Source organism: Sturnus vulgaris, chromosome 6 (assembly GCF_052056855.1).
Source record: "Sturnus vulgaris isolate bStuVul1 chromosome 6, bStuVul1.hap1, whole genome shotgun sequence".
In the NCBI taxonomy this organism is placed as follows: domain Eukaryota; kingdom Metazoa; phylum Chordata; class Aves; order Passeriformes; family Sturnidae; genus Sturnus; species Sturnus vulgaris.
In genome coordinates this window covers 46035663-46174477 of record NC_142248.1, presented here as the reverse complement: position 1 = coordinate 46174477, position 138815 = coordinate 46035663, and the positions used below count along the sequence as shown (strand labels likewise).

At 51.3% G+C, this 138815-nt stretch overlaps 4 protein-coding genes across 5 annotated transcripts; 3 read left to right on the top strand and 1 right to left on the bottom strand.

The window, feature by feature from the left end:
• Positions 1 to 51131: 51131 nt before the first annotated feature.
• Positions 51132 to 70127, top strand: FRMD6 (FERM domain containing 6). 2 transcript variants are annotated; one of them, XM_014885905.2, is made up of 15 exons: positions 51132 to 51219; positions 52959 to 53067; positions 59137 to 59322; positions 60175 to 60265; positions 60395 to 60474; positions 61191 to 61267; positions 61775 to 61961; positions 62864 to 63019; positions 63553 to 63618; positions 63707 to 63775; positions 64439 to 64613; positions 66062 to 66397; positions 66472 to 66597; positions 67279 to 67370; positions 67453 to 70127. In XM_014885905.2, the coding sequence occupies exons 3-15, from the start codon at positions 59224 to 59226 to the stop codon at positions 67735 to 67737; spliced, it is 1839 nt and encodes a 612-aa protein (XP_014741391.1). In that variant the 5' UTR covers positions 51132 to 51219; positions 52959 to 53067; positions 59137 to 59223; the 3' UTR covers positions 67738 to 70127. The 2 variants fall into 2 exon arrangements, with proteins under 2 accessions (XP_014741391.1, XP_014741390.1); XM_014885904.2 differs by having other exon boundaries at positions 60395 to 60537.
• A 4093-nt stretch (positions 70128 to 74220) lies between these two features.
• On the top strand, positions 74221 to 98353 carry GNG2 (G protein subunit gamma 2). The gene is made up of 4 exons (XM_088166464.1): positions 74221 to 74476; positions 91826 to 91892; positions 93258 to 93371; positions 95343 to 98353. Exons 3-4 carry the CDS (start codon positions 93285 to 93287, stop codon positions 95469 to 95471), a joined length of 216 nt encoding a protein of 71 aa, XP_088022590.1. The 5' UTR covers positions 74221 to 74476; positions 91826 to 91892; positions 93258 to 93284; the 3' UTR covers positions 95472 to 98353.
• Positions 98354 to 101164: 2811 nt separating this feature from the next.
• On the top strand, positions 101165 to 114959 carry RTRAF (RNA transcription, translation and transport factor). The gene is made up of 8 exons (XM_088166415.1): positions 101165 to 101470; positions 102191 to 102315; positions 103610 to 103709; positions 106665 to 106751; positions 107627 to 107715; positions 110512 to 110580; positions 113806 to 113854; positions 114615 to 114959. The coding sequence occupies exons 1-8, from the start codon at positions 101410 to 101412 to the stop codon at positions 114767 to 114769; spliced, it is 735 nt and encodes a 244-aa protein (XP_088022541.1). The 5' UTR covers positions 101165 to 101409; the 3' UTR covers positions 114770 to 114959.
• Positions 114960 to 115161: 202 nt separating this feature from the next.
• NID2 (nidogen 2) lies at positions 115162 to 134337 on the bottom strand. Its single transcript, XM_088166416.1, has 22 exons — positions 134065 to 134337; positions 133086 to 133394; positions 129695 to 129927; positions 129079 to 129455; positions 128329 to 128478; positions 128003 to 128248; positions 127638 to 127838; positions 127295 to 127513; positions 126188 to 126331; positions 125301 to 125429; positions 125073 to 125216; positions 124864 to 124983; positions 124555 to 124782; positions 123660 to 123899; positions 123353 to 123574; positions 123070 to 123239; positions 121973 to 122102; positions 120099 to 120270; positions 117453 to 117610; positions 116768 to 116891; positions 116041 to 116153; positions 115162 to 115953 (listed from the first exon to the last, which is right to left on the bottom strand). The coding sequence occupies exons 1-22, from the start codon at positions 134251 to 134253 to the stop codon at positions 115943 to 115945; spliced, it is 4029 nt and encodes a 1342-aa protein (XP_088022542.1). The 5' UTR covers positions 134254 to 134337; the 3' UTR covers positions 115162 to 115942.
• Between the last annotated feature and the right edge of the window lie 4478 nt (positions 134338 to 138815).

The window sequence follows — 138815 nt, the reverse complement described above, 5'->3', positions numbered from 1 at the left end:
TGTCAAATATTTGGGAACTCTTTGAAGTGTGGTCTTTATCCTTCCTTCCTTGTTCCTGGAATCCTTCCTGGAATCCTTCCTGGAATCTTTCCTTGTATTCCCCAGGTTTTTCTGTGGGCTCTGTGTGTTCCCAGGAGCAGGAATGTCACCCTGTGTGCCCACTTTAGAACATCACGTGTTCTCCAGAATTCCCAAAGGTTTTGAGATGCTGCAGGCTCTGTTGAGAGCAGCGATGCCACAACTCGAGAGCTGGTCCATGAAATCCCTGCGTCAGAGGGATAAAACCCAAACATTCCTGAAATCTGTGTTGTTCAGGGAGGCCGCTCCCCGGTTGTAATCCCGGTGTTTTCAGCTCGGTCAGGCTGATGGGTGTGGTGACAATTTGCTGAGGAGCTGTCAGGGTGATGCATCACTTGTCAGAGCCCTCAGTGAGGGTGATCCTTTCCTTTCCTTTCCTTTCCTTTCCTTTCCTTTCCTTTCCTTTCCTTTCCTTTCCTTTCCTTTCCTTTCCTTTCCTTTCCTTCCTTTCCTTTCCTTTCCTTTCCTTTCCTTTTCCTTTCCTTTCCTTTCCTTTCCTTTCCTTTCCTTTCCTTTCCTTTCCTTTCCTTTCCTTTCCTTTCCTTTCCTTTCCTTTCCTTTCCTTTCCTTTCCTCTTTCCTTTCCTTTCCTTTCCTTTCCTTTCCTTTCCTTTCCTTTCCTTTCCTTCCTTTCCTTTCCTTTCCTTTCCTTTCCTTTCCTTTCCTTTCCTTTCTTTCCTTCCTTTCCTTTCCCATCCATCCTCTTTTCAACGACCCTGGGGTCTGAGCTTTCCCTGGAGTTTTCCACCTGTATTTTTAAGCAAGAGATTCAACACCCAACCCTGCCAGGACCTGCTGGCCCCGGGCGGAGAGTTGTTTTTTTGGGATGCTCTTCTGGAATTCTGCATCCAGCCACCATGGGGTGTGTTGCAGTGAGACCTCGCTGGGAGGAGAGGCTGCCTCGCAGAAACGCCATAAAGAAACCTTTAAAATCGGTATTTTTGCAAGATTTTCTGATTGCAATCCCTCCTGTGGTTGCTGGAAATGCCTCATTTGTCTCCTGCACGCCCGGGAAAAGGAGAAGCCGGGTGGAACCTGGTGAAATTCGGGCTGGATCCGGCTGCAGGTCAGGTGGGGAAGGTGCAGGTGGGGCTCCTTCTTCTGCCTCGGGAGCAGCTCCGGGACATCACTCCTTGCTTTTATTAGCATAATTGGGAGTTTAGGATAATTAGGACTAATACTTAATGCCCCTCACGCTGCTCTAAACAGATCTGCTCAGGCTGAGTGTGCTTAAGTAGATTTTCATATTTAAAAGTATTTTTTAAAAGAGTTTTGAGCACATTTCCTAAAGGGCTGCTCCAACTTGACTCCAGAGAGTTGTGGAAGAGGTGAGGCCAGAAGAAATGAAAGGAACCATCCGACCACATGGTGGCAACGTGGAGATGCTACAGGAGGATTGTTTGGATTGCTGTGCTTCCCTGAAGGAATTTTCACTTCTGCAGAGACACCTGAAATTAATTCCTGGCTTCAAAGAGGGTTGTAAAAGCAGGAAATGTAAATATTTTCATCTGTGTCACCTGCCCCTGTGGATGGTGACAGTGGCATGGACCAAACAAATGAAAAAAGCAGTTTTATGGATTGGTGAGAGCTTTCTGAATGAAAGGATGGCAGGAAATGAATAATTAAGGCTGAGCCAGAGGAAGTGCAGTGGGAAGGCACCTGGCAGAGGGATGGGGTTTGGCTGAGGTAACAACAGCACAGGGAAATCTCCAACTCCTGCACTGGGCTTTCCACAGATGGATTTGTTTTGTGGAGATTGAGATCATCACTTGCATTTCCAGGCCTGGGAGTGAACAATGAAATATTGGGAGGCTGAGGAGGGATTTTTGGCTCTCCACAATGCCCTGAGAGAGGGGGCAGCCAGGGGGGATTCAGGCTCCTGCTCCCAGGAACAGGGACAGGAGGAGAGGAAACAGCCCCAGGTCATGCCAGGGGAGGTCAGGTTGGACATCAGGAGGAGTTTCTTCATGGAAAGGATGGTCAAGCACTGGAACTGCCCAGGGAGGTGCTGGAGTCCCCAGCAGGACTCTAAATCCCCCAGGGATTTAAAAGCCATGTGGATGTGGCACTTGGGGACATGGGGCACTGGTGGCCTTGGCAGTGCTGGGGGGAATGGTTGGACTTGATGATTTTAGAGGGTTTTTCCAACCTCAACGATTCCAAGATTCCATGAAGCTGTCCAGAGCACTCTGTCTTCCATGGCAGGTGTGTCCTCAAAACCTGCTGGGATTTCCTTGCCCAGCTCTGTCCTGCTCATTGTGACTTTTCCCACTCATCGTGCTGGACCAGGAAAAGGGAGCCAGCAGAGAAGAGAACTTGGGAAGGCAGGAGATGGGAGGATTCCAGGCAGGAGCAGCGTTTTGGCTGCTCCAGGGAGAGCTGGGCTGCTCTGTGTGTGCTCCTCACTGGAATTCTGTGGAGGGGAAGCAAAGCTCTGAATGGGCAGGTGGTGAGCAGAGCCCAATCTGCCCCGGGGCTCTGCCTGTGCTGCAGCTGCAGATCTCAGGATTTTCTGCCCTGTGAATGAATATAAAAAACCCAGTTTTCTCTTTGAGGGATTTTTTTCCCCTCCGTTGGCTGCGGCGCCGGAGCCAAATCCGTGGTGTGCCCACGCCTGGCGTGCGTGTCCTGGCAGGATCCCCGGCAAGGCTGGGCTCTGCTGGATGTCCTGGGGGACACAACAACCTGGTGCCACCTGGCCTGTGCCACAGGACAGCTGTGACCCGTGGGGATGTGCCCACCTTGGACCCTGGAACTGCTGGAAATGTCTGCATGGGTCAGGTTGCAAAGAAATGGAATGTGGGAGCTCAGGGAATAATCCTGACCTGGAAGGAGAATGTGGGAAGGGAGGCTTGGGTATTTAAATTTGGTGTCCAACCTGGAGAAGGGAAGGATTCAGGGAGACATTAAAACCTTTCCAGTGCCTTAAATGGGCCCCAAGAGAGCTGGAGAGGGACTTGGGACAAGGCATGGAGGGACAGGACAAGCGAGAATGACTTCAAGCTGGAAAAAGGGTAGATGGAGGTTGGATATTGGGAAAGAAATCTTGACTGTGAGGGTGGGAGGCCCTGGCCCAGGGTGCCCAGAGAAGCTGTGGCTGCCCCTAGATCCCTGGAAGTGTCCAAGGCCAGGGCTTGGAGCAACCTGGGACAGTGGAAGTTGTCCCACTGGATGGATTTAAGGTCCCTTCCAATCCCAAAAGTTCTATGCCTTTGAAATCCCTCATTGCTGAGTTTTGAGATAAGACTTTCTCCATAGCATCTTTGGCATAAATTAACTGCATTGATTATCTGTTGGCTCCAGCACCTGGAACAGGCAGAACAATGTCACAAACCAGTTTAGTGCTGCTCCCCATAACAAACAGGAGGACATGGAAATGGACTCAGTGATCCTTGTGAATCCTTCCAACTCCGTGACTCTTTTCTGTGATTCAATGACATTTGTAGGAGATTTTTCCACACCCCCATGAGCTGCAGGAGGAGCTTGCTGGTCCCTGCAGGCAGAGCAGCTCCAGCACGGAGCTGTTTCCAGATCCTGCTTCATCCAGGAGCAGGAACAGCAGCTGAGGCAGAGATGCAGGATCTTGTTTTGGAGATTTCCCATTTCTGGTACCATTAACCCTCCACTGGCCTCTGGGTTATTTTCTCAGCTGGGCTGATTAATCATTCCCTGTCCCTTTAGTCTCTGGGCCATCTCCTCAATCCTTTCAATCCCAACATGTATTTCTATTTATCAGGCCTTTCCCGTGGATATTTTTTTTCTGGCTGGCTTTGCAGACATGGTTTATTTACAAATCTGCCCAGAATTGGCTCCAAGTGACGTGGGTGCTGGTTGAAGGAAAGCTGATTTTTGACAAAGTCAGCACAAGAATGGGAACAGATGGGGACATTGATGGATTTGGTTTTGCTAAATGTTGTCCTCCTGCAAATCAGCTCGCTTTTTCCCTATTAGCATAAGAAGCAGCAAAAAAGGATTTAATTTCTCTAAACATTTCCCCTTAATGATCCACCTCTCCAGCTCGGAGATGTATATGGCTGCTTATCAGCAGAGCAGCTGAATTCCTTCCACCGAGAATTGACTGAGATTTTAAGGTGATTTTTGGCATTTCTCCTTCCCTGGGGTGAGAGCTGTGCTTGGGAGAGGTGGTTGCTGTTTTGAAGTGGTATCAGTTCAGGGGTTTATATGTGTTTAGTTGATTTAACCAAGTGATTTTTATTGTTTTAAATTCGATTTTTGATTTTTGAAGGCGCGTTTTGGTGCTGCCGTCCCCAATTGTCACTGGTGAGCTCTGTACCTGTATCCAGCATCCACAGAGCTGCATCCCCGTGGCCCTTGGATGCAGGAGGGGCAGGAGGAGGTGGGAGAAGCCCAGAGGAAAATAATTTCCCAAGTTTTGGGCTGGAATGAGCATGCAGCAGGGATGGAATCAGCACACAGCAGCATTGGGCATCGAGTGCTGCAGCACTCACAAGGTGCTGGCACCATCCTCTGCCAAGAACCTCAGGAAAACCTGGCCCAATTCCACACAGGGAGCAGCCCTGGCACAGCCCCAGGGCTTTGTCTTTCCCTCACTACCTGCCCACAGAGGAGATAAATCCCAGAGAATCCTCCTCCAGCCTTCCTCCATCCTGGAGTGTGGCAGAGCCACTGTCCCCCCTCACACCCCCCAGTGTGACCATCCAGGGAAGCTCAGCTACCCCAAAATGCTGAAAGCACCATGAGGTTGGTGCCCTCCTCACCCTCCCAGCCAGGAATTCCCAATTCCCAATATCCCATCCATCCCTGCCCTCTGGCAGTGGGAGCCATTCCCTGTGTCCTGTCCCTCCATCCCTTGTCCCCAGTCCCTCTCCATCTCTCCTGGAGCCCCTTTAGGTGCCCTCAGCTCTCCCTGGATCCTTCTCCTCTCCAGGGAAACATTCCCAGCTCTCCCAGCCTGGCTCCAGAGCAGAGGGGCTCCAGTCTTTGGGACATCTCCATGGCCTCTCCTGGACTCGTTTTTATGTTGGGAAACCCAGACCTGCCTTTCCTCTCAGCCTCAGAGGCTAAAAGCTCTAAGCCTTGATTTTTATTCTCCTTTTCTCTCGTCTCCTGAAGCTGCACAGCTCTGATTGATTCATCCCATTGGTCACACTGGCTTTAGCCTTATCCATTAGCCTGGAGCCACTGTCATCTCCTGCAGAGCCTTGGGTACAGCAGCATCTCCCTCTGGATTAGCCTGTCCCAGCCCAGCCATAAATGGAGGCTCAAGATAAGCTGCTGGGGCCAACTCCCTGCTGGGCACTTTTAATTTCTTACGAGTTTCTTCCTAAGATCCAGTTAAATCCATCTTCCTTTGGCCTAAGGAATTCCCTCTTTTCCTGTCACTCCAGGCCCCTGCTCAAAGTCCCTCTCCAGGTCTCTTAGTCCCCTCTAGGAGGGGGATGAAATCCAGGAGAGATGAAATCTCTTTTGGGTTTTGTTTCTTCAGCTTTACCCTCGTGTGCTGCTGGCACTGGCCCTCTCCAAACTTCTGTGTTCCTGCCATTTGTCCTCTGCCTTGCTCAAACCATTCTGGAGAGTGATGGGACACAGGGAATGGGTTCCCATTGCCAGAGGGGAGAGATGGATGGGATATTGGGAAAGAATTCCTGGCTGTGGCTGTCCCTGGATCCCTGGAAATGTTCCAGGCTGGGTTAGATGAGGATTGGAACAACCTGGGATAGTGGGAGGTGTCCCTATGGCAGGGGGTGGAACAGGATGGGATTTAAGGTCCCTTCCAACCCCAAACCACTCTGGGATCCTGTGATTCGTGATGCAATGCACTGAAACGTGCAAGTAAAGAGAGAAATGGGAGGCATTTCTTCCATGTGCCAGGAAATCCCTGGGAGTCAGACCCACCTGGCTGGATCAAAGAGCACTCCCGTGCTGCCTGGCAGCTTCCTCCACAGCAAAGCCAGCCTGGAAGGTTAAAGCTTCAGTTCATGATTGCACAGATGTCTCAGACATCCGAGATGGATCATCCAAAACAAGTTTGGAACTTCCCAGTGACAACTGGACAGGGGGAGATCAACTTTCCTCTCCCTGCCTGTGCCTGATTTAGTCAGGGATGACCCTTGTGCATCCTCAGAGCCATAAATCTCCCTAATGTGGATTTTCCCAGTGAGAGAAATGCCGAGCTCATATCCCAATGATCCCAATGATCCCAATGATCCCAATGCTCATCTCTCCAGTGGGAAACCAGGAAATTGTGCTGTGCATGGTGTGGGATAAATGAATCCAATGAAATGATGCTGTTTTAATGCCCAGCTCTGTGCAGCACACTTGTTATCCTGTGCGAGATAAATGGGAATGGCAACAAGCTTCTCCTTCTCATGGGGGAGTCTTGATCAAGGCTTCAGCGTGTGCTCTGCATTCACAGAGAGCTCCATATGATTCCAAATAATAATAATTAATAATAATAATAATAAATTTAATTTAATAATTCAAAAGCTCTGCTTTTCCTCCTTTAATCACCTCGTTGTATTGGATTTTCCAGATGAAGAGTCCCTTTTTTTATGAGCTCCTCCTCTAAGATTGAAATATGGGGTTTAATTATCTCCCCTTTATTTATTTATTTATCTCAGCCCTTCCGTGGAGCTGCTCCCCTCCAAAGGAGGCTGGAAGGAGAAAATTCCAGAGGATGTGACTCATTTGTGGTGCTCAGCTTTGCTGGGAGCACCAGCAATGATATCCCAGGAGCTGGGATTGCTCCCATGCAGCCAGGAATGAGCCAGAGTGTGGCTGCATGGTGAATTATTGATAAGGGAATAATAGCAGCTGGAGATAATCTCTCCCATGGAATATAGAGAATAAATCTCTACTGCACAGGGATGTAACAGTGGTGAGAGTTTTTGCACCACTTATTCAGTGGTTTGTTTTAGGTTTTTTTTTTTTGTTGTTTTCACTCAAAATTAACAAATATATGATGGAAACTGGATTTTTTATGTTTGGGCTTGGTTGTTTATTAAATCTTACCAGAAAGTACAGAGTGTTTGACAATACTTTTAGCTACCTGCTAGAAGGGAGCAAAAATGGAGGAAAATTCAGTTGCTACAAGGTTTCTTAAAGCTAAACAGTCCAATAAAGAATTAACACCGATATTATTGATACTTTTGATCTAATAATCAAAGTCCTGTGACCTGCAGTGCAGCATCGACTGTCCAACCAAAAACTACCTGAAACCATGGAGAAAAAGGAAGATGAACACTGAAAGAGACAACACCAAGAACCTCCATCTTGTCCCATACCTATTACTGTATTCTAAAACCCCAAATTCTCTGGGGGATCAGTGTCAGAAAGCACAGAAAGCTCAAAACTCCCAGGCTTCTGTGTTCCTATATCCAAAAACCCCAAATATATATATATATATATCAAAAACCCCAAATATATATATATATATATATATATATATATATATATATATATATATATATATGTGTATGTTTTTTATATATATATATTTATATAAATATATATATATATTTATATTTATATTTATATTTATATTTATATTTATATTTATATTTATATTTATATTTATATTTATAGATACACACTATATTCTAGAATATGTTATATACTTTTACAATATACATTTATATATTAAAAATATAATATATATGATATATAAATATCTATTTATTTATAGAATAATAATATGTATTATATATATAACATTTTTATATATCTACTATATTCTAAAATATAGATGGGTCAGCGGACACCTCTCCCACCCTTCTGGGAAGAGCAGAATTCACATTTCAGTTAAATCCTGGTGGGATGAGCCCTGGCAGCAGCACAGACCTGGGATGTCCCATGGGAGGGGACAATTCCCCCCTCCCCATTTTTTGTGGGGCTGGGAGGTAAAGATCCAGTGCTGGGACACTGCCAAACATATCCCTCTGCCATGGAAGAGCAGTGCAAGGAATTCTGCCCTGGGAGGGTGGGGAAAGCCCTGGAATAGAATTCCCAGAGAAGCTGTGGCTGCCCCAAATCCCTGGAATTGTTCCACACCAGCTTGGATGGGTTTGGAGCAGCCTGGGACAGTGGAAAATGTCCCTGCCCACGGCGGGGGGTGGAATTTGATGATTTTTAACATCCCTTGCAACTCAAATTTTCATGATTCTTGCTGCAGACCTTCAGCACTGGGGCCCCTCCAGGCTCTGCTGCCAGCTCTGTGTTTTCCCAAATCTCTGGCTGGGAGTGTTTTGGGCACCAGCTTTGGTGGTGCGTGGCTGCAAGGGGAGCTGAGGAAGTTTCCCAGTCCTAGGGATGTCATTTCAGGGGTTGTGGTTTGGCTGAGCCACCGTGGAGGAGCCACATCTGGACTGTATTTCTGGGAATCTATAGAGCTGAGTTCTGTGTTCTCACTCAATTACAGTGGGACACTTGTCAGCAATTTCTTGTTTTTATTTCCTGCGACTTTCCAAACTTGGTTGTTTAAAAAAAAAAAAAAAAAAGAAAAAAAAGCAGGAGGGGAAAAAAAACAAAACAACAAAACAACCAAGCAACAAAAAGCCCAAAGCACATGACATTGAGTTGGAAGTGCACCAGGAATGGAATTTTTCTGGGCAGGAATGACTCCACTTCTGCTGGAGCAGTGTGTGCAGGGAGCCCTTAATGAGCCTGTCAGTGTTCCACGGAATCCCAGAGTGGTTTGGATTGGAAGGGACCTTAAAAACCATCCCATCCCACCTTCCACAAGACCAGGTGTCTCCAAACCCCATCCAGCGTGGCCTGGAACCTTTCCAGGGATGTTTAAGAGGCACAATTCCTTCAATAATTCACTTTTGGTCAGCCCTGAGGTGCTCAAGCTGTTGGATTTGATGATGGTGACAGGTCTGTGACAGGTGAAATATTCCAGCCTGCTCCTGGTGGGGATCAGAGATGCTCAGTGCCCTGTTTTGGGCAGAGTCCAGGAGCAACTTCAGACCCTCCAGAACAAAAAGAACCCCAGAGTGATCCAAAATCCCCCCAATACCCTGATCTCTGCATCCCCCTCCTGCTGTGGGCATGGAGTTGGAACAATCCCAAAATGAAGGACTTCTTCCAGTAATTGCTGCCTGAAAACACATAATTAATTCTGATTGATTGAGGTGGGAAACTTTAAATTGATTTAATGGCAGGTGGAAAAGAAGAATGCCCAAGGGTTGCCAATTTTTGCAGTTTCACTTCCCTGATATATGTAGGAGCTTTGGAATAATCACATTTGTCATTAACACTGTCAGTGCTAATACATTCAACCAGACTAGTGCTGAAATGCTTCATTTTAAAATTGATTTTATTTATTGGACCGAACTGATCACGCTTGCAAATTTCCTTGTTTTGGAAAGAAAGTGGAGAATCAGGGAATCACTGAGGCTGGAAAAGACCTTGAAGGCCATTGAGTCCATGATGAACCAGCAGAGGTTGTCAACCTCTGTCTCTTATCTCATCATCACCTTGTCCCATAAGTCCTGCTTGTAGGTGTGGCTTTAACAGACCCTGTGGATGTCAGAGCAGGGATGCTGGATCCCAAAATCCTGAGGATTTTTTGAGCTTTCTGGCACTGCCCCCCTGCAGAACACTGCTTTGGAGCTGAGCCCTTGGAGAAGGCTCCAAATGTGGGTGATGGAGTTAAAATCACGGGTGTGCAGTGAAATAGAAGTGTGTGATTGCACACGGGGAAGGGTTTGGGATTTGGGGTTTTATAATATAGGAATGGGTGTGGGACAAGATGGAGGATTTGGGGTGGTGTCTCTTTCTGGGCTCATCTTCCTTCTTCTCCAGGGTTTCAGGCAGCAGTTTCTGGTTGGTCACTCAGTGTCACACTGAGGGTCATGGGAATTGGGTTATTGGATTAAAAGGATCAATAATATCGGTGTTAATTCTCTATTGGACTGTTCAGCTTTAAGAGTCCTTGCAGCAGCTGCATCTTCCTCCTTTTTTCCTTGCTTCCAGCAGGTAGCCAGATGTGTTGTTGAACTTTCTGTGCTTTTGATAACATTTAACAAACAATCAAGCCCACACACGAGAAAATCTGTTTCCTTCATGTATTTTTTAATCCTGGCTCTGAGTGAAGACAGAAGAGACTCCAGACGAGCCACTGATGAAGTGATGCAAAACTCCACACAGGAATTGTCCCTGCTGGGCCTTGATTCCCCCCAAATTCCACCTCTATTGGAACCAGCACTGCAGAATCCCAGAGCCTGGCTCCTGACAGCTCCTTTTCTTTGTCTCTTGGATCCAGCCCCGTTTATCAATGGAAGATCAGGATCACTTGGCTCCAGCAGGGAGGAAATCCCTCCTGGCCCCGAATCCTTGGCAGCAGGTTGGCAGAGTGGAGCAGCTTCCAGCCCCCCTCTGAAGGCTTGGCTTCCCTGCACTCCCTCCTTCACTGGGAACCTCTTGTCCAGATGGTGCTGGAGCCAAAACATCCGTGCTCCCTGATTGCCAGGGCTTTTCCCAGGCGTTGGCACAAAGATTCCTCCTGCTGGAACCTCTCGGGTGTCCCTTCTGTGAGAGACAACATTCCCAGCGCAGACCTGGATCCCTGATCCTGCTCCTCAGGAAGCCTCTCAGGAGAGCAGGGAACCCAAAATGTTTCCCAGTCCCTCTGAGAAGGTGCTGGGAGCATTTGGGAAGAGCAGACCTTGCTGGGAAGGAAAATGCTGCTGGAACAACATCCAGGAATTTCCCACTCAAGGTCACCTTGGGCTGGTCAAAGCCATTGGAGTTGTTTAATTTGGAGAAAAGGAGGCTCAGGGGGGACCTTTTCACTCTCCTTGCCAGGAGGGAGGAGCAAGGTCAGGCTCTGCTCCCAGGGAACAGGGACAGGACAAGAGGAAAAATTCTGAAGCTACACCAGGGAAGGTTGAGATTGGATATTGGGAAAAATTCCTTCATGGAAAGGTTTGTCCAGCCCTGGCACAGTGGAGTCCCCATCCCTGGAGGGATTTAAAATCCATGTGGATGTGGCACTTGGGGACATGGGACAGTGGTGGCCTCGGCAGTGCTGGGGGATGGTTGGACTCAACAATCTTCAAGTGCTTTCCCAACCTAAATTCCTAATTCCATGATTCCAAAACAATCTGTGTCCTGCCAGCTGCTGGGAGCTGATGGCTGCTGCTCTCCCTTTCTTCTTGGGACAGCTACAAATCAGCACATCCCAACCTCATTCCTAAATTTTTTTTGGGAATGCTCATCCTGGGAGCTCATCCTGGTGTTCCCATCCTCTCCACTTCTGTGCCACGTCCATTCCCAGCCCACACAAGCCCTGCTCCCCTCATCCCTGCTCTCAGCCTGTGAGAGGCCAATCCAGGCTCTCCTGCAATATTTATCCCACAGGAAGCTTCACCATCCTCTGATGCTCCCCAGGACCAGCTCAGCTGCTTTTCCAGGTTTTCCTGTGGAGCTCCAGGCCTGGGCTGAGCTTTGTGCTGCCCACCCAGAGCTGCTCTGCATCCCAGGGCTCTCCCATGGCACAGGTGATGCTGTGGCAGTGCAAAAAAAAAAAGTGTTGATAGGGGTAGATTTTTATGCTGTGATTTGTTTTTTTTTTTTTCCTTTCATCTGCCTTACAAACATCCCCAACCAAATTCAGGAGAAATTCTGGGTTTTCCTTTCCTCTTGTTTCTCCTTTCCTCTTCGTGATCAGCTTGTCACTGCTCCTTTTTGGATGAAACCTCACCTCATCTGCCTTGATTTGTCACATCCTTCACCCCTGACACTTCCACCCTCCTCCTCACCTCATCAGAGCTCGTCCCTTGTACTTCAATCCCAAATTCATTTGTCCTGTGTCAGCTGCTCGCTCGTTCTTGCAATTATTTTCTTCAAGGCTGAGGAAGCAGCATTTGATGGGGATCTTTTCTCACTGGATGCCTTCATCAGTAAATCCCAAAAGTGCTGCCAGATGGAGCTCCTGGAGCTTGGCTTTATCCAGAAAGTTTTCCTGCAAATCCTACAAGACTCTGACCCCCACCCAAATGTTCCAGCATCCCATGGGATTGTCAGTGGGGTTGGAGGTTGATCTAAGGAAAGGTTTCCCAGCCTTGCACATCCTCTCCAGCTCTGCAGCATCCCGTGGAGGTGAATTCCAGGTGGGAATGGGGGGGGGACTGAAGCTCTGATGGGGTCACTGCTTTGCATCCAACGCTCAAAGTTTTGTGTTTGTCCCTGTCGCTGATGCTGAGTTTTGCCCACTCGAGACTCTCAGAGTTTTGGAGCTGCTCTGAATTGCAAATTTCCCTCTGAGCCCTGATCCTGGGATCTGAGTCACTGCATAATCCACGGCCCCAGGGCTGAGGGGTTCAAATGCAGGAGAAGAGTCGTGGAGTCATGGAATGGGGAGAGGAAGCCACGTCTGGGAATGTAACAGCCTGCTTGGAGCTGACACACCATGGCCATGAGCTGGGTGTGATGCATCACAGGCTCCCTGGGTTCCCACAAAGGCCAGGGAATTGTTGGGATGAGTCCAGGAGAGGCCATGGAGATGCTCCAAGGGCTGGAGCCCCTCTGCTCTGGAGCCAGGCTGGGAGAGCTGGGAATGTTCCCCTGGAGAGGAGAAGGATCCAGGGAGAGCTCAGAGCCCCTTGCAGAGCCTAAAGGGGCTCCAGGAGAGCTGGAGAGGGACTGGGGACAAGGGATGGAGGGACAGGACACAGGGAATGGCTCCCACTGCCAGAGGCAGGGATGGATGGGATATTGGGAATTGGGAATTCCTGGCTGGGCTGGAATTCCCAGAGAAGCTGTGGCTGCCCCTGGATCCCTGGAAGTGTCCAAGGCCAGGCTGGACAGGGCTCAGAGCAGCCTGGGACAGTGGAAGGGATCTCTGCCCATGGCAGGAATGGACCTGGGTGGGATTTAAGGTCTTTTCCAGCCCTGGCCTTGTGGGACCCCAGCTCTGTGTCACCCCCAGGACAGCTCAGGTGTGGGAGGAAAGAGCCCTGGTCCTATAAATGTCCTCCCTTCACAGCCAGGGTCACCTTGGAGCTGGCAGCAAGCAGCAGCCAGGCTGTAAATCACTGCTCACGGTGGTTTTGGGCTGTTCCCATATTTTGGATCTGTCCATGCAGAGTCAGAGCAGCCCCAGATGGAAACATTCCAATTGTTCCCTGTGTGCACTCCCAGGATTTACAAGGGCAGGGATCAGAGGCTGGGTAAGGAGCTGGAAGGAGTCACCAGTTCATAAACTGGGGGGGCTGCAGCTCTGGGGGGATATGGGGTGTCCTACATGGAAACCAGGCATGGCTTTGCTGGAAGAGCCAAAGAACCAAGACAGATGGAGATGTGACTTTGAAAAAAAATAGGGGGAGAAAAGGACAATCCATGCACTGAAGAGATCATGAAAATAATGGACATTCATTTCTTTGCCTCTATATTCTCCCAAATGTGGGGTGGGGAGGTCCCATGGACAGGGCTTGGAGAAAGAGGAGTCAATGGTAAGGGAGGAGCACAAGGAGGGGAGATCCTACTCCAGGTTCCTGAGGGATTCCTGCAGCTGCTCCTTCTCTGCCCCTAAAATGAGCACATGAAGACGATTTGGGCTCATGGTGCAGTTCTCAGTGATTTCAGTGATGTTTGTGGGTGCCCAGGAGCTGCAGGACTGGCAATGCTCCCCCCACCAACCCCTGGCTTACCTGCAGGAAGGACTGGGGGTCACTTTAAAGCCTTGTTGATATCCATCTGGTTTTCCTGTGAATCCCAGCCAGGAGAGCAGACACAAGCCAGCCTGGAAACAAGACACAGCAAGTCTCACAGCAGAGTCCTGAAAATTCTCTGATCTGTATCAGGACACGAATTCTGGAGCAGAGCAGAGCTGCACTGGGTCAGGGTCATGGAATTGTGGAATTATAGAATGTGGAATATCCTCACCTGGAAGGGAACCACAGGGATCATGCAGAGCAGCTCCTGGCCCTGCACAGACCCCCCCAACAATCCCACCCTGGGCATCCCTGGTGTCCAAACACTCCTGGAGCTCTGGCAGCCTCGGGAATGTCACCATTCCCTGGGAGCCTGGGCAGTGCTCAGCACCCTCTGGGGAAGAACCTTTTCCACTGGAGTGCTGAGAGCCTCTCCTGGGTGCTGAGATGCTCTGCTGGAGCAAAGGTTGTCCTGGCTTTAGGAGGAGAAGAGACATAAAGACGGGAATGTGGGGGATTTCCATGGTGTTGCATGAGAAAGAGCCCAGAGGAGGCAGAGCTGGAATCTCATTTGAGGCTTTGCTTTTTTCCCCCCCACTCTGATTTTAGTTGTTGTTTATCTGCAGCATCAAATTCTGCCCTTATCTCTTGTTTGTTCCTCTGTTTCCAAGGCTCTGAGAGCAGCAGATGAGGCAGAAGCAGCCTGGGGTCAGATGGGGGGACCTTTGGCTCATCCCGGGCTGGGGAGCCCTCAGAGCCCAGCGAGGGGGATGTGTTTGTGTGCTGGGTGTGCTCTCTAAAGTTCTTCATAAAATTCACAAACCCATCAAGATCAATCCCTGTGCCAGCTTGGCTCATCAATACTTCAGTGCTCGTCTCCTCCAGTCTCTTTGAAGGGATTATTTTAATATGCACCAGCTCCTCAGACGTGGATAATGAGGGGTCAGGAGGATGCTTTGTGTGCTCAGGATGTGTCTGCAGCTGGGCTGCTCCTCACTCCCTCCTGCTGGGGCTGCCAGAACATTCCTCTGGAGCTTCCCAGCTCCTGGATTCCTGGGGTGCATCCCCACCTCGTGCTGTGTCTGCTGCTGGCACTGGGGAAAAGCCAAGCCCTGAGGACAAAATATCTGTCCCATGGGTCTGAGGACAGAGGAGACCCCAGACTGCCTCTCCTTAGGGGACAATCCCATTATACAACGGATAAACTTTCCCATTTTATCCCAAAATTTTGGCTGTGGGACGTTATTTTGGCTGTGGGTATGCCATGGCGTTGATGTTTTTGGAAACCTCCTGTGTTGAGAAGGTCTCTCCTCCTTCCTCCAATTCCAGGAGGATTTTCCCATCCTGCTGCCAGCCCTGCAGGCCACCAGGCACGGAGCAGCAGAGCCATGACAGATTTTGGGATGGGGTCATGGCAGGGAGGCGTCTGGGAGAGCTGGAGTTACTGGAATGCTGGCTGTGGGCTCCAGGAGGGCTGGGATGGAGGAGCCACAGGGAGTTTTTGTTTTCCTTCTTTCCCTGACAAGGAGGAGGGCTGGAGCTTGGGTTTGTTTGTTTTTCTCATCCTTGTTTGCAAACTCATTTACTGTAATAACAACCCTGCTGGGCTTTTAAAGGACAGGTTTCCAGCACTTGGAAAAGGAGATTCAATGGATCAGGAGCAGGAGGGAGCCCTCTGCTATTTTAAATATTTTTCTCTCACAGACATCCTCTCTCCAGCCTTACCTGCTCACCATGGAGGGGCTGGAACAGATTTCCATGGAGATGGTCCAAGGGCTGGGACATCATTTCCAGGGGAGCCAGGCTGGGAGAGCTGGGGAGGAGAAGGGTCCAGGGAGAGCTCAGAGCCCCTTCCAGAGCCTGAAGGAGCTCCAGGAGAGCTGGAGAGAGACTCTTCATCAGGAACTGCCATGATAAGACAAGTGGGAATGAGTTTAAACTGAAAGATGGGAAATTTAGCTTGGATATATGGAAGGAATTCCTGGCTGTGAGGGTGGGCAGGCCCTGGCACAGGGTGCCCAGAGAAGCTGTGGCTGCCCCTGGACCCCTGGAAGTGTCCAAGGCCAGGTTAGACAGGGATTGGAGAAACCTGGAAGGTTTCCCTGCCCATGGACCTGGGTGGAATGGGATGAACTTTAAGGTCTCTTCCAAACTCAAACCATTCCATGCCTCTGTGATTTTGTGGAAGTGGTGATGTCACTGCTGTGCTGTGATTTGGGAAAAGCTCTCTGGGAGCTGCTCCATCATTCCATGGCACACCAGGGAAGGGTGTCCCAGTGCTGGGGGGGCGTGGGAGTCACAGGGAGCTGGGATCAAAGCCACAGCTGTGCCAAACTCTCCTGACCAGATGTGGATTTTGATAAAGGAACTGGGTGATTATTGCTCCACCTCCACGGAGTGTGTGCAAATCATTAAGTGCTTATTAATTCCTCATTCAATTCCAAGCCTGAGCAAGTGTGAGGAAGGATTCACTCCACGTGGCTCAGCCTCAGCTCCAAGGATGTCACACCCTGACGTGCAGGAGGGTTTGGATGGCTCTGCCCACCCAGAGGGATGTTCCTGCTCCAGGGCATCCATCACTGCTTGGTAAGACTGTCCTTGAGGAGATTCCTGCCCTTTCACTGTGCAAAATAGGATGGGATGAGTCCCACGAGACCATCCCCACATCCTCAGCCCTTGTCCCATTATTCCCAGCTGACTTTGGAAGCTGTGAGCGGGCAGAGTGACAGTGGGGACAGCTGGAGGGTGACACCAACCCATGGCCACCACAACCTCAGCAAAGCACAAACCCCACGGTGCAGTGGTAACTCTGCTTGGGCTTTTTTTTTCCTTCCAAAATGGCTACAACACAATAGTAAAGTACAGAAATACTTACAAGACAATAATAAAGTCAATAAATAACATCCTCAAGGAATGCTGGGCAGGCACATGCTCCAGTTTTTCTCTCCAGCTGCAGCTCTCCTTGAGCAGGTGAAGGGTCCACGAGCCAGCAGCAGAGAATTAATTGCACAAATCACGAAGCATTTTGGGTTCCTGGGAGCATCAAAGAAAACTTGCCAGAGATTCCTTTCCCAAAGCACTTCTGCGGGGCTGTGAGCTGAGCACTGGGGGTATCTAAAACACATTTTTGGGGATTATTTAGAGCTCACACCTCTGGGTGTGCTTATTCCAGCACGGCCCAGGGATGCTGGTGGCCCTTTGGGTGAGACCCTGTGCAGATGTTTTCCGTGGTGGAGAGTTTGGGATGGTTGTGCAGGAGCGTGCAAGGCAGAGGAGAATCCGGGGAGCGGCGGCTGCGGGTGGAGCAGGGACAGGCAGAGCCGGCTCAGCCGCTTCCCACGCCCCAGAGATTCCCTCCGAGGTGGCTGCAGGTTGGAGACGGCACTGAGGGGCTGTGGTGGCTCCCCAGCCTCTGCTTTCCTCCTTGTCTGGGTGCCTTGGGTTTTGGATTTTGTGTTTTTCACATTCTCCGCTGCCCGGTGTGTAACTCTGAAAAGTTCACGTCGGGTGTCGGTGAGTTCTGTTCACGGGGGGTTGCGCAAAACAATTCCCTCCCAGCTGGAGAATGAAGGACCCAAAGATCAGAAACAATGGCAAAGGGAAGGGGGCAAGCCAAGGGGGCTGAGACTCCACAAACTCGGGCTGTAATTGGATAATTAATCCCAATATGTAGATGAATCAAAACTTATAAAAGTGTAAAAACTCGTGACCAGGATCCACCTTGAATTCATCCTGGGTGTAACCCTGGCCAGACTCTTGCACTGCCCAAGGTGTGTCCCTTTTAGACCTTTCAATAAATAATAAATACCTATTTTGTCCATTTAGCTCTGTCTAGTCTCTGTTCCAGATCAGCCTGGCCATGGAATCTGCCTCAGTTTGGGTTTGGGATCAGCAGGATGCACCTGATGAGCTTTGTTTGCCCTGCTGGATCCCCCATTCCACATCCCCTCCTGCCCCATCCCAACACCCTCCCCGTGCTGGCATCTTTGGGATCATTCCCTGCCCAGGTTTTGTGTGCTGTGTCTGGGTTGGGGGGCTCAGAGACTTTGCAGCTCCCCTCTCTGCTCCCCTCTCCTTCCTCCTCACTCTCCTGCCAGATTTAAAGACAAAACATGGGCAGCTCTGTCCTTCCTTCCTTCCTTCCTTCCCAAACACTCTGAGTCTTTCCCTCTTTGGTGCCTGCTCCAAAGGAGAGGGGACAAAGAGAGGTGGCACTGCCACATCAGGTGACATTTGCCAGCAGGATGCTGGAGGAATCACAGCCCTGGACTGATCCAGAGGCAATGGATTGTGTCTCTCCAGGTTTCAGGGAATCATGGCTAACATAGCTTTTCCCAGAGTCCCAGCCTCTCTCCCTCCACGTGGACAAAATCAGTTCGTTTTCTTCCAAAAGGAAAAAAAAAAAAAAAAAAAAAAAGGCAAAGCAAACACCTCAGGCTTTGTTCAGGGAGACAAGGGCTGCAGCCTGCTCAGATGGAATTTATTTTGTGCTCAGTAATTCAATCCATTCGGGCTCAGGATGTGGCCAGGAGAGTTGAGCCAAAAAATGCAAGTTTAAAGCAACTAAATTTTATGCTGTGTATACAGTGGAGTTTGGGGTTGGCTGAGACAAGCAGTTTCCATGGGGGTTTTTTTTGCAATTCCTGTTGTAGCAACGAGCTCCTTGTGCAATGGAAGGGCTGGAGAGGGGCAGGAGGGGGACTGGGACAGCTGGGATGGGGGACAGGGCTCATCACAAAATGATTGATACTGGCCCAGCTGAGTGACCCTCACTGGGGACAGCGTGCTGAGAACATCCCTGTGGAAAGGATTGGATGCTTTCCTCCCAGTCCATTCCCCCAGCATCCACATTCCTCCAGTGCCATGCAAATCTTCTCCCGGTGCTGGAATGCAGCTGCTGAGCTGTGCTTTCCCTCACTGAGGTGTCCCTCTCCCTGCTATTAACATTTCTCAGCTGGAAAAGCTGAGCAATGCTGAGCTGTGGCCCAACAGCTGGGCTGCAGATGTGGGAAAAGCCAGCCTGCAGCATCTGTGTGTGTGTGTGTGTGTGTCCCTGTCCCCTCCAGCCCTGTCTGCCCTCTGTGCACATCCCTGAGCCTTCATTTTGCACCTCTGAGTCCTCCATGAAGCTGCAGAGCCACTCTGCCATTAAAAATCATGGAATCAAATCCAGACAACACCCCAGGGCTCTCAGGAATAACTCCTTGTTTTCCCCTTGACCATGGGGTTATTTTATTTTATTTATTTTTATTTTTTTTTTTGCTCAGACCAACCCTGCACATCCCTCAGCCATGATTTTGGCAGGAAAATCTTGGTGTAGAAATTCCTGGTGGGAGCTCAGCACTCCAAACCTGGAAGGGCATCAGGGCTTGGGCAAAGAAAACCTTGCAGGGAGGTTTTCCTGTTAAATGGCAGAAAAAAAGTGGCACATTTTTGTTCAGGGATCATTCCCACAAAAGTGCTGCTCTTTCAGGAAGCTCATCCCAGTGGCCCAATGCAGCCCAAGGAAAGTTCTGGGATTTATCCCAAATCCAGTGCTGGGCTGGGGGGGGGGGGGGATTCTCCTCCAGTTTTGCCCCTCATTGCTGCAATCAGGGCTAGCTCACAAAACATTATCAGTTTATCAGGCTGCTCCTGGAATGTGCCCACAGCCACCCACAGGCCTGGGAGCTGCTCTCCAAATCCTTCCTTCCTTCTCTCAGGCTTTGCACTCTTGCCTGCAGAACGTGCACTGCCCTGCTGAAGTTAGATTAAATTAAATTAATCCTAGAATCTTTTAAGTTGGAAAAAACATTTAATTCTCCCGACCCATCCTGTCCCATGAGAGTCACTCAGAGATGGATATTTCACTTCACTTGTCCAGCTCAGAGGTTTCCTGATGAGAGTTTAGCAACCCAGTGGATTTTTATCCCGTGAACTTCTCCAGTATCCTCACAAGCCATTGGCATTCCTGGTGTTCTGTGAGCTCAGCAAGTTAATTGACGGGGGGGAGATTTGGGGACCCACTTTCTTTTGGGTGCTCTCACCTGCATCATTTGAAGCCTGTTTGATTGTGCATCAGCACTAACTGGACACAGCTCCCAATTCCCAAGGCCACCAAGATTCCTGTTGCCTTATCCTGGAATTCCAAGTCACCTTGGACAAACAGAGGGCTCCTTCCCTGCCCAGAGAAGCTGTGGCTGTCCCTGGATCCCTGCAAGTGCCCAAGGCCAGGTTGGATGGGGCTTGGAGCAGCCTGGGACAGTGGAAGGTGTCCCTGCCATGGCAGGGGGTGGGATGGGATTTAAGGTCCCTTCCAACTCAAACCATTCCATGATTCCATCCTGCCCCATCCTCTCCCTGGTCTTCCACCACTGCTGGGCCCCATAGCTTTTCCCCAAAATCTCTTTGCATCCCCACAGGTTGGAATTGGAGTGGATTTCTGCCTGGAACTCACATGTCTGTGCCTGCCTCTTCCAGCAGAGACCTGAGATGATCTCCTGAGCTGCTTGGAATATCCTGGGCCTGCAGGAGATCTGTGCACTCCTGGAAGGTTTTCATCCATCCAGCATCACCTCGGGGCCGTCCATGCCTTACCAGTGACAGGACACCACGGAGGTGACACATGGGGACCTTCTGGAGGCCACCACCACTTTGGGGACAGCACCTCCACACCCATGGCAGGACTTGTGGACCCCCCAGAGCTGCTGATGAACAGATCTCCACAGGCTGGCCCATAAACTGTTAACACATTAATTAAAAGAAGAAAAAGGAGTTGGTCCCATTAAGCTCCCCATCTGTTTTAATTATCCACTGGAGCTCACAGAAAGCTTTGTACACACTGTAATTGCATAATTAAAACGAACTGTTGGGAGATAGATGGCACTGAGATGACTGGGGAGAGAAAAGCAGCCCTTGCTCCTGCTCTGCTGTTGCTGAAGAGCATTTTAATTAGAAAGAAACATTTAAAAACCCACTTTTTGGGGCTGGGCTTAGCATTGCACAGTCCCAGCTGAGTTTTGAGATCTTCCCAGGGGTGTTTGTGCCATCTCCACCCCGAGCAGAAGCAGAGACAACATCAAACCCCACTTTGCTGATAGCTGGCATGAAAATCTGTGCTGCTCCACAAATTCTGCATTTCCAGCCCAAACCAACACCTGGATGCAGATACAGCCCAGCCTCTCCTGCCTTGTGCCCATCTCAGCAGAGCCAAGGGAGTTTGTCTGGCAGCTCCCAAAAACCAGGCTCATCCAAAAGGATCACATCCAAAACCCAGCTGGTTCTTCTTGGGCATGGAGCAGGTGGCCTTGTGCTCGTGACAGAAGTTTTCAAAATCAAAATATTAGTCCGAAGAAGAGGAAACAACAAGCGTAACAAACTTCCTGTGAAGCAGTGGGAATTCTTCACATTTTTTTTGAGGGGGAGGTTGTCTGTGGGTTGGGGTGTTTTGTTTTTTTTAATTCTTGTGGTATTGAACTGATATTCTCATGTCTTGTTTTTCCCAGCTTGCTGCTTTTCCACGTTCCCTTGCAAACCTAATCTTTGGATTAATAATTTTCTTTTTCTCGACATTAAACTTCTGATCTGTGCTGAGAAAACACAATGAAGTCACTGTGAGTCCTGAAAATTGGAAAAAAGTCCTTCTGGTTCAAAGCCCTCCTGGGACAAGCCTCTGACAAGGAGGAGATCCAAAACACAACTGTTCCCGGGGAAAATATGACTCTGGATCAGGCTCATGACAAGGAAAACACTGGAATGGAATCAGAGCAGAGCTGTGCAGCCAGAAACCTCCCAAATTTAAATGTCAGCTCAGAGACACATGGATAACTTGCAAGGGTCTTCTGGAGCCAAGGTAAACTTGGGATAATCTCCCTGGTACCACCTCCTCCTTGGCATGGTCCTGATGGATGGTTTCTGTCACATCCTATCTCCCAGGGGCTGGTGATTTGTTCTAAAGCAATTTTCCTGGCAGGGAATGATGATTCCATCAAAAGTGAGGTGTTTAGTGGGAATGTGGCTGGCCCTCCTCACCAGGGCACGTTTTGACTTTTTCTTTTGGGACAAACTTCCCTCCCCATGACAAGACAGGTGGAACAGTGGTGAGGGAGTTTTGTATCACTTAACCAGTGCTTTGTCTCAGTTTCTTCTGCTTTCACTCAGAGCCAGGATTAAAAAATACACAAAGGAAACGAATTTTCTTGTGTTTGGGCTTGGTTGTTTATTAAATCATATCAAAAGTACAGAAAGTTCAGCAGCACTTCCAGCTACCTGCTAGAAGTGAGGAAAATGGAGGAAGGTGCAGCTGCTGCAAGGTCTCTTAAAGCTAAAAGAATTAACACCGATATTATTGATCCTTTTAACTCAATAACTGAATTCCCATGACCCTCAGTGTGACACTGAGTGACCAACCAGAAACTGCTGCCTGAAACCATGGAGAAGAAGGAAGATGAGCCCAGAAAGAGACACCACCCCAAATCCTCCATCTTGTCCCACACCCATTCCTATATTATAAAACCCCAAATCCCAAACCCTTCCCCGTGTGCAATCACACACTTCTATTTCACTGCACACCCGTGATTTTAACTCCATCCCCCAAATTTGGAGCCTTGTCCAAGGGCTCAGCTCCAAAGCAGTGTTCTGCAGGGGGGCAGTGCCTGACAGCACAGAAAGCTCAAAAATCCCCAGGATTCTGGGATCCAACACACAGGTTATCCTTTTTAATCAGAGCTGGAATAAAAGGCCCAGATTAATCCTGGTTTCTCTTTGGAGTTTTGTTTCCTGGATTATCCCAAGGTGTTTTTGAAATGAGTTTGCAAACATGGAGAGCACTCCCAGCAATCCTGGCAGGCAGCAGCTCCAAACATCCCACAGCAATCCAAGGTGTGGAGGAAAACCTTCCACCTGCAGGAGTTCAACTGTGGGCTCCTCATTGACATGGACCCCAGCAAATCCTCTTTTCAAGTGGTGCTTTTCCCTGTTTTTTCTTCTCCCAGAGGTTTTTTTTTTTTTTTTTTTCCAGACAAAAAGCTGGTGTTGGTTGCTCAACTCCAAAAAAAAAATTAAAAAGGAATGGTTACAGATCCCTGTGGATGTGGCACTTGGGGTGGGCTTTAAAGGCCAGGTCTGAAAATCTTAGAGGGTTTTTCCAACCTTAACTCCTTCATGGATCCCCAGCAGGAGATGCTGGGATTTCTATCCATACAAAACTGTGGAAAACATCACAAATTAAAGGAATAAAATGAGGTCATGGCAGCAGTTGGAGAATTGGAGATGTCCAGTCCTGGATGCAGCAACACACTCCAGGATGGGGTCCTGAAGCACCCAGAGGGTGAAAAGCACAAAAACACCTGGCTGGAATTTTCTTGGAAAGCCACTCTTGAAAGTGGTTAGATTTTTTTCTTTTTTTTTTTTTTTTTAAGTTTGTTTTTATTTAGAGTTAGGATTGAATATGTAAGAGACAGATTTTTTGTTTGGAGTTGGTAGTTTATTTAATTCTATTTAAAGTACAGAGAGTTTTGTAACTTTTTTAGTTATTAAGCCAAAAGTGAGAAAATGGAGGTGTATCTAGTTTTTTAAAGGTTTTTAAAGGCTAACTATCTAATTAAGTGATAACATCTATATTATTTATATTTTTTACCCAATAGCCAAACACTTGTGACCTGCACTGTGGCACTACCTATCTAATCTAAAAACTATTACCTGAAATTATGAAAAAGAAGGAAGAAGAAAGAAAGATAACACTCAATAACATCTATCTTGTCCCCTACTTATTACTATATTTTAAAAATCCCAAATTCAAAACCTTTTACCATGTGAAATGATATACTTTTATTTTAACTGCACATCAGTGATTTTAACTCCATCACTCAAATTTGGAGCCTTCTCCAAGGATTCAGGTCCAAAGCAGTGTTCTGCAGGGGGGCAGTGATAGAAAGCACAGAAAGCTCAAAACTCTCAGATTTTTTGGGTTCCAATAAACCACTCTGAATCCCAGTGGAATTCCCAGGCTGGAATTCCTTGCTCATGTGTCCTCTGGAAAACTCCCTGGCCTGGGATTGGGAAGCAAATCTCATGGATGGCTTAGCTGAGATGTGTTTTGCCACAGGATTAATGCTCTGGAAAATTAGAGTGCAGGTTTCATCTTCTCTCCTTTCTTCTCTCAAGTGTACTCTGGAATTAATTCAGCTCAGTGTTGGAGTGAAATTGTTGCAAAACATACAGGAAAAAAAAAAAGGACTTTTTAGTCCAAAAAATATCTTTTTGAGACATTTTTAGTGCACGGTTTGCCAAACCATGGCTGAGTTTTGTTGGCTGTTGCAATGGGAAATTTGTCTTGGGTGTCTCCTATCATGGATGTGATCCATGGTGGTTTTCCCTAGAGAGCAAAGTTCACCCAAATCGACTGCTCAGGGTCAAAATAGTGAAGCACCTTTTGGGAAATCTCTTCCACCTGGAGAAAGTTTTATTGGGAAAAGCCACAAGTAGTCACCAAAATGCAGTTGCTCCCCTGAACACATAAATAGATGAATATATGAATATAAATTGCCTTGATTCCCACTGAAGTAAAGGAGTAAAAAATGCAGAAGGAGGAATAAAATCAGACTAATGCTCTGAGGGTGCATCAACATCACACAATCCCAGAATGGTTTGGGTTGGAAAGGACCTTAAAAATTGTCCAGCTCCACCCCTGCCATGAGCAGGGACACCTTCCATTATCCCAGAGTGCTCCAAATCCCATCCAACCTGGCCTGGGACGCTTGCAGGGATTTGGGGCAGCCACAGCTTCTGTGGGCACCCTGTGCCAGGACCTCCCCACCCTCACAGGGAAGGATTTTAAAGAGGCCCTCAGGATTTTTGCAGGGTTTATTCATTGGGGTGTTGTTTTTTCAATTAATGAGAGCGAGCAAAAGGAGCCCAGAGAGATGAAGAAATGGGAAGGATCTGGATACTTTGCTGGAGTGGCCAAGCCAAAAAAGCTGGGATGGTTCTGGTGTAGGGGGTCCAAACCAACTATGCTCTAGATTTCAAAAAAAAAAAAAAAAAAAAAAAAAAAAAGCAAGAAAAAAAAAAAAAGCAGATTTTTGAGGGATTTTTATTCCACAGTTTTTACAAAAGCTCTGAAAAACTCTTTGTCTGGACCCACCCAGAACTGCTCGTGGGACCAGCACCGAGGTTTTGCTCCTGGCGTCAGCTCCCCGTCCCTTTTGTGCAGCAATTTTTCTTCCCACTGAGGTCACTGCTGAACAGAAAGCTCTGGTTGTTTGGAAGCAGAAAATTTCCTGTAGAAAAACATCCAAATGAAACATTTCAGAGCTGGGGAACCTTCCCTCCCACCCGCTCTGCCTTTGCTTGGTTCTCCCCATGGAAAATCCCTGGGCTCATCCCTGTCCCCCTACCCTGTCTGGGATGCACAGAACACAAATCCACCTTCCCACTGCTTATCCCTCCTGCCAAGCACCGACCTGGAGTGTGTTCAGCCACTGAGCAGCTTCCTGGGAAGCCCAGTGAGGTGGTTTTTAATGGAAGTGGAGGTGACAACCTGATTTTCCATGCCAGGCTCGAAGCAGGTGCCTGCCACGCTCGGCAGGTGTTAGAGAGGGAATCAGAGACATCATCGGGCTGGAATTGTCACAGCTCAGGTACCAGTGCACTGAAATTGTCCATCCCCATGGAATATTGCAGGGGAGGCAATTCCCAGGGTGATGAGCAGCACAGGCTGTGTTTGGGCTAACAGTGATGCTGGTGACACGGCTCTACTCGGGATCCAGAGAGGCTGGGGGACATTCCAACATGAAATTCCCGAAGGCACACAGGACTGTGTGCCCCTCACTTTTTCCAGAACCCGTCTCTGGACACCTCCTTGCTCTGGAGCCCCTTGCAGGTGCCTGAGGAGCTGATTTCCCACTCCATGGCACTTTGGAGCTGCTCTCCCTGGGTTGCACTCACAGTCTGGCTCGACCCGGAGCTGGTCTGGCTCCTTTCCCTGCTGGGACAGTCCCAGCTGATGGCAGAGTTTCTCCTGGGTGTAGATCTCAGGTTTCCATCAAGGACCTCCTGGTTTCCTTCTCTCCAAATGCCTGAGCTGCAGGCAGGACAAACCTCCAGGGCTCCAGATCAACCCCTGGTGTTCCCAAACCTGAGGAGACTTTCTTGTCCCACATTTGGGCACTGCTGCCTCACACCCCATTCTCCTGCCTTGCCTCCTTCTCCTTTTCCATGTCATCCACAGGAAAGCAAAGGGAGAAACCAGAATCGTGGAATGGTTTGGGTTGGAGAGGATCTTAAAGCTCATCTTGTTCCACCCCTGCCAAGAGCCTGGGCAATTCCACTATCCCAGGTTTCTCCAAACTCCATCTAACCTGGCCTGGGACACTTCCAGGGATCCAGGGGCAGCCACAGCTCCTCTGGGCACCTGTGCCAGGGCCTCCCCAATATCTCCTGGATGTTTCTCATCCAGGATGAGCAGTGCACACGTGGGATCCCACCTGGGCAATCCCAAGCAGTGCAGGTTGTTCCTGGTGAGCTCCTGGCAGCATCAGGGCTCTCAGGCTTGGAAGCAGCTCTAGGACAGCAAGGAAAAACAGAACACTGATGATGCTTTCCATGGAAAATGGCAGCTTCAATCCCAAAGGGCAGCTCCAGCCCCCCAGCAGGGCCCTGCCCAGCCATGGGATGGGGTTTAGTGGTGGATTTTTAGGTTAACATTGGACTCATTGATTTTACAGGTCTTTTCTTAAAGATTCTATGAAACAAAACTGGGGATCTCATCCTTCCTGAAAATGTTCATCTCCATTCCCTGGCATGTATCCCTTCTGTGAAATACACAGGAAAACCTTGAAATCAGACAGAAAATGTAGGGAAAATCTATCTTGGAATGATCTGCTTGATTGCATTTCCATCACCCTCCCATACCAGCTGCAACACAAAAGACAGGAAAAGTAATAAACTGTTTAAAAAGTCATATTTCAAGTTAACTACCCTTTTCTGATGCTCCAGAACAGCCTGTGCTGGGCTGAGCCAGAGCCTTGGAAGAAAAATGAAGGGTTGTTCTTGCTTGGTCTGAACTGGTTCGTTGAGTCATGCTCTTAGTTAATCCCTGGCATCGGCACAGCACAAAATCCTGCTGGAGGGGAAAAACTCACTCAGGGAAAGTTCAGGCCGTTCGTGCTGCTCCGAACGGGGCGAGCAGACAAAGCCTTCTTGTTTCACAGGCGGGGGAGAGCAGAGAGGAAGAGGGAGGCGAGGAAGGAAGGGCGAGGGGTGGCGGGATGGAGCTGGAGAAGAGGCGGATTTGGGATGCCTGCCCACGGCGTGCTGCTCGCCCAGCCCCAGCCAGCCAGGACGCATTTTTGCAATGCTTGAGCTGTGTCAAGAAGAGGCATTCCCTGTGCCACAGGGGTGCGTGCCTCGGAGGGGCAGGAAAAGACAAAGCACGGGCTCAGGGGGGTGGGAAGAGCAGGGTTTGGGGAGGAATGTCAGGTCCTTGGAGAAGAAAATGTTGGTGGTGCAGGGAAAAGGTGGGATGGGAAGAGCAGGGTTTGGGAAAGAAGACTGGGACCCTACTGTTGGTGGCATGGGGAGAAGAAGATATGGGGAGCATGGGGAAGAGTAGAATTTAGGGAAGAACGTCAGGTCCCTGGAGAAGAACCTGCTGGTGGTGCAGAGAAAAGGTGGGATGGGAAGAGCAGGGTTTGGGAAGGAATGTCAGATCCCTGTTGGTGGTGCAGGTAAAAGATGGGATGGGAAGAGCAGGGTTTGGGAAAAACATTGGGGCCCTGGAGAAGACACCTTTGGTGGTGCAGGGAAAAGCTGGAATGGGAAGAGCAGGATTTGGGGAGGAATGTCAGGTCCTTGGAGAAGATACCTTTGGTGGCATGGGGAGAAGGTGGCATGGGAAGAAGTGCCTGATGCACCAGAGTGCTGGGCAAGATTTTCCAGGCAGGAAAAGCTTTCCCAGGCAGGCTGATGGATGCTCCTTTTGTCCAACAGCTCTGAGGCAGAGTTTGGAATGCCCCTCCAGAATAGACACAAGGAAATTCCCTTGGCAAAGACTGGGGTGACACTTTGTGCAAACTGTGCTCACCTTGAGAGCCCCTTCCACCCCATCCCATGGCAGGAGAGGTGGTGGGATAGGAATGAAGGACCTTTATCCACCACACACATCCAGGCTGAGCCAAGCTCTGGCCCCACAGGAGGCCTCAGCAGGTTGGGACACATGGCTCAGCTGTGACAGGACACATGGCACAGCTTCAGGCAGGCCACCACCTCCTCCTCACCTCCACTGCTGTCATCAAAGGGTGGCAGCCAGGTGAACGCCTCTTGCTCTTGCTGGCCGACTTCCAGGGCTCAATTAGGAAGGCAAAACTGGTTAATTAGGGATGCCTCAGAGCTGGCCATCAAGCCAGACGCTGATGGGTCTCCAGGGAAGATCTCTGAGCTTGTGCTCTGGAGGATCACAGCAGCCATCAGCCAAATGTGATCTAATAAGCAAATAAATAATCTGCAAATCAACTGCAGCTCTGACAAGTTCCTGCATCTGCAGTGCCCTGGAACTGCTCAGGGCAGTCAGGTTGGGTAATTCCTCCTGCCTCCAAGTCAAGCTGCTGTTTTGTTCCTCTGTGAGGAGCAGATCTGCAAAAGCTGTGGGAGGAAAGGGAATGGCTCTGGGAGCACAGCATTGGGCCAGAGGTTCTCCTGCTCACCCTGTGGAGTGAAATAATTGAATAATTAGTGAATAATTGCTGCCCCTTGGCTCCTTGTGCTCCTGGATAAGAGAAGTTGATGCTCAGCTCTTGTTTTCTGTCCAGCATCCCAAGGGATGAACACATGAGTGAACTCTGGTCTGGGCAGGGGATATATTAATATTCCACTTATTATTATATCCTGTAGAATATTATCTAGCCCATAAAATCATGTCACTGCACCTTTTGTTCTCTTTGTATCTACATTGTCCCTCTCATCTCAATGTCACCCACCATCTCTGTCTGCAGTGACTTCCAGACCTGGCAGGAGACAGAATGAATCATAAAAGTCACTTTGCATTGGCTCACTCCTAGAATATTCCTCACCTTAAATCCTTACCCGGCTTAAAATGAGGTTTCCACATTTCAAAGGGGAGTTCTTTTTTAATCCCACCACGCTTCCCAGGTAAGCCTTCCCTGGTTGCCTCTGTTGGGAAATGAGGCCGTTGAGCAGCTGCAGGAGCCTAAATTGTGTTCACAGCTGAGTTTGGATTTAACAGAGGATAGAGAAAGGAAAAAACAGAGGGGAAATTCTTCTCTTGGAAATAGGAAAATCAATTCCAAGATAAGAGAAGATGACCATGAATCCATCAGGGCAGCACAAGGACAGATTTGATTCTTCCCTGAGAGGGTGAGGAGGCCCTGGCACAGGGTGCCCAGAGAAGCTGTGGCTGCCCCTGGATCCCTGGAAGTGTCCAAGGCCAGGCTGGACAGGGCTTGGAGCAACCTGGGATGGTGGAAGGTGTGGAAGGGAGTGGAACTGGATGATTTTCAAGGTCCCTTTAACCCAAACCGTTCTGGGGTTCTGTGACACGTCACTTAAGGCTCAGATGGCTGCAGTCCTGTATTGGGGAGAACCAAACCCTACCAAATATCCCCTTTTGTGGGGTAATCCATCTGCAGAGCCAGCTGGGCAGATTAAATCCACCTTTTAATGTGTGATTTTCTCTAAGTTTGAAATTTAGAGTACAGCACCCATGCTCTACTTCATGGAGGGGGTTGTTTTTTGTTTTTTTTTTGAAGGACAGCTGCCTCCTGGGATCTTCCTGCCAGTCTTTAATCCTTTAATGTGAGCTTTATGGATATTCTATGGAGTTTAGGTTTTAACAGCAAGCTGAGGAGCCCCTCCCTCCCTTTGTTAAGGCAATGTTACACCTGGCCCTGCTGGTGCTGCAGGTAGAATCCATGGTGGGATCCTTTTTCCCTGCCCACCAGAGCTTAAATTCTTGTTTGTGCCAATTTTCTTTTTTTTTTTTTTTTTTTTCTTTCCCTAGTCACCTGCTGGCTCTGTTCAACAGTCCAGCTGCACAAATCCACACTAAAAGGGGGAAAACACCATCCTGCATGTCCCACCTGCAAGGCATTGGGTTTCTTGGGGCTTTTTGCACAGGTGAAAATGAGATTTTGATGCTCTTCACGGCAAGGAGTGACACGGATCTGGTTCCTCTGGTTATGTGTCTGCTTTCCTGGCCTTTTCCTGAAATGAAAATTGCATCCTGCTGCATTTCAGTGCTCAGTCACCTATGGAGTGAGTGGCTGGCAGGCTGTGATGGTGTTTGCAAGGATTTCCAGGGCTTCAGCTTCGTCCTGCTCTTCCCAGAGTCTGCCCAGGCTGTTCCTTGGTTTTTGGGGCTATTTGCCAGGAAAAAAGGGTTTAAGGAGCTCCTGACACCTCTGTCTTTGCACTGCACTCCTCTCCTTACCAAGAAGCTGGAGCAGAGCACGGTTGGCTTGGAAAAATGTTTTGGGTTCTGAATTTTAGAGCAGGGTGAGCACGGAACAGCCACAATTCCCACAAACTGTGGCACAGGAGACCCTGCTACGGCCACCAAACCCCCTGGGAGGGTGACACAGGCCACCACCCTGACTGACAGAGCTGTGGAGGGAGATCAGCCAGCCCTGGGAGAAACTCTTGCCGTGGGGTGGCTTAATTATATCCTGAGCTGAGCAGCTCAGGGCCCTTTGATGTGGGGCCATGGTGCAGGTATCTCGCAGGGGAGATGTCTCCTCAGCAGCCGCCGTCTAGACTCCTGTGCACAGCTGGGAGGGGCTGACTCAGCCCATCTGCATCCTCCTCCTCCTCCCCATTCCGAGGTGACTCCGAGTGACAACGGGATGGCAGCCCTGAACAGAGGCCACCTCACTCCCAGGAGTGCTCTGGGCACAGGGTGAGCTGCTCCAGGCAGGCAGGGCTGGCACGTTGCTCTGCCTCCTGTGGCTGCTCCATGGATGCTTCCACAGGCTCCCAAATGCACTGCGTGGGATGTTTTCCCTGTGTTTCAAGTTATCTGCTTGCATCATAAGAGTTCCAGGCCTCATTAAGTGTTGGACAGGGCTTGGAGCAACCTGGGGTAGTGGAAGGTGTCCTTGTCCATGGCAGGAGGAAGAAGGGGATGGTTTTGAGGTCCCTTCCAACCCAAACCATCCTAGAATTCCATGATCTTATGCAATGACCAGCATTTGCTCCCCAGTTCCCCAGGCTGGACATGGTCCCACCAGCCAGGGACAAGTCATGTCCAAGGTCTGCACAATTTGGGGTGAAACCGTGACTTAATTGGAGCATGGGTGTCACCAAAATAGCTCCTGGCAGGGAGCTGAGCTAATTAAAGTCCATTTAGGGGAAGGAGCTGCCTTTCCTGTGGCAGCTTCCTGGGCTCTAATAAAGTCAGGGAGGAAAGCATGGACGTGGTCATGGATACGGGGATGCTGCTTGTTAAGAACCTTCAGGGGAGGAACCACTTTTGTTCAATTACCTGGAAATGTAGGAGCATTCCCAGGCTCTCAGCAGGGAGGTGTGAGCTGATGGCACCTGTGCTCTGTAGGGACATCAGCTGTAGGGTCAGCACAGTTCCTCCAGCTGAGAGCAGGGAGGAAGCTCACCAGCACCAGGGACATGAAGGAAAATACAAAATAAATTAATATGTTTTGCTCTTTATTCTCCCTGTTAGGCCTTAAATGTTCTCTGTATCTCCTGTGACCTTGAGAGTGGTCCTGCATCCTTGGGGACCTCTTTTTTGGCTTTCCCAGTTCCCTATACCACCCTGTCACAGGGAAGAATTTCTTCCCAGTATCCCGTCTGGCAGTGGGAAGTCATTCCCTGTGTCCTGTCACTCCATCTCTTGTCCCAAGTCCCTCTCCAGCTCTTCAGGCACTGGAAGGAGCTCTTTGGAACTTTTTCCTCTCCATATGAACACCCCCTGGTGTCTCAGCCTTTCCTTTTGGAGAGGGAACATGCTCCCCAAATGCAGAAGAGAGGCAGACTGGAGTCCCTCTAAGGCCAGCTCCTGTGCCAGCAGCACCTTCCCTACTCGGTGTTTTTCCCACTTTTGATCTCAAGAGACAAATGGAGACATCTGACAAGCAAATGACACAAATGACACCGTTCCCTCCCAGCCCTACCCCACCATGGAACTGCTCCCTTCCAGGTCCTGCACCCGTGACCTTTGGGAAAAGGCCACGTCCAGGGGCAGAGCAGAGATTTCATCCCCTGCCTTAGTGGGGGGATGTGCCTTCTGCAACTCTACCTTGCAGGAATTCTGCCTTCCCACGTTGGGGAAAGGGCTCCCTTTCCCCCCCATCCTGCCCTTGGAAGGTTGGCTTAACCCAGCTCTGGATTTCTGTCTCCCCCGATAAAGATCCATGTGAAATTTATCTGGCCATCTTTCATTAAAATAAACCAATTAAGCAATGCTGAGGAGCCTCTGATCCAGGCCAGCTCGGTCACTTGGTGAATCCCTGTTTCCAAAGCATCTTCCCTCTCTGCTTACCCTCACATCAAAGCAAGCCAGGGACCAGCCCCGTCCTTGGAGCAAAGCCTGTCAAGAGATTGGGGAAACAGCTGATTTAATGCTGAGGAAATTAGTAACCAAATCAGTTCTTAGCCAAACGGCTCCTCTTCTTGATCTTGGGAAAAGTGGTGTTTAAATTCTCGATCTCATGGTTTTAGACTCAGGAAATGTGATTACACATCTGTCATTATTTTACTCTTCTGTGTTGATGGCTCATATTAAACAAACCACATTCCTGCATCGCTTAGTAATCTCTGCTGTTCCCTTTCCTTGCCGAGGAGACAAGTCCCAGCTTGACATCCCCATCCCTGTTGCTCACAGCTCTGCTGTGAACCAACCTGCAGAGCCGTGCTGGCACCAGCTGCAGGAGTGTTTGCACCTCCGACCTCTTTTCTCCAGCTTCCCACAACTCTGCAGCCCCCTTTTCTCCCAAACCACGTTTGGGTGAGGAGCACGACATCCACACCCTGCTGAGATCCATGTGTTTCTCGGAAAGGTGCTCCAGCCTTCCCCTGCCTTCCACTGAGCAGGTAAGAACACGCGCTCTGGGCTTGGACACCAGTCAAAAAGGGCAGGTCCTTCCAAGCAGAGCACAATTCCCAGGGATCCTGGGGCCTCAGCAGCCCAGGAGGACGTGGAGAGCCCCACGGCTCCAGCGGGATGGGCTCCCAGAGGCCACACTGGAGGAGCCTGCCCTGAGAAACGCCACCTCTGCAGGGACACTGAGCTTTTCTCTTGGTGGCTTTATCTTCCAGCTGTGCTGAGACAATCCCGAGCTCATCATGGAGCTGCTGGAGGAACCTGGCTCGTAAATATTCCCAGCACCAGGTAGGAAAACGAGGGCCTGATTTAATGGTGTTGGGGATGGAAGGGAGTGGTGGGGCAGGTGGTGACCTGGTACTGGTGGGGACATTGGAGACGTGGGGTTGTGGTGTTGACTGAGAGGTGCCTATCCAGGTGTTTCCCACGGCTTGTGAAATCCTTCCTACCTCTGGAAACTCAGCAGAGGATCTCAGGGAAATGGGTGTTGGAAAGATTTGCCTTCTCCTGCTGAGGTTGGCCAAGCATTGGCAGCCATGCTCCTTGTGGCTGTGTTTTTCCTTTATCACATTTTGGCACGAGAGCTGTGCCAGGAATGGTGAAGATGCCTGGGAATTCTTGTGGAGGATGGTATGGTCTCGGGAAAACCCCAAGCTCCTGGTGCAACACTGTTTGCTTGGATCTTGGGTTTTCCCTTGGTTTTGTTGGTGGAATTTCCATCTTTTTCCTGCACCGAGCCCCAGATTTGTCCCATCCTGGCAGCTGCCAGAGGTGGAAGGGTTGGAGTGGATGGGATGTGCTCCTTGTCAGCAAACCCACCCTGTTTGTGCTGGACTGATTCCTGTGGGAGAAGCGAGGCTGCTGTGGCATCGCCCTGTTCTTGTCAAAAATGAATCCATTCAGTAAAAAACAGCTCCTTTTGTTCTCTGCCATGTGACATGGGGAGTTTTCCTCCACCAACCCCTACAGGATGAGAAGGGAAGGTCCCAGTGAAGTGAGATTGAAGCAAAATAGTGGTGGGAGTGGGAGAGCAAGGCTGGGTGTGGGCAGGGGACCGCTCCTTGCTGTGGGAGTTTGGGTGAGGTCCTGGGGGCACCTCTGCTCCCACCCTGCACCCAGAATCTGGGAGGGATCCAGTTCCCTTGGCACAGGGCATCCAGAGCTCCATCTTCCACAGCCACCCACCCAAGGGTGCTTTGGGCAGTGGGTGCAGCACTCTGCCTTCGGGTCCTGGTGCTTCCAAGCTTCCATAACCTGAGGAATGAGCTGGGATTGCTGAATTCCAAGATGCCTGTGGCCTTTGGATTTTTATACATGTGTATGGCAGGTGTTCCTTGGGTGTTTTTGGCAGGGATCCCCTCTGGATTGCATTGGGTCACACAGTTTGGGGACAAGGGCTCAGAGCCCTTTATGCTTCGTGGTGGATCTTTCCTTATTTGAAATCATCTGCAAGGTTGATGTTGGCACTGTCAAATTGCTGGAGCGAGTCCAGAGGAGGCCATGAAGGTGTTCCAAGGCTCTGGAGCCAGGCTGGGAGAGCTGGGAATGTTCACCTGGAAAAGAGAAGGCTCCAGGGAGAGCTCAGAGCCACTTCCAGAGCCTAAAGGGGCTCCAGGAGAGCTGGAGAGGGACTGGGGACAAGGGATGGAGGGACAGGACACAGGAAATGGCTTCCCACTGCCAGAGGGCAGGGATGGATGGGATATTGGGAATTGGGATTTCCTGCTCTGAGGGTGGGGAGGCCCTGGCACAGGGTGCCCAGAGAAGCTGTGGCTGTCCCTGGATCCCTGGAAATATCCAAGGCTAGGCTGGACATTGGGGCTGGAACAACCTGGGATAGTGGAAGGTGTCCCTGCCCATGGCATGAGGTGGAACAAGATGGTTTTCAAAGTCCCTTCCAACCCAAACCATTCCATGACTCCATGAAACTCCTCTGGACCCAGTGGAACACAGAACCAGGCTCTCTTGGCAAGCAGAGCAGCTTGGGAGGAGCATTTGTAGGATGGCTCTTTTTAAACAATTAAGAGCTTCTCCAGCTCATTTCCTTCAATGCCCTCACAGAGCAAATCAGCTTAATTAGCAGTCTTAGTGAATAATTAATTTTCTCACAGGTTTTTTTGATAGCTTCTTTAAAGCAAGAGGGTTTGAGCAGCTCCTGGCACGACCACAGCTCAATCCTTCAGCTGATGCCTGCAGACCCCAAGGCTCATTTATTCCCTTATGGACAGTGGAAATGGCCAAAAAATGGCACAAGAAGGGACCAGTGGCATGGAGAAGTTTTCCACCTCCAGTATCCCATGGAGATGGATGCAGCTTATTGATGTCCTAGCAAAGCATTGATGTGTGACCTTAAAACCTGCTGCCCAGCCAGCTGATAGAGAGAGGTTTGAGGCTCCAAAGCCATAAAAAAAATCAAGTTTCTTTTCAGCTTTGCCTCTGCTTTTAATGACAGGAGGGTCTGCTGTTGTTTAGACCTGAGTGGAGAGACTTTAATTACTACTCTGGTGCCAAGGATGTAAATATGGACTCGGGGAAGCAGCGAGGGTTATTAAAGAGAAAAGTCTGTAATTGCTGGGCCCCTCCCTCTCCATCAGATTTTCCTCTTGCTCTGGTTTGGAGAGGACCGGCTGATCCAGTCAGGCTGTCTCTGGCCATGGGTTACAGGCTCTCCCTGAGGAAGGGGAATATCCAGCAGCACCCACCCAAGTCAGGATGGAATCACCTTTATCCAGGCAGAAAAACTTTACAGAATCTCTGGATTTTAGCATGGCTGCACAGAGATGTTTGCAGTGTGAGGAGCAGGGCAGGCATTTTGGGTGGCTTTTCCCTTGGGAGATCTTTTTGCTGTGGAAGAAACTCCCAGCCCGGCTGTAAACAGCTTCTCTCTCGGATGCAAACACTCCCATGGCTTTTTTTTTTTTTTTTTAAAAAAAAACGCCTATCTTTGATTTCATTTAATAATGGATGAATTATCAGAAATATGTGCTGGCAAGAAGCCCGGGTTTTGTCAGGAGGCAAACGACTTCAGTAACACATCGGTTGAAAATATTTTTAAAAAGAAAAAAGGGAGCGAGAACAAATAAAATTTAAAAAAAAAAAAAGTCAGTCTGTGCAAAAGCCTCTGGGGGTGGGAAAAAAATGAAGCTGACTGAAGAACTTTTTTTCTCTCCCTTTTCCTTCATGTCTGTGCTGAGGGTAGGACTTGTCTCAGTGAACTCCTGTCTCTTCAAGAGCACACTGTCACTTCTGTGGGGTGGAGGGGGAATACTGAGGTTTTGTCCCCTCTGGAGGAGCCTCATCTCCTCCAAAAATTTAGGCACAGCCTTTAGGAAGTGAGGGTACAGAGATGTGATGTTCTTGACCACATCTTGGGCTGCACACCCAAATCCCCCATCCCTCCATCCATGGCCGTGCCCATCCCTGGGCTGGCACCGCAGGGAGCAGGCAGTGGGTGCCAAGGGGGATTTTTTCCCTAGGGCTGGAACGTGTGGGGTGAAGCAATCCCAGCCAGTCATGGGCAGGAAAGGGGTGAATCCAGGGCGAGCAGAGCTGGGGGAAGGCAGCCCCTCCCCGGCGGCCTGCACTGACACGCCAGGCCCAACATGGCCTCCACACAGGGCCCTGCTCCTTCCGGCCCTTCAAAACCAGCCCAGCACCAGAGAATGGAGCGAGGGCAACACTGAGGACAAGGATTTGGGGTTGTGAGCCTATGTGAGCTGGGAGCCCAAAAAAAAAAAACCAGCTGTGTGCTGGGCTGATCCCACAGGGAAAGGAGGAGGATTCTCCTCCTCTGATCTGCTCTGATCCCACCTGCAGAGCTGCCTCTGGCATGTCCAGCTTCAGAAAGATGTGGAACTGCTGGAACAATCCAGAGAAAGTCATGGGGTTGTTCTGAGGGCTGGACTCTGCTCTGGAGCCAGGCTGGGAGAGCTGGGAATGTTCACCTGGAGAGGAGAAGGATCCAGGGAGAGCTCAGAGCCCCTTGCAGGGCCTAAAGGGGCTCCAGGAGAGAAGGAGATGGACTGGGGACAAGGGAGAATGACTTCCCTCAGATCAGGATTAGATGGGATATTGGGAAGGAATTCCTGGCTGGGAGGGTGGGGAACCCTGGCACAGGGTGCCCAGAGAAGCTGTGGCTGCCCCTGGATCCCTGGAAGTGTCCAAGGCCAGGCTGGACATTGGGGCTTGAACAATCTGGAATAGAGGAAGGTGTCCCTGTACTTGGAAAGGGGGTGGAATGAGATGATCTTTAAGGTTCCTTCCAACCCAAACCATTCTGGGGTTCTATGATTCCATGATCTCTTTGGTCATCCCGCTGGCTCTGGGCATTTTTCATAGCTTTGGGATTCATTTTTGAGATCCCAACACTGGTGACATTATCATCTCCTCCCACAGCCATGGCTGCTTTGGCTGTGTGGAGAGGAATTTCCCACCTGTCCTGCATTGTGCTGATTTTAAAGTGGAAATGGAGAGACAGGGAATTGCATCCTAAAAGCCTGACTCCATTTCAGCTGCTTGCTCCAGCTGGTGAATTCAGCTTTGTTTCCCTCTAGAGAGTGATTTCTCCAAAGAAAGCAAAGCCCACATGAAGAAGGTGCCCACGGGATGCTCGGCCCTGGCAGGTTTGGGATCTGTCCCTGTGTCCTGGCAGCGTGGCTGAGGCAGGAGATGCTCCTGAGCCAGATTCCATCCCACTCCTCTGTGCCTGAGTCAGAGTGAGTCAGCCCTCTGGATTGCTCTCCTGCTGCCCCGAGCCAACCCAGCATATTTATTAGTTAATTAGTTTGCATTTCCTCCTCCTCTCCTCCCTTCCCTTCACAGCAAGCCCTCTCCCCCGTCTTTCCTGCAAAGCAAACTTTGGGGACCTCCATCCCAGAAATATCCCCTTCATCCACTTCCAAAACCATCTTGCAGAGAGACTCAGCTCTTTCTCCCCTGTCCACGCAGTGGGTGGCAGGGGGGAGCCAGGCTGATCCCAGCAGAAGATCCGGGTTCCATCCCAGCCTTTTCCCTACTAAGACCCAATTTTAGCCCAAAAATGTAAGGATTGAAGTTATTTTTCCCCTGGCAGAGGAGCTGGCGTGCCCTGTGACACAGGAAGGGTGCAGGCTGTTATTGTGACATCCCAATGAGTTATTAGCAGAGGGGGAAGTGTGCTGAGGATTGCAGGGAACAGGAGGAATTCTTGGTGGTTTGCAAACTGTCCCCAGGGCTGGTTTTGCTCCATATCCATGCTCTTCATAGACTCATGGAATCCCAGGATGGTTTGGGTGGGAAGGGATCCCGTTCCAGCCCCTGGGATGTCACCCACTAGATCAGGATCATCCACCTCTGCTTCCCAGAGTTTTATCCTTTAGGGAAGTGCCTGAGCTGGGTCCCACAGCCTGGCTGAACCCTGCACATGGACCTGCTTTGTCCTCACCAAGAAAACTTGGAATTTAGCTAGAAACCTGGAATTTAACTAAAATCCTGATAAAAACCAGGACTGGCTAAAAAACCTACAGGAGAGGGTCTGTCCCCCACTGGGAAAAGGGATGGCAATGGATACAGGAATGAAGGTGGAAATGAAGATGGGAAAAGGAAAAAGAGGAACAGGGATTGGGGATAGGAACAGGTATAGGGATAGAGATGGAAAAAGGAATAAAAAGGAACAGGGGTTAGGGATAGGAACAGGTATAGGGACTGGGATAGAGATGGAAAAGGAATAGGGATGGGAATAGGGACAAACATAAGGACAGGAATGAGCATGGGTAAGGGGATGGGAAGGGCGACAGAAATGGGGATGAAAATGGTGACAGGAACGGGGATGGGAACAAGGATAAGGATGGGAACAGAAACAAGTACAGGGATGGCAGCAAGGATTAGGATGGGGATGGGAATAGGGACAGGAACAAGCATAGGGATGGGAATGTGATGGGAAAGGGGACAAGGATGGGGACGGGTGTGGAGAGAGGGAAGGGACAGAAAGGGAAAGGGAGCTGCCTCATTCCCGCATTCCCACCGGCTGCTGGCTCAGGTTCATGAGCAGCTTCCCTGCCCTCGGCTGCCCCGCCTGGGTGGGGAGAGTTTTTCCAGCACTGAGGGTTTGCAAGCGAGGCACCAGAAAGCAGATGGGAAGGAACAGGTAATTTTATCCCTATGAACTCAGCACTACCATTTCGCTTTGAAAACCTATGGATAATCCTGCTGTTTCCTCACAGCCTTTGTTCTTCCTCATCCTGTTTCCCACAAGAGAAAAGGAGAGACCTGGAGGAGCTGGGCAGTGTTAATGGGGCAAGTTGGGTCTGATAGGAATCAGGTCCAGCTCTATCTCATCTCTGCTGGAGAAAAAAAATCTCATTTTCTTTAGCTTTGCTGATTAAAGTTTAATTACCTTGAATGCAAATGATTCATCAAAGGAACACAGATTTTTTTTTTTTTTTTTGTGAGAAGTTCATCTGTAGTCTGGGAAGGAAAGTGTTTATTGAGGTGTTCTCTGAGCAGGGTCTGCTCAGTGTCAGGCAAAGCTTTTGGGCAGAAACAGGGAAAAAATTACTTTTGCTCTGTTCCCAACTTACTTTCCTTTCCCTGAAAGATCTCCCTGAGCTCTTGACAGCATCACACAGCCCATTGCACAAGTGACTTATATTTTCCTGCTCTCCAGGTCTGCAAACCTATCTCTGGGAATTGCCCAGATGAGGGAAAAATGGGGCCTTTGCTGCTTTTCCATGTTCTATGTGTGAATTCATACTCTGGGAGATCTGATTGCAAAACCAGCCCTGGAGTCAGGGAGCCAGAATTCCAGGCAGGTGTTCCCACTGCACTTGGGAGCTTCTTCATTTCTTTTGGGGTGTGGAATTCCTTTATCTTGCTTATCTTTCCTAGAGATGCCTCTATAAACCCAGAGCAAGACTTGCTGGGCAGCCAGCAGAATTAGTAGGGCTGACAGGAACTATCTGATCCCCCAAAATTAAAGGGAATGTCAGTGTGGGAACATAGCTTGGAGTGTAAGTAACTTGTGCCATGAAAAAATCACCTCAGCTTTGTATCCTGATGGATTTAAAGTAGGTAAAAGGCTGAGGAGGGGTTGCCACCACCATGGCTTTTATTTACAGTCCCAGGGGAGCTGATCCTGCTGGGATGGGGCTATGGAGGGGAAATCTTTCTGCACAATCCCCCCTCTGTGAAAATCCCTGGAACAGAAAACAAAATGATGCTGTGTTCCTTGCCCTTCCCAAAAATAATCCCAAATCCTCTGGAACGCCGTGGGTGGACCCTGTGCTGCTCATCCAGCTTCTCCCCAGTCTCCTGCAGATGTTTGCAGGAATGAGGTGCTCAGGGGCAGCCAAATTCCCCCAAAAACCCCAACCTGGGGAAGTGGGGCCCACGGATGCAGCAACATGAGGATGCTGGAGAGCCAAAGGGTGAGGGGCAGCCATCCCCCCAGGAATCAGACATTCCCCAGAGCAGATAAAAGGGATTGGGGCTGGCTCCCTGCCCATGGAAAATCCCAGCCCAGTCTTCTCACCTGGAGCTCTTTGCAGTTTTCTCCCCCATTAGCATAAGCAAAGCTGTCTCGGTGTGATGCTGCCTTCGATCCCACTCAGCTGCTGCTCCTGTTGGGATTTTAATGTCATTCCCTCCTCCCCTGTGGCACCTGGAGCAGGACCAGCCTGGCATGTCCTGGCCATGGGCAGACAGACACATCCCAGTGGCCTTTCATCAACTGGGCACCAGCAGCCCCAACCCTGCCCTGCAGACATCGCACCCATCCCATGGGTCAGCAGGGAAATTCCCGAGCCAGCCATTCCCTGGGCTGCCCACTCGTGCTGGGTGCTGTGGGAATAATCCTTTTGCACCCCTAAACACCCACTTTTCCAGCTTATAGCAAAAAAAACACCCCCAAAAAATCCCCCATCAAACACCACCGTGCTTCGCAAACGCGAAGGCATCAAAATAATCGATCTGCAGGTGTTTAGAACCCATTTGCATAATGCAAAAATGGTATTAATTGCCAATTAGTAGTCAAACAGCACTAATGGCACCTAGCACAGGGAAGGAATATGCAGCTGGGCCTCTGCAACTGGAAAAACACCCAGCCCTGTGTAATTAAATGTCTTCTCCACGCTCACCCCACCCGGCTGGCCTGGCCACTTGTGTGGGAAGCTTCCCACGCTGCTGGGATGGGATTCCAGGATGGGATTTCAGGATGGGATTCCAGGACGGGATTCTGCTCCTCTCACAGATGTGCTGTCCTTTCCTGGGGTGGCTGGGGAGGAAAGGATCTCTCCAAGGAGCAGCACAATCCCAGGAGCTGGTAGGAGCAATCCCTGCACAGGGTAATTGGAGTGTTTGAGGGATGAGATGTGGCTTAGGCTTAGATTTAGGCTGGGTGTGAAGCTTAGCTCAAGGGAGGACAGGCCTGGTGTTCTTCATGCAACAGCTTGAGATGCAGCCCTTTCATAAACAAAGCCATGGGAATGTGATAAATCCAAGCTGGCTCTGCAGGTAGGATTGTTTGCTGAGCTTGGAAATGGAGGAATGGAAAAGGCTTTTTGTGTCTTGGAAACTGGCCTGATTATACCTGAAAAACAGAGATTTATTCTTGGAAAAAGAAACCCTGAGCGTTATTTTCTCTACTTTGTTCATCTGATCACCTCCCTAGGAGCACTGGCTGGACAGATCCAGGTCTGCAGCAGCATTCCATGTTCCTGAGAAACTGGGAAAGCCTCGGGAACAGGGAATATTGCTGTAAAGAGAGGAAAATCCCCACTGTGGGTGAGGGTGGATGAGGAGGTGGCACCAGCCTTCATCCTGTTGTCCTGGCTGAGCCTGTGCCAGGCACAGGAATCCTGGCTGCTCCAGGGAGTGATGCTGCAGCTCTTTCCTCACATACAGAGCAAAAAATTTGTGATTTTTTCATTTTATTTGGGGAAGGATTTTTGGTTTGGGAGTGATGAGCCAAGCAGTTGGTGTTGGGGTAAGCCCTGGGGACCTCCAGGCTCTCCAGAACACCAGGGGCTGGACAGAGCCCTGAATTCCTGCTCTGACAGCCCAAATCCTTTTTTTCTTCAAGGCAGCATCTTTCTAATCACTGGTGGCATAAAACAAGTTGCTCCAAGTGTGTGCTGAGGGTCTGTGGAAATTAGAGGTGTGGGATGTGCTGCCACATCCAATGGGAGGATTTTGGGGTGTAAATGGGAAGATTTTGGGGTGTAAATGGATTCAAACTGCCAGAGGGCAGGGATGGATGGGATATTGGGAAGGAATTCCTGGCTCTGAGGGTAGGGAGGCCCAGGGTGCCCAGAGAAGCTGTGGCTGCCCCTGGATCCCTGGAAGTGCCCAAGGCCAGGTTGGAGCACCCTGGGACAGTGGGAGGTGTCCCTGCCCATGGCAGGGGGTGGAATGGGATGGGCTTTAAGGTCCCTTCTCACCCAAACCATTCTGGGATTCCATAAATCAGGGGACCTGGCTGGGGGGGCTTGATTAGCTGGGATGGCTGAGTCTGGGGACTCCCCTCTGCAAAGCACCAAAATTAGGGAATCCCTTCAGAACAAAGGCTGAGTTTGCACCAGGAAAGGTGCAAAGGGAGAGCCCTGTGCTGCAGAAAATCATGGCTGGAGATGGAGGCATCTGTCCTTGGGCTTTGGAGCAGGATGGGATCTGGGATGAGCCAGGATTGGATTTATGGGATGGGATAACACAGCAGGACCTTGGTCCCTCTGCCAAAACTACATTAATTTTAAATACAGCAAGTGCTGATGGAGCAGTGGGGAATGGTGCTCCAAGCAGGGGTTCAGTGGGGTGACAGTTTCCCAAAGTGCTTTCCTGAGATGCCCACAGCATCCTTCATCCCTTTCCTTTATTCAGGGAAGTCCTTGGACAAAGAAATGTTGGCACAGGGCAGAGTTGTGCAAACAAGGCTGGACCAGGAACACCTGGGATTTCACCCTCACTGCCCATCACTGGCTTCCAGGTGCTTTATTTTTAGTATTTTCTTAAAAAAAAAAAAAAAAAGAAAAAAATAATCATTGGAAATAATCTCCTGGGATGGATGAGAGTCAGGGCACTGCATTTCATGCCCCTGCAGTAACGGGTGTCAGGGTTCTCTTTTAAATCTCTATTTCCCAGGGCTTTGTATCTGGATCATAAAAATTCAGAGGAGGGAGGAAGGAAAAAAAGAATCACATAAAAGGAGGTCATAGCCACAGCTGCTTTTGGTTTATTGTGCTCACAGAGCTCATAAACAGCTTGGGTTTGGAAGTGGAGAGGGCCAGGTCCAGCTGCTGCGGGATGTTTGGGGTAGGAACCCAGGGATTTCGGGGGTGCCATGGAAATGTGAGCTCATGGGAGAATGGATTGAGGTTTTGGTGATTGGGGCTTGTCTTGATAATGCCCTGCCCATGGACAAAGGTCCTGCCAGGATGGAGGAGAGGGCTGCTGCACCCACTAGTGGGGTGGGACCCCAAAATGGGGTGGAATCCCAAAATCTTAGACTTATTTGAGTTGGAAGGAATCTTCAAGATCATCCAGTTCCAACCCCACAGCCATGGGCAGGGACTCATTCTACTGTCCCAGGTTGCTTCAAACCCCATCCAACCTGGCCTTGGACACTTCCAGGGATGGGACAGAGGTTTGGGAGCTTCCAGGACAGGAAGGGACATTTTTGGGGTGACCCAGATCCATCCCCAAAGCTGTGGTTCCTCCCTCCTGCTTTGCACCAACTCCCAGACACAGCCCTGGGGAAGGGTGAGCCATCTCTTCCCCTCCCAGTTTGCTTTAATGGAACCAGTGCCCAGGCTCCTGCTGAGCATCCCAGCTTCCCCAGACCCTGGGAAGGGAGGCAGGGGTCTAAACATGGGGAAAATTCCCTCCTGGAAGTGCAGGACCCCAGAATGGGATCAGCACTTCCCCCATCCACAGGGTGCCAGGTCACCCCAGCACCCATGGGTGAGTGGATTGGGCACTGTGTTCACCCTGAGAGCTCCCATCCTCCAGGATGGAAACCATCCCTTCCCCCCTGGGGAGGATCTCCGGGGCACATCCCTGAGCCTGCCCTGGCCCTGGTGTCCCCTCAGCCCATTCAGAGATCCTGAATTCCTGAGGGAATGATGTCATTTCAGGGCCACGTTATCCAGAAATTCCATTTGGTGATGGTCTGGGGAGACAACGTCCTTCCAAGAGGGGCTTTACCAGCTTCCCGAGGGATAAATCCTTTTGGAGCAGGATAACATTGCTGGGTGAAAGCTGGGGGTGACATTTTCACCATCCAAACACGTCCTTTCCTCTGAGCCATGGGTTGGGAGCAGCCTGTGGAGCTGGAGGGGGAAGCAGCCGGAGATGCCACAGCTGCTGCTTCCTGGGGAAGTGTCTGGGAAAAGTTTCCACTGAAAGTTGCCCTTCAAACCAAAACAAAATTCCTTTTCCTGCTGCAGAGAAGGGAGGGAATCATGGAATTCCAGAATAATCTGGATTGGAAAGGACCTTAAAGATCATCTCATTCCAAACCCCTGCCATGAGCAGGGAAACTTTCCACTAGCTCAGGTTTTATATATAAATGACCAAATGTTATATATACATATATAAAAATGTATATCCACATATCCACAGGCTTTCCTGCCAAAGGAGTGCCCCAAAATCCTGCCTGGAAAAATACACTGAGGGTTTTGCAAGCCCTCCAACTAAAACTTACAGGTTTACAAGAATATTCCTGAGCTCTGATATTAATTTACAGCTAAATAGGCAAAAAACACATAAATAAAGTGTTTGCTACAACAGCAGGGAGATATTCCCAAAAGCTGTGGGGTTTCAAGGCTTTTTGGGATATAGTGCCAGCTCCAGACTGTCCCATGGGTGCCAGAGCACTCGGTGGTGACACCTCTCCAGTGAGATCCCCAGTGAAGGGGACTGGGGTAAAGCCCAGCCTAAGCCTGTGGTTGTTTCAGAGCTGGTGTCCAGTGCTGGTTCACTGTGAAGTCCCAAAAATGGGGGTTTTAGCCTTGGGGGGTGATGGAGCAGAGGGGGATCCCCTTGGGGTGGGATGGAATGAAGGAGGGGGAAGGAGAAGTGGGGAGAAAAAAGGGGGTGACCACAGTGGAGGGGTGCAGGGACATGGGACCACAGCAATGAGCCCAGGGACCCTGGGGTCTCAGAGACCCAGAGAGCTCAGGGATCTGGGGAGCTTGGAGACCCCAAAAACTGGGGGTCCCTGGGAGCTCAGGGACACAGGGAGCTTGGCTGCAGCTGTCTGGCTCCTGTGTGCCATTAATGAACACAAAAGGATTAACGAGCTATGTGTGGGGAGCCCATTAGACAAATATTAGCCCAGCTATGGATCCTCCTGGAGGCTGCCTCAGTCCATTTCATAAAAATCAATTTGCTTTTGGGCAGGCATGGGGAGACGCCACGGCAGCTTCAAAAAGCAGAGGAATTGCACAAATCCTGCCTGGCAGCACCTTTGGAACCCCTCGTGCGAGGTGCCTGTTTTGATCCAACCCCAACATCCTAGGATTGGTTTTAGGCTGTGCTGGCCGCCGTGTCAGTGACCCTGGAAATGATTCTTGCTGTCTCCAAAGGGGATTTTCAGCCCTGCTGTGACTCAAACCAGCCTGTTGGCACCAGCCCTGTAGCCCTGTGAGGTGCCAGAGTGGGTTAGGTGGATTTGGGAGTGGGTAATGGAATGAGACGGGTTTTAAATCCAACCCAAATCGTTCCATGTTTCCATGATTTGTCTCCTGGAGCCTGGTGGGAGCAGGGATGCTGAGGATGAGCCCATGGTGCTGCTGGGGTCCAAGGGGGCTCTGCTGTTCCCTCCCATCCCCTGTCCCCTTTGGCATCCATCCCTTCCCCACCCAAATGCAGCAGTGACCTTGGCTGGGGCCGCCAGGAAGCCCCAGAGCACAAACAGCTCTTCACAGCAGCAGTAAATCATTGATGGATGGCTGATGGACACGTGGGGCCACGGCCAAGCTCCCTGGGCTCCCTGGGCTGCTTTGTCCCCGGGGATGGAGGAGGGGTGGGTGGCCTGGGCTGGCTTTTCCCTGCTGCAATCCTGTTTACAAAGCACCAGGCTGCTGTCCCGTTTCCCTAGGCCTGCCTGTTTTCCCTGGGGATGGAAACAGCACCAGCCACTTCCCAAAGCACCCCAGAAAGTTGTGCTAGCACCAGGGCTGGTATAAACCATGCCAAGGAAAGCACATTGTGGCAGGCCAGTGCCATCCCAGGGCATGGTGGTGTGGATGGAGGGAATGGGATGGGGTGGGAGCCTTTGTGTCCTGTGATGGAGTTGGGGTTTAAATTCTGGGAAAATCCCAATTTAACTGGCTCAGGATGTGAGGGTTGGAGTAGATTTGCTTCAGGAAGTGCACTGGAGGATCTCCAGTTCTCCCAGTGTGAATGTGCTGCTGGTCCATGACCCCTCGTGCTCAATTCATTCCTGATGTCGCTGCATGGGCACAGAGCAAAGCCAGCCCTGCTCCCCTGACCTGCTTGGCACTGGCTCCTCATCCCAGATTTATCCTGGATCCACACTTCCTTGGATCAGATTCGAAGCAAATCCTGTGGCTTCATGACCCCATTCCCACATTTCACCACAGCTCCTGCAAACTTGGAACCAAACCCTGGTGCCATGGCAAATACACGGACCCAGGGTGAGAGCAGGGAGCTGCATCACCAGGAATGTGCCCCCCACACCTCCTCCTTTGCAGCATCCTGGTCCCTGATGGATGCTCTGGCTCTTCGCAGTCTTTCCACCCAAATTTCACTTTCTTTTTTTTTTTTTTTCTCTTTTTCAGCAGAGAAATTCCCACCCCACTCAGTTTTCCTCCCACCCCACCTCACTGAGAGGGGATCCTCTGATGTCTTGCAGCTTCAGGGCTGTTGGTGACCCCCCCTGAGGGGGCCCTTGCTGGGGTTTCTCTCCCGTTTCAGCAGCCCTGAGGCATCTGCCCCCCTGTCAGACGGGATTGGAATCATGGAGTGGTGTTGAAGCCGGAGAACAGACAGGCTAAAAATATTCCCCCGCTCTCTCCTGTGATCTTTCCTCCCCGGCCGCCCCTCCCCGCCGCCCCTTCCTGCTTTACACCACAATTCCATGGGATTTCAGCAGCTCTGGCAGGCTGAGAGAGAACTCTAGGAATAACCCCCAGGCCCAGAGCCATGAAAAAAACCCTTTGGAGCTCTACAAACCAAAAAGGATGGGGGGAACTGCTGTGAGAGGTGGAAATGGGTTTTTTAAAGAGGGAAATGCTGAGTGGATTTGGGAATGAGCTGTGGGAAAACCAGATTTACTCCATAGAAAATCCCTGCCCACACCACCCTGGATTAATAATTTGCTAACAAACCACATCTTAGTGCCCTGAGTTGGGTGAGGACCGGAGGGTTTGGTTTTGGGGGGTGATCCTTGCCTTTCCCTGCAGCCATCCCGAGGAATCTCCCGGGTTCCAATCGCATCCCTGCTGCTGCTGGAGAGGATGCTGGGCTGAGGAGCTGCAAATAGCGCGGGGTAGATTAGCAGAACGCACCGATCAGCGCTGCCGAGCCCGGGGATGCTTCCCTGCCGGGTGCACGCTTGGATTTTCCTGATGTTTCCAACACTTGGGGATTCAGGCTGGATTTGTTCGCTTTCCAGCCTCGTTGGGTTTAAATCTCATGCAGCTCCTTTTTATTTTTGTCCTTGCCGACTCCTCAAGCAAAGGCTGGGTGCTGTAAATACAGTGGGAGATTTTTTGGGGGCCAGTTAATGTGGTGACATCATCCCCCAGCTAAAATCTGATGGGAACAGCCCCTCTGGGAGCATCCCCTGAGTTCCTGGAGAGTGGATTTGGCATTGCCGAAATTCCAGAATGCTCAACGAACCATCCTGTTCTCCACCTGGCTCCTGAGCTGGGGGGTCCCCAGGCCACTCCCAGAGATGCTCCCCCTTTCCCAGCACCATCCAGGGCTCGCTCCTGCACGCTGAGCACCAGCTTTCCCAAAATTCCGCTGGGATGGATGGAGTTGGAGCTGACCCCGAGTGGGTACACCGTGCTGAATTCCCAAAATTCCGCTGGGATGGATGGAGTTGGAGCTGACCCCAAGTGGGTACATCCAGAGAAGAGGTCCCAATGTGTGCTCAGGCTTTTAATTACAAACCCAATTGAAGCAGAGGCTTGATTAGATCTCTGTGAACTGGTCATTTATGGCCAAAAATCAGATGGAATTCTCCTAACCAGCCCAGGAAATGCTGGAGAGGGTCCCTCCACCCTGCTCACTTCTGTGCTGGGGGGACTCCCCCACCCCAGCCTGGATAGGGAGGGAGGAAGAGTTTCCTTGGAAATCCCCGTGAAATGCAGGAATGGGAGCGAGCACCAGCTCCTCTCTGGAGTTTATAGCAACGCTCCGGCTGTTGTGGCTCCATGCCGGGGTTTCTTTATTTAATTTCTTCCCCTTATGGGCTGAGAAACCTTCCCAGCCCCGGCACAGCCCGCTCACAGTAGCTGGGATTTGTTTTCCTCTCTTGTCCAGGGAGGAATTTCAAAATCCCAGCTGCAGCCAGAGCTGGAGCCCTGGAATATGCTGAGTTAGAAGGGGCCCATCAGGATCATGGAGTCTGATGCTGTGCCAGGTGTCACCGAGCAGCAGTGTCACCCCTGTCCCCAAATGCACCCCACAAGGCTTGTGGAGAGTGCTGAGGTCCCTGTGCTGCTGCCCCAGGGTAAATTTTCCTAGCAGGACATCCCAAAAATCCCTAGAAATGGATGCTGGGCACTGACAGCAGCAAGCCTGGGTTAGCACAACGGATCCATCAACCTTTGGGAAGGGACTGGGATGCAGAGAGGGATGTGTTTAGCTGTTATTTTGTTGCTTTTTTGAATAATTTTTATGCCATTAACAAAATCCAAGGGAAACTGTGAGATAAGAGAGCTCCCACGTCTCCATGTCCATCCCTGCCAGTGACAATGCCGGCATTGAAATTCTGGGATGGGAGACACTCAGCTGGTGATAATGCAGGATCACAGTGAGCCACTGCTATTTCCTGTCCTTTGCATATAAATACATCCAGTGCGAGAAAAATCCGTGCATTTTATGGGAATGGTATTTTCAGTCATAACCACACCACTTTTTTTTTTTTTTTTTAACTATTATTATTATTTTGAGATAGGCCTAGCGATGCCATTAGCTTGGCAAAAAGAAAAAAAAAGAAAAAAAACCAACAAAAAACAAAATAATTCAATTTTTTTCCATTTTCCATCTGTGTTTCCGCTCCTTGGGACTTTGAGGGAGATTAATTCCAGAACTGTGAGAGAAATGTCACCGGAGTCTTTTGGGCTTTTCCTGTCCCAGAGAGGAGAGGCAGAGCGGACACTGGCTCAGCTCCATCTTTCCAATCTCTCCTCGTGTTGCAGCCTGGGATGGCTTTTCCCAGAGCATCTCCTCCAGCTTTGGGAGCATCTCCCAAGGAATTGAGCCGAGCTGTTTGTCCCGGCTCTGGAGCAGCGTCGCAGCCGCGCCATCCACGTCGGTGTTTATCCATCGCCTCGCTGGCACCCGAGAGCTCTTCCTGCTGCTTTATTTAGCCTCTGCGGCAAGGCAGGCGCTGGGATCCTGTATCCCTGGATTCCACAGGGCTTGGAATGGGGCTGGGATGTGCTCAGCGTCCTCCTCAGAGCCGTGGTAATGGGGCCGTGTCCTGCTTGTGCCTCCCCACAGCCCTAAAATGTTCTGTGGGTTCGGATGAATGAGCCAAAGGGAGGATTTGCTTGGTTATCCCCCTGTGTTAGCTGCAGGATGGGTGTTTCCAGAGGGAGTTTTTTGGGGAAAAAAGACATTTCTGGGTGGAAAGACAGGCCCTGCTTGGGCAGGATGCTTCCCATGCCCTCGGCAGTGGCACCAATGGCTTTGTAAGGACTCGAGCAGGAGGTTTGGGGTAGAAACCCTCTCCCAGTTCCACCTGGCATGGACAGGAGCATGAGAGCTAACCCAAAACCAAGGGATTTCCAGTCCCAGCTCTGCAGAAAGCCAGGTTGTTTTTTTCCATGAGGAGAGCAGCACATTGGATTCCCGGCGCTGGTACCGTGCACTCCCATAATGGAATTACCCAGCACGATCTGTTGAGCTGCAAACAGATTTCAGCAAGGAGTGTCAGGGTGCTCACGGCAGAGCTGCTCTTTATTTAGGGCTGGGAACAAGCGGCTCCTCTCTCCAGGAGCCTCGTGGAGACTGCGGGGGCCAAGGCAGCCTCGCAGGTCAGCCCAAGAAACGCCTTTAGACGGTTAAAAGTGAGGAATAAATAACTACTCCAAAAACAAGCTTGCCAGATGGCACTTCTGAAGGAGGAGCGGCTCGGAGATGCTTTGCTGCTAATTTATGGTGCTGCTGCTGCTGCTATTCCGGGCCTGGGTCACCTATGGAGAGGGATCCGTGTGTGCATCAGCTCCAAAGGGTGGCCAGGCCTCACGTGAGTGAGCCCCACTCACCCTCAGCCAGCTGATAGGGTATCAGTGGGGGGTTTAATGGGAATGGGGTTTAATTCTGCTCCTGGCTTAACCTGAATCCTAAGAAGGGGTTTAATGTGCCAGTGGCACAGCCTGGGATGGGGATACTGGGATGGGTGTGGGGGGTCCCCTACCCAAAGGTATTGGGACCCCACAGAGGACATGATCCCTGACAGATCATAGAATCCCAGGGTTGTTTGGATTAGAAGAGACCTTAAAAACATCTCATTCCAACCCCTGCCATGGGCAGGGACGCCTTCCACTGTCCAGGCTGCTCCAAGCCCCAATGTCCAACCTGGACTTGGACACTTCCAGGGATTTGGGGCAGCCACAGCTGCTCTGGGCATCCTGTGCTAGGGCCTGCCCACCCTCACAGGGAAGAATTTCTCCCTCATATCCAACCTAACCCTATCCTCTGGCAGTGGGAAGCCATTCCCCCTTATCCAAAGTCCAACTCCCTTGGAGCCCCGCTGGAAGGGGTCAATCCAAGCTGAACACCCCCAGCTCTCCCAGCCCTCCAGAGCAGAGGTTCCCCATCTCTCGGAGCATCCCCAGCCCCGCTCCCCGAGGTGCCCGCAGGAGGATGCTCAGCTCAGCTCAGCTCAGCTCCGGGGCACGTTCGGGCGCCTCAAGCCCCGCAGGGACGGTGCCCGTGTGCCCTCCCAAGGGATGCGATGCTCCGGCTCTTCCCAGAACCTTTCGTGGGCACTGTGGCAGCGGCTGCCCGGCTCCCCGCTCCTCCTCCGGGGCCAACACTCTGCCCTCCTCCCCGGGGCCATCCCGTTCCCGACCCTTTCCCCGCTGTCCCGGGCACGGCGCCGGGGCGGGAGGCGGTGCCGGTGCCGCTCGGGGCGGTGCGGGGCGGCCCGGGAAGGGGCGGGGGCGGCGGGATGGGCTGGGCTGGGCTGGGCTCGGCACGGCTCGGCTCGGCACGGCGGGGTTCGGCACGGCTCGGCTCGGTTCGGCTCGGTTCGGCTCGGCACGGCTGGCTCCCGCAGCCGCAGGTAGGTGCGTGCCCGGCGCCCCGTACCGCGCTCCCGCTCGGCTCAGCCCGGCTCGGCTCAGCCCGGTTCCGCTCCGTTCCGCTCGTTTCGGCTCGCTTTGGCTCAGCCCGGTCCGGCTCGGCTCGCCCCCGCGGGTGGGCCCGGCGCGGATCCGCTTGTTGCGCTCGGGGGCGAGTTGGAGCCGGAGCGGTGCGAGCGGCCCCGGCTGCAGGAATGCGAGTCATTTCCTCCGCCCGCCCGCCCGCGGGAGCTGCGGCTCTGCCGGAACCCCCCCACGGCCCCCGACAGCCGCGACACCGCCGCGACACCGCCGCGACACGGCCACGGCCACCCCGGACCCGCTCCGGCGCAGGGCGCGCTCGCCCACGGGACCCCTCGCCCCTGGGTCGCACTCGCCCACGGGTCCCCACATCTCCGGGACCCCTCGCTCCTGGGTCTCACTCGCCCGCAGATCTCCTTGCCTCTGGGTCACACTCACCGTGGGCCACCTTGTCCCCTCACCCACTGGTCTCTCTCACCTCTGGGACCCTTTTCCCTGGGTGACACTCACCCACAGGTCCCCTCACCCATGGGACACTTTCCAGGTCACACTCACCCACAGGTCCCCTCACCCATGGGACAGTTTGCTTTCACGTCACACCCACAGGTCCTCTCACCTGTGGGTCCCCATCATCCATGGGTCCCCTCATTCCTGGTTTACAGTCACCCATGGGTCCCCTTGTCCCTGGGTTACACTGGCCCACGGGTCACTTCACCCATGACATCCCTCGCTCATGGGTCACACTCACCCACGGGTCCCCTCATTCCTGGTTCACAGGTACCCACAGGTCCCTTTGTCCCTGGGTCACACTTGCCCATGGGTCCCCTCTTGCCTCTGGGTCTCACCCACAGGGCCCCTTGTCCGTGGGCCACCCTCACCCAACTGTCCTCTTCCTCACCCCTGGGTCACACATCCCCACTGTGTCCCCTCACCCCTGGGTCACACATTCCCAGTGGATCCTCTCACCCTTGGGTCTCACATTCCCAGTGGATCCCCTCACCCCTGGGTCACACATTCCCACTGTGTCCCCTCACCCCTGGGTCACACATTCCCAGTGTGTCCTCTCACCCCTGGGTGCTGTGTCCCTGTGACATCTCTTTTCTGTGGCTCCTGGTGACCCACAGGTCCCCTCAGCCACGGTTCCCATCATCTCTTGGTTCCCATACCTGTGATCCTCTCCTCCATGGATCCTCCTGTTCCTGGCTCACAGCCACCTGTGGGACCCTGTTGTCCCTCACCCAGGGGTGCCCCCCAACCCCGTGGAGATGCTCAGGGTGCCAGCTGGCCCCTGGTGGTGTCACTGGTGTCCCTCTCCACGTTTCCCACCGGGAATGCCCATCCCTGACAGGGGATCAATCCATGCAGCTCCTAAGCCGGGCTTTATCTGCCCCGGTGCCCTCGTGGCAATGGGGAAATTGGGGCTGAGCTTTGCCAGGACCATCCTTGGTGTTCCCGTGTCCTTTGTGGGAGTGAGGCACATCCCGACCCTGCCATGCCTCTGGCCCCCCCTGCCACCTTCACTGCCTCTCCCATTCCTGAATCATCCTCTTCCTGCTCGTGGCCAGTGCCTTTCTGGCCACCAGGATGTTTTTCCCTCTAAGCCAAACTCTGCTTTTCCAGAGCTGCTTCCGCGTGGCACTGATGGAGCTTTGCTGCTCTGCCTAATTCTGGGCTGGTTTGTGTTGGTGTTTTTCCACAGGGCTCGCTCTCCCTCTCCGAAATCTTGGATTAATTCGAGCTCTCTTGCCTGAAAGAGATGTTCCGTTTAAAATTCCCAACCCCGAAGGCTTATTGGAGTTTGGTTCTAGGTACTGGATTTTTACTATCGGTTTTTAAAGGGGTTTCTTTTTTTAAAACTGGGTTTATTCAGGCTCTTTAAACCCCGAGTCTGTAAGCAATTATTCCATTACATGAAAGTCAGGACGCTGAGAAAGATTAATTCAGACCAGATGTAAAAATAAATGGGAATTTGAAATTAAGATGATGTCAGTTCCCTCCTGCTAAAAAAAACCACCCGGCAGCCTTTGGACTCCAGATGGAGTATACAAACCATGGCGCTGGTTAAAATATCTGCCTGCTCCTTAATTGAGTTTTATGCTGCTTTTTTTCCCCCCCCTTTGACTGAAAAGTGGGCTTAGGATATTTTTCCCAAAAAGCTTTCCCGGATGGCGGCTGGGGCAGGGAAGTTGATGGAGGCTCTGGCGTGGCTGAGGAGCTTTCCCAGCTGGAAAACTGGAGAGTGGCGCTGCTGAGGGAAGACAAATCTCCCTCTGCCCACCCCAGGATTAAAAAAATCAGGAACTTGGTTTGGCTTTGTTTTGTTGGATTTGGAGCTGGAGGCGAGGACGCCACAGAGGGCAGCAGGAACTCCGGATAGTCCAGGCATGGATTTGAATATTTTGCCATGAAATGGAGCTGTTTTTTGGGTTCTTTGCAAAAAGAGCACTTTGCATCCTATTTCTTTTTTTTTCGCCTCCGTGTGCAGCAAGCACTGCACATTCCCCAGAGTGGGAATGGGTTTGGGCACCAATCCCATATAGAGGAGTGTGCCTGTGAGTGGGATATTGGGAATGGGGCTCCCCAAAAGTACCTCCTACTGGGAAGGAAGGGTTTGCTCGGGGTCACAGCATCTTGGGGGGGGTGTGTTGTTATAGCAAATAACGTAAATATTCCTCGTTGCATATTATTAATATTAATATTTACGTGGCATTATTAATTATATAATATTATACTGTTAATTGCATTTAAAATATGGCTTTAATTTCTAAATAGAGAGCTCCGTGGTTTGGAGACTCAGGGCTGTGCTTTCTGTGGTGCAGGGATTTGGGATGGTGACTCTGGCCCTTGGGGCTGCTCTTTGTGGTCCAGGGATGCTGCAGCCAAATCCCAAGGGATTGATGGCAGCTGCTGCTGGTGTGGGCTGCAGCCTGCCCACGGCGAGGGGAGCAAAGGCAGTGCTCCACATCCACGTGCAGCCTTGGCAGGGATGCCTGTCATCCTGGGAGTGGGATCAGAGCTCTGTGAGGTTTGGGCTGCTTGGTGCTGGGGGATGGTTCCTAAAATGCCTGGGAATGTCGTGGCACAGGCTCTGGACACAGGCTGGGACAGCTGGGCTGAGCACAACCCTCTCCAACCCAATCTTGATATTGTTCTAATCCCAAAGGCTCAGGCAAAGTTTCCCAGAAGGAAATCTGATGGAAGGGGCTGGTTCTGGAGCACAAGAGGGAAGAGGAAGAGCAGGCATTGTCCCTCCCCTCCCTGGAGCCCTTTCCAGCAGAATTCCATCTCTGTGTCTGTCCCTGGCCGAGGCTGGGACACTTTATTTATATTTTAGTGCTCCAAAGTCAGGGAATGAAGAGGCCTGGGGTGGCTCTGCTGTGGGTTGGATGGAAAATCAGCGCTTCCAGGCTGGATTCTGCTCCCTGCATGACAAGACAGGCAGGGGAGCAGTTTCCTGAGCTGCCATGGCTCAGCCTGTGCTTCCCCATGGAATGTCATGTCCCATGGGGCTCGTCCCTAACAGGAGGGGACATCACCCCATTTTTAGGCTGATCCACATGGCCCAGCCATCCCTGCCCGCTGCAGTAGCCAAGGGGGAGGAGGATGAGGAAGAGGAGGAATGTTGAAGAGGTGAAGACTGGAGGAACTTTCATTGGAGAGGCTTTTTGGATCCCCCCAGCACTCAGGGGCATCTGCTGGGGCTGGTGGGGGCTGGCCCCCGGCTGCCCAGGCTGAGTTTCCAGCATCCAAATAGCTTTTGTGGTGGATGAAGTAATGGAATATTTATAACTGAGTCCTTTTTCCCAGTGAAGGTCTCTTTCATCTGCCTCTCTTCATTAGGAGGAAACTGTTGAGTTCATGAAGAATTGGAGACGATTTTAATTACGGGGCAACCGCAAGCAGGAATTAATCTGGCTTTTGGGTTCGGAGAAGCTGCATTAAGGGACGGCCCTAAAACTTGTAATAACAGCTCTGTGCATACCTGTGCCTGTGATGTGGGGTGAGACCCACTCCAGACTCTTCAAAACAAGAAATTCCTGCCCTGTGAATTCATCTTCCCATCTCGCCCCGCGCTCTGGGCAGCCTCTGGCTGCGGGATGGCCCCTGCCTACGTGTGGGTCCTGGGCTGGATCCCTTCCCTCGCCCCTGGGCTGCTTCAGGAGGGCTGGAGCAAAAGCCTGGTGATGGGTTAGAATCAGGGAATCGTGGAGTCGTTTAGGTTGGGAAAAACCTCTAGGATTGTAATCAACCATTCCCCCAGCACTGCCACTAAAACGTGTCCCCAAGTGCCACAGCCACACAGCTGTTTCTGATAGGGCTGGATTTTATAGAAAAGCTGATATTTTGGTGAGGAGGGATGGATTTGGATGATGGAGAAATGGACAGGACCTGCCTGGAGGCTCTGGATCATGACTGGGTTGAACGGGAGGCACTGGGATGTCTGGTGGGAACCACAGAGGGACAAACCTGACCCAACCCACGACCATGGGAGACTCATCCACTTCTTTTAAATCCATTTAAATCCACGGAGAGGGAAAAACGCTGCACATCCACCCAGCCTCGCTTCACATGCACGGAATCTGGAAGAAAACCCCACCTCATCCAGCAAGTTCAAGCCATGTTCAATCCCCACCCTGGATTTACATCCAAATTTCTATTTCTGACGAGAGCCTGCTCCAGCACCTCCATCTGAAGCAACCCCAGGCCCTGCCTGCCCTCGGATGTGTTTGCAGGACCTCGGGATGAGCAAATCCCTCGCCGAGTCAGCAGCGCCTGCCCCGGCTGCTTTTCCCAGGTTTTTTTGCAGGATGTTTTCTTTGCAGTGGAGCTTTGTGATGGGATTTATCCCGTGGCATCAGCACCAGAGAGGGAGACAATATTCCAGCAGCCTGGGCCTGGAAAACACAGTGGATCGAGGAATTTTCTGGGCATGGCTCTGGAGTCACGAACAGTTTGCAGTGCCTTCCTCTGGAGTTTTAATGTTCTTTTCCCCATAGCAGGGAAAACACGGCTGGAAGACCTGGATCTCCTCACTCTGCTGATCCAAGTCTTCATTCCCAGTGTTTTTTCCAGCTGACTTTGGATGGAAAACCCTTTGGGTGGAGGTTGCTGCTTGGGGTGTGGAGTGATCTGTGTCACCCCTCTGCTGTGGGGCAATCCAGGGGGGCTCTCCCTCCAATCCAGGATCTTTCCAGCTTGGAGCTGGGAAAGCTGGGCTAGATCTTTAAAAGTCCTTTCCGACCCAAACCATTCCATGCTTCCAACACTTCCTCTGGAGCAGCAGTGACTCGGTGAGGGCAGCAGGTCCCCGGGAATCAAAGCCCACATTGTCGGAATGAGCAGCAGATGCTTGGAAAGAATTTGCCGGCGTCTGGCTGGGGCTGCTGCAGGCACAGCACCCTGGAAAAGGCTTTGTGTGTCCCTTCACTGAATCCCTGCAGGGCTGGCAGAGCCCCTGGGAAGCACCTGGAGCTGAGGGGTTCTCCATGGGAGCCATCTCTATGTGGTGGGCTGATGGAATGTTCCCATTCAGCAGCAGGAACTGGGATGTTTTCTATACAAATACCAAAATAGAAGGTTTGGGGTTGGGGTTTTTTTTCCCTCCGATGTCCTGGCTCTGCTGACGCCAGCTCGTGTGGTTGAATGCCTGGTGCTGTGGGACCAATGCAGGCTGCAGGAGGAGGAGGAAATGCAGTGACTGATGTGGGGATGAATGGCCCCAGAATGGCAGAGAGTGACAGGACAAGAGGGAATGGTTTTAAACTGGCAGAGGGCAGGGTTAGATGGGATTTTGGGGAGGAATTGTTGGCTATAAGGGTGATGAGGCCCTGGCACAGGCTGCCCAGAGAAGCTGTGGCTGCCCCATCCTTGGAAGTTTTCCATGTTGAACAGTGTTTGGACCAACCTGGGATAGTGAAAATGTCCTGCCCACGTTGGGGAGAGAATCCTGGTGATGGATTCTCCTGTAGCTCAGCAGTGGGTGCTGCCTGTGGCTGGAATTTCGAGCTGACTGAAGAAGCTCTCGTGCAGCACTGGGGCTTGAGGAGCCCTCTGGGTGGGAGCAGGACGTGGAGGGTGCTGGAGGAGCCCCAGGACACGGCCCCTCCCCGGCCCAGCCTGCACAAGTCACATCACGCTGAGCCCGGGAGCTGCGGGGCCGGGACGTGCCGGATTCCTTCAGCCCCGTTCTGGGCGCTCTGGGATCTCCAATGAGCCCCCAAACCAACCCCGCTCCCGTCGGGATTGGCCACGGGGCGGGGCTGGGCTGCAGGGGTGCACTCATTGCATGGGTGCCATGAGGTTCCAGCTCAAATGCATGGGTGCCACAATGCACAGGTGCTGTGATGCACCCAGCTGCAGTGCACAGACACACTGCATGGCGGTTCCAGCTCAATGCATGGATGCCACAATGCATGGTGTAGGTGCAATGCATGGCCAGGTTGCACGTCTGTGCTGCATGTATGCCATGCACGGCTGCCATGAAGTTCCAGCACAATTTATGGATGCCACCATGCAGTGCTGCCATGCACAGGTGCCATGATGCACGGCTGCAATGCACTGCTGCACTACATGGGTGCTGTGATGCTCCAGCTCAGTGCATGGATGCCACAGTGCATGGGTGCAGTGTGCAGGTGCAGTGCATGGCCAGGAGGCACTCCTGTGCTGCATGTATGCAATGCATAGGTGCCATGATGTTCCAGCTCAATGCATGGATGCCACAATGCATGGTATAGGTGCAATGCATGACCAGGATGCACGCCTGTGCTGCACGCATGCAATGCACAGGTGCCATGCTGTTCCAGCTCAATGCATGGATGCAGCAGAGGGCCGTGATGCACACAGATGGAGCACAGAGAATCCATGAGATACTCCCACCATGCATGGGTGCAATGTGTAGGTGCAGTGCATGGCCTGGATGCAGGGATGCAATGCAGGGATGCAATACACAATGCACCATCCCAAGGCTTGAATGCATATTTGAAATGCATGGGTGCCATGCACGGACACGACCCCTGTGGTGCAGTCCCAGAGTGCCTTGGCCATGGGAAAACATCACCTCCAGATTTCCCAACTTCTGCAAAACCCCAGGAACCACCAACAAAAAGTCACCTCAGGGCACTTTCCCCTGGGCTGCTGCACGAATTCCAGGATTTCGGAAGCCACAGCTTCCATTTAGACCAAAGCAAATATTTGGTGACAAGGGAGACACTCTGCTGTCTGGGTGCCAGCGTAAATCTGGGGTAGGAAAAGGCTGAACTAGGTCAGAGTTTAAAGTCCATCCTCACGGTGTCACGTGGGAATTCGTGTCCTTGTGGGGTAAAGAGTGTTTTGGGAATATTCACCCCCGGAAATGAGAATTTCCTGGGGTCGGTGCTAGGATGGATTTGTTAGCTCTGAATGGCAGTTCCCATCTGCAAATCCCTGTTAGTGCTTGGATTGTTTTATTTCACCCCAGTAAAGACTCAAAACTGGGAGGAAGGATGTTGGAAGGGATGTGGGGATCCTTTTATGGGACCCCACAGCATTTCCTTGCCTTTCCATGGCTGGCAGGGAAACCTCCTGCTTCCAGCACCGCTCCTTGCTGGCCCAACTGGGTTATTCCCAGAGGATAAACTTCGATTTCTTGTAATTATGCCAGAAAAGCCTTTCCTGAGGATTTTCTTCACCCAAGCCGGGAGACTCAAACCGCTGGCTCCGATTTTTGGGGCTGGGCCAAAAACCATGGGGGTGGCTGTGGTGGGGTGGGCTCAGAGGTTTTGGGGGACAACTCCAATCCCATGTGGGGACACGCTGGCGAGTGGGAGGGATGAGGATGCCGCGGGTGCCATTCCCAGGGCTCATCCCTCTTTTTTTTTTTTTTTTTTTTTTTTCCACAGGGATGGCACCCACAGAGCCCGAGGCCACCCCGGCCCGCCGGTGAGGTGCCCCCCACCAGCCACCCCGAGCCCCCTGCCCAGAGCACGATGAACAAGCTGCCTTTCCACAACAACAGAGTCATGCAGGACCGGCGCAGCGTGTGCATCTTCCTCCCCAACGACGACTCCCTCAACATCATCATCAACGTGAGGAGCCCCGCCCCGAGCGCTGACATTTCCATCACCTCCTCCCCCGGGGTTGTGGCTCCACGCCTTGGATTTTTGCTCCTGGCTTTCATTTGGAGCTTGCCTGGCCTTGCCCTGCTGGGGAAATGCACATGAGTTATTCTCCTGGAGGTTGCATCCCTGCACTTCAGCCTCCTCTAGCCCCGGGAATAAACAGAATTTGTTGTGCTTTGGCTCTCTTTGGGATGGAGCGTTGAATGTGAAAATCCACCACTTTATTTTTTTTTTTTTTTTTTTTTTAATTCACCCCCACCCACTGTCGCTTTTGAGTCAGGAAAATGTTGAAATTCATTTCAGAAATCAAAGGCAGTTGTAAAAAAGATGGAGAGAGGTTTGGAAAGAAGCTGATAATGATAGGATAAGGGGAATGGTTTTAAAGAGGAAAGACTTAGATTAGATAATAGGAATAAATCCTTCTCTTTGAGGGTGGGGAGGCCCTGGCACAGGGTGCCCAGGGAAGCTGTGGCTGCCCCTGGATCCCTGGAAGTGCCCAAGGCCAGGTTGGAGCAGCCTGAGATTGTGGAAAGTGTCCAGAGTGTGGAATGAGATGGGGAATGTTCTCATTTCTGCCCTCAGAATTTCTCCCCAGTGCTGGGTTCCTCCACCACCCACTGCTCTCGAGCTGCCCCTGGTCCTCTGAGCATCCCAGCCCTGGCAGAGCTCTGCTCCTGCACCCCACACTTTTGGGGACTCCCCGTGGACACGAGCCCCACAGCCCATCCTGTCACCCCCATCCTGCTCGGGGTCCTGCTGAGGGGTTTGGTGCTCCCTGCCCATCCAGAACTCATTTAAAGGGTTTTTTTTTTTTTACAGGTGAAGATTTTGTGCCAAGAGTTACTGGTGCAGGTGTGTGACCTCCTGAGGCTGAAGGATTGTCACCTCTTCGGGCTCAGCGTCATCCAGAGTAAGTCAGGGGCTGAAGTGTGAAAATTATCACTTTTGGTGACGAGGAGGTCACAGCTCCCCCCGCCACAACTGCCACGGTGGGAGGCAGGGGATGTGGGGATGCTGATGCCACCTCTGTCCCTCCCAGACAATGAGCACGTGTACATGGACCTGGCCCAGAAACTCTACAAGTACTGCCCCAAGGAGTGGAAGAAGGAGGCCAGCAAGGTCAGCGGTGAGGTCTTGCATGGAGAGCTGACGGCAGTAAGGCCACCTCTGTCCCCACCACAGGTCACTTCCAGGACCCGGGAATGCTGCCAAGGGGTGTGGGGGGCATTTAGTCAGTGTGGGACCGGGGGGTGGATGTGCAAAATCACATCCCTGAGGTTGTCACTGCAAATGCCACCGTGTGCCCCAGCTGGGGGTGCATCCTCCGTGCTCCATCCTTGGAGCTCTGGGGCTTTTTTTCCCTCTGATTTTTCTTCTCTTCCCTTATCCTTCAGCAGAATTTTTGAGGTCCCTTCTTCCATATTCTAAAATCAGTTTGGGTTTTTTCTCCCCAGAGCATCTTTTCATTCTTTCAGTGCTCAGGGGGTGGTGTCCAGGCTCGAGTGCTGGTGCTGAGCTGATGGATAATGGTATGGAAGAGGGAGAGCAGCACTGAGGTGTTGCAGAATTCCTGGGATTGTCACACCCAGCAGCACCTGCTTTTTAAAACCCAAATCTCCTTAATTTCCAGCATTTTGTGTAGAAAAAATGGGTGCCAAATCCTTTTGAGGAACGAAAATGCCATCAATGCCATGGAATTGAGGAATAAAAATGCCATCTATGCCATGGTGGGCAAGGGGTGACTGTGCCAGGCATGACCCCAGAGAGCTGAGGTGAGGGGCTGGGGTGTGATGCTGGGATCCTCACAGGATTCCTGAAAACCTCCTCCATTCCAGGGGATCGACCAGTTTGGCCCCCCAATGATCATCCACTTCCGAGTGCAGTACTACGTGGAGAACGGGCGGCTCATCAGGTGAGGCTGTGACCCCAGGCTGGGTGTGACCCCAGGCTGGGTGTGCCCCTGAGCTGGGTGTGACCCCTCCATGGACACCTCTGGGCTGGGTGTGCAGCCTTGGGGTGCTCTGGGGTGTGCTGGACACATCCCAAAAGCTGGGGATGCTTATGGGGGGGGTGCTGAGTGGTTTCTCCCAGGGGCAGTTGGGGACTCTGCCCCCAGGCAGTGGTGACAAAACTTTTTGGGGAGTGGGGACAATGGGTTTAGCACAGCTTGATTTGAGTTTACCTGGGGTGGGAGCTGCAGCTCCTGCTCTGGGGATAAAATAATTTCCAGGGTTTTGGGGACACAGTGGCACCTGCACAGACTTTCTGAGGGGTTTATTCCAACCTGATGAAGTTGCTGCGTGTTTGTGGGAATTGTAACAAATAAGGAAGAGGGAGCAAAAACCCTTTGGTGACCCCTCCCTGAGGGATTCCCAGCGGGTGTCCCCTGGCTGCTCACTGTCCCCCTGTGTCCCCACAGTGACAGGACAGCTCGGTACTACTACTACTGGCACCTGAGGAAGCAGGTGCTGCACTCGCAGTGTGTGCTGAGGGAAGAAGCTTATTTCCTGCTCACTGCCTTCGCCCTCCAAGCCGACCTGGGGGACTTCAAAAGGAACAAGCACTATGGGAAATACTTCGAGCCTGAGGCTTATTTCCCTGCCTGGGTAAGATATCCTGGTGTGGTCCCTGCTCTGAGCTTGGTGCTGGGGTGCTCAGAGCCTTCTGGAGCGTCTCAGTTATTCCTGGTTATAAATAATCCGGGATGGTTGTAGGGATGGGAATAACTGTGGGTTGGGGTTGCTGGGGAATTCCCTGGGAGCTGCAGGGATGCTCTTGGGGGATTCTCTGCAGGCACTGTCCCACCACCATCAGGGGCAGCCCTTTGGGAACTGGTGGCACAGAATCCCAGAATGTTTTAGGTTGGAAGGATCTTAAAGGTCACCCCCTGCTATGGGCAGGGACCTTCCACTGTCCCAGGTTGCTCCAAGTTTCTGTCCAGCCTGACCTTGGACACTTCCAGGGATCCAGGGGCAGCCACAGCTGCTCTGGGAATCCTATTCCAGGGTCTCACCACCCTCCCAGCCAGGAATTCCTTCCCAATATCCCACCCAAATCTCCTCTCTTCCAATTTAAAGCCATTCCCTGTGTCCTGTCCCTCCATCCCTTGTCCCAGTCCCTCTCCAGCTTTCCTGGAGCCCCTTTAAGCTGCTCAAAGCTCTCCCTGGTGCCTTTTCTTCTCCTTCCCAACCTCTTTCAGGGTTTTGTCCCAAAATCTGCCTGCCTCTCCTTTTTTCACACACGTCACTGAGGAATGGTGGACCTGTGCCTGTGTCCCAGCCACGCAGGGAGTCCCTGTGTGACCCTCCCTGCCCCAGCACAGGTGTCACCATGGAATGGGCACATGGAGCACACTTCCCAGCAGGAAATCCTGCTGGCAAGAACTCACTGGCTGCTGTAATAATGTCATTTTTGCCTGGAGGTCTCTAGAACAAAGCTCCAATTTGAAACCACCATTCCCAGCACCCAGCCCTGAGATGGGACAAAGCTTCTCTCCTCCTCCTAACAGGTGGTGGCCAAGAGGGGCAAGGATTACATCCTGAAGCACGTGCCCAACATGCACAAGGACCAGTTTGCCCTGACAGCCTCAGAAGCTCATCTCAAGTACATCAAGGAGGCTGTCAGGCTGGATGACGTGGCTGTGCACTACTACAGGTTGTACAAGGTGAGCCCTGGGGTTGTTGGGATCTTCATTTTGGGAATGTCCTCCCTGAGAAATGCGTGCTGGGTTTTTCTCCTGGGTACAAAGCAGTTTGTTTGCTGGGAGAGCATGAGGTGTTTTAATTGAATCTCAGAATGGATTTGGGTTGGACAGGACCTTAAAGCCCATCCAGTGCCACCCCCTGCCATGGGCAGGGACACCTTGCACTGTCCCAGGGTGCTCCAGCCTGGCCTTGGACACTTCCAGGGATCCAGGGGCAGCCACAGCTTCTCTGGGCACCCTGTGCCAGGGCCTCGCCACCCTCACAGGGATAATTTCTTCCTCACATCTAATCTAAATCTCTTTCAGTTTAAAAGCATTCTCGCTTATCTGTCACTCACTGCCTGTGTCCAAAGTCACTTTCCATTTTTAATTTGGCACATTAAGCATAGAATGGTGACTGGGGTGATTATGGGAGGATCCCTGGGTGGAGGTGGGGTGGATTTATCCACTTCATGCTGCAAACTGTGTATTTAAAACATTTTTTTCTCTCTTAGGACAAAAGGGAAGTGGAGGCCTCCCTGACTCTGGGGCTGACAACACGGGGCATCCAGATTTTCCAGGTAGGGGACTGAATGAAGGTGATGGCTCAGCTCAGCTCCATGCCCCTACCAGAATCCTCAGCCATGGCTCCCTCTGCTCTTTTCACAGAACCTGGATGAGGAAAAGCAGCTGCTCTACGACTTCCCGTGGACAAACGTGGGGAAACTGGTTTTTGTGGTGAGTGCCACCATCTCCACCTGGGGCACAGCTTCCAGCTCTGGGAAGCACAGGAAGGATGTGGAGCTCTTGGAGCAGGTCCACAGAAGGCCATGGAGATGCTCCATGGGCTGGAGCACCATTTCCTGTGGAGCCAGGCTGGGAGAGCTGGGAATGTTCACCTGGAGAGGAGAAGGATCCGGGGAGAGCTGAGGGGACCTAAAGGGGCTCCAGGAGAGCTGGAGAGGGACTGGGGACAAGGGATGGAGGGACAGGACACAGGGAATGGCTCCCACTGCCAGAGGGCAGGGATGGATATTGGGATATTGGGGAAGAATTGTTCCCTATGAGGGTGATGAGGCTGTGGCACAAAGTGCCCAGAAAAGCTGTGGCTGCCCCTGGATCCCTGGAATTGTTCAAGGCCAGGCTGGATGGGGTTTAGAGCAACCTGGGCTAGTGGAAGGTGGAAGGGGGTTGGCTTAAGTGGTCTTTTAGGTCTCTTCCACCCCAAACCACTCTGTGATTCCACAATCCCCAAGCAGAGCATGTCTTGGGGCGGGATATGAGCACGGGATGCTTTAGCAGAGCAAACCATGGGGTTATAACAGAAACCTGCAGCAGGATTGGGTGAGAACTGGAACATTCTCCTCTTTGGGGGCTGCTCCCTCCTTTGTCCCCTCCCAGGGTAAGAAATTCGAGATCCTGCCTGACGGGCTGCCCTCGGCTCGGAAGCTCATCTATTACACGGGCTGCCCGCTGCGCTCTCGCCACCTCCTGCAGCTGCTGAGCAGCAGCCACCGGCTCTACATGAACCTGCAGCCCGTGCTGCGCCAGGTCCGCAGGCTGGAGGAGAACGAGGGTACGTGCTGCACGCCCCAGCCCTGCCAGGACAGGCTCCCTCGTGGTGTTGGAGCCTCCAGGAGCACCTGGTTCTTGTGCCAAAGCCCCGAGCCCGCAGCTCTGGTGGCTGCTCAGGGATGGGTGTGAGCCCTGCTGCCATCCCTGGTGTCCCAGTTCTGCCCCGTGCTTCAGCACGGATTTCCCAGTGTCCCTCGTTCTTGTGAGGTTTTCTTCCTCTCCTTTCCTCTCCTCATCTTCTTTTGCTCTTCCTCTTTCCCTTTTTCCTCCGTATTTGTTTTGCTTGTCCTACTCTTCTGCATCCTCCTCATCTGCCTCAACTTCTTCCTCTTTCTCATCCTTTCCGTCTTTTTCTTCCATGTCCTCCTCATCTTCTTCCTCCTTCTGATCATCATCTTACTCTTCTCTTGTTTTCTTCCTCCTCATCATCCTCACTTTTTTCTTTCATGTCCTCATCTTCTTCCTCCTTCTCATCTTCGTCCTACTCTTCTCTTGTTTTCTCCCTCATCTTCCTTCGCTTCCTGTCTCTTCCTCCTCTTCCTCTTCCTCCTCCTCCTCTTGCTCCTCTGTCACTTTTCCCCTTGTCATGTTCCTTTCTCTTCCTTATTATCCTTTTTCCTCTCCTCTTCTTCCTCCTCTTCATCTTCTTCCTACTTGTTTCATCTTCTTCCTCCTCCGCCTCATCTTCTTCCTCCTTCTCATCTTCATCTTACTCTTCTCTTGTTTTATTCCTCCTCTTCCTTCTCTTCCTCCTCCTCTTCCTCTCCCTCCTCCTCCTCTTGCTTCTCTTTCTCATCCTTCCCCTTCTGTCTTCTTCTTTCTCTTCTTCCTTGACATTTCTTCCTCCTCCTCTTCTCCCTCCTCCTCCTCTTCTTGCTCCTCTTTCTCGTCTTTCCCCTTTTCATCTTCCTTTCTCTTCCTTATTCTCCACTTTCCTCTCCTCTTCCTCCTCCTCCTCCTCATCTTCCTCCTCCTTGTTTCATCTTCTTCCTCCTTGTTTAATCATCCTTCTCATCCTCATCTTCTTCCTCCTCATTTATTTTCTTCTCTTCCTGCTCCTCCTTATTTTGTCTTCTTTCTCTTCTTCCTCAACATCTCTTCTTCCTCCTTGTTTCATCTTCTTCCTCCTTGTTTAATCATCCTTCTCACCTTCTTCCTCCTCATTTATTTTCTTCTCTTCCTGCTCCTCCTTATTTTCTGTCTTCTTTCTCTTCTTCCTCAACATCTCTTCCTCCTCCTCTTCTCCCTCCTGCTGCTCTGTTGGAGGAACAGCCCAGCACAGGAGGTTTGGAGCTTCTGCCCCACCTCCCTTAATGCCATCCCCAGCCGTGCCACCACTCCGGGCTCGTGTGACACCTCCTCCGTGTGCCAACCTTTCCGTGCCCTTCCAGGACATCCAGCTTGCCCTGGGGGTTGTGGGAATCACTCTGACTCCTTGTCCCCCTGCAGAGAAGAAGCAGTACCGGGAATCCTACATCAGCGACACGCTGGACCTGGACATGGAGCAGCTGGAGAAGCGCTCGCGGGCCAGCGGCAGCAGCGCCGGCAGCATCCGGCACAAGCGGCTGTCCCGGCACTCCACGGCCTCCCACAGCAGCTCCCACACCTCTGGCATCGAGGCTGACCCCAAACCCCGGGAGATGGGGCCCGAGGATGGATTCTCTGGTGCTGGTGCCCACCGCAAGCTGAAGACCTGCAGCTCCATGACCAGCCACGGCAGCTCGCACACGTCCGGCGTGGAGAGCGGCGGCAAGGACCGGCTGGAGGAGGATTCCCAGGATGATGGTGGGTCGGGTTTGCCATGCACTGGGGTTGGAGGCTGCTCGGAAAGGGCACAGCTGACCTGTCCTGCCTGGCAGAAATCGAGATGTTGGTGGATGACCCCCGGGAGCTGGAGCAGGCTGGGGAGATGGAGGTGAGCCCCGACATGTGCGTCTACATCACCGAGGACATGCTGCTGTCCCGCAAATTCAACGGGCACTCGGGTAAGGTGGTGGCTGCTTCTCTTCCCAAAATCCCCCCCAGTGCAAGTCATGGCTTTGGGAGCTGGGATGAGATGATCCTTAAGGTTCCTTCCAAGCCTGGGCATTCTGTGGTTCTTTTGGTGTTTGGCAGAGTTAGCCCAAGGTGTCCATTTGGGATGTTGGGAAAAACCCGATTGGGTTGAAGGAGAGATGGGGGTAAAGGAAAGAGGAACCTCTCTCAAATTGTGCCAGAGGAGGTTTGGATTGGATATTGGGGAAAATTTCTTTTGGAAAGGTTTGTCCAGCCCTGGCACAGCTGCTCAGGGCAGTGGTGGAGACTCCATCGCTGGAGGGATTTAAAAGCCCTGTGGATGTGGCACTTGGGGACATGGGGCAGTGCTGATGAGCAGTTGGACTCCACGATATTCCCTGGAGCTGTACCTGCACCCAGAAAGTCACCTGCATTTTCAGCTCTGAGCTGGGAGCTACTGGGAGGTCTTTTGGGATGCCAGGTTCCCTGGGGACAGCTTTGGATGCCATTTTGGGGCAGATTTGGGATGCTTTGTAGGTAATGCTGGTTGCCAGTGGAGCTGTTGGCCCTGCACTGTGCTGAGGGAGCTTTTGTCCCCATGGACAAAGCAGGAGTGGATCCCAAGAGAGCTGAGCCACCCCAGAATAACCTTTGCACCCTCCCTCGTGCAGGACTCATCGTGAAGGAACTCAGCTCCTCCACCTCCAGCTCCTCAGAGACCGTGGTGAAGCTGCGGGGGCAGAGCACCGACTCCTTACCCCAGGTACGTGGGACTGGGGATTTGGGATTCCCCAACCCCCTGGGGCTCCCTGGCAGACCCTGAACCTCCTCTTGGCTTTCCCCAGACATCCTGCAGGAAACCCAAGACATCAACAGACCGGCACAGCCTGAGCCTGGATGACATCAGGCTCTACCAGAAGGACTTCTTGCAGTTGGCCAACCTGTGCCAGGACACGGCACAGAGCTTCACCTTTGGCTGTGCCCACGGCCTGGATGAGGATGGGCTCTACTGCAATGGCTGCCTGGCCCAGCAGTGCATCAACATCCAGGACACCTTCCCAGTGAAAAGAACCAGCAAATATTTCTCCTTGGATCTGACCCACGACGAAGTGCCCGAGTTCGTGGTGTGAGCGTGGGGAGGCTCCGACGCCGCCTTCCCCCCGGCCCTGCAAACCATGGGGAGCTGGAGGATTGTCCAGATGAAGGGGGGGGAATGGGGATCCCCGGGCATGGAGTGGATTCCAGAGGAGTTTGTGCCAAACACGAGTTGTCCTTATTCCCACTGGGAGGAGCACAGCTCGGTTGGAGCCAGCAGGAGCCCACCCGTGTTTCCTCGTGGCCAGGTGGCCTCTCCCCCTCCTTGACTCTGGGGTGGCTGGAAAGTGCCAGACTGTCCTGTTCAAGCCAAGCCAAAGAAATGTAAATAACCCTAAAGGCCAGTATGGGAAGGGAGAATTAAGCAATAACCAGCCAGGGATCTCCAGGCACGGTGATGTTCCATGGAGGAAGGCATGGCCAGCAGCTCCTGGGGCAGAGCATGATCCCAGTTTTTCCAAAAAACACGTGCTGGAGGTCAGACCACAGCAGTCCCAGCCAGGTGGATGATGACTGGAGAAGCTCTCAGAGCCATTTGCAACTTGTTTTTATCTTTTATCTTTTTTTTTTTTTTTTTTTTTTTGAGAGAGCAAAACCCCAAAACCAAAAAAAAAAAGAACCCACCCCCCCCCCCAAAAAAGAAAAAAGCAAAGGAAGACGGAAAAAAATAAGGATAATGCAATAATGCATCTCAAACATTGAATATCTAGAGAATACATATATAAATATATCGAGGTATGTATGTTTATATATGTCTGGATCTTATAGACCCATTTGCATTTTACTCCTGCTCTGAAACGCCTTTTATACAAAGGATCTGCCTTTCTTTCATGAACTCTATCAACAATCCTGGTTTTTTTTTCTGAAGCACTAAGGTGAGAAAACAGACTTTCCTCTCGAGGAGAATGTGCATCCAACTGCCTTGTCCGTGTGGCTCCTCCCGCTGCATCTCCGCTCTCTTTTCTCTTTTCACACGTCTTTAGGTGTCTTACAGCTGGAAAAATTCTGCCAGAGGGTGATGGTGACGTGCTAGGAGAATCCAAGGCTGGTTTCTGAGTGTGTCCCAGGGAAGCCAGACAGCCCAGGTGGAATATTTGCTGTGGGTACCGGAGGGTGAAGCACTGCAGAGTTAATTATCACAGCACAATGCCTTTGTAGTGGATATTTTTAATTAGAGTTTAGCCATTTACAGCCAAAGTTTTGCCATATTTTGATACACCACTATTCTGTTTTTTGTTTGTTTTGTTTTTTTTTTTTTTTTAACTGGAAGCTTTTCTTAAAAGACAAACCAAAAAAAAAAAAATATTATAATTCTTTTATAAATAAGCACAATCTTATTTTTATAAGAAATGTTGGGGGAGGGAGTTGAGAAAGGGGAGCTGGTACCAAAAGAAATGGAACGTAGCTATAGGCACAGTGCAAAAAAAAAAAAAAAATCTCTTGGGATGTTGGGATATGGGAGAGCTGCTGTGGGCACTGTGTCCCCACCCCAGAGCTCGATCTGGCCCTGCCTGAGGGGTTTTATGGGAAAATAATGTCAATATTCAATGTTGGCAGGGCAGGATGGTGATCCCTAAATCATCCTGATCTCCCTAAATCCACACAGGGCAGCTGCAGGGATGCTGCTGGGGCTCAGGGCTGTGTGCCCCACTTGGGTTTAGGAGAGACCCCACCAAATACCCCAAAATCCTTTCTTGGGGTGCTGGGATAACTTTTGTGACTCCAGCCCCCCCATGCACGGCTGGGTTTGCATTGTGTGCACCAGCAGGGTGAATTTCCATGGCATAGGCAGGAAAATTCCCCAAATTCATCCCCAGCCTCGTTTTCCCCCCTCTGCCAGCCTCTGAGTGCTGTCCGTGGGACCTTCACCCTGCAGAAACACAGAGCTGGAGGGAAAAAAAAGGATAAATTATGTAAAGAAATGCTCAACCACTGCTCAGAAACGGGGAGGGGGCAGCCCCATCCCATTATCCTGCAGCCAAAGCTGGAGGGGAGTGATGGAGTTGGAGTTGGGCTACAGCAGCAGTGGGGGGACACAGCAGGGGGACACAGAGGTGCCATTGGAACAGAGGGACACAAATGTGCCATTTATTCCCAGTTTTTCTGCAGGTGGCCGGGGGTGGCCGTGCCCGCCTGCCCTTGGGGGCTGTTCCCCCTGCAATAAGGAGTTGTCTGTCTGCACAAAATAATCCTTTCTGTGAAAGGATCTTCCCATCAGGGCGATGGGAGAGCCCAGTGACTGTGTTGCAAAAGGAGAAAAAAAAAAAAAAAAAAAAAAAAAAAGACAAAAAAAAGACAAAACTCAAGGAAAATCAAATCACGTGAAAATCCCCGGAGGGAAATCCTTTTGTACCAAAATGAAGTTTGTTGTGTGCCTTTTGCAGTATGGCTGGACGTGACAATAAAGTGACAGTTGTTTGCATCACTTTTTGATTCTTGGAGATCTGAAATGCTCCCAGGTTTAAGGGAAGAGGTGGAACACTGCTGAATTTAAGGACAACGTTGCATATGTTGTGTTCTCTGCTCCGGTGATCCCAGAGGGGGAAATCCTGCCTCAGGCAGGGCACTGGATGGGCTGAGCCTTTCAATCCTGATTTTTGGTGATTTTTATGGAAGTGCCAGGCAGCCCCAACACTCTGGAGTTGGGAAGAGGCAGGGGAGAAGCTCCTGAAATAAATGGGAGTACAAAGCGTCCATATTAAGGCTCCTGGTGGGATGCTCAGGGGGGTCCCCAACCTTCAGAAGCTGTGGGGATGAAGGAGTGAACCCCCCATGGTGGAGCCTGTCCCAGCCCCCCAGAACCCCAATCCTGCTCCCCAGGGGCAGGGGATGGGCAGCACTCGGTGTGTGATGAGTCTGCTCCCATCCTCTGCTTCCCTTCCTCCCCTCTTCCTCCTCTGCTCACAGCAGGATCTCCTTAGGGACAGTGGGATGGGGATTTGGGACCCCGAATAGTGGGATAGGGATTTGGGACCCCGAATAGTGGGATAGTGGGATGGGGATTTGGAAAACTCACTCAGGTGAGTTTTCCCCAAGCGAGGGAGCTCCACAGTGATGGTTCAAGATGTGATTCTGAGCAGGATCCTGAGTTGATGTTTCTGGGTGGATTCTCCAGCGTTTGTGGTGCCTTTCTCCTCCACAGCACCCAGGACCACCCTCCCATCTCCCACCGGTGCTAATTAAACTCACAACATAATTGGCCAGTTGTTTTTCCATGTGATTTTGCTGGTCCTGTCACCTCCTTCCTCCATCCAAGGAAAACTGTGGAAGGTACCAACACCCACAGCCTTTCCATGTCCCCATTTCCAGTTTCTGGAGCATCTCTTGATCCTCATAAAAAGTGGATTTATCCTCTCACAGGGAGAGGGTGTGGAGTGCCAGGACACAGGGAATGGCTTCCACTGCCAGAGGGCAGGGATGGATGGGATACTGGGAAGGAATTCCCAGTGGGGAGGGGCTGGGATAGAATTCCCAGAGCAGCTGTGGCTGCCCTTGGACCCCTTGAAGTGTCCAAGTCTAGAATAGTGGAAGGTGTCCCTGCCCATGGCAGGGGGTGGAATGGGATGGGATTTAAGGTCCCTTTCAACCCAAACTGTTCTAGGATTTGATGATGACGATGATGATGATGAAGAGCCTGTTTTCCATGGGGAAGCAGCATCAGTGAAGTTTCCAGAGTGGTTTCTCCCAGCTCACAGTGGCCCTGGATGCAGCCATGTCCCATTTTAAGGTTGAGCCCCTGGATCCTGCCTGCCTTTACCATCCATCCCTCCTCCAAATCCTGGCAGAGGGACAGGGATGGAGATGTGGGGCTGTGCCCCCACTGCCCCCCTCCCCTGGCACCTTCACCGTCCACTCTGCCAGGAGCATCCAGTGCCTTTTCCACAGGCTCCGGGAATAATTACACGTTCCCAGCAAATTCCCTTTGTCCTCCAAAAATATCCCTGGGCCCTGGCGGGGCGGGCGCTGACCATCCGCGGGTCCGGAGCCCTAATTGCTGATTTCTGCTTAGATCCGACATTTTCGGGGCAGGAGGGAGGAGCAGGAGGGGAATGAGCCGCTTCTGGGAGGGGGATTGCATTGTGTGCTGCTAAGTATAGACTCCAGATTTCATCCCCGGCCTATAAAACCCCGGAATTTTCCTAAAACCAGATGGGGAAGGGTTTGTTGCACCGGCCAGCCCCGTCTGGAGGAGGGTGAGGAGGGGAGGGAGCTCTGCCCTCCCCGCGGGTTTGTGCTTAGAAAAGGCTAAATGGGAATGGATTTAATGAATCCCCCTCCCTTTGATGACTTGAGCTCCATTCCTGCTTCATCTCAGCACGGGGGAGGTCCCCAGGGGAGGGAAAGGTCCTCGAGTTCCCATCCCGGCTGTCCCCAGGCACCCACGCTGGCCTTTTCCCTGGGATGCTCCCTGCTGCTGGCAGCCCTCCTGCAGCTCTGCCTCGCCATTCCATGGATTTAAAGGCTGACAAAAAAAAAAACCTGCCCTGGGGCCATCTCCTCTCCACTTCCAAATTTTGCAGCTCCCATCATTATTCCGGGGCAGCCGGAGATTTGGGATTTGTAAGGTGACCACGGGCAAATTCCAGTTTTATGGAGCCAGCTTCAAAAAGGGAAATGTTGCGGTGGTATCCTTAATTTACTAATTAATTTCCCCCTCCCTGCTTTCTCCTGCCGGAGTGAGTGCCTGGCGTTTGCATCCTCTTTTTATTTATCAGCATTCCCAAAACAAGCACGGCTGGATGTGCCCATCAGCATCACCCCAGTGAGGCACCAGTGACTAACTGGTGATCATCACAAAAATCCCCCCCCGCCCCCCGTGTGCTGGCGGCTTTTTAGGCAATTTCTGGCACTCTGAAATTACCACCGGAGGCAACACTTTTAATTAATGCAGCACCGCCCGTCCCCGGGGTCACTGTGGAGGGGTGGGGGGACCCTGCCAGCTCCACCCTGCTTGCCAAGGGGGTCCCAGGTGGGTTCAGGGACAGCTCTGGGTGGGTTTTTGGGATGTCGGGGTGATGTGCCCCTTGTGCGGGGCAGCGGAGGAAATCAGTCATGGAAGGAAATCAGTCATCGGGGGTTGCTGTGGAAACCGGAGGGGAAACCCGGGCTGTGGCAGCCAGAGCGGCTCTGCCAGCGGAGCCCGGCCAGGGCAGGGCAGGGCAGGGGTGGCACACAGCCCCCGTGTCCCCCGTGTCCCCCGATGTGGCCCCGGGGGGCTCCCCGTGTCACCCTTTTGGGATGTTCCCAAAGGGAGCTGCATCCCGCGGTGATGCTGCTGCTGCTGTGGGCGCTGGCACGGCTGCTTTGGGGTGGTTTGGGGTGTTTTGGGGTGTTTTTCGGGTGGTTTGGGGTGTTTTTGGGGTTGTGCCCCTCCCCAGCTCTGCTGTGCCCCCTGTCCCAGCCCTGCCTGGGGGGGGGGCACAGGAACTTCCTTTTATAAAATCATGGAATTCCAGAACGGTTTGGGTTGGAAGGGACCTTAAATCCCATCCCATTCCAACCCCTTACCGTGGGCAGGGACACCTTCCACTACCCCAGGTTGGTCCAAGCCCCAATGTCCAACCTGACCTGGGACAATTCCAGGGATTTGGGGCAGCCACAGCTGCTCTGGGCACCCTGTGCCAGGCCTGCCCACCCTCACAGGGAAGGATTTCCATGAGGACACAGCTGGGCTGGGGCAGATGGAGGAAAGGGAAAAGCCACCTTATAAAAACCCAATCAGCTCCCTCATGCTTCCAAAATCTTCCACTTGAAATCCCCCAAACTGGGCATGTGGGCTCATATTGACTGCAAATTAAATATGAAATATTGAGTGATCCCCTGAGCTGTGCCCTAAATGGGAACTTTGGGGTTGGGAAGGGTTTGAGGGACAGGGAAGGGTTTGGGTGTGCCAGGGGGATGGGGGCTGTTGGTGAGGGGAGGGTTGGGAGGGATCCAGGGTTTTGGGGGGCTCGAGGGACATGGAAGGATCCAGGCATGGGGTGTTTGGAGCAGTGTAGGGGGTGGGAGAGGGCAGGGATGGGTTTAGAGGGATTGTGGGTGCAGGGATGGGTTTGGGGGAGCTGTGGGTGCAGGGATGGGTTTAGGGGAGCTGTGGGTGCAGGGATGGGTTTAGGGGTTCAGGGTATGTGGGGTTCAGGGTGTGATGGGGTACAGGGATGGTTTAGGGATGTGGTGGGTGCGGGGAGGGTTCAGGGGGTGTGAGAGGCTCAGGAAGGGTTCGAGGGGTGCGAGGGGGGTGGGTGTAGGACCTGTGAGTGTGGGGTGCAGGATGGGGGTTTAGGGGTGGCTGTGAGGGGTGCGGGGTTGGCTCGGAGCGTGTGTGGGGTGCAGGGTGAGGACGGGAATGGGGTGGACGAGGGACAAGGGGCCGTATAAGGGACAGGGGACGGGAGATGCGCAGGGTGCGGGGCAGCGGGGGAGGCAGCGGGGTCTGGGCAAAAGCGATCCGCAAAAACCGGGAGATCGCAGAGCAGAGGAGAGCAGGAGGAGGAGGAGGAGAGGAGGAGGAGGAGGAGGAAGTCGGGGCTGAGCCGCTTCCTGTAGGCAGCGAGATGAGCGCAGACAAAGCTGGGTGGGGACTCGCCGCTCGGGGCTGCTGCTGACCACCCTCCTCCTCCTCCTCCTCCTCCTCCTCCTGCGGCCGCATCCCTCCTCCATCCCTTCCTCCATCCATCCATCCCAGCGTCCGTCCATCCCTCCATCCCTCTGTCCGTCTGTCCGTCCCTCCGCCGCCCGCCCCGCGGGGACCGGGGCACCGCCGCCCGCTTCCAGGTACGGCCGGGCACGGGGGGAGGGAGCGGGGCTGGGGGGGAATGGGGGGCACTGGGAGCACTGGGAGCGCTGGGAGGGCTGGCACTGGTCACACCGGCACAGGTGGGGCTGGGCAGGGCTGTCCCCACCCCCGCCACTCGCTGCCACTGACCCCCGTGGGGAACCGAGCCGCTCCTAAATCCGCACAAAATCCCCCCGAAATCCCCGCATCCCACGGCGACCCCCCCGGTGTCGGGGGGCGCGGGGGTCCCACCCTGCTTCCCTGGGAGCCGGCAAGGTGCCTGCCTTGTACCGGGAGTTCAGGCTCCCAACAAAGGTTGGATTTAGAGGGTTTGATCCTCCTTAATCAGCTGATTTGCCATCACAGGCAAGGCTTTCTCCGTGCATGAATGAGACGTAGTGTTCTTTCTTCCCCGATTTTTCCTTTAATCACGGGAAGGAAGGGAGGAACGGGGAAACTTTCCCAACCCCAAATCCCTGCAGCAGCCTCAGCTGGGATCAGCCCCAGCCCGGCTTGGAGGGATTTGGGGGTGATGTCCATCCTGCCACCCCTACAACGCTGTCCCTCTCCCAGCATTTCTATCAAAATCCGTGGTTTTCCCAGCAGTGCTTTAGGTGAAGGATTCCCGGGAAAATCAGCTCAAGGAAAACTGGTCCAGGGCTTGCCCCGGTGGGAGGGGGAGAATCCAGCAAAAAACTGACAGAGGGAAGATTTGGAATAGATATTAGGAGGAAATTCCTGGCTGGGAGGGTGGAGAGGCCCTGGCACGGCTTTCCCAGAGAAGCTGTGGCTGCCCCAAATCCCTGGAATTGTTCCAGGCCAGGTTGGAGCAGCCTGGGATAGTGGAAGGTGTGGATGGCAGGGAGTGGAATTGGCTTTAAGGACCCTTCCAATCCATGTCAGTGATTCCATAATTATCACCTCCTTGATGGAAAATGATTTATATTTAAAGAGAATCCTGACGCACAGCAATACCCCCTCATTAATCAATTACTAATGAGCTCCTAATGAACTTAAAGCACGGGACTCAAAGGGCAGGGGCTGGGAGCAGCCCTGATTTGCCTCTGCCGTTCCTGCTGCTGGCTCTGGGTTATTTCTTCCCCTGTTTCCCCCCCTGCCCTCCCGAATTGTTCATGATCCATCTCCTCAGCAGCGATCCCGTGCTCCTCACTCCTGGAAAAGGGGCTGGGGCCGTGTGGATGGGTGGCAGGAGCCCATCCCCTGGCAGCAGGCTGCAGCCAGGCATTGAGGATTTTTCCTTATAACTGGATTTCCCTGAATGCAACTGGAGCATGCGATTTTAATCCTCTTTCCTACCATATGGCCGCTGGCTGGATTGAAATATGACTCAATTAATTATTGCCAGGAAAGCCCTGAGGCCAAGCCTTTCTCCAGGAGGAGGTTTGGAGGTGCTCCCAGGGTTCCCATGGGGTTTTCTCACCCCGTGCTTTGGGATTCGGGGATGTGGCTCAGTCCGATCCCACTCCAGCTTCTGTGCTGGCCCTACAAGGCTGGGCATCGCCCCAGCTGCTCCTTGGCACCAGTTTTGGGTTTTTTTTTTTAGGCATTTCCAGCCTTGAAGGAGGAGGCAGGGATGCTGCTTGATGCAATGTGCTGCCGGCTGCTCACCTGGAGCACGAGTCTGGCAGTCTCAGCATCACCTGGAGGCAGCTTCACCCCCAAAAATGGGATATTCCCACCTTGGGAGGACCCGTGGTCCTCACACGGTGCCTGCACGTGCCCACCCTCTCTCCCACATTCCCTGGGAGCTGCCGGCTTTGCTCCCTATGGATAATGCACCAGCACGAAGGATCTCGTGGGGTTTTCTCCTTGCAGCCGTGGTGGCTTTGTGGGGCAGATTTTGGATCTGAGGGAGATGATAACTGAGGCTGCTTCATGGCATGGGGGATCTCAAGATCAGGAGCAGGCAATCCTAGAGGGATTCCCGTTGATCGATGGCTGTGAAGAAGCATTATTATTATTATTATTATTATTATTATTATTATTATTATTATTATTATTAGTGTTGTTAATCCCCAATCCCGCCTGCTGCTTTGCCACCCCGCGCCAAGCGGAAAACACAATAAAAAGGCAATTTTCCCCGGGTGGGCAGTGCCACCCCACCTGGCAGCCCCGCGGATGCTCCCGCTGGAATTCCAGGGGCTCCTGAATCCCGGTGAGTCACCGAAGGAGGACAGCCAGGCGCCGGCGCTGCCTGTTTCCATAGTAATTAGGGCTGGAGAGACGGTGCTGGAGCCCCACGGACCCCCCGTGTCCCCAAAAAGCGCTGCCCAGGGGCGGCTGTCCCGCTCCATCCCAGCCGGGATGCTCCGGGATGCTCCAGGCGGGCACGCCCGGGACACGAGTGGTGCCACCACGGCGCTGGGATTGCCCCGATTTGGGCTGGGATTTAGGGGTTCACCCCGAGAAAACAGGGTTTTAGGCACGAGTGGCATCAATTCTCAGCTTGACTTCTCCAAGGGTGTCATTCCTGTGCCTGGATCAGGATGGAAAAGCGGGATGGGAAATTGGGATGGGATGTGTCCGTGTGTGTCGGAAGCAGGAGGAACGAGCTGAGGGATTTCGTTGGATTTTCAGTTTTTCTCGTTTTTCAGGCTCTTTTCTCGCTGTTCTCCCTCTCTCTCTGGGCTCAGCCTCTTTTTGGGGAGGAGGGATGGGGGCAAAGGCAGCGGGAAATAAAACCCCATTCCATGGAGAAGGATGTGGGTGCATCCTGCTCCACCGACCAAGGAATTCTTTGCTTGTTCCCTGCTCACTTCCAGCCCAGCTTTCCATGTCCATTTTTCCTTCTGGATGCCTCATGAATGGTGCAACCACCCCAAACCCACTCCCTTTAGAGCACAGGAATGGCCTTGTCCACCCAAAATCCCAAACGGGGTCTCCTGGTGCTGCTGCTCGTGGGGAAGCTCGGGATGGCTGCAGGGACAGGGACTGTGGCCTGGGAAGGGCAGGATTCAGAAAAACACGGATTTAGCTCCATGGAGAAGCCAGGCTTGCTCCAAACCCCATCCAGAGTGGCTGGGATGGTGTTGGTGGGGTGTGGATGTTGGATCAGGGCAGTGATTGATTAATTAATTAATGATGCCTTTGATTAGAGATGTGCAAGGGAATCGTGCTTGGCAGGCAGGGAGGCAGGATCAGGGAATCAGGGAATCACAGGGTGGCTTGGGCTGGAAGGGATCTCACCTGGCATGGGTGAGGACACAGCCAGGCTGAGGCTGGAGTCTAAAATCACTCATCTCCTACATTTCATGCAGGAATGATGGATTCCAAGCACCAGGAGCAATGGGAATAAAAATCCCTTCTGAAAATGACATTGGACCAAGCCTTGAAAAATCAGCACCTTGCAGCTGAGACACCCTGGATAATTCCTGGGAAGCAGCTGCACCAGGACCTGCTGATCCTCCCAAACACAATTAGTTTTCACCTTATCTCGTCCTTCCCTGGCTTTTCACTCAGCAGTTTCCTTCCCCTGTTGTCTGTCATCATCATCCTCGTTAGAACCCGGGTTAATTAGTTTATCCAAGGGAAGCTCTTGTGGTTGGAGTTCTGTGCTGTGGGTGATGTTCTCACCCAGATTCCCGAGCCAGGAAGGTGCAGGTTGGTTATTCCAGGGGTGCTGCTGTGCTTCCCAAAATGCTGCTCCCAGGAGCTGCTGGATAAGCTCCTTTATGAGCTGATCTCTCATTTTAACAGGTTTATCTTCCTGCCCTCTCTTGCTCTCCCGAGGGCTTTGGGAAGGGAAATTGGCTCTGTCCATCCCATGAGGCTTCCTAGGAACAGCTTTCCTGGCTGGAAAAGTCCTGGATGGAGCTACAAAAGGGATCTGTGTGGGAAGGGGCTGCCTTGCCTGAGCCTTGGAGCTCATCAGGGATCACTGCTCCTTCCTGGGTTCTCCAAAGGGGAAAAATCCTTGGAAGAGCATGGGATAAACCCACTGCCAACTCCTCGGTGTTCCTGGTTTTCCTGTGCCCATCCCCGCAGGCAGAGACCACGGGGACATCGTTGCCCTGTGCCACCAACCCGAATTCTGGCACATTCCCAGGGTAAATCCGTGCTGAGGATCCCCCTCCTCCCTCTGCTCCTGCTCCTGCCTGGGTAGGAAGAGCTGGAGCCCCGCTGTTCCCAAGGCTGGCACCTCCAGGAGAGCGGTGACACTGCCGCGGTGGCTTCGTGTGCTAATTACGGTCATTATGGTCATTACGGTCCGGTCGTGTCGGTGCTGCTGTGGCTAGAAACTTTAGGCTTAAAATCGTGGAATTTTTAAGGCTGGGAAATCCCTCTAAAATCTTCAAGTCCGTTCCCACTCATGTCCCCAAGTGCCACATCCACACGGCTTTTAAATCCCTCCAGGGGTGGGGACTCCACCCTGGGCAGAGTCCCAGTGCCTGAAATTCCTGCCCAATTTACACCAATCATTTTAATAATTTGTTTTCCTGATTCCCTTTCCAATGAGCAGGTGCTGAGCCCCTGCAGCCAGGGAAAAGCCACCACCGTGGTGGCTCCTTGGGGACAGGCAGAGTGTCCCTGTGCAGCCTGCAGGGATGTGGAGGAGCTGTGTTTGCTCTCCTGTTCCCGTCTGAGCTGTGTCCCAGAGGAGACACCAGGAGCTGGATGGAGTTCAGGAATATTTAACCTGTTGCAGCATCCTGGGATGGCACTGCCAGGTGTCCAACAACCACAGCCTGGGGCGTGATGCACTTTAGGGGAATCCTGAAGGGATGCTGGAAGGATTCTTCAGGCTTCAGTTGTCCTAAAATCCTTCCTGAAGCCGTGAATTCCTGTGCAGGAGCTGTGGGTTTGGAGGAGCTGTGGTTTTTGGGGTCATTTTGGGTAAGAAAGGACCAGCTGTCAGCTGATGGGAGATGCTCAGCGTTGATTTGATTCCCCTTTGGTTTTGTTTTGGAGCAGGTGCAGGGAAGGGAGGGAAGGAGAATAAAGAAGGTGTTGAGAGTCAGGGGTGTCAGGAAAATGTCTTCACAATGCCACTGTCACCAGGGAATTGCAGGACAGTGCCAGCATGTCTCTGCACGTGACATTTGTCACCCTTAGGGCTTTGTTATGTCTGCAGCCAAAGGAGACTTGGGAGAAACCTTGGGAGAAACCTTGGGAGAAACAGGCAGGGCTTGGTCCGAGCCTCCTGAGGAGAGGAAAAATTCTCAGTGTCCAGAGAGAGTCCAGAGGAGCCCCTGGAGCTGCTCCAAGGGCTGGAGCCAGGCTGGGAGAGCTGGGAATGTTCACCTGGAGAGGAGAAGGCTCCAGGGAGAGCTCAGAGCCCCTTGCAGAGCCTAAAGGGGCTCCAGGAGAGCTGGAGAGGGACTGGGGACAAGGGATGGAGGGACAGGACACAGGGAATGGCTCCCACTGCCAGAGGGCAGGGATGGATATTGGGATATTGGGAATTGGGGATCTCTGCTGTCACCCAGCACTCAGGGCAGATCAGAGCTGTCCCCATGGCTGTGGTCCATGAGTCCACGTGGGTCCAGGTGTCCCCAGGATGTCCTGCAGGAACGTGGCCAGGTCTTCTCCATGTTCCCTCTCAGGGACTTCCTTTGCTGCCTCTGCAGCAGTTTGGGATCTTGAATTGGGGACCAGCCATCACAACCTCTCTGAACCTCTTCTAATTCACCTCCAGGCCTGTGGCTGCTGCTGGAGCAGCTCTGAGCCAGCTGCACAGTGCCCAAGCAGAGGTTCCCCTCCTTGGGAAATGCTGAACATGGAGCAGGCCTGGTGGATTCCATGGCTTTGTGTAGAACCTTGGGAAGAGGCAAGGACCTGGTGGGGACAGAGCTCCAGTGTGACCCTGGGACAGCTTTAGGTGTTGGGAGAGGCTTTGGGATCAGTTCCTGAAGTCTGCCTGTGCTGCATCCCTTGGATTTTTAATATCCTGGTGGTGTTTGTGCAGCACTGGCAGGGCTGGCCCCATCAAAACCCCTTGCATTATTTATCAGCTGATTTAATAGAATTGCTCAGCCTCACATCCTTGCTCAGGGATTTGTATCCACCCCTGGTGCTTCCCTCACTCCCCACTTAATGCCAGTGGTGGAGGAAACTCTCCCTCCTCCTTCCTCCCTCCACACTGTGAATAAAAATGGGGAATAAAGGGAATAAAAAGATTCTTTTAATGCAGCGAGCCAGGCTTAAGGAGAGGTATAAGCAGCAAATAAGAGAGGTGCTGATTATTATTTTTTAAGCCTAAAATCTAAGCCCTGTGTAAGTGTTTCTAGGAGATGATGTAAAAGTTCGGTTGGTTTTGAATCCATGCTGCTCCTCCATCCTGCCTGGAACTGAGAGCCCCCAACGAGCAGCTGCTTCCAGGGACTTTACAGCTCAGGAAAAATAGAAAAAAACCCCACTGAAACAGAGATTTCCCAGTAGCAGGTAGGCAGGGAAAGGTGTTTAATCCTGGGGAAGGCAGCTCCTGGAGCATCGTGGTGATTCCACAAGGATTAAAGCTCTGGGAATGGACACAGAGGAGAATAAATGAAACACGTGAGGGATCCCTGCATGGGAAGGGAGGGAATCCAGCTTCCTTGTGCTGCTTCACCCCGGCTTTGCAGCGTTTCTCAAGCTTCAAATTGTTCATTTTTTTTATTCTTTTTTTTTTTTTTTTTTTTGCCGTGTAAGTGTAGAAGCAGCGCCCAGGCTGGCGGCTGCTCCTGCCGCCTGCGTAAATCGCGGGGTGTGCTGAGCATGTGTCATCCCACAGCCGGCAGGGTGGGAAAAGCAGGGCCCTTGACTCAGCAGGGATGCTCTGAGAGGAAAACGGGCTGGTCCAGGGATTTGGGGCTCTGTAGGAAAGGTGGAGAGGTGTTGGATGTGGAGCTCAGGGGGATGGAGACAGGGCAGGGAATGGTGTGGGAAAGGCTCCGAGGGAGCAGCTGGGCAGGGAAAAGCCAATTCTGCTGTTCTGCAGGAGCAGTGTGGGCAGGGGAAACGGAGGTGGGTCGGGCCTGGAGCAAAGGGGAGCTGCTGAGCACACTCTGCTGCTGCCTCTCAGCCCCTGCCCCAGTTCTGCCTCGCTGGCCGTGCCCTCCTCTCCTCATTCCTCCTTCCTCTGCCTCCATAACCAGGGCCTACTTTAGCCCTGAATGCTGCAGGGCACAGGGGACAGAGGCAGCAGCAGGGCAGGAGAGTTAAATTTAATTGGGATAATATGGGTCAGCCCGGCGACCGAGCGGGGAGCGGCAGCACCAACAACCTACTTCTGCCAGCCCGCCCAAATAACCTGGTTTGAGCTGTGCCAGGGCTGCAGGCAGGGCTGCCCGGGTGCCCACACACATCCCTGTGTGTGTCCCTGCCCTGATCCTGTTCACATCCATGCCCAGATCTTGTCCACATCCCTGCCTGCAGCCCTGCCTGCATCAGTTCCTGCATCTCTGCCCTGATCCACACCTGCATCCCTGTCTGAATCCCTGCCTGTATTTCTGCCTGCATCCCTTCTCACATCCATACCCAGATCTTGTCTGCATCTCTGCTCTGATCCACACCTGCATCCCTGCCCACATCCTGCTCACATTTGTGCCCAGATCTCATCCACATCATTTCCTGCATCCCTGCCTGCATTTCTGCCTGCATCCCTGCCCACGTCCATGCCCAGACCGCCATGAACATCCCTGTGTGCATCCCTGCCCACATCCTGCTCACATCCGTGCCCAGATCTTGTCTGCATCCCTGCCCTGATCCACACTTTCATCCCTGTATCCCTGTCTGCACCTCTTTCTCCATCCCTGCCTTCATCCCTGTCCCCCATCCTCATCGGTTTGGAGAACCCCCTCTCACAGCCTCAGCTTTGCCAGGCTGTGAAATGTCAGAGCCAGCACAAGCCACAGTAAATTCCTTTTCAAAGTTATGGATTGTGGAAATACAGAATGCACAGAATTTCCTTTTTTCCCTTTTTCCCCCCCTCTCTTTCCTCTTTTTATTTATCTTTTTCCCCCTCCTCCTTTTATACCCTTTTTTCTTCTCCTTTTCCTCTTTTTTTTTCCCCCCTCAGGAACCTGCTAAACCCTCCCCCGTTCCATGTGGAGCCTCCACCTGCACTTTGGGGTGTTGCCCTCAGCAGATGCTTCACTCACTTCACAGGATGTGAAACCCTCACAGCCCCAAGATAACAGGGTTTTACCCCACAGCCCACGCCTAAAACACACCAAATCCCCCCAAAATTATCACACAGCTCCCATCTCCATGTGGTGCAGCCACTATTGGAGTAATTCTGAAGGCACCAGCTCTGGATGCTGTGAAAAACCTGGAAAAGAAATGAAATCCCTGAATGGTTTGGTTTGGGGGAGACCTTGAAATCATCCAGCCACAGGCAGGGACAATTCCCACTATCCCAGATTGCTCCAAACCCTTTCCAACCTGGCCTTGAACACTTCCAAGGATGGAAGGAAAATTAATAAAAAAATAAAAACTAAGGTAAAAAAAAAAAAAAAAATCCCAATCTTATTCCTTCCATGACAAAGATGGGAAAAGAAATACCAGGCAGCAGCCCTGGGAATTCTGCCTACACCCTCAGCTGGGCTGTGACCTGTTTGCTGTATTTGAAGCTTGAAATAGAGCCTTATGAGTAATGTGGTTCAGGTGCTTATCACCAATTAATTAATTCTTTTGCACGGTGGATACCTAATTAAAGCAGTCTCAGGTAATTCCTGGGGGGGATGAGGAGGGGGGAGGCTCAAATTAATGGGGCTGCTTAACGGAGTTGTTTCTTTGCTGATGCAACTTGTTGGGTGATTCCCAGAGGCTGGAAAGGGTCATTGGGCTCCTTGTGAGTGTTACTTAAAATAAAATTCTAATAAAGGTTTGATTGGGGTGAAATCATTGGAGGATGATTTCTCATCACGAGGATTTCTGTAGCCCTGAAATGCCTTTGCCTGCTGCAGGAGGATTTTTGGGAAAAAAAATGGTGAGGCTGTAGCCAAAAAAGAAGGAGTTTGGGGTTTATTTGAGCTGAAAACTGATTTACAAAGGGGGTGGGCTCAGCAAAATCCACATTATCCTTCCCATTTCCTGTGTTCACGTGGAGGGTGCCCCTAAAATTGGATTTTTTTAACCAGATCAGGACAATTTCTTGTCCCCATTCCTGTGGGGTGGCTGTGTCCCCATGCCAATGAGCAGGGATTGGTGAATCATGGAATTATTTAGGTTGGAGAAATCCCTGAGATGGTGGAGTTGAAACATTCCCCAGCCTTGAATTTGGGGTGATTTGTGTGAGGCTCAGGGTGGGTTTGTCCCTTTCCAAACCCTCTTGGAAATGTGATGCTGGGAGAAACAATTCCATTTGCAGCTCTCCCTTCATCTTCCCTTCCAATCCTCATTCCCCATCTTCCCATCAAGATCTTCATCTTGACCCTGGCCAATACTTAAGAGCAGGATGTCAAAAACTGAAACCCATGACTGGATATGTTAATTAACATGAAATAATAGCTCTTGGCTTCTTCCCTTAATTTAGGGTCAGGAGTTCAGAGCTGGATGAGCAGATAAGGAAGAAATTCCTGGCTGTGAGGGTGGTGGGGCCCTGGCACAGGGTGCCCAGAAAGCTGTGGATGCCCAGTCCCTGGAAATGCTCAGTGCCAGGCTGGATGAGCAACCTGGGATAGTGGAAGGTGTCCCTGCCCATGGCAGGGGTTGGAATGGGATGAGCTTTAAGATTTCTTCCAACCCAGACCAGTCTGGAATTCTGTGATCTGTGTGTTGGAGATACTCTGATCCATCCCTGGATTTTGGGGGATTTCTGATTTCTGTGTTCTCCTGTGCTGGAGCAACCTCCAATCTCCTCTGGGTGTTGTTTAACATTTTATTAAACCTTAAAAAACCCAACCCCTTAAAAAAAAAAACACATTAACCTTAAGGCACTTTCATTTTTGGTGAAGTGCAGCCGTGGCAGGGCTGAGCCCTGGTGGAGAGCAGGGGGCTGCAGCTGGAGCTGCTGGGACAGGATGTGTGCCCTTATTTACCTGTCCTGCTGGGGTGTCACAGCATCCTTGTCCTTCAGTATTTGAACATTCTTATTTCTCAAAATTTGGACATCCTTATTCCATGATATTTGGACATCCTTATTTCTCAGTATTTGGGCATCTTTATTTTCCAGTATCTGAGCATCCTTATTTCATAATATTTGGACATCCTTATTCCCTGGTTTTTGGGCATCTTTATTTGTCAGTATTTGGATATCCTTATTCCATAATATTTGGATATCCTTATTCCCTGCTATTTGGACATTCTTATCCTCCAGTATTTGAACATTCTTATTCCTCAAAATTTGGACATCCTTGTTCCCAAGCATTTGGGCATCTGTATTTCCTAAATATCTGGGAATCCATATTTCCCTCAGTATGGGCTTTTTTATTCCTCAGAATTTGGGCATTCTTAGTCCCCAAATATCTGGGAATCCTTTTTTTTCCTCTTTGGGGTCATCCTTATTCCTCAGTGTTTGGGTATCCCTGAATTCCCCAATTTTGGGGTATTTGGGTGTCCGTGTTCCCCAGTATTTGGGCATTTTTATTCCTCAGTATTTGGGCATCTTTATTTTCCAGTATCTGAGCATCCTTATTCCCTGATATTTGGGCATCCTTATCCTTCAGTATTCAAACATTCTTATTCCTCAGAATCTGGACATCCTTGTTCCCAAGTATTTGGGCATCCTTATTTCTTAAATATCTGGAAATCCTTTTTTTTTTTTTTTTCTCTCTGGGGACATCCTTATTCCTCAGTGTTTGAGTATCCCTGAATTCCCCAGTATTTGGGTGTCCTTGTTCCCCAGTATTTGGACATCCTGAATCCTCAGTATCTGGGCATCCTTATTCCCCAAGAATATGGGAATTCTTTTTTTTCCCTCTTTATGGGCATCCTTATTCCTCAATTTTTGGGCATCATTATTCCCCAGGCATCTGGGAATTCCTTATTTGCCCTTTATGTGGGCACTTGTATTCCTTGGTTTTTGGGCATCTTTGAATTCTCCAGTAACTGGGCATTCCTCAATATTTGGGCATGTTATTCCCTGGTATTTGGGCATCCTTATTCCCCAGAATCTGGACATCCTTATTAAATTCCCCACTATTTGGCCAAGGTGAGGGAACACCCAGAGCCTGATCTGCTCCCACCACTGGGATTATCCCTTGTGCACCAACACTTTTTTTTTCCCAAGGATTTTCCCCTCAAATAACAATCCTATAACCAAATAACAAACCCTGGGGTTTTGCTCAACTACCAGTGCATTCCCTGGTGGAATTCCCATGATTCTGGACCTTTTTTCCAACCCTGGAGCAGGTCTGTGCTCCCTCCCTGTGGCAGTGGGATGGAGAGAGAGAGCCAAAAAAAATCTTGTAGGAACGGTGGCAGGAAGAACCAGAGCAGACATCTCAGGCTGCTGATTGTTCACCTGAACAATCTTATTGAAAAAAAAAAAACAAAAAACCACAAAAACCCTAAAAAACAAAAAAAGGAAGTGGAGGTTGGTTCCTGTTTGCTTCAGTTTGAGCCGTTGGGGGCCTGAGAGAAAACAAAGAGCAGAGGTTCTGTGATGCCCATGGGGGCAGGGAGTGCTCCAGGGAAAAGGGACACAGCAGGAATGTGAGACCCTGACTCCATCTGGGCTCCAGTCGTGGTCAGCTCTGGCACACAAGGTGGGTGAAGGGCACATCCCATCCCTGGCACAGCCAATCCCAGCGCTGAGCTCTTCCTTTCTTCAAAAAAGAAAAATATTCTTTGCCTTGCCTTGATAATTCCCAGCCTTGGAAGTGTCCAAAGCCACGTTGGACAGGGCTTGGAGCAGTCTGGGATAATGAGAGGTGTCCCTGCCATGGCAGGGAGTGGGATTGGATGGGATTTAAGGTCCCTTTCCAAGCCCAAATATTCTGGGATGGATAACTGGGGCTGAAAGGGGCTCCCATCCCACCTCTCCTGTTTGGCAGGAGGGATGGATGCTGCTGGGATAAGGAAGCTGTTTCCATGGAAACAGGCTCGGTTTTTTTTTTCCACTCTGTTGTCTTTTAATTAATTTATTTATTTATCTACCAGCACATCTCTGACCTGCAAGCTGCTTCCCAGGGATTTAAACACTGTGTTGGACATCCAGGATAAAAAAAAAAAAAAAAAAAAGGCTGGGAAAGGGAATAAAATCCCTGTGGAGAGGGGCTGGGAGCTGTGGCTGGAACCACCACTCAGGATTAAGGTTTTCTTTGCCTCACAGGCACAAATCGAGCTCAGACCATTTTCTTTCCTTCAGGAAAGAGTGAAATATGTGGAATTTGGGTGTATTAAGGCTCCTTTCCCAGCCAGATCTGTAAATCCTGTTGGGATGGGTGGGACTATCCCATCTCCCACCCCCTGCAAAACGTGGCTCTGCTATTTTCTGTTTTGCCTGTTGTATTTTTATACTTTTCTGGATATATTTAGCAATTTATTTTTTTTTTTTTTTAGCTGAAACACCTATTTTTAGCCATGGCTTTTAGCAAAAGCCACAAGATGCTTGGCAAAACCATCCAGCCCCTCACGAGGGATTCCCACGCTCCTATTCCCAATTATCCCTCCTGGATGCTGCATCCTGGCTGATTTTGGGGAGGAAAAGGCAGATTTTGGGAGAGCCTGATTGTCTCAGTGGGAATGCAGCGAGCTGGGCTGGGCTCAGCTTTTGGGAAGCACAAGGGACAAGGAGAAATCCCATTGTGAATGAGATTTGGGACAAATTTCTCCATTATAATACCCAGTCTAGAACCGTTCCTGGACCAAAAGCCCCCATTTTCTGTCCAAAAAATCCCCTTTTTTGTCCAAAAAATCCCCTTTTTTCTGGATCAACCCCTCCTGGGTGATGCCTGCTCTCCCCAAAATCCTGGCTGTCCCACTGGGATTCACCCACTTTGCTAAAGCTGAGTGGAAAATGCTGGTGCATCAGGGATGGAAAATATGACTTTTGCTGCTTTCACCCCAAAAAGGAGCAGTTTTTGGGGTGGGTGATGCTGCTTTTGGTTGTTGCAGTGAGGGAACAGAGAGGTTTCAGCCTGGCCATGTCAGCACTTTCTGTTTCATTCCTGCTTTTCCTTTTGGTTCAGAGGGGAGAGATGGGTTTTGTGGGAAGCAGGAAAAAAACCACGCTGGGAGGTAAAAAAAATTTTAAAAGTCTGGAAAATTGAATCACAGAATCATTCAGGTTGGAAAAGCTCTCCAAGGTCATTCCACCAGCACTGCTGGTGAGCCATGTCCCCAAGTGCCACATCCACGTGGATTTTAAATCCCTCCAGTGGTTGGGCTGCCAATTCCTGCCTATTCCTATTCCAGTTCTCAGGAGAGGATGTGTTCCACTGGTTTGGAAGTGCAAAGGACCACAGCTGGATGGGTTAAAGACCCTCTCAGACCCTGGGAGATGCAGGAGGTGTCTCGTGGTAGCCATGAAATCTCACTCAGGGGCTGTTTGCTTTTCCAGGAATGTCAGGAAGTGCTTCCCAGGGATGATTCCCAGGGTTTGTGCTGCCTTTGGACAGTGACAGAGCCAACCCAGTGCAAAATGTGCCTTGAGAGACCCCCCCCTTCTGTAATGGCAGTGCCTATTTAGGGTAATTGCACTAATTAATCACCCTTAAAATCATAAAGCTGTGGAATGGTTTGGGTTGGAAGGGATCTTAAAGGTCACATTTTCCTCCCCCTGCCATGGGCAGGGACAGCTTCCACTATCCCAGGTTGCTCCAAGCTCCATCCAACCTGGCCTTGGACGCTTGCAGGGATGAGAAAATGCCATTTTTTTTTTTTACAACACTCAGGAGAATTCCAATCTCCACCCACGCAGACCTTGAGCTAAAAAACCCAACGAGAAGAGGAGAAGAAACTTTTGGGGGTGGTGAAGCTCTGATTCCACGGCTTTGGAGCCAGAGCTGCTGATGGATCCAGCACCAGGCACTCGGATTCCAGGATCCTCTCTGCTCCACAGCCTCTGAGCTGAGCTCTGTGCAGAGCAGGCAGCAGCTGCTGCTGGCAAGGGGCTGGCAAGGGAAGCTGAATGGCTCCTGCCAGCAGAGCTGGCAGCTCTGGGCTGCCAGAGCCCCCCAGGAGCCCGGGCTGGCAGGGAGGAATGGCATGGCAGCTTAGCAGGAGGGCTCAGCAGCAAGAAATGCTCTTTTTGCAGTGGCTCTTGTGGGCTGGCTGTGCCATTTGGTGTGGGATTGCATCCAGGAGCCCGGGTGGATGGCACTGACTGGGGTGGAGGAGGGCTGGCTGTCCCTTGGCCCAGAGCAATGGTGGCTTTTAGCTCAGAGCACTTCAAACCCCAATCCCATCCCATCAAATGGATAAAAGATGATTTTGGGAAAGCTGGAATGAGCAGACCAAGAGCTGGCCCAGCTGCACCAGGGATCAGGGATGTGCCTCTTTGTTTGCCTGCCTAAATCCCAATTTTTGGGATTTTTGGGATTTTTTTTGTGCTGGGTGCTGCTGGTGACAGAAAAAAAAAGTCATTCCAATGTATCAAAGGCTCTTCCTTCAGCAGACAGCAACAAATGAGGTGGATTTTTTATTGGAGCTTAGGGACCCAACTAACAAAAATCAGCAGCAAAATTTTCGTGTACAGCTGAAAAAATTTCTTGCCAGCGTTTTTCATGGAAAAACAGAATGATTTGGGTTGGAAGAGACTTTAAGCTCATCCCACTCCATCCCCTGCCATGGCAGGGACACCTTCCCCTGTCCCAGACTGCTCCAAGCCCTGTCCAGCCTGGCCTTGGACACTTCCAGGGATCCAGGGGCAGCCACAGCTTCTGTGGGAATTCTATTCCAGGGCCTCCCCACCCTCCCAGGAAAGAGATTTAAGGCAAGCCAAGCTGCTGGAGCATCCTCCTCTCCTTCAAGCCCCATTTCCTCTTTACTCATTGCAGTCAACCAAACAAAACCCCAGAAAGTATCATCAGATCCAAGGAAAAAAAAAAGCCAAAATATTTGAGTGTGGCATTTAGAGGGAAGTTTCTTTTCCAGGCATTGTATTTCCTAGCAGTGACATCCCTCCCTGGGCTGGGAATTTCCAGAGCCAGGAGTGGAGATGTGGTGGATGCAGAGAGCCCTGCCTGACCCCATTTGGGGAATTTGGGTATTCCCAGCTCTTGGATACAGGAGCATTATCCCAATTCATCTCCATATCCTCTCCATCAGAGCTCAGGCAGCAAAATCCCAAGCACGAAGGTAAAAACCACCCAAATTTCCTGATGTTCCACGATCACAGGGCTCCTCTCACAGCCCCAGCTGTTGTGCTGAGCTTTGCCTGCAATAAAAGGAGTTTTGGGGCACTCCCAAGGGAATTCAGGCAGTGCCTTATTTCCCTCCTTTAATGGCACTTGTGTGCCTGGATAATGGGATTCCTGCCTTGGAGCACACAGGTTAATCAGTCCTTCCTCATTATTTTCATGCTAATGATGTTTAACACTGGCCAGGACATGGATATTGTCTCTTTTGGGCTCTGCTCTGTAATTACAACTCGGGATCTTGCCAGGTTGCTTTGATATTTGTCTGTTGTGCAGAGGGGCTGGGGGGTTATTTACTGTGTGTGGAAAGGGTTGAGTTTGTTTAAAGGGATGCAAAAAAATGGAGAGGGACTTTGGACAAGGACAGGACACAGGGAATAGCCAGAGGGCAGGGATGGATGGGATAGTGGGAAGGAATTCTTCATAATGAGAGTGAGGCCCTGGCACAGAGAAGCTGTGGCTGCCTCTGGATCCATGGAAATGTTCCAGGCCAGGTTGGACAGGGCTTGGAGCAGCCTGGGATAGTGGAAGGTGTCCCTGCCCATGGCAGGGGGTGGAATGGGATTGGATTTAAGGATTTAAATTTAATTTAAATGAAAATTAAATTGGATTTAAGGTCCCTTCCAACCCAAACCATTCCATCTCTCTATGATAAATCCAATCCAAAAAAAAAAAAAAAAATACCCATGGAATTTTGGGGTTACTCCTGATGGTTCCACACCTTCCTGGAGGCACAGTGGGGTCTCCTCTCTTTGGGATTTAAAAGCTGCTTTTCTGTTTTCCTGGGTGGGACATTCACCAGCTCGCTTTGAAGTGTCACCTGCTGCTTTTTTTTTTTTTGTTATTCATGGTGGAGGAAACGCTCTAAAACCATCACTGGCCCCAAAATGGTTCTCGTTTCTACTTGAAGCACCTGCAGAGCAGCTGAGTGTGGCCAAGGCTGTGGTGGCTCCTGGGAGGCTCCTCTGAGTCGCCCCCGAGTCCCCAACATTGTCCCAGCAGCCCTGTGCTCACAGGTGACCCCTCCCACCAGGGTCCCACCCTTCCCTCACCTCCTTTTTGGGGCTGTTTTCCTCATTTTAGTGTCCCTAGGGCTGGCTGTAGTGAGAGCAGGGCAGGGTTTCCTTGCAGGAGGGTGGCAGCAGGGCTGGATATACAGAATTATTGAAAGGCTCAGGCCTGTAACAGCCATGCAGGTGCTCTCAGCAGCCCTCCCTGATCCCCTGGATCCTAAACAGGGAAGGACTGAAATCCCTGAAGTGACTCCCTTTGTGTGTGAAAGGGAATTGTTTAGGTTGGGAAAGCCCTCTAAGCTCGAGTCCTCAGCACAGCCAATCCCAGCACTAACCCAAGTCCCCAAGTGCCACCCCCACACCCTTTTGGGATGACATTTTCCTGGGATGACATTAGGAAAGTCTCTGTGCCACCCAAACCAGGCAGCAGCAGCATCTTGGTTGAACCTGCACCAGCTTTCCCAGCTGCTGTGCCAGAACCCAGGGCTCTCCAAATTCCATGGCTTTGCAGGGAAAGGAAAAGCAGGAGGAATGCACTCTGCTGCTCCAGCCATGAAAAAAATGAGGGGAGAGATGAGATAAACCAGCAGGGAAACAATGCAGGGGCTGAGCTGAACCTCCAGCCATGGCACAGAGCTGGGCCTGTGTTGGATCCCATAAATCTGAGTTTTTTTGACCTTTCTCTGCTGATTCTGGGCAATACTTTTTTATATGTCTGATATAAGCCTGAGAGGAGCAGATCCAGTCAGGAGCTGGAGAATTTTGTCCACCACCCCACCATGAGCTGTGTGCAGCACAGAGAATGAAAATCCATGTGAAATCCATATGTGAAATCCATGCCCTTAAATCCATGCCCTGGCCCTGTGCATCCTCAGCCTGCAGGGTTGCCAGCAGCCCTGGGCTATTTGCCCACTGCCTGAAACCTCTTCCTGTGCTGAAAACCTCACTGAATGCAAACACAAAATGTCACTGGGGGCTGGGCAGGCACGGAAGGAACCTGGGGATGTGGCACCCCTGGACTTCTGGGGTCACTGGTGCTGGGGGTGAAGTTCCCATGGAGCTGAGTTTTGCTTTCTGTTCTCTTTATCTGAAGGCAGTGAAGGGCCAAGAGGAGCAGAGCTTCCCTCAGAGGCAAAAATCACCGGAGAGATCGACTTCTGGTAAAAAAATAACCTTTCCTTGTGCTCCCCTCCTCATCCTCAAACCCTGTCTGGCCCTGGCATGACTTTTCTTCAAGCACAGGCAGCAGTGCCAGGTTAATTCCTTCTATAAATCCCTCTCTCCAAACACTCTAACCCCTCTAAGATGAGCTTGAGCTGGGCATGCCCTCATCTCTTCCTTAAAAAAACACAATTCCCTTATGTTAGGGCTTGTCCCATCACCCAGGGGTCTTGCTGTGCCCTGCTATTGCAGGACATTCCCCCCCCCCAAAAAAAAAAACAACATTTTGGAGCTGGCAGGCAGCCCCAGTCAGGCAGGAGTGCTGCTGGAGGAGCTGGATGCTGGGATTCTGCTTCCTGTGCCAGAGCTCACTGCTGGTAGAAGGTGCCAGAAAAACATCCAGGACCCAGCCTGGCTTGGCCTTAATGAGCATCCCCCGCCTGCCTGGGCTAGAAATGTCCAGAAACAGGAAACTCCAGCATCCTGTTTAGCATCTCAATGTGCAAATTGGCAGCAGGGACAAAGCCAGGGAGGCCAAGGGACGCTGGACACACACTGGGCACTGGCACGGGGCTGGATGATGGGCAGGGAATGAGTCTGGCACAGAAATCCTGTTCTCTGGGTTTGGTGGCTGTCACAGACTTTCATGGAACAGCAAAGCCCAAAGCACAGCTCGGCTGGGCTCTGGACAGCCCCAGTGTCACCTAAGTGATGTTGTCTCTTGTTAGGAAAATTAATCCACAAATACCACATGTCCAAAAAGGAGACAGAGGAGTCCTTTTACTTTATTTGAATAAAGGCAGAGGCCATGGGGTCACTCAAATTTTTAGAGGATGCAGCCTCTTTTTTATCCCAATTTCCCTCTCTCTTTCCCCATTGGCTGAGGTACTTGAGAGGTCCAGACTTCCCAGAACACCTGAGATTCCCCTCTAATGTACAACCCTCCCTTTTAATTTTTATGGAATTTATGGTTTTCCCCCGTTGTTTCTTTCATCTTTCAATATCCAATTTCATCTTTCAATACCCAATTTCATTTCTCAGCAAACCTACAGTTTGTTTGCAAAGGCAAATCTCTTTTTCCATTCATCAATCAGTGCAATCCATCCCATGGTTTCTTTTCTCTCTCAGTGCTGGTTTAATCTACCAGCAGACCCACAGCTCGTTTTGTAAAGACAAATCCAACATTCCTCTCACTCTACTCTGGGGACAACAGTGGCTGTGTGTCCCTGCCTTGGCATCTCCCATCCTCACCCCCTCATTCTGATGGCTCTAACACTGCACACGTGCAGCCCCAGCCCATCCTTTGGGGGTTTGCAGGGCTGGGGACATCCCAGGTGCTGATCCTGGTGTGTTCCTGCCCACAGCCCATCCCTGCAGCTCCTCTCCTGCCCATGGCTAGCAACAACACTGCTAGCATAGCACAAGCCCGCAAGCTGGTGGAGCAGCTGAAGATGGAGGCCAACATCGACAGGATAAAGGTAGGGGATCCTTGGGAGCTGCTCTGGGAATGCTGAGAGGTGTTTGGTGCTGCCCGAAGTGTGGATGTGGAGCCAGGTGGTGGCTGCTGTGGGGGATGCTTTTATTTGAATTGTTCCTGATGGCTCTGGCTGAAGGCAGTGGGAGATGGGATCAGAGAATCTGGGAATGGTTTGGGATGGACCTTAAAGCCCTTTTTTGTTCCGTCCTCCTGCCACTATCCCAGGTTGCTCCAAGCCTGGCTGTGAGCCCTCCCAGGGGTGAGAGGCAGCTGGAAGCATCACCTGGAGCCCTGTGGGGTGGTGGGAAGGAGTGACTGTCCCCAAGGCATCTCAGCTCCTTGCTAAGAGCTTAAATCCAGGGAGAGAAGCTTTGGTGGCTTGGGAGCTGCTGGAATAAAGAGCGAGGTTGGTGGGTGAGGGCAGGAAATGCTGCTGTGGATGTTCCTGCCAAGGGATGTGTGGGAGAGCCAGCAGGGATGCTAAAGTCAACCTTGTCAGGCTGGGATGGGAATGGGGGAAGGCTGGGAATGGGAATACAGGCTGACAGACCAGCTCAGAGCCCAGAGGTGAAGAACCAGCCCAGAACCAGCCCAGACCCAGCCCAGAACCAGCCCCAGCAGGGATGTGCTGTTGGTCAGGTTCTCTTCTCAGATCTGCTGTTCCCTGCCCAGGGATGCTGCCAGCCCTTCCCTGCTGGTGGCACCTCCCCAGGTGGCATGTCCCCAACACAGGGCTCCTCCTTGTTGGAACCCAGAAATCTGGGAGTTTTGAGCTTTCTGTGCTTTTTGACACTGACCCCCTGCAGAACACTGCTTTGGAGCTGAGGCCTTGGAGAAGGCTCCAAATGTGGGTGATGGAGTTAAAATGTGTAGTTAAATAGAAGTGTGTGATTGCACATGGAGAAGGGTTTGGAATTTGGGGTTTTAGAATATAATAATAGGTATGGGACAAGATGGAGGTTCTTGGGCATTTGTAGGCAGCAGTGCAGGGGCTTTGCACCACATAATTCGTGGTTTGTCATCAGTCTTGTTCTGTCTTCTTCTCAGAGCCAGGATTAACACAAACACGATTGAAACAGGGTTTTTTGTGTTCAGGCTTGGATGTTTATTATATTTTATCAGAAAGCACAGAGACTATGAGAGCACTTCCAGCTCCTTGCTAGAAGTGAGGAAAAATGGCCACAGAGGCAACTGCTACAAGTCCAACAGAGAATTAACACCTATATTATTTATATTTTTGACCCAATAACTCGATTTCCATGACTCTTAGAGTGACACCGACTGACCAACCAGAAACTTCTGCCTGAAACCATGGAGAAGAAGGAAGAAGAAAGATGAACAAAGAAAGAGACGATGCCCAAAAACCCCATCTTGTCCTATTACTGTATTATAAAAACTTTAAATTTAAAACCCATCACCCTATGAAAACACACACTTCCAATTCACTACACACTTGTGATTTCTACTCCATCACTCAAATTTGGAGCCTTCTCCAAGGCCTCAGGTCCAAAGCAGTGTTCTCCTGGGGGTCTGTGCCTGAAAGCACAGAAAGCTCAAAAACTCCAGATTTCTGTGATCCAACAGGCATTGCCCCATCTTCCTTTTCTTGTTCCTTTTTCTTCATTATTTCAGGCAGTAGTTTTTGGTTGGACAATCAGTGCTGCACTGCTGGTGACAGAAGTTTGGTTATTGGGTCAAAAGTATAAATAATACAGGTGTTAATTCTTTATTGGCTTGTTTAGTTTTAAAAGACCTCATAACTAGCTAAGTTGATCTCCCTTTTAGCTGGTAGCTGGAAGTGTTACAGAACTCTCTGTACTTTAGATAAGATTTAATAAACAACCAAGTCCGAACATGAGAAAATTCATCTCCTGGGTTTTAATCCTGACTCTGAGTGAAGGCAGAAGAAAATGAAGACAAGGCAGTGACGAGGTGGTGCAGTTAACCCCTGATTTCCTGCCTCCTTTTGCAGGTGTCCAAAGCAGCAGCAGACCTGATGGCATATTGTGAAGCCCACGCCAAGGAGGACCCTCTATTGACCCCTGTCCCAGCCTCAGAAAACCCCTTCAGAGAGAAGAAGTTCTTCTGTGTGATCCTGTAAACCCTGGAGGAGCCTGACAGGCACTCAGGCCAACCCTGAACACTGATGTAGAGTTTTTAGGAATGGGGACGACCTGCTGGTCTGCAGAATTTAAACAAAAATAAGTTTAAAAAAAAAAAAATCCAAACACGGCCTGGAAGCTACAGAGATGTGCATGTTTAAAGAACCTGGCCACCTTTGGGGGAATCAGATGATCTGCATTGCAAGGCAAAAGATCTGAAGTCTGTAGAGTTGCCTAGAAAGAGAAAAACAAAAAAACAAACAAACAAAAAAACAACAAAAAAAAATCCATGTAAAGAATAAATCTGTGTCACTTTTCTGCTCACAAAATTGTTTGATTGTTCCATATTTAAAGCACCAGAGCTGTGCTGAGCAAAGTTAACTGCTAGGGATGTGTATAACCCTCTTGGAATGATATTGTTGGTTTCTTTCCAAGCTAATATTTTTGATTTGTCGAATATATAGCGACAGGTTAGGTGGCTGTGCTGTTACTCAATGTTTGGTCTTGTGCTTTTTCATTTCTGGCTGTAGCATAGCGGGGGGGGTGGGTGGAGGGGACACTGGCAGCTCCGTGTCCCCAGCAAACCCCACTTTTTCCCATTCTCTCTATGGTTAGCTTGGGTTCTGCAAGTAAAAGTGATTCCTGTGTCGTGCTTGGTGCCCCATAGCCCTGTGATGACATTCAATGGTAGTGCATGAGAGTTTTCATTCCGTTCATCCGCTCCAGACTTTTCTTTTCCAGCGTTTGGCACCACGTGCTGGTGGCAGAAGCCGTAGGGAGGAAACCAGAGGCGATTCTGGAAGCAGAGAGAGCTCCTGAGATGCCTTAGACGTGCCTGAAATCCCTCCTGCCACAGGGCAGGGGCCAGCCCGGGTGCAGGGCGAGCCAGAAATCCGAAAATCAAAGCCGAGCGCTTCTTTCCGGGTCTTTTCCTTTCTCCTACACCTCTGTGCCTCTGCCCTCCGCGCTCCGTCCTGCTCTTTTCCCCGGTCCTGGTAGCACTTCCTTCCCTTGGGGCTGGTCTGGAATGTTGCTGGGATGGTTTTCAGTGCTGGGATGCTGCTCTGTGCTGGGATGCTGCTTCAGGGTGGGATACAGCCCCATGGTGGGGTGCTGCTCCTCCACGGAATGCTGCTCCCTGATGGGATACAGCCCCATGGTGGGAAGCTGCTTCTTCATGGATGCTGCTCCTCCATGGAATGCTGCTCCTCCATGGAATGCAGTTCCACCATGGGATGCTGCTCCATGATGGGATACAGCCCCATGGTGGGATACTGCTCCAAAATGGGATGCTACTCCATGGTGGGACACTGCTCCTCCATGGAATGCTGCTCCTCCATGGGATGCTGTCCCACCATGGGATGCTGCTTTCTGCTGGGATGTTCCTGCCCCTTCCTGCCCCCCGTTCCTCTCCCATTCCCGCTGCCCCTTGCCCACGTTGGGAAGGGCCATGGGAGCAGCTCTGGGAGCCGTGGGGCTGCCCCTTCCCAGAGGTGCCTGATTCCCTGTTTACACACAGCCTGGGCTCCCTGCCAGGCTGGGGAGTTATTCCCAGGTCTGCTCCATCTGCTCCCAGCTCCTGGGGGACACATGCCACCTTTCTGGGCTCCTCCTTGGGTCCATACTTTTGTGGACGTGGCTTGTCTCTCCTTTCTGCTGCTAAACACCTCCTGGCTTTCCCCTGCTCCTCCATCCTCCTGGGAAACTTTGGGAATCATCACTTTGGGAATCATAACGTGGGGATTTGTGTACAAAACGAGCTGGGTGTCACAAAGGGGTTTGGGGGTCTGTGGTGACCCCGCTGGACCAGTTCTGAATCAGGTGTGAGCTTAAAAATCCCTGTGGATCTGGGAGGGCAAAAATCTTTAGGTACCTTTTGGTAACTCTTTCTAGCCCGTAAAAAAAAAAAGTGCTTTTTGGTTTTTCTACCTTTTCATACTCTTTTTCTAGTTCTTCTACAGAGAAGGCCAGTTTTTCTCACACTGGACTCCAAACTTTTGGCACCTGGGAATGTTTATAAGCCACAAGTAGCCTAGGTGGTCCCAGCCCTCCTTAATTCCCTCAATTTTGATCTTTTTACTACAGCTCCCGTAGCTTTAGGATGAAGGGTGGATGAAGTGGTTTGCTCTGCAGCTGGTTTCACTTTTGGTGTTACCAGGCAGAGATGTAAAAACCCCATCCTGAGTTTTGTTTTTTGTTTTTAATCTGATTTTTGTCACAGAGAGTGAAGTGCAGCCGGTCTGACCCGGGGCTCCCACCCCTTTCTCGAGCACTGTCATAAAAAGTGGTTTGTAATAATTTTTTTAAACGACTTGCCTATTTTACAACTCGAATTCTTAATAACTTAGAGGATGAAATAAACCTGCATGAATATGGGGGAGCGGGGAGGGGGAGATTTTGAATTAACCCAAACTACTCCTTGAAGGTGTTTTACATTGCTGGGCTTGATTTTTCTGTAGGTTGTGGTGTTGCCATTGGTGTGCTGCCAGGTATTTCACCCCAGTATTTCTATTTACACAGATCTGCCTTTGTTAGCCAAGCAGAGATCGCCTGCCAAGGTTGTTTCCCCTCCTCACAACAAAAATCCCACCCATCCCTCCATGCCCATGCTGGATTTCCAGCCTGGTCTCCAACAACATTCCACTACCCCCAGGCTTTTAAAGGAAAAAAAAAAAACAAAAAAACATCTGGAGTACTGGAAAAAGGACTTTTATTGCCTGCAAAGGTTGCTGGTGGTGAGTCTGTCTGTGGATTGCCACGCTGCCAGCAGCAGGATTTTGGGGAGGGGGTGGTTGTAGGCGAAAGCCAGTCGTGGTGTAGCGCATCCCCATCCCACATGGTCTGTGTACTCGTTGGAAATAAACTTTTGGATTTGTTTCAAGCCTTTGGAGATGCTGCTCTGTGCTTGTCAACCCTTGGGGAGGTGGGATGCCGTCCTGCTTGTGGTTGGATGCTGTTCCCAAAGGGGTTCTCTCTGTCGGGGGGGGTCTGGCAGGATTTTGGTGCCTGTTAGGGAGGGAAGCGAAGCCTCTTGGGGTTTCAGCGGTTTTTTGTTCCCACGGGATGAGGCAGGGCAGGGGAGAACAGGCTCCTTCAGAGTGGGACATTGCTCCTTGCTCAGAAATTGAGACACACCTAAAATTTCCAATTTCCATCCCTTTTCCCCCTCTCTTTCTTTCTTCTCCCAGCCCTGGCACTCAGCACAGGAGCAAATCCAGAGGAGGCCACAGAGATGCTCCAAGGGCTGGAGCCAGGCTGGGAGAGCTGGGGGTGTTCACCTGGAGAAGAGAAGGATCCAGGGAGAGCTCAGAGCCCTTTCCAGAGCCTAAAGGAACCTTACAAGGAAGGACAGATTTTTATAGGGCCTGGAGTGACAGCAAAAAGGGTTTTAAACTAAAAGAGGGTTGATTCAGACTCAGATATAAGGAAGAATTTTTTAATGTGAGGGTGGGGAGGCCCTGGCACAGGGCGCACAGAGAAGCTGTGGCTGCCCCTGGATCCCTGGAAGTGTCCCAGGCCAGGCTGGATGGGGCTTGGAGCAGCCTGGGACAGTGGAAGGTGTCCCTGCCATGGCAGGAGTGGAACTGGGTGATTTTTAATGCCCCTTCCAACCCAAACCACTCCAGGATTTTGTGATTCCACGATTCTTACTCCTTCTACTACTAGAACACTCCCTGATCACAGAATCCAATGTACTCTGCTCCTACCAAATTCCCCACATCCTGAATTTTCCCTCCAGTTTCACAGGACCCTCAGGGGTCAGCGTTTTCCCAGCAAAGCTGCTGGACACATTTCCAGGCTGCTTGGCCTCAACTCATTCCTGGGCTGGAGAACAAGGTGACCCAAACTGGATACTCCGATTTTCCAAGCACCTCGACGAGCAGCAACATCAACTCCCAGCCTCTCCATCCTTTTCCCTGTCCATCAAAGCAGCTTAAAAGCAAAATGGTGTCGCTGGGGAGGAAGGAGCCAAGTCTCTCCTTGCCTGCCAAGGCAGCTCAGCTGTTCCGTGGCTCCCTGGATCCCCTCCAGCTCCAAGGCTTGCTCCCTTCCATCCTCACCTCCCCAGGCTTCAGCAGCACCTCGGAGCAGCAGCATCTGCCGAGCAGGAGGAGCTGTGGAGCTTCCAGGGAGAGCGTGGGCGAGATGCTGCTCCCTGTGCTGCGCCAGAGTCGGGCCCTGCCCGGCTCCCTAATGACAATAAACCCATCTGCACTAATTGCATTCATTAGCTGCAAGCCCGCTAGCTCTGCAGCAGGGAGAGGAGAAGCACAGCTCATCTCCCCCATGGGTGGATTTGTCCCGTGTGTTGCTGCAGGAAGGGTTGGACCCACCAAAAAATTGGGGGATTCTCAAGTGTGTGTGACATCCAAGGGTGGCTTGGGAAGGTGATGAAGGCAGCAGGGGTGGAGAGCAGAGGTTTCACTGCCTCCATTCTTGTCACTCTTGGTGGAATTCACAGTGTGTGACACACCTGGGGATGGTGCCAAGCTCCTTTTCTCCCTGCTGGAGTTGTTGTGCCTGTCCTGCTCACCTGAATGTCACTGCTGGCCCATGTGTGGCTTCCTGTCCAGGGAGAGGGACATGGGAGAAGGAAATTCCTCAGCGACTGGACAAGGAATAACAGGTTCAAACCAAAAGAGTGGAAGTTTAGGTTGAATATATGGAATTCTTGGCTGGAAGGGTGGTGGCCCAGGGTGCCCAGAGAAGCTGTGGCTGCCCCTGGATCCAGGGAAGTGTCCAAGGCCGGGCTGGACAGGGCTTGGAGCTACCTGGGACAGGAACTGAATGGGTTTTAATGTCCCTCCCGACCCAAACCATTCTGGAATTCCAGAATTCCAGGAAAGCTGAAGGAGGCTGAGCTGACAGGAAATCCCTGCCCTGCTGACACCACCCCAGCAAGAAGCTGGAGGAGATTGAGTGGCTGGGAGAGGAAAGATCCTAAAGGGAAAGGGAGGCAGAAACCCTCCTGGATCCCCCTGAGGCTCATCCCGGTGCCATCCTGCAGTGGGTGCCAGCTGGAGTGCTGGGAAGGGCTGGCACGGAGGAAATGCCAGGATGAATATTGATGAATGTTGATGAATATTGATGAATATTGGTGAATATTGATGAATATTGATGAATGTTGATGAATATTGGTGAATCTTGCAGTACAGATCACTGCTCCCCAGTCAGATCCGTGCTCCCAGTACAGCTCCCAGTGCAGCTCCCAGCGTTCCCAGCACTCTCCAGTACAGCTCAATTCTCCCAGCACAGCTCTCCAGTGCTCCCAGTGCAGCTCCCAGTGCTCCCAGTACAGGTCCCAGTAAAGCTTCCAGCGTTCCCAGTACTCTCCAGTACAGCTCCCAGTACTCTCCAGTATAGCTCGCAGCTCTCCCAGGACAGTTCCCAGCGTTCCCAGTACAGCTGAGTGCAGCTCCCAGTACACCCAGTACAGCTCCCAGTATAGCTCAGTGCTCCCAGTACCCCCAATACAGCTCCCAGTATCCCCAGTACAGCTCCCAGTACCCCCAGTACAGCTCCCAGTATTCCCAGTACAGCGCAGCACCCGCCCCAGTTCCCCGCCCTGCGGTCACCGAGCCCAGGCCCCGCCCCCCTCGCACGGACCCCGCCCCCTCACACAGACCCCGCCCACCTCAGACCCCGCCCACCTCAGACCCCGCCTCCTCTCGGCCCCGCCCCCGCCGCGTCCATACCCGCGGCACAGAGGCCACTTCCCCTTCCGGCGGCCCGCTCCGCTCTCTGATTGATTAAAATAGCCGCCACTCTTCGCACTGACCAGTCAGCAAACAGAACGCTGCGCGGGGGGGCGGGCGTTCCCGTCTTTCCGGTCCGTGCGGCGCCGTCGGCGCGGCCTGAACGGGGGAGGCGGCGCCGGCACCGGGATCGGGATCTGGGATCGGAATCGGGGCCGGCTCCGGTACCGGTACCGGGACCATGTTCCGCCGCAAGCTCTCGGCACTCGATTACCACAACCCCGCCGGCTTCAACTGCAGGGGTGAGGGGCTACGGGGAGGGGGCGGAGTAGTGGAAGGGGTGGGATGGGATAAGGGGATGGGATCATGGGATGGGATAATTTGATGAGCTTGGCTTGGCTTTACGGTCCCTTCCCACCAAACCATTCCATAATTCCATAACCAAAGCTCATGCAGAGCCAAAATACCCCAGCTGGGCTCTGAGGGAGCGGTGACACCCCGGAGCTGTCACCTCCCGTGTCATGTCACCCAATGTGAGCATCCCTGTGTGCGCCAAAGCCTGGGAATTGTGCAATTCCAGCCCCCCAAAAACGGGATTTTGGATCAGCGAGCAAGAGGAGTCAGCAGATCATGGAACAAATGTACAGCCACAATATTTATGCTGTGTTTTCTGAGAGGAATTGGGGATTAGTGCTCCATGTGTTCTGTTTGTGCTGAAAATAGAGTTAGAAACTCAAATTCTCTGTTATTTTTTCAGCTGTCTTACTGTGCTTCATAAATTATAATTATATTCCCAATAAAAGGTAAACTATTGGCTGATGCCCTTAATGAGGTCAGTCAGTTACAGCCAGTTTGAAAAATGAAAAACACTCAGGGTCGATTTTTGGTCAGAGAATGCACAATTTTAGTGAGGTTTTTATATATAAATATGGAATTTTAATGGTAAAAGTGCTCAGAGGCGTCAAGATTTGTATGAATGGCATCAAAGCTGAAGATATCTTTAAATTCCTGCCTCCCCACAGATGAAACAGAGTTCAGGAATTTCATTGTCTGGCTCGAGGACCAGAAAATCAGACACTACAAGATCGAGGACAGAGGGAATCTGAGGAACATCCACAGTGAGGACTGGCCCAAATCCTTTGAGAAGGTATTTCCTTGTTCCAGACGAGGGCTGCTGTAAATGATCTTTCACAGCTGCTGTGGTTGTGGAATGGAAATAACTCTGGAGATTTGTCTTGTTGCATTTCTAGGAATTTCAATGTATTATTTCAGCCAAACTGGGGGAGTTTATTACAACAGGAGAATTTCCTGCATAGTTTTCCCTCAGCTTTGTTTGTTTAATAGGTGGAGTATCCATCTTAATCTGTTTTGTTTTTTTTTGCCTGATTTGATTCAGCTCTTGAAGCAGAAGGAAAGCTGACTGCAAATAAACAAATTTTTTGTGCGTTAATGCTCCTCCTGTACCAAAAGGAGGTGGGTGAGGCTCCTGCAGGCCTTGCCAGCATTTGGGGTGAAGCTCATCCCTGCCCCTCCTGTCATTCCAGATGGATTTTCTGCATCCAAATGGACTCTGGGTGATCTCTGTGCTCCTGAGCATTTCCAGCCACCACAAAACTCTTGAGCTTTTCCTCTTGGTTCCCATTTCCCTGCTCTGTAATTCCCAATTCATCCCAATTTTTTTTTTCTCCCTCCTTTGCTCACTGCTCAGGAGTTGCAGTGCTCAGGGAGAACCTGAATTATTCCAACATCCTGTAGATAAATGGGAATATCTGGAATTCCTGGCAGCAGTGGTGCCTTTCCTGCCTTGGTGAGAGTCTCCTCTCCATAATTAACAGGGAATTCCTGTTTTCCAGCCCCTGGCATCCTTTTCCCAGCTATGTGGCACTTTTGGCCCTGTAGCAGAGGGACACAACAAAATGTCACCACGTCCTGATTTTTGGGATCCTTGGCAGCAGCCAGGGCTGGATCTCGTGTTCTGGGTTCAGAACAGCACAGACAGAACCTCAGCCTGGTTTTGTCCTCTCTTGTTGTACAAAATCCCTAAAAAAGGGAAAATTAATTTAGGGAATCCTCTGATTCATTCCAGGTGGGAAGGCTTTGTTCCAGTTTATTCCACCTTCTCTTTTTCAATTTGCTCTGTGACATGAGCAGAGAGTAAAGCAAGGGCATTTTGGCTTCTCTGGGTGCAGTCTGACAATAAAAAAAACATTAATTAAGATGAAAATTCCATTACCAGGTGTCAGACTTGAGCTAGGGGTTGATTGGGACACTCCAACACGGATCAGATGCCACAGCAGGAATTTCACAGTGACACCTCTTGTTAATTAATATTTTCTGTGAGGCCTGTGGGAAAGTGTCTGTTCACACCACAGTTCTGTGCTGCCAACTGCTTGCTCCAGGTCACTAAAATCCATTTATTTTCTCTTCTTTTTGCTCCTCAGTACATGAAAGATGTGAACTGTCCCTTCAAAATACAGGAACGACAAGAAACAGTGGATTGGCTTCTTGGCTTGGCTGTGAGGCTGGAATATGGAGATAATGGTATGAGGGAATCTGTTTAATATCTCAAAATGGGAGGGGAATGGGGGTTTTTGATTAATTTCACAGAATCCCAGCATGGTTTGGGGTGGAAAGGACCTTAAAAATCCATGGGCAGGGACACTTTCCACTATCCCAGGGTGCTCCAAGTGCCATCCAAGCTGGCCTTGGACACTTCCAGGGATGCAGGGGCAGCCACAGCTTCTGTGGGCACCCTGTGCCAGGGCTTCACCTCCCTCCCAGCCAGGAATTCCTTTCCTTTGCAGGAACTTTGCAGCATTCCCAGTGCAGGGTCACTCCCTCTGTTCCTTGGAGCATCCATTCCACATTCCATTGACCTTGGAGACAATTCCACCTACAACCTTTATTGTCAAAGCTGTGCTGTCCCTGTGCTTTGGGACAGCTCCATGCCCTGTCCAGCCCTCCTGGCAGCCTTGTTAGAGCTGGGAATTTGTGGGCAAACAACAAAATGTGTTGTCTCCTCCTTGAAGGCTTCCTGTATTTTCTTGCATTTTTTTCTGGAGAATCACAAAAAGATTGGGATTGAAAGGAACCTGTAAAGACCTCCCCAGTCCAACCCCCTGGGCAGGGCCATATCCAGCCAGGCCAGGTTGTTCCCAGCCCCGTCCAGCCTGACCTGGAACACTTGCACAAAGGAGTTCCTGCACTTCTGCAGGTGCTTCAGGTAGTGCTTCAGCAGCTCAGGATTTTCCTTCAGCCTGGAGAGCAGCTTGGAGGTCTTGCAGGAGCACCCAACCTTCAATCTCTGGAAGGCACAGGGTGACAATGTGGGGACAGGGACAGAACCTGGCTGGGCTGCCCCAGGGAGCAGCTTGTGTGGGAATCATGGAATGGTTTTGAATCCTTTAGTTTCCAGTGTTCCTGTTCTCCTTGGATGTGCTTTTCTGATGTGCTGGGGTGATGAAGACAAACCAGTCCTGTTCCAGTTCAGAACTCAAGGACAGTTTCTCCAAACTTCAGGCCCTGAGCACAAACTCCGTGGAAAGGTGGAGGGTGGGTTCATGCAAATTAACCAGAACCTATAAAAGTGTGAGATTTTGTGACCAACCCCCTCCTTTCCTTCCATCTTGGAGCCATCCAGGCAGGGGCCACCACTGTGCCACTGACATTGCCATGGTGGGGCTTTTGTTGGCCTCACAATAAACACCCATTTTATTCTCCTTAACTCTGTGTGTAGCCTCTGCTGCAACTCCTCAAGGCATCAGTTTGGGTTGGAAAGTCCCTTAAACCCCATCTCATTCCAATCCCCAGGAATTCTAAGCCTGTCCTGCTTTTCTCCACAGTGGCCAGGACCCACCTCTGCCTACTGGGGCTGGGCAAGGCCCTTCCTTGTCCCCATGGGCTCCTGGCCACCTGGCACCACCCTCCCTCACCTTTCTCCAGTGGTTCCTGACTTTGCAGCTGAGGAAAACCCCCAGGAGCAGCAGGCACAGGGCTGAGATGCTCCACAAAAGCACCTCTGGCGTGGACATGCCCTTGTGGGCACTGCCCTTCTGCTCCAGGGGGGGCACATCCCACACCAGGATGGCCCAGGAGGGTGGGCAGGAGCGGGTGCTGCTGCCAGGGTAGAAACAGCTGAGCCCAAGGGCCACCAAGAGGAGCTGGTCCAGGCCAGGCATCCCTCTGGGATCCTGCTCAGGCCATCCCTGGCTGGCACCTGGAGCTCTGCAGCGTGGGGACATGAGGTGTCACCCTCACTCTGTCACCAAATGTGCTGTGATGTCACAGTGCCCTTGCACACACCACTGAGTGCCGTGGGCAGGGATTCCTTCCCCTGCATAAACTCACATGGTTTGAAAGTTTTCATCAAAATCAGGCAGTGTCAAAACTATATTTCACTTCTTTAAAAAAATTAAACACGATTTCATGTGCTTGTTTCCACCCCATACTCAGAGGAACTGTTTCTTTCCAGCTCCCACAGGACTGGAGCAGCATAATTGCATTTGCTATTTTATTTTATTTCTGGATAGAGCCAATCCCATTGTAGATATTTATCCCCTTCTCCCTGTGGGATTGCCTTTATGAGAACTTCCTCTGAAGTATATTAAATGCATTATATTTAGTACTGCTTGTATTCAGAGAAGTTATTCTTAGACCCCCCCCCCCCCACCACCACTTTTTTTTTTTTTTTTTAACAAGGAGTGGATGTGGAACCCTTGGGAACTAGGACAAGGTTATGAAAAAGTGGAGTTCAATGTCCCCAGCCACAGCAGTTCCATCTCCTCGTGGAGAGAGTGGGAATACAAATGTAATTACTGGTGACAAAATAACAACAGCCAAAGTGCTGGTTTTCCATTACCATTAATTCCTGCAGGGCTGAGCTCTGCCCAGGGCAGGAATGGGATATAAATACCTGTGATGTGATTCTCAGTCCCTCATGATGGGCAAAATGAGCTGCCTGTTCCTTGGGATTGTGTGAAAAAAGGAGGAGTTCAGGAGATTCCATTCCCCAAAAGTTTGGAAAACCCCTGTGTGGGCTTTGAAACAAACCCTGAGCTGGAAAAGTTTGATTTGCTCATCAGGACCAACATCATCCCCTAATTTTTGATCCCTGCTTGAAGCAGAGGGCCCTGGCAGTGGAGCTGGTGGGTTTTAAAATTGGCAAATGTGGGAGGTGCAGCTTTCAGGGGTGAGGCTGTGATGAAGAGCATCCTGCCCTGAATAAAAGTGTGGAGCAGCCTCTGAGGCTGCTGCTGGAATCTCTGTGCAGCTGGGAGCTCTTGGGGCAGCTCAATGGGCTGGGCATCTTTTGGTGAGGAGCTCCAAAATCCCAGTTTATAACCCCAGAAATCTCAGTTTGTTATCCCACAAGGCTTTTGGGTAACTACCACACCCCAAAAAATTCAGCTGTAACACCACAGCTCCCTGCTAAACTTTGAGTTGGTTCTTTTTGCCATCCATCCTGATGATTTTTGTGTTTGCCTCCTCATTTTGCAGCTGATAAATACAAGGATTCCACCCCTGATGGTGCTAAAAATGCAGACAACACAGCAAAAAATGCAGAGCCACTGATTAACCTGGATGGTGAGTGTGCCACAAGCTCCTGGAAGGGAATGTGCTCCATTGTCTGTGTTTTCCACTGGAATTTGGTTAATCTGGTGATGCAGATTTTTTTTAAAGCCAAATTTAAAGCTTTAGGAATGCAAAGCTGAACATTTACATGAGCAGCTTTGCTCTGTAAATCATAATTACTCATTGTAGGTGAGGGAGAAGTAGCAAGATGCCTTAAAAAAATAAAAATATCTAATAAAATAAGGAAATATGATGGCAGGATGGTTATTTCCATGCTGTCAGGATTTTCATGTTGGCTCAGTTTTACCCAGCTGTTCTGTCATAATAATTTTAATATTTGTTTTCCTGCTAGGCACAGTCACACTAAATCAAAAATGATGGGAAAGAGCTGCTAAAATCAACCCTAAATCTTCCAAATCTTTTTCCATTCCTCCATCACCAAGAAGGCAGGGATTGATCCTGCCCTCACCAGCAGCAGATTTCTGCTGTGCAGGGATAAAAAGATACAAAATAATCAAAATAATGTACAGAAGAGAGAATATCTGCCTGTAATTTGCTTTTATTTTCAAACACTTCACCTGGTTATGCAGCCCAGTGCTGATTGCTCTGTAGCCAAATTTTTTTCCTCACTGCTGTATATCCATGGGCTTGGAATCATGGAATTAGGATTGGAAAAAACCCTGCCACATTTACCACTAAATAATGTCCCCAAGTGCCACATCCTTTTTTTTTTTTTTTTTTTAACTCTTCAAGGATGGGGAGGAATTGTTCATCCTTCAGAGCAATCCAATACCATGGAATCAGGAAACCAATTCTGCCTGCTGGAATTAGTTAAACCAAAAGAAATTATCATTTATTTTGAATCATAATCCTTATTTTTTTTCCAGTGAATAATCCTGATTTTAAGGCTGGGGTGATGGCTTTGGCTAATCTGCTTCAGATCCAGAGACATGATGATTACTTGGTCATGCTCAAGGTGAGTTTCACACTTTTCCCACCTCTTTTTTTCCTTCTTTTCCCCAGCCCCTGGTGTGTGTTTATAGCTTGAGGTGCAGTGTGATAAATAGGAATTTTTAAGCAAAGATAGGAAAAAAAAAAAAAAAACTCTGTGTCTTTTTAAGCAGATAAGAGCACAGAAGATAAACCATGGAAATTCATGCAGGGAGAATTATCCTGGTAAACAATTTTAGCTGAGTTCCTTAAGGAGCATCCTCAAAACAGAAGATTCTGTTCCAGTGCTAGAAATTAAGAGAAACTTGAAAATTTAAAAGTTAATGATGCCAAGGGTGTTTTAAAACCAATATCCAAGGGAGGAGCTGCAGTGAAAAGTTTCCTTTTTCTTTTGATCCTATGAACTGTTTGCTCGTTGTCATTACTGAAATCAGTTTAATTTAGTTTTGACAACTAATTATGGTTTTTAATAATAAATACACTACTTAATTTTCTAAACCATCTTTTTTATGCCTTTAAGAAAATTTCTGGCTTTCTGGTGGAACTCTATAGATTTTGGGTCAAACCTATACTGTATTTTTTTTTAATTAAAAAGACATTATTGATGAGAGTGTAAAATCCCAAGTTCCTACTTGATCATGTCATAATATGGGAATAAATTTAAATTTGTTTGGCATTAAAATAAATGCATTTCACTGATTAAAAATACCCCATGAAGTTCTGTTCATCACAATAGTTTTGATATTTGCTAAATTTATTTTGGAGAAACCAAAAGCTGTGGGTATTGAAGTTTATTTAGTGTAAGTCTGTAATTCTTGGAAGAATATTATGGTAACCTGGTTTCTTGAAGAATTCTCAGCCTGCAGTTATTCCATTTATTTTTTTCTCCTTCTTTCCAGTATGGTTTCCTACTTTCCCTTCCCTAAATATCCTTTTTCAATCTTTGAGGAGTTAAAACACCTCAAAACCCCCCAAAAATCAGTGAAAAGAGATATCAGGTAGGGAGAGCAGACCCTGGTTTGGTGATATTGAGGATTTGCAGCATGAATGAGTTCAGCTCTTTCCAAAATTCCTTCAGATCTTCTCCCAGGGTTGGCAAACTTTCCTGGGTGTATAATTCTGCATAAATGTATTTACATTTCTGTCGCCATTTCCACATGTCTTTTTGTCAGACAGATTTGTGCAAAACCAGCCTGAATTTTCTTGCTTTTAATTCCAGTAAGAGTGGATTCCTGCAGTGAAAATCCACGTTCCAGGAACAATGCAAAACCGGTTTTGGGGTTGAGATGATGATATCAGAGGGTGTCAATCCAACTCTTGAAATTTCCCCCACAAAAAGCAGATTTGCAGGGAATTTCTGATCCCTCTTCAGGCTTGGACACTCAGGAGTGAATGTTTTGGGACAGCCAGAGGGTGCAGGCACACCACAAACATCTGGCCAGGGTGAGCAGAGATTTACACCCCATTTTCTTCATTTAAACCTGGCAAGTTGATCAGAAATCATCTGTGGGACACAGTTGGATATTTCCTAATGCCAAAGGCACTTGGAATTCTCTTCCACAAGGTCTGGTTTCACTGCTGGAATTCAACTCCCCATCAAACCATTCCTTTGTCCAGGCCACTTCCTTCAGTGACAAATTTCTAAAAGTATTTAAGTGACAACTTTTTGGTATCAACCCAACTTTAATCATGACCAAAACGGGGAGAGAAACACAGAACTGCTTCTGTCACTTTTGGCTGCTCATCAGGGAGAGTGTGAGCAATGTATTTGACAGAGGCACTTCTTCTTTCCTGTGGAAATAAATCTGCCTGCATGGTGTTCCTGCAGTTATTTTTGGAGGCATTTGGAGCTGTAGGTATCAGTAACTGATAGCTCTGATAGGATTTCACCCCATGTGCTGGAGTCCAGGGAACACAGATGAGCACCAGGATTGTCAAACTCAAGGCTGCTCTTATTCCCCAAGGCTAAAATTAATTCTTTTCTGCTCTCAATCTTTTCCAAGCCTGCCTGGGAAGCCTTGCCCCAGGTTTTTCTGCATATGGGAGGTTCAGCACCTCCTCAAAAATGCTGCCAGCAGCGTTTCCTTCCCAGAGGAGCTGCATTGATGCAGATTGAAAGGTGTGAGAATTCAGGAAAATAAGATTGGTGCTGCTGCTTTGGGGTTGTGATCAGCTCATTTAGGAATCGTGGATTTGGTTTGGTTGGAAAAGACCTTGAAATCATCGAGCCCAGCCATCCCCACGTGTCCCCAAGTGCCAAATGCACACAGATTTGAAATCCCTCCAGGGATGGGGATTCCACCACTGTGAAACCCTTTCCAATGCCTGTCCACCCTTCCCAGGAAGAAATTTTCCTTAAAATCCAGCTTGAGGCCATTTCCTCTTGTCCTGTCTCTTCTTTCCTGTGAGGAGATCCCAATCCCCCACCTGGCTCCTCCCTCCTGTCACCTTCCTGAACCTCTTTTTTTCTCCAGCATAAAAATCCCAAACTTTCTAGGCTATTCCTTGTATTTTGCACCTTCTGTCCCAGGAGTGGCAGGAATTAATGGTGTGAAATCAATGTTCTTGTCACTTCTGGTTAAACTGCCTTGCACACCTGGGTGAGATCCTACATGCCAAGATTATTCCTAAATGGGAAGGATTTAAGGGCTGGAGAGTTTAAAAAAAAAAAAAAAATATATATATATATATAAAACACACCCTGTCACAGAACTTGGTTTGAGGTTATAATTTTGACTCTTTCTCCTGTAGAATTACTGAGAAATTCCTCAAGACATGAATTAATTCCTGTCCCCTTTCCATGTTTGTTTTTTTTTCCCAGGCAATTCGGATTTTGGTTCAGGAGCGCCTGACACAGGATGCCATAGCCAAAGCCAGCCAGTCCAAGGAGGTTTGTACCCATGGCCAGGGTTAATTATTCCTTGTTAATTAATGAAGATAAAGCTGTATCCTCCTCAGTCAAAACCAGTTCATTTAGGAGAATGGTGGAAGCTTTCATTTCTCCCAACCATCGTGATTCCAGCAGATCTGGGGGATTATGGAGAGCAGTAAACAAAGCTGCTTTTGTTTCATTTAAATACAAATATTTCTGTGTGAGAAATCATGGAATAGCTCTTCCCTGAGTTCTTTTCCAGAGGATTATCCTGACTGTTCAGTACAGCAGGCCTGCAGTGTGAGGAGAAATGCACAACTTGGCTTTTCCTTGGAATTAGCAAGTTGAGGTTAAAATAATAATAAAAAGGTTGAAACATTCCTTCTGTGGAGTGTTTTGCTTCATGTGGACACCTCATTTGTGTTCAAGGAATGGGATGTTGGAAATCCATCTCCTCCCTCCTCTCTTCCCCCCCAAAAAAAAGAGAAGTGGGGAAGGAAATTTCTACCCTTAAACTCAGATTTTTGCAGAATTCTTTGCTAACCACGAGCTGTCTGTTGGGAAGATGTTCCAGGGGATGACTGTGGGTTTTGAATTTATGATTTCCTCATCATTCCAGATTTTCCCAGCATTTGGCAGAGCTGGGACAGGCTGGGAAGGGCAGGCTCACCTGCCCTGCAGGTGTGTGGGTACAAATGTCCCTGCTACAGCAGCTGCATCTGCTCAGAAAGCCCAAATTCCTTCTTTTTTTTGGCAGCTGCTCACAACGATTTCTTTCTTTCTTTTTCTCTCTCTTTTCTTTCTCTTTTTCTTTGACTTTTTTTTTTCTTCTTTCTCTCTTTTTTCTTTTTCTTTCTCTCGTTTTCTTTTTCTTTCTTTCTTTCTTTCTTTCTTTCTCTTTCTCTTTCTCTTTTTCTTTCTCTCTTTCTTTTTCTTTCTCTATCTCTTCCTCTTTCATTTTCTCTTTCTTTTTCTTTCTCTCTCTTTCTTTCTCTCTCTCTTCCTCTTTCATTTTCTCTTTCTTTTTCTTCTTTCTCTCTTTTTCTTTATCTCTTTCTCTTTTTCTCTCTTTCTCTTTCATTTTCTTTTTCTTTCTCTCTCTCTCTTTCTTTTCCTTCCTTCCTTCCTTCCTTCCTTCCTTCCTTCCTTCCTTCCTTCCTTCCTTCCTTCCTTCCTTCCTTCCTTCCTTCCTTCCTTCCTTCCTTCCTTCCTTCCTTCCTTCCTTCCTTCCTTCCTTCCTTCCTTCCTTTCCTTTCCTTTCCTTTCCTTCCCCTGCTGTTGGTGTTTTCCAAGTGGAATCACAGGTGCTCTGAGTTGTTGCAATTTCCAGAAGCATTGGAAGGATAAATCAAAGCTTTAGATTTGCAAATCCATCAAACTGTTCAAAAAGCAGAAAAATAGGAAAGCAGCTGAGCCTGTTGTCTTCATTTTGGGTTCTGTAATGTTAATAAAAAGCAGCTTTTAGTTGTTGTTTTCATAGCTGCACTGCTGGGATCAAAATGGGATTTTCTTGGGGGAACAAGGAATTTTTTTTTTTTCCCTGCCAGGGAATTGTTCATATCTGATAGATCTTCAGAGCATCAGCAGGGCTGAGATGTCTCTGGCTGTGAAATAATCTGAGAGTGTGTTTTCCTTAGGAATGTCACATTCCAAGGGGTGTGGAGAAAAGGGGGTGGTTGGAAGCAGGAAAATCTGTGCCAGGAGGGACCATCAACATCTTCATGGGGAAAAAAAAAAGAAATATCACCAAAGCAGAGAGGATGGCTGGGTTGGAAATTTAAAAAAAAAAGGAAAATTAGATTTATTCTTCATGTTTTAACTGATTTGTAAATGGCCACATTTTTGTGCAGCATTCATAAATCAACTTTGTAGGGAATGAGGCTGGAAATGAAATTGTGTTTGTAGTTCCTGATGTAAAAGTGATCTTTTTTTTAGTTTATTCCCCGTTTGAAGTTGCTGCACAAAGGAGGATCATGAACCTGTGGGGATTCCAAAGGCAGCTTCCCAAAAAAAGATCAAACTCAGGGAGTGTGGGAAGAAGGGAGGGAAAGGAATTTCCTGCTACCAGGTGGCACTGGAGGGAATTTATCCACAAAGAACTGTGAGAGGAAAAAGAGACAAAAAATGAAAATTTTTCCTGGGAACACCCCAGGCTGGTAGGAAACCTTAAGTACAAACTTCAGTTCTTACAAAAAATTCCATGTAGGAATTCTGATATTTCTGGAATCTTTCCCAAGTGGCTTTAGTGGCATTATTTATTATCACCAATTTTAACAGCAGAGATGGATTTTTAAGATTGCAGCTGAACGTGGATTTTACTATAAAGGCCATGGAAAAACCTCATTTTTTGCAAATCAGTTGCAGCCACCAGTTTATGTTTAATGTGTGTTTTGATCAACTCAGATTCTTTTTTTTTTTCCCATCTGTATAAAAGCCTTTAAAGGAAATTTTCACTATCTAAACGTTTTACAGCCCCATCCCTGCAGAAATTAATGGTATTGAACTCTGCTGTTTTTGTTGTGCAAAATGCAAGGCTTTTGACAAATGTTGAAAAAAAAACTTACTGAGGGTAGTAAAAACGAATTCTGGGAATTTAAATCTAATTTTAAGTGCATGTTGAAGCTCCTTGAGTAATGATTTAATGTGAGCACTCCTCTGCAGCTGGTCAGGGCAAAGGAAACAGAGCAATGCTTAGAAATAAGCACTAATAAATTTTGCCCTGGAGCGTTTTAATAGAGAAAATATTTAGAAAAATGGAATATTTTCCTTTCTTCCCAAGCTTAACACTTGAGCAGATGCTTCTGGGGATGTGGTGAACTCAGCAAAACTTGATTACAGAGAATTTCTGCAGCTCTTTGCAGTCAGCCCCTGCTCAAAGCCTGGCAGCTGTTGAAAGGCAGAAGTTTCTAAGAAAGCCCAGTTTTGTTTTCCTGGGAAGCTGCTGGATTGGGTGATGGCTCCCAGTGCTGCTGTTGGCCTTTTAAGGATTGAATGCAGGCTCTGTGTATCCAATGAGGAATTCTTAAGCAGGAAGATTTTTCTTTAATAACACTCAGGGTTTGGTGTTTTGGGACACAAAAGGAGTTGTTTAATCAGCAACGGTGACTTTTCAAACTTTTCACACTTTTTTGTCTTAAGCAAAACCCAGATTTTTCTCCCCCACTTTTCTGCTGCAGTACTTGATTTTATTTACCAAACATCTAAAAATGACACTTTTTAACTTTTTTTTTTTTCCTTTTCCAGGGTCTGCCTGTTGCTCTGGAAAAGCACATTCTTGGATTTGACACGGGAGGTGAGCACTGCTCCTAATGTGACTTTTAAATGGGAATGTTTGCCTTTGACAGAGTTATTACTGTCAAATCCAGAGCTGATGTGGACAGTAAAAAACCCTGGAGTGGAAAGAATTCCTCCCTCCCAGCTGCTTATTTATGAGCACTCCTGAGCATTTTGGGTTTGGAACAGCAAAGCCTCAATCCAAGCTGTTTGGAATCTGTTTAAATAACAGCTTTTATTGGCAGCCCAAGGAATGCATCCTGCTGTTTGTAAATCCTGCTGCTACCAGCAGAGGACAGCTGTGCTGCTTCCATGGATTTCAGCTGCCTCTTTTTTCCTAAAATCCCATCGAGGCAGCTCAAACTGACATGACCTGATGGATTATTGATAAACCCGATGGATTATTGATAAACCCGATGGATTATTAATAAGGAACAGCCAGGTGACCTGGGGCTCCACAGGTCTGGCTTTAAATCACTGCCTGGAATGTTTCACACCAACCTTGGAGTGGGAGGTTGGAATGAGATGATCCTTAAGGTCCTTCCAGCCCAAGCCAGGCTGTGATTCCCTCATTCCCTGATCTTTGACTGCAGGTTGGTGGGGAGGGTTTGGATTCCATCCTATCCCTCCCCAACAGCAGGGAAAATTGTTCTGTGTTTCCAGCCTGGAAACCACCACCAGGAACCACATGCAGAGCATTAAAACTTCCTTAATTAGATCTGAAAACGCTGGATAAAAGGATGGATAATTGCTGTACCCCTCTCTGTGCCCCTCCCCAGATGCTGTTATCAACGAAGCTGCCCAAATTCTGCGCCTGCTGCACATCGAGGAGCTCCGGGAGCTGCAAACCAAAATCAACGAGGCCATCGTGGCTGTCCAGGCCATCATTGCTGACCCCAAAACCGACCACAGACTGGGAAAAGTGGGGAGATGAAGGGACAAAAGCTTTCAGCCCTGTTTGTGCTTAGTGCAAATTAGGAACCACGTACAGCTCCCACTCTGGCATGCAGTTTGAAACGGGATTCATTTGCCTGTTTGGAAAGAAAACAGGAAATGGAATCCTGACTTCTGATGAATTACCAGTTTTTTTCTTGAAATAAATGAAATTGAGGGAAACAGACAAATTGTTCTGGTGAGCTCTGAGTTGGCATATAGGACATTTTTTGTGTGTGTTTGTGTGTCTTTTTCACTGTGTTTGGAATGTTACATAAAATCTTCTTTTCCTGAGGTCCTGCCCTAGGAACAGCTCGCTCCTGGCTTGCTTGCTGCCTCCTCGTGCTGAAATATTCCCCTACAACTGAAACAGTGAAAAACTGAATCCAAAGGGAAACTTAAACCAACCTTTTTTATTCAATTATTGAAATAACCTAGAAAAAGTGAAGCATTACAACATAACTGGTATTTCTGAACATGTATTGGTCTACACTGGGTAGGTCTAGGAAGTCACTTGGAAGACCCAACAAGCATGAACAGATCAATTCTAGCATATTCTTCTAATATAAATACTAAAAGACATGCATGGAGGCAGTGGTGAAAACACAGAATCATCTTCTGGAAAATCTTCAGTGCCTTTGCCACATCCCATCCCTGTTGTGCAGGATTTTGGAGCACTCACAGTCTCTGTCTTCAGGGCTCTTTGTTATTTAGACCCAGCAATTTACTGCATCCACAGCTTCCCATAGGCACTTAATTTATTTTGGTTTTGGATAAAAGGACCTCTTGGTCAGATTGTCAAAACTATGAAAAATGAATCCATTCTTCTTCCAATAAAATAAAACAGTGGAGTAAAAAAAAAAAAAAAAAAAAAAAAAAAAAAAAAAAAAAAGCTACATTTTAAATCTTGCACGAGCAAGAGTTCGAGTCATGGCTTGAGCTTCCCAGGACCTTTTGTTTTTTTGGTGATATCAACATTTTCCACTTGGTAAAAAAATACAGTAGTAAAGTCTTGAGGTATAACTATAAAAAATATTTGAAAATCTTTTGCAGGAAAGCAGGGCACTTCATTGGCCTTGGTGAGGGACTTCTGCCCCCTTGTATGCAGCGACAGTTCTCTGGGTCTGAAACTCCTCTGGGTGCAAAGATCGTTGTTTCCTTCAAAATGGAGTTCCTATTTCCTGGCTGTGGGGAGAAATGGAGATTTTTAGTGTGTCAGGCACCTAGCAGCCATCAGAATTCAGAAAGGGATGGGGTTTGGGTGGGATTTACCTCCAGGGCAGTAGGGATAAACTGCTGTGATTCCATAGAGGTGGGATCGCTGCTCTGGAAGATACTCATCAGTGAAGGAGCCTGTTTCTTTATTTACAGCTATCACCCCATCCCTGGTGAAAAAAAAGGGGAAGAAGTGTTTTATTCACCTATGAAAATTGGGGATTTTCACCTATTTATGTGTGTTTAAGCTGAAAAGCTTGGTCTGAACACCTGCAGGACAAGTGGAAAGAAGTTTGCCCTGTAAAATCCTCCTCCAGCTCAGTCAGTGCATTTCTCTGTGGTGATGCAGCCACAGAAAAGAGCCTTCCAAGGAGAGATTATCTCCCTGAGAGTCTCCTCCAAGCGTGGCAAGCTCTTAAGTGTTTGTTGTAATCTAAGGCTGGTTGGGAGTTGTGAGAGCTTCCAGCTGGAGCGGGAAGAGAGGCGAGTTCCTGAGGCAAAAGGGAACAGCTGAGGACAGGATCTTTCCTTGGACCTAATCTAGATCCAGAGACTTGAGCCAAGTTTTAGTTAAAAAAAAAAAAAAACAAAACCAAACCCAAACCACTGTTTGTGTCCCTCCCAGGGAGCCGAGCTTGTGTCTAAACAACTCCTCCGTGCAGAGATTTACAAGCAGGTGCTGCTGAAGCCACGCTCAGGAGAGCTCTGGGAAAGCTCCAGGATTTCGGAGCAGGCTGGGATTCCTCTCCCAGCCGTGCAGGGCTTTGTGTTTTGTCGTGCTCACCGTCTCCAGTCCGTGTGGTAGAAGTGGTTGGCGTAGCTGATGATGCTGAAGGGGTAGTTGAGGTTGCTCTGGATGAGGCGCCGGCCGCTGCCGTCCGGGAATGTGCATTCCAGGTGCTTGGTGCCTGTTCAAAAACAAAATATTCCCCCCCATCCCACTGAAAATGCCACACCAAATATGTTCTTTGTATTTCACAGACTCTCAAGGATCACAGGACACCCCAAAAAACCCACCCTGGGTATCCCTGGCAGTGCTGTGCAAACACTCCTGGAGTTCTTCCCTCCTTGGGGAGCCTGGGCAGTGCCCAGCACCCTCTGGAGGAAGAGCCTTTCCCTGATTTATTACATTTCGAATCAGCTTTTCAGCCTAAAGATGTAGAATCATAAAATTCAAGTTGGAAAAGCTCCCTAAGACCAAGTCCAACCATTTCTCAGCAGTGCCAAGGCCACCACTGCTCCACGTCCCCAGGTGCCACATCCACAGGGCTTTTAAATCCCTCCAGGGACAAGGACTCCACCACTGCCCTGAGCAACAACATTTTCCATGAAGAAATATTTCCTAAAATCCAATCTAAACCTCGGCTGGCACAACATTGGATCCCACAGGTAGCACTGAGCTGAAAACATCCCGGATTTTCCCTCAAGGCTCAGTGTGACATTCTCTGATCCATCCTTGGGGACATTACCTGCATCTGCCCAGCACAGCAGCTTGGAGAAGGGATCAAAAGTCAGGCCATTGGGCAAACCAATGTCTGTGTGCACCAGAACCCTCCTGTTGGCTCCGTTGACAGTGGAAGTTTCGATTTTGGGAGCTTCACGATTCCAGTCCGTCCAGTAAAGGTTCCTTGGGAAATAATGCACAACAAACAGGACACGCAGTGAGGAGTGGTGGGAGATTTTCCTGCTTCCTGCCAGGAGCAAGGCCTGGTTTTGCCCTTATCAGTGTTCCTGAACCATCTTTATTTGATTAAGAAAAAAAAAAAAACAACCTCTCCAAGCAAAGCAGAACGATATCAAACATGTTTATGACCCAAACTGCAGCTCCTCAACGAGGGCGAGTCTGAGGAGGAGAATATTTTGTATCCCAACAGCACCCTGGAGGCACAGCTTTTCAAAATAACCTACTAAAACAGCACTTTTAGCCAAATCTTGAATTATTAAATATATAAAAAAAAAAGGGCTGGGGAGCAGAGCCGATCCCTCCTACAGGATGTGCAAGGGTAAGAGCTGAAATGAGGGATGTGGGGCTCCAGGTGGGCTCTTCAAAATTCTGTTTATTGTATTCAGATGATACAGTAATTTAGGGGTCTGTTAATTGTATTCAGAAGATATACAGTAATTTATGGGTCTGTTTATTGTATTTAGATAATTTATGGGTCGTGGGTAACAGGAGCTAAGCCCACAGTGGTCAGCATCAGCTGTAGGCTGGTTTAAAATCAATTCTGTTGGATCCCAGAATTCTGATTTTTTTGAGCTTTCTGTGCTGTCAGGCACTGCCCCCCTGCAGAACACTGCTTTGGAGCTGAGCCCTTGGACAAGGCTCCAAATGTGGGGGATGGAGTTAAAATCACGGGTGTGCAGTGAAATAGAAGTGTGTGATTGCACATGGGGAAGGGTTTGGGATTTGGGGTTTTTATAAAATATAAGATATAGTTATAAAGATATAAAATATAGTAAGATGGAGGATTTGGGGTGGTGTCTCTTTCTGGGCTCATCTTCCTTCTTCTCCATGGTTTCAGGCAGCAGTTTCTGGTTGGTCACTCAGTGTCACACTGAGGGTCATGGGAATTTAGTTATTGGGTTAAAAGGATAAATAATTGTCACGGTTGCAGGTTCCTGGGCGGATGCAAATCGTGAAAAATGAAATAATAAAATAATAAAATGAATAATATCGGTGTTAATTCTCTATTGGACTGTTTAGCTTTAAGAGATCTTGCAGCAGCTGCATCTTCCTCCATTTTCCTCACTTCTAGCAGGTGGCTGGAAGTGCTGCTGAACTTCCTGCACTTTTTGATAAAATTTAATAAAGAACCAAGCCCAAACACAAGAAAATTCATTTCCATCATGTTTTTCTTAATCCTAACTCCAAATGAAGACAAAAGAGACTAAGAAAAACCACTAATTAAATGGTGCCAAACACCCACTGCTATTACAACTTGCAATCTGCTCTATATTTTTCTTTACAAAATATCTTATTACGTAACAACTCATCAATACTTTTGCTATTACTTATAGCTTATTATAGCTAGGAACATTACCATATTCATGTTACTGGTTTTTAATTACAAAAAGTTCATAGGTTACAGTTTAAACTAAAGGTTGTTTTTCAGTTTTCTTGCAGTAGAAAATGTTGAGGTTTTTTTTCCTACTTACATCATTGGCTTTCTTGTTTACTTGTAAAAATCTTTTTGCTTAATAAAAACATCATAAAACCCCCTTTCCACTCGTTTTACCCTTTAACTTCTTATCTAATAAAACTAATAATAAATAAATAATCAAGAATAAATAATAACTAATAAATAATGACAAATAATAAATACATTATAAAGAAATAATGAATAATAAACTACTAATAAAACTAGTTAGCTAATAAAACTAGCTCAACAACTCTTTTCTTCTATATCAAAACTTACTATCATTTCTACTCTTCCTTCAAATCATCCAAAAATCTTTCTATTATACACACACATCTATAAAACCTTCCTATTAAATTTGCATTTCCCAACACCACAGGGTTCTTGGCAGGGCCAAGTTGTGCACCTTGCAAAGCCCAAAACCTCTGGAGGATTTCTGCTGCTCACCCTTGCACAGGAAGTTATTTTTCACTTTTCTTGCAGTAGAAAATTTTGAGGGTTTTTTTTTTTCCTACTTGCAACATTTTCTTTCTTGTTTACTTTGCAAAAATTCTTTTGTCTAATAAAAACATATTTTGTTTAATATAAATTTATCCTTTGCCCTGAATCATAAAAACCTATTTCAACTCGTTTTACCCTTTAACTTCTTATCTAATGAAACTAATAATAAATAAAAAATAATAAGTAGTAAATAATAAATAAATAAGAAATAAATTATGAATAATAAACTACTAATAAAACTAGATAGCTAATAAAACTAACTCAACAATTCTTTTCTTCTATATCAAAACTTACTATTATTTCTACTCTTTCTTCAAATCATTCAAAAACCTATTATACACACACATCCATAAAACCTTATTATTAAATTTGCATTTCCCAACAGCAGGGGGTTCATTCCCTTCCCAACATCTCCGGGCTCTTGGCAGGGTTGTGCACTTTGCAAGGCCCCAAGATCCCCGTGGGTTTTGTGCTCACCCTCTGACGGGGTCCACGGCGATGGCGCGGGGGTTGACGAGGTCGCTCTGGAAGAGCACGCGGCGCTCGGAGCCGTCCAGGCGCGCCCGCTCGATCCTGTCCAGCCCGCTGTCCGTCCAGAACAGCGCCCGCCGCAGGTGGTCCACGGCCAGCCCCTCGGGGCTCATCAGCCCTGCTGGGGGATGGCCACGATCAGGGAGATGCCTCAGGCATGCCCGGACCAAAATTGTTATATTAATATGGCTTGGGTTGCAAAGCACGATGTGACCGGAGGTGTGCGCTCTGTCACCATCTGTTAAAGCAGCTGGGGCAGCGATTCTGATCTCTGTGGGAGATATCTCCTGTTCATGGGCCATTTATTAAAACCAGCTGGGGCAGTGAGCCTGATCTCTGTGGGAGATATCTCCTGTTAATGGGCCGGGTGTTAAAGCAGCTGGGGCAGTGTTCTTTATCTCCAGAGGGGGATATCTCCTGTTAATGGGCCATTAAAATCCACATGGGGCAGTGTTCTTTAACTTTACTCAATCCATCCTCCCTCCAGGAGATCTCTCCTGTTCATGGCCATGCAGTCCCAGGGCAGGGTTGATCAAATTCCATCATCCCATTGGGAGATGCTCCAGCCAGGGCAGGAGCCGAGCATTTCCTACCCAGATCAAAGGGGAGATTTGGAACAGCAGAGCAGCCTTTTCCCACTGGATCCCAGAGGAAAACCAGAGCCTTGCACATCATCCCTGCAGCTTTGGAGGAAAACTGCACCTTGTGCAGGAGCCCTGCTCCAGCAGAACCACATCTGTCACTGCAGGAGGATGCAGCCACCATGGAATGGGACTGCACCAACCCTGCCTGACTGACGGGGGCACCTTGGATTCTCCCTCTGCCCCTGCTCTGGGTTTGTTCTCTGCAATACTGCATTGCTATTGGAATTGTCCTGGCAAAGAACTGTTATTCCTGTTCCCATAGCTTTGCCTGAGAGCCCCTTAATTTCAAAATTATAATAATTTGGAGAGAGGGGGTTTACATTCTCCATTTTAAACAGAAGCTCCTGCCTTTCTTGGCAGACACCTGTCTTTCAAACCAAGACAATATGCATGCATATATACATAAATATACAAATATATGTGTGTGTGTGTGTGCTCTCCTGTGAGGCTTTGATGGTTACAACCAATGGATTGTAGCTGTGGTCTTGTGCCTCTTCTGAAGGATGGCCATGCCTCAAGATTTTGACTTTTATGTTTTTGTATATTTATATATTCATATATTTTTCAGATAATTACAGTAATACTGTAATTCTTTAGTGGATAACTCTAAAGTCCATATTCAGATTTAGCTGCTGCTTTGCCATTTTGGTCAGACACAACAATTCCTCTCCAGGGAATCAAGGACAATCAAGGACATTCTGCTGGGAATCAAGGACACCTCACTGCCTCAGACCCAGAGAAATGTAAACAAAAGCGAGTTAGGAGGAGCAAATTTGGGGTAAATTACCTCATTACCTGAAGCTGTAATTGGAAGATTCACCCCCAATATACAAATGGACCAAATTTGTAAAAGTGTGAAAACCCATGGTCTATTTTGGGTGTAGCCCCTGGAGGGGGCTTTGTCTGCTCTAAATGTACCTGAAGGCCCTTCAAGTAAAAATATAATAATATATTATAATATAATAATATATTATATGATCATGTTATAATATTATTAACATTTATTATTATTATTTTATAATATATTATAATATAATAACAGCTTTTTTATTCCCTTAATTTAGTCTGGCCTCTGTTTTTAGGTAGCCTGATAAGGCATCAATGGGAGGACCCCGGAGCTGCAATGGGAGCAGCAGCTGTGGCTGTGGGCAGGTGACACTGGGGACAGGAACACACCTGAGCTGATGATGGTCTCTGGCTCAGAACCTGGCTCCAACCCCGCCCTGCTGATGGTCCTGCCGGCCACGTCCGTCCAGTAAATCATCCTCTCCCGGCAGTCATAGTCAATCCCCACCACGATGGAGCCCTGCCAGGGGACAGGGACATGGGTGAGATCCTGCAGGAGGCTCAGGCAGCAGCCTCAGCCCATCAGCCAGCACTGGGAGCTGCCTGGGGAATGACCCTCAAATCCCATTTCCCCAGCAAAACTCTGCTCCAACGGGTTCCACCTGCACCCTCCCAGCTGAATCCTGCAGCAGAGGATTCTAGGCCAGCTGGTGCAGGATCACACCCACATCCAGAGGGATTTGAACCCTTTGCCTGAAGGAGAGGGTGCTCCAAGAGCCAAGTCAACCCAGAGAATGACCCTCAGGATGGGGAGAGGGAAGACCTGGCAAGTTCCTTCACTTCCCCAGGGAGCAGGGAGGGTCCTGGCCCAGATTTCCCTGTTCCTCTGGCACATGGCCACTCTCCAAGGGAGTCCAAGGAAGGAAAAAAGGCCAGCCCTGCAGCTGGAGGTTTGGGCTGTGACCAACCCTGGAGAGCTCTGGGAGCACCTGAACTCCTTCCCTTTGGGAGCATTCCCAGGTCTGGGACCTGTCTGGGACCTGTCTCTCTGCTGGGGATGGCTGGAAGGAGGTGAAAATTGAATCCATAGAATGCCAGAGTGGTTTGGGTTGGAAAGGACTTTAAAGATCACTCAGTTCCACCCCTGCCAGGGACAGGGACATCTTCCACTATTCCAGGCTGCTCCAGCCTGGCCTTGGACACTCCCCGAGATGGGGCAGCCACAGCTTCTCTGGGCACGCTGTGCCAGTGTCTCACCACTCCCCGAGTCAATAATTTCATCCCAATATCCCTCTGTCATTGGGAATCCATTCCCCTTTGTCCTGTCACTTGTCCAAAATGCCACCAAGGCAGCCAGCACAGCCAACATCCCCACATACCAACCCCAACCCTCAAGAGGCGACCCCCACCTCAAACCCTGCCAGCTCAGAGACTCCAACCCCCCTGTGGTGTCCCTGCAGCCCATCCCCACCCCGAGGATACCGTACATGCAGGGACAGCAGCGTCTTGGCCGCCTCCTTGTGCAGCCGGGTGCCGTTCAGCGGGAGGTACCCGATCTGCTGGCCCTGGGCGTAGAGCAGAAATGTCCCCGTGGCCGGGGGGGACACGTCGGGACGGGGCTCGGGCCGGACACTGGGCGGGGCCACACTGGGCAGACCTGGCATGTTGCGGGGACAGAGATGGCTCAGGTGGCGTTGTCCCCACCTGGAGCAGGGCACAGCGCCCGTGCCGTCGGTGTGGCAGGGTCACTTTGGGGTGCTGGGCTCTTACAGGGAGGGGTGGTGCCAGGCTCGGAGCGCGTCCCCGGGATCTCCCTGCCGCTCTGCTCCACGCACCAGCAGTAGCCGCTGTCGCCGTGGCACTGCAGCGGGGTGAAGTCCCCGCTGGGCTCGCACTGTGGCACGTACTGGTCCCCGCGGGGGCTGCCCCCGTAGTGCTCCAGCAAACTCTGCCGCCAGCGCTCGCACATGCTGGGCGGCCGCTCCGTGGGCTCTGGCACGGGAAGGTGACAGTCACCACCCTACTCAGGGCTTTGTAGAGCCCTGTGTCCCCCTCTCCCTGCTGCCCTGGCACTCACCTGGGCTCCCGCAGCGTGGCGGGGTGGTGCCCGGCGCTGTCCGGGTGCCGGCGATCTCCTGTCCCGCAGCATCCACGCACCAGCAGTGCCCGGAGCTGCTGTGGCACTGCAGGGGTCGGTACCGGCCCTGCTCGTCGCACTGGGGCACGTGGCCGTCACCCACGGGTGATGGCCCTGGTGGCACCTCCCGCGGGTACATCCGTGCGTGCTCGCAGGGTGTCAGCTGCTGGATGGACTCTGCTGGCAGCAAACGCCCCCAGCTCGGGCTCAGGGGGTGCCACACAGCTCACCTGGAGCCGCTTGGCACCTTGGCACCACTTCTCCCATCTTCCAGCCTGCTCCAGCCCCCTCGATATCCCATAGCTGTTCCCTCCATCACAAGTTGACACAGGAGGTGGCCCAGTGGTCACAGCCACTGTAACCCAATGGGCCAGGGCACCCTAAACACCCAGGAGCCCCTCGATGCACCCACTTGACAGCACCCAGTGAAGCTCCAGAAGGGTGGTTGGGCAGAGGGTCACAGAGTCACAGAATCCTTAGGGTTAGAAGGGACTTCTGGAGATCCTCCAGTCCAACCTCCCTGCCAAGGCAGGGTCACCTGGAGGAGGTGGCACAGGGATGTGTCCAGGTGGGTTTGGAATATCTCCAGAGAGAGAGACTCCACACCCTCCTTAGGCAGCTTTTCCAGGGCTCTGCTACCCCCAGCATTACGAAATTCTTCCTCGTGCTGTGGTGAAACTTCTCCAGTTTTAATTTATGGCTGTTTAGTTTATGGGTCCCCTCCACTCGCTGTGGCTGGGCTGGCAGCTGGGCCACAGTGGGATGCCATTGGGACACCAGCCAGATGCCCAAGGAGCCAACCCTGCTCCCCTCACCCCTGCAGGGTGTCACTCACCTGGGCTCCCGCAGCGTGGGGGGGTGGTGCCCGGTGCTGTCCGGGTGCCGGCGATCTCCTGCCCCGCAGCATCCACGCACCAGCAGTGCCCGGAGCTGCTGTGGCACTGCAGGGGTCGGTACCGGCCCTGCTCGTCACACTGGGGCACGTGCCCGTCACCCAGGGGTGCCACCTCCCGCGGGTACATCCGCTCGTGCTGGCAGGGCGTGAGGCGCTGCGGGTTCCCTTCTGGAAAGCCGGAAAAGAGGAGAGTGAGGCTGGGAAAGCTGTGCCAGGCAGAGAGGGCACGGGGGCGAGCGGGCACCTCACCGTAGGTGCACTGGAAGCCGTCACCGGCGTAGCCAGGCCGGCAGCGACAGGAGAAGGAGCCCGGGGTGTTGTAGCAGATGGCAGCCGGGTGACACGGGCTTTGGGCACACTCATCCACGTCTGTGCAGGGGGAAGATGGGATCAGCGGGGACAGGGACACCCCTGATGGGATCAGCCGTGCTGGGGGGTCCCTCCCGTGCCCACCTTACCGGAGCAGTGGATGCCATCGCCGGTGTAGCCGGGCAGGCACTCGCAGGTGGCGCGGCCGTCACCGCGGGACAGGCACCGCGCCCGGTCCCCCGGAGCGCAGGGGTGCCGCCCGTCCTCGCACGGGTCACTCGGCGGTGCCAGCGCTGTGGGGACACGGGAAGGGGTGGTCAGAGCATGTCCATGGGGCACAGGAGTCGGGGACACCCCGGTTTGGGGTCAGCACTTACGCACACACCCCTGCCCGTCCCCCGCAGGCCGGTGGCCACTGCGGCACTCGCAGCGGAAACTGCCCGGCACGTTCAGGCACACGGAGAAGGGACCGCACTGGCTCAGACCCTCGGCGCACTCGTCCACGTCTGGGGAAAGGAGGAGACACGGGGCACCCCGATGGTGGTGGGACACCCCCTTTTTCATGGTCTGACAGGGAATATCCTGCCCCACGCTGCCCATCCCATGTCTGACACTGAACTTAATCAACTACAGAATTAACTTTTTAATCAGCTCAAAATAGAAGGGAAAAAAAGAACAAAATTGCTTTTGGTTAAGTCATGACTTTTGATAAAGAAGCATTTGTTCAAGGCACACCAATATTCTCGACTATCTGTGGTTTAAAACTTAGTTTCCTTCTCCTGAAATTGAGTGATCAGGTTGTTCACTTAACCTGAGATTTTAGGAGAAAGCAACCTGTTCCTTATTGAAAGGATCCTTGAATTCCTCGCCAGCATCACTGTGCACAGTGTGTGCATCAGTGGCACTGGGCAGCTTCTTGTGGAAAGAGACTCCAGATTTGGAAGATAAATTTGCAATGTGAATTTTGGTGTGATAAGAAAGCAACAACGAAGATGGCTGGATTTACAAAACGCAGGGATTATTTTTTCCATGGCTTGTGCTCTTTTCCTTCTCTCCTTTTTTTTCCCCCCTCCTCTTTTTCACTTGCTCCTGGCACGTTTCCCCAGAGACCTCCAGCACCCTGCCTCACTTTCCCCCCACGATGCACCCCTATGCTTGGCGAGGCTCTGTGACATCCCAGCATCCCAAATACCAGTGAGCACCGTGGTGCCTGATGGGGGAGAGATCCCCCAGCTCCCCCCAGCTCTCCCCCAGCCCTGCTGACCTCGGCAGCCCCGTCCATCCTGGCGGTACCCGGCCGTGCACTCGCACGTGTACTCGGTGCCCACGCCGGGCTGGCAGCGCGCCGGCGCCTCGCACGCGTGGGTGCCATCGTGGCACGGGCTCACCACGGGGTTCTCGGCCTCATCTGCGGGCACAGGAGGATGTTGGGGGGAATAAAAGATGTGGGAGACACAGGGAGTGATGATCCCCACTTATATCCTGTGCTGCAGCACTGTTGTCCCACGCAGGGAACCACGGCCGTGCCACCCAGTGGCACCCCTCAGCTCAAGCTGCTTGGAAAACCCCTCCTTTTTGGCTGGTTTTGGGCAAAGGCAGCACAAAGCAGCTTTGGGAGATGGTGGCATCCCCGCTGGGGGCTGGCAGCCTGGATTAGGCATCTGGATTAGGAGTGGGTGCTTGTTGGAACCCTGGAAACTGGGAATTTTAGGCTGTGTTGACAGCTTATCCCCAAGAAAACACTGCTTTTGACCTGAGGCCGTGGAGAAGGCTTCCAAAATTGAGTGATAGAATTAGAATCACTGATGTATAGTTTGAATAGAAGTGTGTAATATCACATGGTGGAGAACTTAGGATTTAAGGCTTTAGAATATAGCAATATATAGAAATAGAAATAGAAATAGAAATAGAAATAGAAATAGAAATAGAAATAGAAATAGAAATAGAAATAGAAATAGAAATAGAAATAGAAATAGAAATAGAAATAGAAATAGAAATAGAAAGCAAGATGGAGGTTTTAGGGTGGAGGTGTCTTTCTTTTTCACCTTCCTCTTCATGGGTCTAGGTGGTACTTTTGTGATTGGATAGAAAATTCCGCATTGCGGGTCACGGGTGATTAGCTATTTAGTTAAAAATAAAAATAATTTAGGTGCTCGTTCTTAATTGGGCCATTAGGCCTTAAAAGACCTTGTCGAGAAAGACAAGCCTCCATTTTTATCTTGTTAGCCAGAAGCGCTGCAGAACCCACTGCAACACAGGCGAGAATTAATAAACTCCTAAGCCCGAAGAAGAAATTCCACCTCCCGCGTCCAATCCCAACCGTGGGGCAGAGAAGGAAAAGAAGCTGAAAGGCGATGGATTCTGGTCTCACCTCGTGCTGGGCCGACTCGGGCGGCCAGGGCGTAGCGCAGGACGTGCTCGTGGCCATCGAAGAGGGCGAAGGCGCGCGCCACCGAGAGCTGCTGCCGCGCCGGCGGCCGCGCGTGCGGGCACCCCGAGAAGGAGATGTTCTGGCGCAGGCGGTAGGACAAGGTCTGGTTGGCAGTGCCCGCCACCACCACGTATTCCCGCTGGCCTGAGGATGTCACGGCTGCCGGGTGGCACGGGGAGAGCCGGGGGATGTGGGGAAAATGTGTCAGCATCGATGTGTCTCGGGTGTTTTTGGGGTATTCGAGGTGGGGTGTGTGAGGAGTTGAGGTGAGTACGGGTGTTACCTGAGCTGGAGTAGGAGTAGAGTTCCTTGTAGGGAGTGATGTGGACGGTGACGTTCTCTGGCAGGAATGGCACCTCACCCTGGATGTGTGTCCTGAGGCTTAAATAATTGTCCGGCCCCAGGCCCTCGGCTGTCTGAGTGACCTGGACCGTCTCCCCACCGGGGTAAAACGTCACCTCCAGGCTCTGGGTGAATTCAGCACCTGGCCAGGAAAAGGGAACAGGCACCATTTGTAGAGACAACCCCAAAGCATCCTTCCTGTGAGGGGTCACAGAGAGACGGGAGAGAGAGATTGGAAAAACCCCAGAGCTTCCCTGACCCCCTGACCACCCACCCGGAGGAGACACACCCCAAATCCCCTCTCACCCGTGATGCTGAAGCCGTTCTCAGAGCCAGGCTCCTCCACGGCGAAGAGCCACGCGAAGAGCCCCCCGACGGGCAGCAGGGGCAGCAGGGCACGGGCAGCGGGCTGGGGCACCCCGCTGATGGCCGTGTAGGCTCTGCCGTCGCTGCCCACGATGTAGGCGTGCAGATCCACGTCCTGGAAGCGGACGGACGCCCGGCCCACCCTCAGGCTCCCGCTCACCTTCCCGTTGAGGCGATGCACGGCCCCTGGGTGGGGAGATGGGCACTCCTGGCAGCGGCCACCCCGGATACACGGGCTGCCCGTCCCCGCCGCCCGCCCCCCGTACCTTCGGGCAGGCACTGCCGCCCGTTCCCGTAGAAGGTGGCCCGGCAGTGGCAGCAGAAGCCGGTGGCGTAGTCGGTGCAGAAGGCGTGAGGGGAGCAGCGCCCGTGGTGCTGGGCACACGTCTCCTTGCTGGCTGCGCTGTAGGTGAACACTGGGGACAGAGGGGAAAGGGTGGGGACACAGTGACAAAGCCACCTTTCACGGGGTGGTGGGTGTTTTGACTTCTTGGCCCCAAAAACACCGCCTGGAAAGGAGCCAGCTGGCAGTGGCAGTTCCCAAGAGAGTCACCCGGGATGCAGAGGGTTTGGAACCTGTTGCCTGACTTCAGGCAGATCTGACAGAGGGCAGGAGATCACATTCCTGAGGGTATTTTTGGGAGACAGTTGGCTGAGGACGGGGTTCTGCTCTCCCGGGCACGTGCCACGGCGGCCCCACAGCTGGCTGGGTGGCCGGGAGGGTGGCAAGGCCAACTGTGACCTGTCCCCTGAGCATCCCACCCCATCCCACGCTCCAGGCCTCCTGCCTTTTCCCTTGGCAAGCCCAGCAGGCAGGGATGTGTGGCTCCTCAGCAGCAGGACTGGGCTGAGAGCAGGAGCTGCAAGGGCAGCAGCTTTGCAGGAGCAGCTCCTCCAGCACCAGACGGGGTGAACTTCCAGCCAGGAGCTTTTTTTTAGGGAGCCACCCCCACTGGGTCACTGTCCCCACTGGGTCATCACCCCGTGGGGTCATGGCAGGGGTTGTGGCCGCTCACCATCAGGGTTGAAATGCACGTCCTCCTCCACGCCCACGCCGTGCTGGCCGGAGCTGTAGGAGGAGGGGTTGGCAGAGTGGCTCTGCCGGGTGCCACCGTCCCCACTGGGCTGCATCCAGTGGCTCCGCTCCTGGGTGTCCCTCCTCCCTGCTGGGACAAAGCCCAGGAGCACCGGGGTGCCGGATCCGTGGCTGGGACGCTGAGCCATGGGTGTGTGGCTGGACAGTGGGTGGGGGTAGCTGGCAGTGCCAGGGTTGGGGTGCTCAGGGGGGCTCTGAGGCACAGCAGGAGCAGCTCCCTCGCCACCCCCCGGCTCCACCTGCTCGGCGCTGCCCACGTGGAAAACCCACACGCCAGGAATTCCTGTGTTGCTCTCCCTGTGGACACAGCACACATGAACATCATCACAGCCACGCTGGAAAAGCCACCCCAAAGGTGGCACCACCCATCCAAGACCCCAAAACAGCTCCTGTGCATGTGGGGCTGAGCCCCTGATGCAGCCCAGCACTCCCAACTCACTCTCCAAATTTTTCCAGGTTCTAAAAGCCTCCAGGGCTGGGAGAAGGTGACCTTGCTCCCTCCTGCCCACACCCACAGCCCCCCAGATCCCACTCACCTCTCCAGGCTCCTCAGAGCCTGCTCACTGCTGGCCAGGCTGTGGAAGAGCCCGTCCCTTTTGGGGTCATCACCGTCCCCCCAGCTGAAGCCCACCCTGGCTGGCAGCTCCAGCTGGACGTTGTAGGACTCCTTGGGCCGTGTCCCCAGGAACTGGAGGCCACCACTGGGGTAGAGGAAGATGGTGTAGGTGTCCTCATCGTTGTAGGCTATGACTGCCTGGAAGGTGTTGAGCTGCCAAAGGGAGAGCGGCACGGATGGATGGCGATGGAGGGGCAGGAAAACAGCAGAGGAGTGAAGGAAGGGGAGCAGGGATGGGAGAGGCAGCCCCACACACACCACAGGACATGGAAACACCCCAAAAGGGCCCTGCAACAGAGAGCACCTCCATGGAGCCAGACTGGGGGGCTGCGAATGTTCACCTGGAGAGAAGGATCCAGGGAGAGCTCAGAGCCCCTTGCAGAGCCTAAAGGGGCTCCAGGAGAGCTGGAGACGGACTGGGGACAAGGGATGGAGGGACAGGACACAGGGAATGGCTTCCACTGCCAGAGGGCAGGGATGGATGGAGAAGGGATTCGTGGTTGGGAGGGTGGGGAGGGGCTGGGATGAAATTCCCAGAGAAGCTGTGGCTGCCCCTGGATCCCTGGAAGTGTCCAAAGCCAGCTTGGATGGGGCTTGGAGCAATCTGGGATAATGGAAGGTGTCTCTGCACGAGGTAGGAGGTGGAATGGATGTTCTTTAAGGTCCCTTCCAACCCAAACCATCCCACGATCAACCTGGGGAAGAGCAAGAGCAGGGGCTGCTCATGCCCAGCCAAACCCCAAGTGCCACATCCTGGGAAGATGCTCTGGATCCTCCCAGGGGCCCATGGCACAGCCAGGCCACTCCCTCGATGCAAGGGTGTCCCACGAGCATCCCTGGCCATGCAACCCTTGCCTCACTCCTGTCCTCCCACTGACAACCCCCCCTGCTCCAGAGGAAAACCCACACCCCCCGCTTGTCCCTGAGAACAATTTTAGCTCGGTTTCCTCCGGAAAAAACATTCCCGTGCTCCCAGCTCCCCATACATCCCGCTATAGGCAGGCTGGCTGGCTGCCCTGCCAGCCCTGCGAGCCCTGGGGCCGTGCCAGGCAGCGGCACCGCGGCCACAACCCACGGATGGGGAGGGTCTGGAGGCAGCACAGGACAAACCAACCCCGCACAGCCCCTGCTCCTCCGGGAAACAGCTCCGAGCTGGGAGCAGCAGCCCTTCCCACCGAGAGAAATAAAAATAATTAAATTCCCAGTTTCGCCCCCTGGAGCAGCATAAGGAGGGTGAGGGTTCCCCCCACTCCATCCCCACTCCCCCAGGACTGATTTTGGGGCGCAGGGCCCCCCGGAGCATCGCTGGATTTCCTGGCAGCCCCGCGGGATATAAAGAGCCTTGTTGTGCCTGTCGCACACTCGGGCATTCAGAGACCCCGAAAAGGCGGCCAAAAAGCTGGAGGGGGGGTGTGGGGGGTGGAATAACCCCCCTGCCCCTGGGGCTGGATTCCTCCCCCACGCAGCCAAATCACAGCAGCAGCTGCAGGGCTCATTCAGCCTCGGGGTGGGTGGCGAGGGGGGACACGCTGGGTGACATCGATGTGCTGGCACGGTGGGAGGAAGGGAAGGAGGGGGGGGGAAGCCCCCAGAAAAGGGCAAATTCCAGCCCAAAAGGGCAAGTTTTGCTCCTGCATAAGCAAGCTCAGCCTTGTCCCATTCTGCAGCCAGGGAAAATGTCACTGCAGGGACAAGGAGCATGTCCCAAGGAGTTGGAGGGGACACGGCTCTGCCAGACCTCTTTCCCCAGCAGGACCCCCCAAAGAGGGAGTCTGGGGATCCTCTGCTCCCCATCTTAACCCAGTTTTCTACTTTTGGGGCTCAAAAGGGATTAGCCGTGACTTTCCAGGGCAGGGGGAAAGGCTTTGGAGTCAATCCTGGTTCTGAGCAGCAGGAGGGCAGCGTTTCCATAAACACCACATTTGGTCAGGGAAAAAAAGTAGTGCTTGGGCAGTTTTTTAGCAGTTTTGGTGAAGGGGGAGCTCAGTAAAGCACAGGCACAAGCTGCATTTCAGGAGCTTTCCCTGGAGCTCCTCGTTTCCGAACGAGACCGGTTTTCGTTTTAAAGCCTGATCCAAACTTCTCAGAGAGGAAAAAAAAAAAAAAAAACACAACGAGGAGAAGAGAAAAGAAGAGGAGGCTGCATTTTCGAGGTCACTGTGAGGCCCCTGATGGCATCTCTTCAGCTGTTTTCCCAACTTTTAAATGAGAGGAAAAAATGTGCCTTGTCTCCTTCCAAACCTCAGCTTCTTGCCTTGCTTGGCTTCCCTCTCAGCAAGGCACTACCGAAGGGCCCTGGAGCAGGGGGGTGGCTCCTGGTGGTCCTTTGGGACCTGGTGGCTGCTGCTGGGTTTTGGGTGAGAGCCCCTCACCCATCACCCAGCTCTGGGTGTCCATCACCAGCGTTTTCCTGGTGCAGCTCATCCCGTTCAGTGAGTCCCTGCAGCTGGCGGAGTGTCACTGTCACCTCCTCAGCACGTCATCAGCCTGATGTGACAGCTCATGGCTCAGTGTTTTTGGGGACAGGAGCCTTATCAGCCCCGTGGGTGGAGAGCACAGGTCACCCCCCCGACCTGGCAGACCCCCTATGAGCTTGTTTTCCAGGCACAACATCAACCCACGGTGGAAATTCCAAAGCTGGTTCCTCGCCAGTGTGACCAGCACAGGGGCAGAAGGAAGGAGCAGCCCTGAGCCACCAGTAAAGGTCAGGAGCACAATGGGTGACCTAAACCAGGGCCTCCCCCAGCTGCCCCCAGCCACCCTCTGCCCTGCAAAGCCAGAGCTGCCAGCACTGGAAAGCTCTGTCTGAAAAGAATCAGAGTCATGGAATGGTTTGGGTTGAGGGGTTCTTAAAACTCATCCCGTTCCATTCCCATGGGACTCCATCCCAGGCTGCTCCAAGTCTCCTGTCCAACCTTGGACACTTCCAGGGATCCAGGGGCAGCCACAGCTTCTCTGGGCACCCTGTGCCAGGGCCTCCCCACCCTCACAGCCAAGAATTTCTTCCTAACATCTGATCCAAGCAATGTTCCATTCTCCCTTGTCCTGACACTCCATGTCCTTGTCCAAGCACCTCCAGCCATGAAGGCAACAGCTGAACCTCCTCTGGTCAACAGCCCCTGCACTGTCCCAGCTCTGAGCAGAGGAGGAAAGCTCCATGTTCCTCCTGGTGCTCACCCAAGGATGGATGGATGGAGACACCCTCCAGCTGCTCAGAAAGAAAAGACTCAGCATTTTGGGTACCACACCAGAAAAACTCATCCTCCCATGACACACAGGATGGGCATCCAAGCTCAGCCCCTTGGCCTCACCTTCGTGGAGGGCTCGGTGTCCTGGGAGAGCTCCTGGTAGGCGCCCACGTCCTCCCAGGTGGCAATGAAGGCATTGGTGGGCACGAAGGTGCCAGCAGAGCGGGGAAACCCGGCCTGGATGTATCCCACAGCCTGGTCCAGCACGTCCCGAGAGTCATCCTGCCGATAGTAAATGTTCCCTCTGTCCCCGGAGGTGTCGAGGTCGGCCAGGAAGGGGGCGATGACGGGGAAGTCTGTGGGGAAATCGTCATCCACGTACTGGGTCTCCCTGGGGAAATCCTGGGTGGAGATGACCCCGTTGGTCCCCACCTGCAGGGAAAGCGGTGCAGGGAGCTCAGGAGCTGCAGAGGTGCCACCACTGCCGCTCCCCTTGCCCTGTCCCCCCCTCCTCGGGGCAATGAGAGCCCCGGGGCCGCGTGGCCCCATCCGGCCGGGCAGAAAACAAAGACCTCGGGCTTCTCCATCCTCCAGGGAGCTGCAGCTCAGGGGCCATCCCAGCTGCAGCCGGAACAGCTGCGGAGGAGAAAGCCCTCTTGTTCCTCCGCAGCCGGAGACACCGGGCAGGACACCGCGGGAAGGGGGAAATGCATGGATGGATGGATGGATGGATGGGGGAAAAACACGTGCGGTGGGACAGCGAAGGTGCACATGGAGGGACAGGGGCGGGCAGGAGGAGGAGGAGGGGGTGTAAAGGCAGGGGAGGAAGGGGCTGAGTGGGAGGGAGTATGGAAAGACGGAGGGGTGAGAAGCCAGAAGGAAGGAGGGATGGTGGGGCAGAGGGATGGAGGGGAGCAGAGTGGGAAGATGGAGAGAGGGCTGGAAGGAGGGAGGGACAGAGGCTGGAGAGATGGACGGAGTGAAGATGGAGGGAAAGAGGGAGATGATGGAGAGGAGGAAGCGGGGTAGGGAGTGAGAGCGGCCGGGGGGAGGAGGGCAGGGAAGGAGAGGGCAGCGGGGAGCGGGACCGGCCGGGACTCACGTAGAGGCGGCGGGCGGAGCGGCCGTAGAGGCGCAGGGCGCGGCGGAGCAGCAGCCCCGGAGAGCTCTCGTCATCCCCGGGCCGGAGCCGAGCATCGCCGCGGGCCGGGCCGTGCGGGAGCAGCCCCGGGCGGGACAGGGCTGTCCCCACCGCCAGCACCGCCGCCAGCACCGGCAGCACCGCCCGCATCCCGACACCGACCACGGGAACCCCCGACGGTACCGGGAGAAGCCGAGCGGAGCAGCGGAGCCGAGCGGAGCCGGGCGGACCGGACGGGGCGACCCCGGCCCCGTGGGGCGGGACGGGGAGTAGCCCGAGGGGCGTGGCCAAACAGCGGCCGTCCCCGTTCTGGGCCAATCAGGTTTTACCCAAAATCCGTCCAGGGTTGAGGCCTCCCCCCTATTCCGCATCCCCGTGCATCCCCCGGGCCGGTACCGGCATCCCGGGGGGAGCGGGGTATCACAGCGTCCCGGGAAAAAGAGTGGGATCCCCTCTCTGTGCCCTGCATCCCCCCCCGGACCCCCCTGGAGCCCTGCGTCCCCCTCCGATCCCCGCATGCCCCAGGAGCCTCGCATCCCCCCCCGGATCCCCACATCCCTCCCCAGATCCCCACACCCCCCTCGGATTCCCGCATCCCCTCCCCGAGCCCCGCATCCCCCTGGATCCCCGCAACCCCCCTGGATTCCCGCATCCCCCTGGATCCCCGCAACCCCCCTGGATTCCCGCATCCCCCTGGATCCCCGCATCCCCCCTGGATCCCCGTATCCCCCCCCTGCTCGCTGCTCCGCCCCCGGGGCCGGGCCCGCGTCCAGCCGGGGTCGGGGCCGGGGTCGCGGCGTGGGCGGGAGGCTCTGGCCACTCCCCGCTCGCTCCCTCGGATCCCGCTCCCTTGAGCCGGGAAGAAACGTGACTCCTCATCCAAGGGGACCCGCGGGGGGAGGACAGGGGCAGCCCCCGGCCAAAATCTGTCGTGCAGCCCAGCTGGCAGGCGGTCAGCGAGCGGCCCCCCACGCACGCCCGGCCGGGCGCGGGGTCAGCGCTGTTTATCCTTTCTCTGTCCCATCATCCATCATCTCCAGCTCTGCAGGGGCCGATGGACCGAGGAGGGTTTGCTCTGGGGTCGGGGGATGAGGGTGGGAGTACCCACAGTGGTGGAGGGGAGGAAGAGCTCAAATCCCGGCAGCTGCACTCCGTGAATGCTCCTGGAAATCCGGGCTGGGAGCAGCCAAAAGCTCTGCTCCAGCTTCCTGGAGCGTTTCCCCCTTCCCTGGCCTGGAGACTTCATCTCCAGCACAGCCATGCCCGAGGAATGCCAGATAACAAGGAGGGAAGTGTCAAAGCCCTTGTAGGCTGTCGAGAGAAATGAATCAGGGACACATTCATGACATTCCCCACAGGAATCCTCACGTGGGAAGCAGCTGGACACTCTCCATCCCGTCTATTGCAGTGACAGAGATTTGTCACTGTGGCCCTGTCTCCTCCATCCTGTATCCACTGCACCCTGCTTACCCTGGAAAGCAGCTCCCAGTGGTGCTGGGATTGAGCTGGTTTGGAAGTCTGGCTCTTCCAGGGAGTGCCACTGCCAGGGCCACATCTGGAGAAGCCACTGGCCCTTGGCTGCAGGCATCTGGCAGGCTCCAGCCCCTGGAAGGAGTCATTTGCCTGGCCATGGAAAACCATTAGGACTTGGAGTGGGGTCCAGGCCAGCTGGACACGATCTGCAGCCTTGGAGGAGCTTCCCGCGCCAAAATGTGGCTTTTCTTTGAAGCTCCAACACCTCCATGGCTCCACAGGGAAATTGGGAGCTGCAGGGGGCCAGCAGCTCCTCTGCCTGGTGAGATCCCAGCTGGGATGTCACTCCCATGGGGATTGTTGGCATTTGGTGGCACCTCGGAGGTGGCAGAGGGGGCAGGAAGTGGGGGGAGGGAAAGGGAGGAAAGCCTTGCTGTTCCATGAGATTTTGGGGGGCTATTGAAAATCCAAACCACGGGCCCTGAGAATCCTCTGGACTGGGAAGGAGGAGCTGCCAGGCTTCCTGCAGTCTTTAGGATGCTAAAAATGGTATTTTCCCTTCTCCCTGAGCCAAACTGGCACGGGTCAGTTATAAAAAGGCAGCTGGGAAGAGCTGGAGTCCTGTCCTGGCCTTGGGAGCAGAATCCTGCTGGCATGGGCATCCCTATGGCTTTGGGAGAAGCTGGGAGCCTTAGTGGGGATGGGAACAGGGATTGGGATAGGGATGGGGATGGAGACAAGAAATGGGATGAGGATAAGGGTGGGGACCATGATGTGGATGGGGTCAGGGATGAGGATGGGGATGGACATTGGGATGGGGACAAGAATGGGGATGGGCGTAGGAACAGGGATAAAGATGGAGACAAGGATGGGGATGGGGATATGGATGAGGATGGGACAAGGATGAGGATGGGCAATAGAGAATGAAGAGGAAGGTGAGGAAAGGGGCAAGGACGAGGATGGGCAGAGGAATAGGTCTTGGGATGTAAATGGGATTGGGTACAGGGATAGGGGTGAGGATGAGAATGAAGATGGGGACAGGGACAGGCTGTGCTCGCCCACACCCTGTGCTGGGAAGGGACTGGTCCCTGTAATCACTTCCATGTGCCTCTGGCTGCAGGGTTCATCCCTTCTCTTAGCTTGGGCATGAAAACAATCCAGAGCCATTTCCTGGGAGGCATTTTGGGCAGAAACAGATGTGCTGACATTATGGAAGTGCAGGAAGATCTGGGATGGGGCTGAGGATGGATCTGCCCTGACCCAGCAGACACTCCCTGTGCTGAACTGGGAGAACCAGGACAAACCACTGGTCACCCTCCTGCCAGATGTGGCTGCTGGGAGGGGCCGGCACCTCCCTGTCCTGCTGAAGCCTCACCTTCCCCTGGGCTCCCAGCGAAGAGCAGGAAAAGCAGAGGAATCCCTGGCTCAGAGGCTGCTGAGGCAGGAAATTCCGGCAGCCTCTCCCCCAAGCCTGGCAGCGCTGGAATTGCTGAGCCCCTGCAGCCGGCAGAGATAAGGGGAGCAGCAGGAAACGCGCACCTCTCCTGGGGCAGGCAGGAAAGGAAGCGTGATTCCCGGGAACGGGAGCGTGCCTGGGGGCTGCAGCACACATCACAGGATGCTCCGGGGCTGTTTGGGATGTTTGCAGGGAAGCAGGGCTGGGATAAGAGCAGGGATTCAGGCGGTGCTGGCACGGGCTCGCTCAGCAGTGTCCCGTTGCCAGCTGGGTTAGTGGGTCACTCTAATAAAGCCTTGGAGCATTTCTCCCCCTGGATATCGGAAACCAGCCCTGCTCAAGGTCAGGCGGTTTGGCAGGAAGGGCCACAAACCCTTGATGTGCCTTGAACATCCCTGTGGGTCCTGCAGGAAAGGGCTCTGCACCCCTGAGCTCCCTGGACCAGCACCAAAAACTGTTCTGGCCTCATGTCCCAAGAAAAAGAGATGGCTCTGGGGACCCCCATCATAGAATTATGGAATTGTTTAGGTTGGGAAAGCCCTCTCAGATCATCGAGTCCAACCCTTCCCCCAGCACTGCCGAGGCCACCACTGCCCCGTGTCCCCAAGTGCCACATCCACATGGCTTTTAAATCCCTCCAGGGTGGTGAATCCACCACTGCTCTGGGCAGCCGTGCCAGGGCTGGACAACCATTTTTGTGAAGAATTTTTCTCCATATCCAATCTAAACCTCCCCTGGCACAACTTGAGGCTGTTTCCTCTTTCCTGTCCCTTGTTCCCTGGGAGCAGAGCCCGACCCCCACCTGGTTGTTTCCTCCTTTCATGGAATGACAGAAAGAAAATTCCTCCATCCTTAATAACTGGAATGTGCTGGATAATACCGGCCAAATGTGGCAGCAGCATTTCTGAGGCTCGATAAAACCAGACAGAATCAAACCAGACCCCATCAGCTGCCCCCTGGCCCAGGAAGGTGAGCACAGCCTTGGGTTTGAGCTCAGCCCTCAGGAGCCATCCGAGAAGTCCCAGCTGGTGCTCGACTTTCCAGCAGCAGGAACAAGCTCTGAGCTGTGCCAAGGACAAAGGGGGACTCTGTGGGTGGCTGTGCCCCTCCTGTGGGGTGGCTCTGCATCCCTTCAGGCCATCCTGAGGGATTTCTCCTGCTGGCTCCATCTCCCTGCCTTCCCTGGGGCTTTTTCCTTTCCTGGGAGCATCCCGAGGGAGCTGACAGCAGGGCAGGTCCCCCCCAGCACAGCACCCAGCTCTCCACATCTCCATTTTTGGGAACACTCCTCATTAATTTTGCTCTCAATTCCTTGACTCAGCTTTGCCTCGTGACTCAGCATTTCCTTACCCTGGCCCACTGCAGGGACACAATTCCCCATGGATCCAGGGATGGACACAATTCCCATGGATCCAGGGATGGACACATTTTCCCACAGATCCAGGGATGGACACACTTCCCCAAGGATTCAGGGATGGACACACTCCCTCATGGATCCAGGACCTGCTGAAGGTGCATCCTCAAGGACAGCCACCCCTGCTGCAGGTGATTTCCCACCCTCCAGCTGTGACCCAACACGGATCTTTCTGCTCAGGGCATCACAGGTGTTGTGGGAGAGAGGTTTTCCTTATGGAGAGTTGGAATTATGGGGTCCAGAACACCATGGGGTGCATGGAAAAACAAGATTTTTATAAAAAGAGGATTTCTTGACCTTGGGCAACTTGGCTGGAGCAGAAATGTGAGAAAAGGTTTCAGTGCATGGAGAGAAGGAAAACCAAGTTGG

What these genes read in the sequence shown, in the direction of transcription:
- FRMD6 (XM_014885904.2), top strand. Translation starts at nt 59,224, where the DNA reads ATGAACAAGCTGCCTTTCCACAACAACAGAGTCATGCAGGACCGGCGC. An exon ending in CGGGCTCAGCGTCATCCAGA is followed by an intron (nt 60,266 to 60,394) that starts GTAAGTCAGGGG and finishes TGTCCCTCCCAG; the next exon opens with ACAATGAGCACGTGTACATG. An exon ending in CAAATTCAACGGGCACTCGG is followed by an intron (nt 66,598 to 67,278) that starts GTAAGGTGGTGG and finishes TCCCTCGTGCAG; the next exon opens with GACTCATCGTGAAGGAACTC.
- RTRAF (XM_088166415.1), top strand. Translation starts at nt 101,410, where the DNA reads ATGTTCCGCCGCAAGCTCTCGGCACTCGATTACCACAACCCCGCCGGC. An exon ending in GGCCCAAATCCTTTGAGAAG is followed by an intron (nt 102,316 to 103,609) that starts GTATTTCCTTGT and finishes TTTGCTCCTCAG; the next exon opens with TACATGAAAGATGTGAACTG. An exon ending in GCTGGAATATGGAGATAATG is followed by an intron (nt 103,710 to 106,664) that starts GTATGAGGGAAT and finishes CTCATTTTGCAG; the next exon opens with CTGATAAATACAAGGATTCC.
- NID2 (XM_088166416.1), bottom strand. Translation starts at nt 134,253, where the DNA reads ATGCGGGCGGTGCTGCCGGTGCTGGCGGCGGTGCTGGCGGTGGGGACA. An exon ending in CGGCTTCCAGTGCACCTACG is followed by an intron (nt 124,783 to 124,863) that starts GTGAGGTGCCCG and finishes CCGGCTTTCCAG; the next exon opens with AAGGGAACCCGCAGCGCCTC. An exon ending in AGAGACCATCATCAGCTCAG is followed by an intron (nt 120,271 to 121,972) that starts GTGTGTTCCTGT and finishes ATCCCCCAGCAG; the next exon opens with GGCTGATGAGCCCCGAGGGG.
- GNG2 (XM_088166464.1), top strand. Translation starts at nt 93,285, where the DNA reads ATGGCTAGCAACAACACTGCTAGCATAGCACAAGCCCGCAAGCTGGTG. An exon ending in CCAACATCGACAGGATAAAG is followed by an intron (nt 93,372 to 95,342) that starts GTAGGGGATCCT and finishes CTCCTTTTGCAG; the next exon opens with GTGTCCAAAGCAGCAGCAGA.